This window comes from Ranitomeya variabilis, chromosome 5 (genome assembly GCF_051348905.1).
Source record: "Ranitomeya variabilis isolate aRanVar5 chromosome 5, aRanVar5.hap1, whole genome shotgun sequence".
NCBI classification, from domain to species: domain Eukaryota; kingdom Metazoa; phylum Chordata; class Amphibia; order Anura; family Dendrobatidae; genus Ranitomeya; species Ranitomeya variabilis.
Genome location: NC_135236.1, coordinates 149,149,466 through 149,293,644, shown reverse-complemented (window position 1 = coordinate 149,293,644; position 144,179 = coordinate 149,149,466). Strand labels below are relative to the sequence as shown.

Genomic DNA, 144,179 nt, shown 5'->3' with positions numbered 1-144,179 from the left:
CTGTCCAGAAGCGAACGGCAGAATTTTAGACGAAAAAATGGGTTGTGCTTTTATTGTGGTGATTCAACTCATGTTATCTCAGCATGCTCTAAGCGTACTAAGAAGCTTGATAAGTCAGTTTCAATTGGCACTTTTCAGTCTAAGTTTATTCTATCTGTGACCCTGATTTGTTCTTTATCATCTATTACCGCGGATGCCTATGTCGACTCTGGCGCCGCTTTGAGTCTTATGGATTGGTCCTTTGCCAAACGCTGTGGGTATGATTTAGAGCCTCTTGAAACTCCTATACCTCTGAAGGGGATTGACTCCACCCCATTGGCTAGTAATAAACCACAATACTGGACACAAGTAACTATGCGAATTAATCCGGATCATCAGGAGATTATTCGCTTTCTTGTGCTGTATAATCTACATGATGTGTTGGTGCTTGGATTGCCATGGCTGCAATCTCATAACCCAGTCCTCGACTGGAACGCTATGTCTGTGTTAAGCTGGGGATGTAAGGGGATGCATGGGGACGTACCTTTGGTTTCCATTTCGTCATCTATTCCCTCTGAGATTCCTGAATTCTTGTCTGACTATCGTGACGTTTTTGAAGAACCTAAGCTTGGTTCATTACCTCCGCACCGGGAGTGCGATTGTGCCATAGATTTGATTCCGGGTAGTAAATACCCTAAGGGTCGTTTATTTAATCTGTCTGTGCCTGAACATGCTGCTATGCGAGAATATATAAAGGAGTCCTTGGAAAAGGGACATATTCGTCCTTCGTCATCTCCCTTAGGAGCCGGTTTTTTCTTTGTGTCTAAGAAAGATGGCTCTTTGAGGCCGTGTATTGATTATCGGCTTTTGAATAAAATCACGGTTAAATATCAATATCCGTTGCCACTGCTGACTGATTTGTTTGCTCGCATAAAGGGGGCCAAGTGGTTCTCTAAGATAGATCTCCGTGGGGCGTATAATTTGGTGCGAATTAAGCAGGGGGATGAGTGGAAAACCGCATTTAATACGCCCGAGGGCCACTTTGAGTATTTGGTGATGCCTTTTGGCCTTTCAAATGCCCCTTCAGTCTTTCAGTCCTTTATGCATGACATTTTCCGTGATTATTTGGATAAATTTATGATCGTGTATCTGGATGATATTCTGATTTTTTCGGATGACTGGGACTCTCATGTCCAGCAGGTCAGGAGGGTTTTTCAGGTTTTGCGGTTTAATTCCTTGTGTGTGAAGGGTTCTAAGTGCGTTTTTGGGGTTCAAAAGATTTCCTTCTTGGGATACATTTTTTCCCCCTCTTCCATCGAGATGGATCCTGTCAAGGTTCGGGCTATTTGTGATTGGACGCAACCCTCTTCTCTTAAGAGTCTTCAGAAATTTTTGGGCTTTGCTAACTTTTATCGTCGATTTATTGCTGGTTTTTCTGATGTTGTTAAACCATTGACTGATTTGACTAAGAAGGGTGCTGATGTTGCTGATTGGTCCCCTGCTGCTGTGGAGGCCTTTCGGGAGCTTAAGCGCCGCTTTTCTTCCGCCCCTGTGTTGCGTCAGCCTGATGTTGCTCTTCCTTTTCAGGTTGAGGTCGACGCTTCTGAAATCGGAGCTGGGGCGGTTTTGTCGCAAAGAAGTTCCGACTGCTCCGTGATGAAACCTTGTGCTTTTTTTTCTCGTAAATTTTCGCCCGCCGAGCGGAATTATGATATTGGGAATCGGGAGCTTTTGGCCATGAAGTGGGCTTTTGAGGAGTGGCGTCATTGGCTTGAGGGGGCTAGACATCAGGTGGTGGTATTGACCGACCACAAAAATTTAATTTATCTTGAGTCCGCCAGACGCCTGAATCCTAGACAGGCGCGCTGGTCGTTGTTTTTCTCTCGGTTTAATTTTGTGGTGTCATACCTACCGGGTTCTAAGAATGTTAAGGCGGATGCCCTTTCTAGGAGTTTTGAGCCTGACTCCCCTGGTAATTCTGAACCTACAGGTATCCTTAAGGATGGAGTGATATTGTCTGCCGTTTCTCCAGACCTGCGGCGGGCCTTGCAGGATTTTCAGGCGGATAGACCTGATCGTTGCCCACCTGGTAGACTGTTTGTTCCTGATGATTGGACCAGTAAAGTCATTTCTCAGGTTCATTCTTCTGCGTTGGCAGGTCATCCTGGAATCTTTGGTACCAGGGATTTGGTGGCAAGGTCCTTCTGGTGGCCTTCCCTGTCACGAGATGTACGAGGCTTTGTGCAGTCTTGTGACGTTTGTGCTCGGGCCAAGCCTTGTTGTTCTCGGGCTAGTGGATTGTTGTTGCCCTTGCCTATCCCGAAGAGGCCTTGGACGCACATCTCGATGGATTTTATTTCGGATCTTCCTGTTTCTCAGAAGATGTCTGTCATCTGGGTGGTGTGTGACCGTTTCTCTAAGATGGTCCATTTGGTTCCCCTGCCTAAGTTGCCTTCTTCTTCCGAGTTGGTTCCTCTGTTTTTTCAAAATGTGGTTCGTTTGCATGGTATTCCGGAGAATATCGTTTCTGACAGAGGAACCCAATTCGTGTCTAGATTTTGGCGGGCATTCTGTGCTAGGATGGGCATAGATTTGTCTTTCTCGTCTGCTTTCCATCCTCAGACTAATGGCCAGACCGAGCGGACGAATCAGACTTTGGAGACATATTTGAGGTGTTTTGTGTCTGCAGATCAGGATGATTGGGTTGCTTTTTTGCCTTTAGCGGAGTTTGCCCTCAATAATCGGGCCAGCTCTGCCACCTTGGTGTCTCCTTTTTTCTGTAATTCGGGGTTTCATCCTCGATTTTCCTCCGGTCAGGTGGAATCTTCGGATTGTCCTGGAGTGGATGCTGTGGTGGAGAGGTTGCATCAGATTTGGGGGCAGGTGGTGGACAATTTGAAGTTGTCCCAGGAGAAGACTCAGCTTTTTGCCAACCGCCGGCGTCGGGTTGGTCCTCGGCTTTGTGTCGGGGACTTGGTGTGGTTGTCTTCTCGTTTTGTCCCTATGAGGGTTTCTTCTCCTAAGTTTAAGCCTCGGTTCATCGGCCCGTACAAGATATTGGAGATTCTTAACCCTGTGTCCTTCCGTTTGGACCTCCCTGCATCTTTTTCTATTCATAATGTTTTTCATCGGTCATTGTTGCGCAGGTATGAGGTACCGGTTGTGCCTTCCGTTGAGCCTCCTGCTCCGGTCTTGGTTGAGGGCGAGTTGGAGTACGTTGTGGAAAAAATCTTGGACTCCCGTGTTTCCAGACGGAAACTCCAGTATCTGGTCAAATGGAAGGGATACGGTCAGGAGGATAATTCTTGGGTGACTGCCTCTGATGTTCATGCCTCCGATCTGGTCCGTGCCTTTCATAGGGCTCATCCTGATCGCCCTGGTGGTTCTGGTGAGGGTTCGGTGCCCCCTCCTTGAGGGGGGGGTACTGTTGTGAAATTGGATTTTGGGCTCCCCCGGTGGCCACTGGTGGAATTGAACTTGTGTGCATCATCCCCTCTGTTCACCTGTTCCCATCAGGATGTGGGAGTCGCTATTTAACCTTGCTCCTCTGTCACTTCCATGCCGGTCAACATTGTAATCAGAAGCCTTTCTGTGCATGTTCCTGCTACCAGACAACTTCCAGCTAAGTCGGACTTTTGTCCTTGTTTGTTTTTTGCATTTTGTTCCAGTTCACAGCTGCAGTTTCGTTTCTGTGTCTGGAAAGCTCTTGTGATCTGAAATTGCCACTCTGATGTTATGAGTTAATACTAGAGTCTTAAAGTAATTTCAGGATGGTGTATTGATAGGGTTTTCAGCTGACCATGAAAGTACCCTTTCTGTCTTCCTGCTATCTAGTAAGCGGACCTCGATTTTGCTAAACCTATTTTCATACTACGTTTGTCATTTTCATCTTAAATCACCGCCAATATATGTGGGGGCCTCTGTCTGCCTTTCGGGGAAATTTCTCTAGAGGTGAGCCAGGACTATATTTTCCTCTGCCAGGATTAGTTAGTCCTCCGGCCGGCGCTGGGCGTCTAGGGATAAAACGCAGGCTACGCTACCCGGCTACTGTTAGTTGTGCGGCAGGTTTAGTTCATGGTCAGTTTAAGTTTCCATCCTTCCAAGAGCTAGTTCCTATGTATGCTGGGCTATGTTCTCTTGCCATTGAGAACCATAACAGCTGGAATGAAGTAACGATCTGAGTGGAGTTAAATAGGGAAGCAGCATAGCAATAAACGAGAGCAGCTGATAAAGCCAACCTCAGTGACCAGCAGTTCCGCTCGAAGCCACCAGAGGGAGTCCAAGAGCAGAACCAACCAAAGTACCATTCATGACCACAGGAGGGAGTCCGAGAACGGAATTCACAACAGTAACCCCTCCTTGAGGAGGGGTCACCAAACCCTCACCAGGGCCCCCAGGCCGATCAGGACGAGCCAAATGAAAGGCACGAACTAAATCGGCAGCATGGACATCGGAGGCAACAACCCAGGAATTATCCTCCTGACCATAGCCCTTCCACTTAACCAGGTACTGAAGCTTCCGTCTCGAAATACGAGAATCCAAAATTTTTTCCACCACATACTCCAACTCCCCCTCAACCAACACCGGAGCAGGAGGATCAACGGAGGGAACCATAGGCGCCACGTACCTCCGCAACAACGACCTATGGAACACATTATGGATAGCAAAAGAAGCCGGAAGGACCAAACGAAATGACACAGGGTTGAGAATTTCAGAAATCTTATAAGGACCAATGAAACGAGGCTTAAACTTAGGAGAAGAAACCTTCATAGGAACATAACGAGAAGACAACCAAACCAAATCCCCAACACGAAGTTGGGGACCAACACAACGACGGCGGTTAGCAAAACGTTGAGCCTTCTCCTGGGACAACGTCAGATTGTCCACTACGTGAGTCCAAATTTGCTGCAACCTGTCCACCACAGAATCCACACCAGGACAGTCAGAAGGCTCAACCTGCCCCGAAGAAAAACGAGGATGAAAACCAGAATTGCAAAAAAAAGGCGAAACCAAAATAGCCGAACTAGCCCGATTATTAAGGGCGAACTCAGCCAATGGCAAGAAGGTCACCCAACCATCCTGATCAGCAGAAACAAAGCATCTCAGATAGGTTTCCAAAGTCTGGTTGGTTCGTTCGGTTTGGCCATTTGTTTGAGGATGGAAAGCCGAAGAAAAAGACAAATCAATGCCCATCTTAGCACAAAAGGACCGCCAAAACCTAGAGACAAACTGGGAACCTCTGTCCGCCACAATGTTCTCCGGAATGCCATGCAAACGAACCACATGTTGAAAAAATAATGGCACCAAATCAGAGGAGGAAGGTAATTTAGGCAAGGGCACCAAATGGACCATCTTAGAAAAGCGATCACAAACCACCCAGATGACAGACATCCTTTGAGAGACAGGAAGATCTGAAATAAAATCCATGGAAACATGCGTCCAAGGCCTTTTCGGGACTGGCAAGGGCAAAAGCAACCCACTGGCATGAGAACAGCAGGGCTTAGCCCGAGCACAAGTCCCACAGGACTGCACAAAAGAACGCACATCCCGTGACAAGGAAGGCCACCAAAAGGACCTAGCCACCAAATCTCTGGTACAAAAAATCCCAGGATGACCAGCCAACACCGAGTAATGAACCTCAGAAATAACTCTGCTAGTCCATCTATCAGGGACAAACAATTTCTCCGCTGGACAATGGTCAGGTCTATCAGCCTGAAACTCCTGCAGCACCCGCCGCAAATCAGGGGAGATGGCAGACAGAATTACCCCCTCTTTGAGAATGCCAGCCGGCTCAGGGACTCCCGGAGAATCAGGCACAAAACTCCTAGAAAGGGCATCCGCCTTCACATTCTTAGAACCTGGAAGGTATGAGACCACAAAATCGAAACGGGAGAAAAACAGCGACCATCGAGCCTGTCTAGGATTCAACCGCTTGGCAGACTCGAGATAAGTCAGATTTTTGTGATCCGTCAAGACCACCACACGGTGCTTGGCTCCCTCAAGCCAATGTCGCCACTCCTCGAATGCCCACTTCATAGCTAGCAGCTCCTGATTGCCAACATCATAATTACGCTCAGCAGGCGAAAACTTTCTAGAAAAGAAGGCACATGGCTTCATCACAGAGCCATCAGAACTTCTTTGAGACAAAACAGCCCCTGCTCCAATCTCAGAAGCATCAACCTCGACCTGAAAAGGGAGCGAAACATCTGGCTGACGCAACACAGGGGCCGAAGAAAAGCGACGTTTCAGCTCCTGAAAAGCCTCAACGGCCGCAGAGGACCAATTCACCACATCAGCACCTTTCTTTGTCAAATCAGTCAAAGGTTTAACCACACTAGAAAAATTAGCGATGAAGCGACGGTAAAAATTAGCAAAGCCCAGGAATTTCTGGAGGCTCTTCACAGATGTAGGTTGAGTCCAATCATAAATGGCCTGAACTTTAACAGGATCCATCTTGATAGTAGAAGGGGAAAAAATGAAGCCCAAAAAGGAAACCTTCTGAACTCCGAAGAGACATTTAGACCCCTTCACAAACAAAGAATTAGCATGAAGGACCTTGAATACCATTCTGACCTGTTTCACATGAGACTCCCAATCATCCGAAAAGACCAAAATATCATCCAAATATACAATCATGAATATATCCAGATACTTTCGGAAGATGTCATGCATAAAGGACTGAAACACAGATGGAGCATTTGAAAGCCCGAATGGCATTATCAGGTACTCAAAATGGCCCTCGGGCGTATTAAATGCTGTTTTCCATTCATCGCCCTGTTTAATACGCACAAGGTTATACGCCCCTCGAAGATCTATCTTGGTGAACCAACTAGCCCCCTTAATCCGAGCAAACAAATCAGACAGCAGAGGCAAAGGGTACTGAAATTTGACTGTGATTTTATTGAGAAGGCGGTAATCTATACAGGGTCTCAGAGAACCATCCTTCTTGGCCACAAAAAAGAACCCTGCTCCCAACGGTGATGAAGATGGGCGAATATGCCCTTTCTCCAAGGACTCCTTTATATAACTCCGCATAGCGGCGTGCTCTGGCACAGATAAATTAAAAAGTCGGCCCTTAGGAAACTTACTACCAGGAATCAAATTTATAGCACAATCACAATCCCTATGAGGGGGTAGGACACTGGATTTGGGCTCATCAAATACATCCTGGTAATGCGACAGAAACTCAGGGACTTCAGAAGGAGTGGAAGCAGAAATTGACACCAACGGAACATCGCCATGTACCCCTTGACAACCCCAACTAGACACAGACATTGATTTCCAATCCAATACTGGATTATGAACCTGTAGCCATGGCAAACCCAACACGACCACATCATGCAAATTATGCAACACCAAAAAGCGAATATCTTCCTGATGTGCAGGAGCCATGCACATGGTCAACTGAGTCCAGTACTGAGGTTTATTCTTGGCCAACGGCGTGGCATCAATTCCCCTTAATGGAATAGGATACTGCAAAGGCTCCAAGAAAAAACCACAGCGCCTGGCAAACTCCAAGTCCATCAAATTCAGGGCAGCGCCTGAATCCACAAATGCCATAACCGAGTAGGATGACAAAGAGCAAATCAGAGTAACAGACAAAAGAAATTTAGGCTGTACAGTACCAATGGTGACAGACCTAGCGAACCGCTTGGTGCGCTTAGGACAATCAGAGATAGCATGAGTGGGGTCACCACAGTAAAAACACAGCCTATTCTGACGTCTGTGTTCTTGCCGTTCAGTTCTGGTCAAAGTTCTATCACATTGCATAAGCTCAGACCTCTGCTCAGAGGACACCGCCAAATGGTGCACAATTTTGCGCTCGCGCAAACGCCGATCAATTTGGATGGCCAAGGACATTGATTCATTCAAACCAGCAGGCGTGGGAAATCCCACCATAACATCCTTAAGGGCTTCAGAAAGACCCTTTCTAAAAATTGCTGCCAGGGCACACTCATTCCATTGAGTAAGCACAGACCATTTTCTAAACTTCTGACAATATATCTCCGCTTCATCCTGACCCTGACACAAAGCTAGCAAGATTTTCTCTGCCTGATCCACTGAATTCGGTTCATCATAAAGCAATCCAAGCGCCAGAAAAAACGCATCTACATTAAGCAATGCAGGATCTCCTGGCACAAGGGAGAATGCCCAGTCTTGAGGGTCGCCACGCAACAAAGAAATAATAATTTTTACTTGCTGAATGGGGTCACCAGAGGAGCGGGGTTTCAAAGCAAGAAACAGTTTACAATTATTTTTGAAATTCAGAAACTTAGATCTATCCCCAGAAAACAAATCAGGAATTGGAATTCTAGGCTCTAACATCGGATTCTGAACTACATAATCTTGAAAGCTTTGTACCCTTGCAGTGAGATGATCCACACAAGAGGACAGACCTTGTATATCCATATCTATACCTGAGTCCTGAACCACCCAGAGGTTAAGGGGAAAAGAGAGACAAAACACACTGCAAAGAAAAAAAAATGGGTTCAGAACTTCTCTTATCCCTCTTTTGAGATGCATTAACACTTTATGGCCAGCTGTACTGTTATGGACCTGGTGGTTAGGAGCACCCGGAATGACCTGATGAGTAAACTCAAAATTGGGACTAGCTCTGGGTAAGTGGGATCTCTGCTGACCGCAAACCCTACTCCTATCACACACACTAGAAATAGCCGTGGAGCGTACCTAACTCTCCCTAGACGCCTATTCACAGCCTAAGAACTAACTACACCTAAAGATAGAAATAGAAGCCTTACCTTGCCTCAGAGAAATTCCCCAAAGGTAAAGGAAGACCCCCACATATATTGACTGTGAGTTAAGAGGAAAGTCACAAACACAGGAATGAAACAGGTTTTAGCAAAGGAGGCCAGATTTCACTAAATAGTCAGAGGATAGAAAAGGGAACTATGCGGTCAGCACAAAAGACTACAAAAAACCACGCAGAGTAAGCAAAAAGACTCCCCACACCGACTCACGGTGTGGAGGTGCCACTCTGCACCCAGAGCTTCCAGCTAGCAAGGGAATATCATGATAGCAAGCTGGACTAGAATTTAGCAGTACTAAGAAATATATTCAGGAAGCAGTAACAACAAATGAACTAGCAAAGACTTAGCTTCTGCTGGAGTAGACAGGTCCTCAGAGAAGTTCAAGAGAGATCTGAACCAATACTGAAATACCGACAGCTGGCATGAAGTAACAATCTGAGTGGAGTTAAATAGGGAAGCAGCATAGCAATAAACGAGAGCAGCTGATAAAGCCAACCTCAGTGACCAGCAGTCCCGCTCGAAGCCACCAGAGGGAGTCCAAGAGCAGAACCAACCAAAGTACCATTCATGACCACAGGAGGGAGTCCGAGAACGGAATTCACAACACCCCACACAGCCTCCCTATATATAGCATGAGCCCCACACAGCCTCCCTAAATACAGCATGAGCCCCACACAGCCTCCCTATATACTGTATGAGCCCCATACAGCCTCCCCAAACACAGCATGAGCCCCACACAGCCTCCCTATATACCATATGAGCCCCACACAGCCTCCCTATATACTGTATGAGCCCCACACAACCTCCCTATATACTGTATGAGCCCCACACAGCCTCTCTTTATACAGCATGAGCCCCACACAGCCTCTCTATATACAGCATGAGAGGCCCACAGCCACCCTATGTCCAAGATTAGACTCCATAGCCTTGCCATGTCCAGCATGAGGTCTACATAGCCTCCTCATGTACAGCCAAACATCCCATACACAAGAAAAAAAGAACACCACATACTCACCTCGGTCTCGTTCCCTGGGTGCTCTGCTTCTGTTCCTGTGTCGGTGTCTCCGGTGCGTTGACTCTCCGCAGTACACAGCTGACACCATGAAATGACATCATCGTGTCAGCTGTTTCACACGCTGATTGGTGGTGGAAGTGACCAGAGGCACCTCCTTCACCAATGAAGTCAGCACAGATGAAGATAGCAGAGACAGCGAGCAGGCGGGCGTGGGAGGGCATGGTGCAGCCGGTGGGCCTCTGTTTTCCAGACCCTTGGCTGTCTCGGTCCAGGGGCTGCACTTTGCCCTGGTCTGACCATCTTGTCAATACATTCCTTTCCTAATGGTTTTGGGTAAGACGAGGAAACTTTGACTTTACACAGCACATATTCCCTCAACTTGGTCCTAGCCGTAGCCTTCCTAATACAATTCCCCTAAAATAGCACGTCAAAAATAGTAAAGGGGAATAGAGCATGAAATTAGAAAATGTATTACATGTTATATCTGTAATATACATTACAAAAGTATTAGGTAGCTATGGAAAAACCTGCAAAAGTAAGAATGCTTTAAAACAAATAGAAGTATTAATAGTTTGTTTTTATCAATTACACAGGTCAACAACAAAAAAAATTTTTTCTGGTGTCCAAAATATTTTAATGAATTTGGGGTATTTTTGGGGTGCTGATTCTGAATATGCTATCAGTTTTGCCAGATTGGCTCAAGTTTTTGACATTTTTGGTATCTTATTTATAGCACTTGTTGGTAAATGCGACGCATCATCTCATTAATTTCTTTGGATTAGTACTTGAACTGAGCAGTTCTCAATATAGTTTTGTGTTAATTAGTGTTCTAAAAGTTTGTTCATAGCTTGATTTTTGCACTAACTTTATGTTGTTGTCTGTTTTCCAGTGAAAAGCATGAACTCATCAAGAAGAAGTTGTCTTAACGATCCAGAATCATTCTGTTACATTTGTGGTGAATACACACTGCCAAAACATAGAAGAAACATAACAGACTTCGTAAAAAAAGTGTATTTTGCCTATTTTGGGGTTATGCTTGGGGACCAAGACAAGTTTTGGGCACCACACATAGTGTGCAAAGCATGTATCGAATTATTACGAAAATGGAGCAAAGGACAAAGAAAAAGCTTCAAATTTGGTGTTCCAATGGTGTGGAGAGAGCCAAAAAATCATCATGATGACTGTTATTTCTGTGCAGTGCAAGTGCAAGGATTCAATAAGCATAAGAAACGAAAATGGGAGTAACATGGAATCTGCAAGAAGGCCTGTCCCTCATTGTGAAGATGTGCCTGTACCTGTGTTTACCATAAATAACAGTCATCATGATGATTTTTTGGCTCTCTCCACACCATTGGAACACCAAATTTGAAGCTTTTTCTTTGTCCTTTGCTCCATTTTCGTAATAATTCGATACATGCTTTGCACACTATGTGTGGTGCCCAAAACTTGTCTTGGTCCCCAAGCATAACCCCAAAATAGGCAAAATACACTTTTTTTACGAAGTCTGTTATGTTTCTTCTATGTTTTGGCAGTGTGTATTCACCACAAATGTAACAGAATGAGTCTGGATCGTTAAGACAACTTCTTCTTGATGAGTTCATGCTTTTCACTGGAAAACAGACAACAACATAAAGTTAGTGCAAAAATCAAGCTATGAACAAACTTTTAGAACACTAATTAACACAAAACTATATTGAGAACTGCTCAGTTCAAGTACTAATCCAAAGAAACAAATGAGATGATGCGTCGCATTTACCAACAAGTGCTATAAATAAGATACCAAAAATCTCAAAAACTTGAGCCAATCTGGCAAAACTGATGACATATTCAGAATCAGCACCCCAAAAATACCCTAAATTCGATGAAATATCTTTGGCACCAAAAATGCTGTTGACCAGTGTTATCAAACTGCAAAGTGAATGAACAAGAGAAATCTAAATTAAATCAATATTTGGTGTGACGAACAAGTGCCTTGAAAATAGCATCAAAGCATTACTTCTTCTAGGTACACTTGCACATAGTTTTTAAAAGAACTCGGCTGGGAGTTTGTTTTAGACATCATGGAAAATTAACCGCAGATCTTCTGTGGATGTAGGCTTGTGCAAATCCTTTTTTCTCTACATGTAATCCCAGACAGACTTGATGATGTTGAGATCCGGGCTCTGTGGGGGCCGTATCACAACTTCCAGGACTCCCACAACGCACATCTTATCAAAAAGTGCACCACTCCAGAAACTTGTACTTGTTATCTCCTGGAGGACCATATCAAAGAAGCAAATGAGCACTAAATGGGAGCATCAGGCAGCTACACACCTGCCAAGATACTGACAGGAGCAGCTATGTGAGGAATATGCAACCACACCTCAAGGAAGGAAAGTTATTCTCCTTCTTTTCACAAATTCACCCAATGAGCACATGGGCTCACACAAGACTGTCACCAGCACATTAAACCACTGAGGCAGAAGGATAGATTCTACTTTCTTATGTCTATTTGGGAAGGGCGTGCCCTCTATCCCTGTATCATGGGTGAAGGAAAAATATGCAGTCTGCCTTACCAAGCAGGATTGATGCCAATAGCGAAAAGTTAGTGCATGGAAAAAACAGTAGCTGATGATATATTAATCAAAACAACAAAAATAACATTATCTTGTGATAATAACACCTCTAGGGATGGAGTATATCAGGCAGCAATTTAGCTTAAATAAATGTGCCATCAGTAGTTTTAATCATATTTTTGTGTTAACTGTAATTTTTTGGCAATGTTTTTTTTCAACATGACAATCTGTACTAAAAAAAAAATAAAATAAATATCTTGCAATTTTTTACAATGGCCACTTGCCCTTTTCTACACTCATACTTAGGCCTGTTTCACACATTCTGTTATTTCCGGTACTGGCAAAGGCGGTACTGGAGATATCCGTATTCGTGTGTGTAATACTTGCAGCACACCTGTGGCAACCGTGTGCAACATCAGTACCACATGTACCGGCACCTGAGAAGCAGCGGTACAGTTAGCGATGTTCCCCAGCGACGGGTGCTGAAGACCGCTCGCATCATTCTCCCCTGCTCTGCCGGCGCTATAAATAAATGAATGAAAAAAAGGTATGTGTCCCACTGTATTTTTGATAACCAGCCAGGCAAAACCCTCAGCTGTGAGCTGCAACCCTCAGCTGTTACCTAAGCTGGCTTAGGGGTGGGGGTGCCCATGCTGTTTTTTGTAATTATTTAAATAAATTATGACAAAAAACTGACACGGGGCCCCCCTCATTTTTGACAACCAGCCTTGCTAAAGCAGACAACTGGAGGCCTGATATTCTCAGGCTGGTAACTGGTCATGGATATTTACCACCAGTCTAAAAATAGCAGTCCACAGCCATCTAAAAACGGCACTTCTATTAGATGCCCCAATTCAGTTGCTTTTCCTGGCTTTTTCCACTTGCCCTGTAGCTATAGCAAGTGGGGTTCATATTTGTGGGGTTGATGTCACCTTTGAATTGTCTGGTGACATTAAACCCACGGCTCAGAAATGGAGAGGCATCTATAAGACACCTGTCCATTACTAATCCTACAGTTGTATTGTAAATAAAGACACAGCAAGTATAAAATCCTTTATTTGAAATAAAAACAAAACACACTTTTTCATTTTTATTTAAAAATAACAAACACAGTTATACTCATCTAATGCCCATTCCATTGAATCCCTCGTCTCCTGTAATAAACCAAAAATAAAAAAACAACAACAATATCCCTCACCTGTATGACGGTCTGGCCCACGCCATAATCCATGTCTAGGGATCAACAGTTTTCAACCTGGATGTGCCAAAATGCAACTGTCCAGGCTGAGAACCACTGATGAATGAGCTGCTGCGAGACCAGCATCAGTAAGCAGCGGTGACCTCATTGAGGTTACCGCCGGTCACTGAGGCTGCGTTCCCAGCCAGGCAAATGAACTATGGTGACCTCAACACTGTGAGAAAAAGTCACAGTTCAGCTCAGTGAGTTGGAGAACTGACTGAGCTGAACTGTGGTGTGGTGAACTTTTTCTAAGGGTGCAGAAGTCACAGCAGTTCAGCCTGGCAGGGAACGCAGCCTCAGTGATGTCTGAAAGAGGCCTTACTGTTATTTCAGGAAATCCACATATCTATCTTTACTATTGAAGCATCTAATGAGTGTGGGGAAAGGTCAACGTGAAGGGAGGGGGAGCAAGGACGGCGGTGGCATTACCTATTGTAAATGGCAGATTCTGTATTATCAGCTGGGTAAAGAGTGATTATTATACTCAAGTCTCTGATAATAGTGAGGCTGCTAAATAATTTTCTGTAAAAAAAAAAAAAAAGTATGAGTCTAAAATAGCCCCAGTGGCCACGGTATAAATAGCAAAATTACAATTTTTTTAACCATAAATGACTGCCTATACACATTAAAATGGCGGTCATAAGGTTCTTTTACCCTCATTGCTGTTTTAAAATGGTGATGGGGAATAAGGGAATAGCTCCATCGAGCGGAGGTGTTTTCCACGGGTGTCAGCTGTACATGACAGCTGACACCATGCAGTATCGAACCCAGACGGTTTTGCGACTGATCGAGGCTGATTAACCCCTTAAATACCACTCTCAATCGCAACAGTGGTATTTAACTTGTTACAAGGGGGTCACAAGACCCTCTTAGTAATCATCGGACTCCGGTGATGAGAATCGCGGGTTCTGATGGTTACCATGGTAACCTGAGGTCATGTAATGACCTCAGGCTATGGTGGCCTGAGAGATCCAGCAATAAGCTGGCGCTCACAGGCTATTTCAGTGAGACACTGACAGTCTCATACACTGCACACTGCTGTACATGAATACAGCAGTGTATGAGACAAGTGATTAAAGTAAAAATTATACATTTTCCACAGTGAATAAGTGTAAAAAAATATATATATGTAAAAAAGTTAATAAAACAAAAAAAAAAACACAAAGCGCACACAAATCACAAAAATCCATTTTGCCACTCAAAAAACAGCGTTTCTGATAAAACAAAAATAAACAAACAAATGTACATAATTGGTATTGCCGCATCTGGAACGACCTGCTCTATAAAACTAGCATTTTACTTATTCTACTAGATGGTGGCCCAATTCTAACGCATCGGGTATTCTAGAATATGTATGTCCATGTAGTATACTGCACAGCCCACGTAGTATATTGCCCAGCCACGTAGTATATTGCCCAGTGACGTAGTATACAGCACAGAGCCACATAGTATATTGCCCAGTTACGTAGTATATTGGCCAGTTACATAGTATATTGCCCAGTGACGTAGTATATAGCACAGAGTCACGTAGTATATTGCACAGCCCACGTAGTATATTGCCCAGCCACGTAGTATATTGCCCAGTGACGTAGTATATTGGCCAGTTACGTAGTATATTGCCCAGTGACGTAGTATATTGCCCAGTGACGTAGTATACAGCACAGAGCCACGTAGTATATTGCCCAGCTACGTAGTATATTGCCCAGCCATGTATGACACAGGTTAAAAAAATAAAAAATAAACATATACTCACCTTCCGCAGGCGCGTTGTAGCTCTGTCGCCTGTGTGGGGTGCAGGCGGCAGCTTCCGGTCCCAGGGTGTGATGACGTCGCGGTCACGTGACGACATCGCGGTCACATGACCGTGACGTCACGGCAGGTCCTTTCCGCGCAGGCGCGCAGGACTTGTGATGACGCATTCCTTTCATTAACTGCTCAAACAGATCTGAGTAGTGAGGTCTCGGTAGCATAACTTTTCATTTTTGGCAGCATTGAGTAAACTGATTGTCAGATGGTTTTTCATCAATGAAATTCAGAGAGTCGCATTTAGAGCAAACTGCATTCATATTCCCACAGTAGTGTTCATGAATTGTACTTTCATTGTCTGTTAATTGGTAGAGCATTCGTTTTTTATGAATTTGGCGATCATGTTGTTCCTGTCGTACAACAGTTTGTTGTGGTGTCTCCGGTTGGCGACTGTGTCTGTGAGATTCCGCATCCTGGGCTTGTCTAGCAGCAGTTTGTTGTGGTGTCTCCTGTTGGCTATGTTGTCTGTGAGATTCCACATCCTGGGCTTGTCTGGCGGCAGTTTGTTGTGGTGTCTCCTGTTCCCGATGTTGTCGTTTTCTTGCTGCTGCTGCTTTTCTGTCATCCTCATTGGCGTATTTTCGTTTACGACCCATTTTAAGAGAGAAACACAGGGAGATGCCACCCATACAGGGAGATGCAAGCACACACCCTACACAATGGCGGCACTTGACAGCAGTGGAGGACAATGATGATTCCAGAATTCGTGGCAGACTGTGCCCGTCGCTGATTGGTCGAGGCCGGCTGGCCTCGTCCAATCAGCAAGGCGGGATTTCCGAGACAGACAGACAATTAGACCCTTAGACAACACAATGGCGGCACTTGACAGCAGTGGAGGACAATGCCCGTCGCTGATTGGTCGAGGCCGGCTGGCCTCGACCAATCATAGACTGTGCCCGTCGCCCTGGCGGCCTCGACCAATCAGAGACGCGGGATTTCTAGGACAGACAGACAATTAAACCCTTAGACAATTATATATATAGATTTGGTGAATGTCGTAAAAAATAATAATAAAAAACATGCCAAAAAATGTTGCTTTTCCATCATACTGACTCACAAAAAAGCGATCAAAAAGTCATATGTAAAAAAAAGTTACAAATTTAAAAGCCAAACCGTCTCGCAAAAAACAAGCCCTAATAATAATAATAATAATAATAATCTTTATTTATATAGCGCCAACATATTCCGCAGCGCTTTACAGTTTAACAGTTTCAAACACAACAGTCATGGGTAACAATGTTAACAATACAGATATAAAGCAAAATAAGACAAAATAAGACGAAATAAGATGACTTTGCTCGTGAGAGCTTACAATCTACAATGAGGTGGGGAGATACAAAGTACAGGTGTGTATTTACAATGATGTATTCACAATGATGGTCCAGCCATCTTCAGGGAGTGGGGGGTAGGTGGAGATAGTGTGTGTGTGAATGGGCTACACACACACACACACATAAAATGAGTTTGATTAGGGAACGTGATAGGCCGCTCTGAACAAATGAGTGTTGAGCGAGCGCCTAAAACTATGCAAGTTGTGGATGGTCCTAATATCATGGGGTAGAGCATTCCAGAGGATTGGCACAGCATGGGAGAAGTCTTGGAGTCGGGAGTGGGAGGTACGGATTAGTGCAGAGGTTAGTCGAAAGTCGTTTGCAGAGCGCAGTGGTCGGCTAGGCCGATAGACAGAAATGAGGGAGGAGATGTAAGGGGGTGCCGCACTGTGGAGAGCTTTGTGGGTGAGAACAAGTACTTTGAATTGTATCCTGTAATGAATGGGCAGCCAGTGTAACGACTGGCGAAGAGCGGACACGTCCGAGTAACGATTAGCCAGATGGACAACCCTGGCTGCCGCATTAAGGATAGACTGGAGAGGGGAAAGTCGCGTGAGGGAGAGGCCAATTAATAGAGCGTTACAGTAGTCCAGACGGGAGTGGATCAGGGCGACAGTGAGAGTTTTTGTTGTCTCCATGGTGAGAAAAGGGCGGATTCTAGAGATGTTCTTTAGGTGTAAGAGGCACGAGCGGGCAAGAGATTGTATGTGGGAGGTGAAGGAGAGATCAGAGTCAAACATAACATCCAGACAGCGTGCCTGCTGCCGGGGTGTTATTATGTGCCACCCACGGAGAGGGAAATGTCAGATTTAGGGAGGTTAGTAGAAGGCGGGAGCAGAAGAAGTTCAGTTTTGGAGAGGTTGAGTTTCAGATAGAGAGCGGACATGATGTCAGAGACTGTGGACAGACAGTCAGTGGCGTTCTGTAGTACAGTGGGGGTAAGGTCAGGGGATGACGTGTATAGTTGTGTGTCATCAGCATAAAGATGGTACTGAAAGCCAAATCTGCTGATGGTCTGTCCAATTGGGGCCGTGTAGAGGGAGAAGAGAAGGGGGCCAAGGACTGAGCCCTGAGGTACCCCGACAGTGAGAGGAAGAGGAGATGAAGTGGAGCCGGAGAACAGAACACTGAAGGAGCGTTCAGAAAGATAGGAAGAGAACCAGGAGAGAGCAGTGTTCTTAATGCCTAGTGACTGGAGCCTAGAGAGTAGGAGAGGGTGGTCAACCGTGTCAAAAGCTGCAGAAAGATCGAGGAGAATGAGCAGAGAGTGGTCACCGTTACATTTTGCTGTCAGAAGGTCATTGGTCACCTTGATGAGTGCAGTTTCTGTCGAATGTAGGGGGCGGAACCCGGACTGTGAAGGGTCTAGGAGGGAATGAGTGGAGAGGTAACGGGTAAGGCGGGAGTATACTAGGCGCTCCAGGAGTTTTAAGATGAAGGGGAGATTGGAGACCGGTCTGTAGTTGTTTGTGCATGATGGGTCAAGGGTGTTTTTTTTTAGTAATGGAGTAATGATAGAGTGTTTGAAGGAGGAGGGAAAAATGCCAGAGGAAAGGGAGAGATTAAAAATTGTAGTTAGGTGAGTTGTGACGACTGGAGAGAGAGACTGGAGGAGGTGTGAGGGAATGGGGTCGGTGGTGCATGTAGTCGGTTGAGAAGAGGAGAGGAGCTTGGAGACTTCTTCTGTGATGGGATCGAATGCAGCGAGTGAGCCAGGGGAGATGCAGGGAGGGATGGGAGTCATTGCACTTGGTGTCTGGGAGCGGATTTCCTGACGGATATTGTCTATTTTCTCTATAAAGTGGGAGGCCAGGTCATCAGCACAAATGTCTGTGATAGGGGCTTGTGCTTTTGGCCTGAGGAGGGAGTGAAAGGTGTCAAAAAGTTTCTTGGGGTTGTTTGATAGTGATGAGATCAGGGTGGTGAAGTAGGTCTGTTTGGCGAGGTGAAGGGCAGAGTTATAGGTCCTTAACATAAATTTGAAGTGTATGAAGTCTTCTGGGATGCGAGTTTTCCTCCATAAGCGTTCAGCACTCCTAGAGCATCGCTGGAGAAATCGGGTTTACGATGTGAGCCAGGGCTGTTTCACTCTGTGTTTGGAGGTTCTGAGGGTGAGGGGAGCTACTTGGTCTAGGGTGCTTCTAAGAGTGTCATTGTAGTGATGTACAGCCAGATCAGGACAGGAAAAAGAAGAGATTGGGGACAGTGATGAGTGTAAGGAGTCTGAAAGTGTATGAGGGTTAATGGCTTGTAGATTTCTGAATGTGTGGTAGGTAGGAGAGTGCTGGGGTGGGCGAGCAATTGTGAGTGTGAAGGAGAGAATGTTGTGGTCAGAGAGGGGAAGTGGTGAGTAATCTAGGTAAGAGATTGAACAGAGCCGGACAAAGACCAGGTCCAGGGTGTTACCGTCTTTGTGTGTTTCAGAGGTTGAGAGCTGTGAGAGGCCTAGGGAAGTGGTTAGTGATAGAAGCTGGGATGCAGATGTGGAAGTGGGGCTGTTAATGGGGATGTTGAAGTCTCCCAGGATAAGGGTTGGTAGTTTTGAGGACATGAAGTGCGGCAGCCAGGCTGAGAAGTGGTCCAGGAAGTGGGTGGGTGAGCCTGGGGGCCGGTTTATGACCGCTACTCTGAGGGAGAGGGGACGGAAGAGCCTGATGGTGTGGACCTCAAAAGAAGGGAATGAGACTGATGGAACTGGGGGGATAACCTGGAACGTGCATTGTGGGGACAAGAGTATGCCGACTCCACCACCAGGTCTGTTTGTGGGTCTTGAGGAATGGGAGAATTGTAAGCCACTATGGGAAATGGCAGCAGGGGAGACAGTGTCAGAGTCCTGGATCCAGGTTTCAGTGAGAGCCAACAGATTCAGAGAGTTGATATGGCTCATTCGGCAACAAATAAAAAAGTTACAGCTCTCAGCATATGATGATGCAAAAAACAAATTAATTTAGCTAAAATATTGTTTGTAGTGTGGAAAAATGCAAAGCATAAAAAAAATTAAAATCTGATATCGCTGTAATCGTACCGACCGGACGACCCAATCGGTGTTACCACTTTTAACGCACAGTGAACGGCAAAAAATAATAAAATAAAAACAATAACTGAATTGCTGGGTTTTGGTAATTCTGTGTCTGAAAAATCTGAATAAAAAGCCATAAAAAATTATGTGCCCCAAAATGGTACAAAAAAAATCTGCAACTCGTCCCCCAAAAAAGAAGCCCTCATACAGCTCTGTTTGTCAAAAAAATATAAAAGTTACAGCTCTCAGAATATGGCGGGAATAAAACAAAAACACTATAAAAAACATTTTTGTACTGTGTGATAGCAGTAAAATTTTTAAAAAAATATATAAATCTGGTATTGCTGTAATCACACCGACTTGAAGAATAAATCCGTCTTATCACTTATACGGCACGGTGAACCATGCAAAACTAAATATAAGTACTACTCTTGTAGTGCTGTCTATTTGTTCATTCTACCTCCCAAATAGCGAATAAGGCTTGGCTCACATATATCCTGCGCTCTCCGCTTACGTTGGGGTTTCCATGTAAATTCCCCAAAACCACCATTCAGGCAAGACCGTGGACGGAACTGCTCACTTATGGGTGTTGTCCCATCATTTTAGTCATCTTTGTAGTGCACAAGTGAGGGAAACCACAGGTCTGTGCACACCTAAAAAGATGGAAACCACCGGACGCCAAACTGAGTACGAAGCCTCATGGTGGGTGGTTCCATTGGAGGTTTTGTCTGAATCACATTTTTGTAGGATTTACACGTAACCCTGAGGTTAGTGCTCAGTGTAGAACGCAGGAATGTGATCCCTGTCTTATTCTGGAAGAGATCTAAAAATATAATGCAGCCCAAAATGTTACTAATAAAAACCATAATTTATCCCACACAAAACTAGCCCCCACTTAGGTCCATCATCTGTCACTGGAACTATAGGAGGTTCCCATGTTACTGATAGAACAGACTCAGGAAAAGCAATATGGCTACCACCCTTTCAAATAAAATCCATTGAATTCTGCCCTCCCAAATCCAAATGCCCCCCTCCTTCTGAGCCCCACTGTGCCTATACCACAGTAAGCGGCCACATGTTTGACATTATTGTAGTGGGGAGAGAGCACTTACTTTGCAGAGAGTGTTTCGCCAGAAGCACAATCTGGGCACAATGTATCGGGGCACAACACTATATGGGGTCTCTACATTGTATGGGGACACAATGTATGGGTACTAGACTGGCAGATCTGTAATTCTCCAGAAAAAAGGCTTTTCGTGGATGTTACAAAATAGTCATTGCAGCCATAGATGAATTCGTAGAGGTGCAGTTTCTACAATGGGGTCGCTTTCGTTTTTTTTTCTGCTGTTCTGGCACCTTTGGGGCTCCGCAAACTATTGGAACAAAATCTGTGCTCCAAAAGCCAAAGGGTATGTGCACACTTTGCGGAAAGTTGTGCGGATTTTTCCACACTGATTTTGGTAAATCCGCACTGTGGATTTACTGCTTAATTACCGCGGATTTACCGCTTTTTTTCATGGTTTTTGTGCAGATTCCACCTGCGGTTTTACACCTGCGGAATCCTATTATGGAGCAGGTGTAAACCGCTGTGGAATCCGCACAAAGAATTGACATGCTGCGGAATAAACAACGCGGCGTTTCTGCGCGTTTTTTTTCCACAGCATGTGCACTGCGGATTTTCTTTTCTAAAGGTTTACATATTACTGTAAACTCAAGGAAAACTGCTGCCAATCCGCTGAGGATCTGCGGCAAAATGTGCACATACCCAAATAGCGCTCCTTCCTTCTCAGCCCTGACGTGTGGCCTAACAGTTATTTCTGGCAACATGTGGAGCAGCACAAATTTGCAATAAATTGTGGGGTCTAGTTTTACCTATTAACCCTTGTGTACCTGACTAATTTGCAGCAAATACAAAAATTAAATTTTTATCACTAAAATGTCATGTTTCCACTTCTCAATCTTATAAAATTCTGTGAGGCACCTATGGGTTCAAAATACTCACTACACCCCTAGATGAATTTCTTGAGGGGTCTAGTTTCCAAAATGGGGTCATTTGTGGGCGGTTTCTGATGTTTTCACATGTCAAGGACTATTCAAATGCGACATGGCATTCACAATCTATCCCAGGCTTTGTGAAAAAAATGAAAAAGTTTAATATGACTACCTCAGACTGGGTTGCGGTTAGCAGTGGGGTACCACAGGGGTCAGTATTGGGCCCCCTTCTTTTTAACATATTTATTAATGACCTTGTAGGGGGCATACAGAGCAGAATTTCATTATTTGCAGATGACACTAAACTCTGCAGGGTAATCAATACAGAGGAGGACAATTTTATATTACAGGATGATTTATGTAAACTAGAAGGTTGGGTTGATAAATGGAAAATGAGCTTTAATGGGGATAAATGTAAGGTCATGCACTTGGGTAGAAGTAATAAGGTGTATAAATATGTGCTTAATTCTAAAACTCTGGCAAAACCGTCAATGAAAAAGACCTGGGTGTATGGGTGGATGACAAACTCACATTTAGTAGCCAGTGTCAGGCAGCTGCTACAAAGGCAAATAAAATAATGGGATGTAGAGTTGAGCGACTTTCATTTTTTTAAGATCGAGTCGGGTTTTGTGAAACCCGATTTTGTCCAGAGTCGAGTCGAGTGCAGTCGGCCGATTATCGCTAAAAGTCGGGGATCGACCGAAACACGAAACCCAATGCAAGTCAATGGGGAAGCATAGTCGGCAGTGAGTGGAGGCCAGGAAAACACCTACAGTGCCCATTTTAATGCCAAAAACATCCATTCTTGTTTCTGAAGCTTGTCAATCTTAATTAACTTTATAATAATAGTTGGGCATAGGGAATTGGGGGTCATTTGGCAAAAGTTGTGGGGGGAGTAGGGCCGGCTCAAGTTTTTCGTGGGCCCAGGAAATGCGGACTACGTCACGGCGGTGTTGCAGGGAAAGGTAAGTATTTCAACGTTGCAAGTGCTGTGATCCTGAGCAAGCAGGGGGGGCCCACTCGTTCGCATTGGCACTGGCACAGGGCCCCTCAAAGTACAGCGATGTGTGTTTGCATGGCGGGGGCGCCTCCCACCAGCAGCGACACTTTTGCGTACTCTGAGGGGCCCTGTGCCAGTGACGTCGCCAACGAGTATGCCCCCCCACCTGATGAAGGAACCTGCACTTTCATCTGCACCTTCCTCTCTGTCCCTGTGTAAGGTGGTATAACATGCGGGAAGGGGAACCTTACTTTCAGCAGGGTCAGATTCTGGCTGTGTAAAGTATAAGGGGAATGTAGTGGTCTAGGTCAATGTACCAGCAGACTCATCTAGCAGTGGCTGGGCAATGGGCAGGATGAGGAGGAAACAGATATAGGGCCAAAGAATAAAGTAGGCTAAATGCAGTTCAAAATTGGTAACAGGACTAAACAGGCGGCATTGCTTTGTTCAGTGGAGTAGCAAACCCAAGAGCAGCAGACACTGTTTCAAGGGCATAACCACACTAGTAGGCCAAATGCAGTTTAATATCTGATAGTATAGGGCGAAAGCCAGAATGTGGAAGCTCAGCTTTGTTCAGTTGAGGACAACACCAGGCAGGGGCAGACAGACACCTTTAGTAGGCCGGAACAGCCAATTGCATTTTTAAAAATGGTAATTTGGAACTGAAGGTTGAAGCTCAGCTTTATTCAGTTGAGGACAACACCAGGCAGGGGCAGACAGACACCTTTAGTAGGCCGGAACAGCCAATTGCATTTTTAAAAATGGTAATTTGGAACTGAAGGTTGAAGCTCAGCTTTATTCAGTTGAGGACAACACCAGGCAGGGGCAGACATTCACCTTTAGTAGGCCGGAACAGCCAATTGCATTTTTAAAAATGGTAATTTGGAACAGAAGGTTGAAGCTCAGCTTTATTCAGTTGAGGACAACACCAGGCAGGGGCAGACAGACACCTTTAGTAGGCCGGAACAGCCAATTTTTTAAAAAAACAGCAGTTAGTAAGAGGCAGAAGGTAGAAGCTCAGCTTTATTCAGTTGAGGACAACACCAGGCAGGGGCAGACAGACACCTTTAGTAGGCCGGAACAGCCAATTGCATTTTTAAAAATGGTAATTTGGAACAGAAGGTAGAAGCTCAGCTTTATTCAGTTGAGGACAACACCAGGCAGGGGCAGACAGACACCTTTAGTAGGCCGGAACAGCCAATTTTTAAAAAAAACAGCAGTTAGTAAGAGGCAGAAGGTAGAAGCTCAGCTTTATTCAGTTGAGGACAACACCAGGCAGGGGCAGACAGACACCTTTAGTAGGCCGGAACAGCCAATTGCATTTTTAAAAATGGTAATTTGGAACAGAAGGTTGAAGTTCAGCTTTATTCAGTTGAGGACAACACCAGGCAGGGGCAGACAGACACCTTTAGTAGGCCGGAACAGCCAATTGCATTTTTAAAAATGGTAATTTGGAACTGAAGGTTGAAGCTCAGCTTTATTCAGTTGAGGACAACACCAGGCAGGGGCAGACATTCACCTTTAGTAGGCCGGAACAGCCAATTGCATTTTTAAAAATGGTAATTTGGAACAGAAGGTTGAAGCTCAGCTTTATTCAGTTGAGGACAACACCAGGCAGGGGCAGACATTCACCTTTAGTAGGCCGGAACAGCCAATTGCATTTTTAAAAATGGTAATTTGGAACAGAAGGTAGAAGCTCAGCTTTATTCAGTTGAGGACAACACCAGGCAGGGGCAGACAGACACCTTTAGTAGGCCGGAACAGCCAATTGCTTTTTTAAAAATGGTAATTTGGAACAGAAGGTTGAAGCTCAGCTTTATTCAGTTGAGGACAACACCAGGCAGGGGCAGACAGACACCTTTAGTAGGCCGGAACAGCCAATTGCTTTTTTAAAAATGGTAATTTGGAACAGAAGGTTGAAGCTCAGCTTTATTCAGTTGAGGACAACACCAGGCAGGGGCAGACAGACACCTTTAGTAGGCCGGAACAGCCAATTGCATTTTTAAAAATGGTAATTTGGAACAGAAGGTTGAAGCTCAGCTTTATTCAGTTGAGGACAACACCAGGCAGGGGCAGACAGACACCTTTAGTAGGCCGGAACAGCCAATTTTTTAAAAAAACAGCAGTTAGTAAGAGGCAGAAGGTAGAAGCTCAGCTTTATTCAGTTGAGGACAACACCAGGCAGGGGCAGACAGACACCTTTAGTAGGCCGGAACAGCCAATTGCATTTTTAAAAATGGTAATTTGGAACAGAAGGTTGAAGCTCAGCTTTATTCAGTTGAGGACAACACCAGGCAGGGGCAGACAGACACCTTTAGTAGGCCGGAACAGCCAATTGCATTTTTAAAAATGGTAATTTGGAACTGAAGGTTGAAGCTCAGCTTTATTCAGTTGAGGACAACACCAGGCAGGGGCAGACATTCACCTTTAGTAGGCCGGAACAGCCAATTGCATTTTTAAAAATGGTAATTTGGAACAGAAGGTTGAAGCTCAGCTTTATTCAGTTGAGGACAACACCAGGCAGGGGCAGACAGACACCTTTAGTAGGCCGGAACAGCCAATTTTTAAAAAAAACAGCAGTTAGTAAGAGGCAGAAGGTAGAAGCTCAGCTTTATTCAGTTGAGGACAACACCAGGCAGGGGCAGACAGACACCTTTAGTAGGCCGGAACAGCCAATTGCATTTTTAAAAATGGTAATTTGGAACAGAAGGTTGAAGCTCAGCTTTATTCAGTTGAGGACAACACCAGGCAGGGGCAGACAGACACCTTTAGTAGGCCGGAACAGCCAATTGCATTTTTAAAAATGGTAATTTGGAACTGAAGGTTGAAGCTCAGCTTTATTCAGTTGAGGACAACACCAGGCAGGGGCAGACATTCACCTTTAGTAGGCCGGAACAGCCAATTGCATTTTTAAAAATGGTAATTTGGAACAGAAGGTTGAAGCTCAGCTTTATTTAGTTGAGGACAACACCAGGCAGGGGCAGACAGACACCTTTAGTAGGCCGGAACAGCCAATTTTTTAAAAAAACAGCAGTTAGTAAGAGGCAGAAGGTAGAAGCTCAGCTTTATTCAGTTGAGGACAACACCAGGCAGGGGCAGACAGACACCTTTAGTAGGCCGGAACAGCCAATTGCATTTTTAAAAATGGTAATTTGGAACAGAAGGTTGAAGCTCAGCTTTATTCAGTTGAGGACAACACCAGGCAGGGGCAGACAGACACCTTTAGTAGGCCGGAACAGCCAATTGCTTTTTTAAAAATGGTAATTTGGAACAGAAGGTTGAAGCTCAGCTTTATTCAGTTGAGGACAACACCAGGCAGGGGCAGACAGACACCTTTAGTAGGCCGGAACAGCCAATTGCTTTTTTAAAAATGGTAATTTGGAACAGAAGGTTGAAGCTCAGCTTTATTCAGTTGAGGACAACACCAGGCAGGGGCAGACAGACACCTTTAGTAGGCCGGAACAGCCAATTGCTTTTTTAAAAATGGTAATTTGGAACTGAAGGTTGAAGCTCAGCTTTATTCAGTTGAGGACAACACCAGGCAGGGGCAGACAGACACCTTTAGTAGGCCGGAACAGCCAATTGCATTTTTAAAAATGGTAATTTGGAACAGAAGGTAGAAGCTCAGCTTTATTCAGTTGAGGACAACACCAGGCAGGGGCAGACAGACACCTTTAGTAGGCCGGAACAGCCAATTTTTAAAAAAAACAGCAGTTAGTAAGAGGCAGAAGGTAGAAGCTCAGCTTTATTCAGTTGAGGACAACACCAGGCAGGGGCAGACAGACACCTTTAGTAGGCCGGAACAGCCAATTGCATTTTTAAAAATGGTAATTTGGAACAGAAGGTTGAAGCTCAGCTTTATTCAGTTGAGGACAACACCAGGCAGGGGCAGACAGACACCTTTAGTAGGCCGGAACAGCCAATTGCATTTTTAAAAATGGTAATTTGGAACTGAAGGTTGAAGCTCAGCTTTATTCAGTTGAGGACAACACCAGGCAGGGGCAGACATTCACCTTTAGTAGGCCGGAACAGCCAATTGCATTTTTAAAAATGGTAATTTGGAACAGAAGGTTGAAGCTCAGCTTTATTCAGTTGAGGACAACACCAGGCAGGGGCAGACATTCACCTTTAGTAGGCCGGAACAGCCAATTGCATTTTTAAAAATGGTAATTTGGAACAGAAGGTAGAAGCTCAGCTTTATTCAGTTGAGGACAACACCAGGCAGGGGCAGACAGACACCTTTAGTAGGCCGGAACAGCCAATTTTTAAAAAAAACAGCAGTTAGTAAGAGGCAGAAGGTAGAAGCTCAGCTTTATTCAGTTGAGGACAACACCAGGCAGGGGCAGACAGACACCTTTAGTAGGCCGGAACAGCCAATTGCATTTTTAAAAATGGTAATTTGGAACAGAAGGTAGAAGCTCAGCTTTATTCAGTTGAGGACAACACCAGGCAGGGGCAGACAGACACCTTTAGTAGGCCGGAACAGCCAATTTTTTAAAAAAACAGCAGTTAGTAAGAGGCAGAAGGTAGAAGCTCAGCTTTATTCAGTTGAGGACAACACCAGGCAGGGGCAGACATTCACCTTTAGTAGGCCGGAACAGCCAATTGCATTTTTAAAAATGGTAATTTGGAACAGAAGGTAGAAGCTCAGCTTTATTCAGTTGAGGACAACACCAGGCAGGGGCAGACAGACACCTTTAGTAGGCCGGAACAGCCAATTGCTTTTTTAAAAATGGTAATTTGGAACAGAAGGTTGAAGCTCAGCTTTATTCAGTTGAGGACAACACCAGGCAGGGGCAGACAGACACCTTTAGTAGGCCGGAACAGCCAATTGCTTTTTTAAAAATGGTAATTTGGAACTGAAGGTTGAAGCTCAGCTTTATTCAGTTGCAGCTTCTTGGCAATAATATAAAGAAGACGAGACAGGACAACACTCGTTGGATGCCATATCTGTGTTTTCACTGGAAAAAAAACTGTCAGTTAACTACTTGTAGGAGAAAGTTTTTGTAGCTGGAGGCCACTTTTTGTATTGTACCAGTTTTCTGTTGTATGTTTGGAACTGAAGGTTGAAGCTCAGCTTTATTCAGTTGAGGACAACACCAGGCAGGGGCAGACACCTTTAGAAGGACGGAACAGCCAATTTTTTTAAAAACAGCAGTTAATCAGAGCCAGAAGGTAGAAGCTCAGCTTTATTCAGTTGAGGACAACTTGAATTAGGGACTGCAGACAGACTTTGCAGGCTGTCCCCTGTGTGGACCATGCATCCAATACATTAACCCATTTAGCCACAAAGGACACGTAACCTTCCGTGGCCAGGCCTACAGGTCCATGTGTCTGTTGTCAGGTAAACCTTTGGACTGACAAATTGACAGAATGCAAGGACAATGCGGTCTTTAACATGCAGGTGGAGGGGTGGGATGGCTTTTCTCGCAAAAGAATTGTCAACTGGGTAGCTCATAGCGTGGTATATCGTAGTTCATCCTGGCTTTATTAATATTAAATTAAATAAAAAAATAGGCTCTAGGCACTTTATTATTGGTTCCAGGGGTACACGGGCAGCAGTGGTCAGGTGAGTGGAGGCCTAGTGGAAGGAGGGACCTTAGACAGGCTTCGAAGGCCTAACATAATAAAATGGGCTGGCGGTAGGCACTTTATTATTGGTTCCAGGGGTACACGGGCAGCAGTGGTCTGGTCAGTGGAGGCCTAGTGGAAGGAGGGACCGCAGACAGGCTTCAAAGGCCTAACATAATAAAATGGGCTGGCTGTAGGCACTTTATTATTGGTTCCAGGGGTACACGGGCAGCAGTGGTCAGGTGAGTGGAGGCCTAGTGGAAGGAGGGACCGCAGACAGGCTTCGAAGGCCTAACACAATAAAATGGGCTGGCTGTAGGCACTTTAAAATTGGTTCCAGGGGTACACGGGCAGCAGTGGTCTGGTCAGTGGAGGCCTAGTGGAAGGAGGGACCGCAGACAGGCTTCGAAGGCCTAACACAATAAAATGGGCTGGCTGTAGGCACTTTAAAATTGGTTCCAGGGGTACACGGGCAGCAGTGGTCTTGTCAGTGGAGGCCTAGTGGAAGGAGGGACCGCAGACAGGCTTCGAAGGCCTAAAATAACAAACAATAGGCTCATGGCAGTTTTACAGCGGTTACATGGATACACGGGCAGCTTGGTGGTGAGTGGAGGAGTATTTAAAGTAGGGACCGCAGACAGGCTATCAAAGGCCTAAAATAACAAACAATAGGCTCATGGCAGTTTTACAGCGGTTACATGGATACACGGGCAGCTTGGTGGTGAGTGGAGGAGTATTTAAAGTAGGGACCGCAGACAGGCTATCAAAGGCCTTAAATAACAAACAATAGGCTCATGGCAGCTTTACAGCGGTTACATGGATACACAGGCAGCTTGGTGGTGAGTGGAGGAGTATTTAAAGTAGGGACCGCAGACAGGCTATCAAAGGCCTAAAATAACAAACAATAGGCTCATGGCAGTTTTACAGCGGTTACATGGATACACGGGCAGGCAGCTTGGTGGTCAGTGGAGGAGTATTTAAAGTAGGGACCGCAGACAGGCTATCAAAGGCCTAAAATAACAAACAATAGGCTCATGGCAGCTTTACAGCGGTTACATGGATACACAGGCAGCTTGGTGGTCAGTGGAGGAGTATTTAAAGTAGGGACCGCAGACAGGCTATCAAAGGCCTAAAATAACAAACAATAGGCTCATGGCAGCTTTACAGCGGTTACATGGATACACAGGCAGCTTGGTGGTGAGTGGAGGAGTATTTAAAGTAGGGACCGCAGACAGGCTATCAAAGGCCTAAAATAACAAACAATAGGCTCATGGCAGTTTTACAGCGGTTACATGTATACACGGGCAGGCAGCTTGGTGGTCAGTGGAGGAGTATTTAAAGTAGGGACCGCAGACAGGCTATCAAAGGCCTAAAATAACAAACAATAGGCTCATGGCAGCTTTACAGCGGTTACATGGATACACAGGCAGCTTGGTGGTGAGTGGAGGAGTATTTAAAGTAGGGACCGCAGACAGGCTATCAAAGGCCTAAAATAACAAACAATAGGCTCATGGCAGTTTTACAGCGGTTACATGGATACACGGGCAGGCAGCTTGGTGGTCAGTGGAGGAGTATTTAAAGTAGGGACCGCAGACAGGCTATCAAAGGCCTAAAATAACAAACAATAGGCTTATGGCAGTTTTACAGCGGTTACATGGATACACGGGCAGGCAGCTTGGTGGTCAGTGGAGGAGTATTTAAAGTAGGGACCGCAGACAGGCTATCAAAGGCCTAAAATAACAAACAATAGGCTCATGGCAGCTTTACAGCGGTTACATGGATACACAGGCAGCTTGGTGGTCAGTGGAGGAGTATTTAAAGTAGGGACCGCAGACAGGCTATCAAAGGCCTAAAATAACAAACAATAGGCTCATGGCAGTTTTACAGCGGTTACATGGATACACGGGCAGCTTGGTGGTGAGTGGAGGAGTATTTAAAGTAGGGACCGCAGACAGGCTATCAAAGGCCTAAAATAACAAACAATAGGCTCATGGCAGCTTTACAGCGGTTACATGGATACACAGGCAGCTTGGTGGTGAGTGGAGGAGTATTTAAAGTAGGGACCGCAGATAGGCTATCAAAGTCCTAAAATAACAAACAATAGGCTCATGGCAGTTTTACAGCGGTTACATGGATACACGGGCAGGCAGCTTGGTGGTCAGTGGAGGAGTATTTAAAGTAGGGACCGCAGACAGGCTATCAAAGGCCTAAAATAACAAACAATAGGCTCATGGCAGCTTTACAGCGGTTACATGGATACACGGGCAGGCAGCTTGGTGGTCAGTGGAGGAGTATTTAAAGTAGGGACCGCAGGCAGGCTATCAAAGGCCTAAAATAACAAACAATAGGCTCATGGCAGTTTTACAGCGGTTACATGGATACACGGGCAGGCAGCTTGGTGGTCAGTGGAGGAGTATTTAAAGTAGGGACCGCAGACAGGCTATCAAAGGCCTAAAATAACAAACAATAGGCTCATGGCAGCTTTACAGCGGTTACATGGATACACAGGCAGCTTGGTGGTCAGTGGAGGAGTATTTAAAGTAGGGACCGCAGACAGGCTATCAAAGGCCTAAAATAACAAACAATAGGCTCATGGCAGCTTTACAGCGGTTACATGGATACACAGGCAGCTTGGTGGTGAGTGGAGGAGTATTTAAAGTAGGGACCGCAGACAGGCTATCAAAGGCCTAAAATAACAAACAATAGGCTCATGGCAGTTTTACAGCGGTTACATGGATACACGGGCAGGCAGCTTGGTGGTCAGTGGAGGAGTATTTAAAGTAGGGACCGCAGACAGGCTATCAAAGGCCTAAAATAACAAACAATAGGCTCATGGCAGCTTTACAGCGGTTACATGGATACACAGGCAGCTTGGTGGTCAGTGGAGGAGTATTTAAAGTAGGGACCGCAGACAGGCTATCAAAGGCCTAAAATAACAAACAATAGGCTCATGGCAGCTTTACAGCGGTTACATGGATACACAGGCAGCTTGGTGGTGAGTGGAGGAGTATTTAAAGTAGGGACCGCAGACAGGCTATCAAAGGCCTAAAATAACAAACAATAGGCTCATGGCAGTTTTACAGCGGTTACATGTATACACGGGCAGGCAGCTTGGTGGTCAGTGGAGGAGTATTTAAAGTAGGGACCGCAGACAGGCTATCAAAGGCCTAAAATAACAAACAATAGGCTCATGGCAGCTTTACAGCGGTTACATGGATACACAGGCAGCTTGGTGGTGAGTGGAGGAGTATTTAAAGTAGGGACCGCAGACAGGCTATCAAAGGCCTAAAATAACAAACAATAGGCTCATGGCAGTTTTACAGCGGTTACATGGATACACGGGCAGGCAGCTTGGTGGTCAGTGGAGGAGTATTTAAAGTAGGGACCGCAGACAGGCTATCAAAGGCCTAAAATAACAAACAATAGGCTTATGGCAGTTTTACAGCGGTTACATGGATACACGGGCAGGCAGCTTGGTGGTCAGTGGAGGAGTATTTAAAGTAGGGACCGCAGACAGGCTATCAAAGGCCTAAAATAACAAACAATAGGCTCATGGCAGCTTTACAGCGGTTACATGGATACACAGGCAGCTTGGTGGTCAGTGGAGGAGTATTTAAAGTAGGGACCGCAGACAGGCTATCAAAGGCCTAAAATAACAAACAATAGGCTCATGGCAGTTTTACAGCGGTTACATGGATACACGGGCAGCTTGGTGGTGAGTGGAGGAGTATTTAAAGTAGGGACCGCAGACAGGCTATCAAAGGCCTAAAATAACAAACAATAGGCTCATGGCAGCTTTACAGCGGTTACATGGATACACAGGCAGCTTGGTGGTGAGTGGAGGAGTATTTAAAGTAGGGACCGCAGATAGGCTATCAAAGTCCTAAAATAACAAACAATAGGCTCATGGCAGTTTTACAGCGGTTACATGGATACACGGGCAGGCAGCTTGGTGGTCAGTGGAGGAGTATTTAAAGTAGGGACCGCAGACAGGCTATCAAAGGCCTAAAATAACAAACAATAGGCTCATGGCAGCTTTACAGCGGTTACATGGATACACGGGCAGGCAGCTTGGTGGTCAGTGGAGGAGTATTTAAAGTAGGGACCGCAGGCAGGCTATCAAAGGCCTAAAATAACAAACAATAGGCTCATGGCAGTTTTACAGCGGTTACATGGATACACGGGCAGGCAGCTTGGTGGTCAGTGGAGGAGTATTTAAAGTAGGGACCGCAGACAGGCTATCAAAGGCCTAAAATAACAAACAATAGGCTCATGGCAGCTTTACAGCGGTTACATGGATACACAGGCAGCTTGGTGGTCAGTGGAGGAGTATTTAAAGTAGGGACCGCAGACAGGCTATCAAAGGCCTAAAATAACAAACAATAGGCTCATGGCAGTTTTACAGCGGTTACATGGATACACGGGCAGCTTGGTGGTGAGTGGAGGAGTATTTAAAGTAGGGACCGCAGACAGGCTATCAAAGGCCTAAAATAACAAACAATAGGCTCATGGCAGCTTTACAGCGGTTACATGGATACACAGGCAGCTTGGTGGTGAGTGGAGGAGTATTTAAAGTAGGGACCGCAGACAGGCTATCAAAGGCCTAAAATAACAAACAATAGGCTCATGGCAGTTTTACAGCGGTTACATGGATACACGGGCAGGCAGCTTGGTGGTCAGTGGAGGAGTATTTAAAGTAGGGACCGCAGACAGGCTATCAAAGGCCTAAAATAACAAACAATAGGCTCATGGCAGCTTTACAGCGGTTACATGGATACACGGGCAGGCAGCTTGGTGGTCAGTGGAGGAGTATTTAAAGTAGGGACCGCAGACAGGCTATCAAAGGCCTAAAATAACAAACAATAGGCTTATGGCAGTTTTACAGCGGTTACATGGATACACGGGCAGGCAGCTTGGTGGTCAGTGGAGGAGTATTTAAAGTAGGGACCGCAGACAGGCTATCAAAGGCCTAAAATAACAAACAATAGGCTCATGGCAGCTTTACAGCGGTTACATGGATACACAGGCAGCTTGGTGGTCAGTGGAGGAGTATTTAAAGTAGGGACCGCAGACAGGCTATCAAAGGCCTAAAATAACAAACAATAGGCTCATGGCAGCTTTACAGCGGTTACATGGATACACGGGCAGGCAGCTGGTGATGAGTGGAGGAGTATTTAAAGTAGGGACCGCAGACAGGCTATCAAAGGCCTAAAATAACAAACAATAGGCTCATGGCAGCTTTACAGCGGTTACATGGATACACAGGCAGCTTGGTGGTGAGTGGAGGAGTAGTGCAAGGAGTGTCTGTCCCAGTACTCCCAAAATATAAATAGATGTTAATGTCTCGCAAAACAACCAAAACAAAAAAAAAGGTGGCATACTTAGGTACAGGGGTGGGCTCATCTACTGAGTTTCTGACATAGTAATTTGGCAGTAACTATTTAATGGTGCCAATATAGGACACAGACACAGACTACTTTAAGTTGCATCATAGATGTCTACAAATTTGTATTGTCAGTGCCAGACATTGAATGATGTCAGCGAATAGACTAAAGATTGGTGGAGCTGTGCGACATAATTTTGCATGTGGTAGAGCACATTTTGAGCTGGGGTAGGGGGGAACTCTCTTGAGGCCGGCGGGACCGCCCCAGGGCCCCTCATGTTACAACGGTGTGTCTGACGTTGGGTGCGCACCACCACCGCCAGAGACACTACATTGTACTATGAGGGACCCAGTAGCAATGCCGTCAACCAAAAGCGAGCACACCCACCTCTTCAGACAAACAGCAGTCTCACGGGTGCTTGCGCCAAGTCGCGATACCACGGCCCCGTGTGGGGAGTTTTGCCATTTAGGGAGGTGTAAACATGTCGTATGCTGTACAATCAGCTGCAGCAAATTAGACATTAGAAAAGTAATTCACAGGCAAGAGCTTTTCATAGGAAAGCTAGGTGTCGGCCGGGCAAGGTGGGGCAAAAGATTTCGAAATCCAGTTGTGGTTCATTTTAATGAATGTTAGATCGTCAACATTTTGGGTAGCCAGACGAGTCCTTTTTTCGGTTAATATTGAACCTGCAGCACTGAATACTCTTTCTGATAGGACACTTGCTGCCGGGCAAGCAAGCTCCTGCAATGCATATTCTGCCAATTCTGGCCAGGTGTCTAATTTGGAGGCCCAGTAATCAAATGGGAATGACGGTTGAGGGAGAACATCGATAAGGGATGAAAAATAGTTAGTAACCATACTGGACAAATGTTGTCTCCTGTCACTTTCAATTGATGCAGCAGTACCTGTCCTGTCTGCGGTCATAGCAAAATCACTCCACAACCTGGTCAGAAAACCCCTCTGTCCAACGCCACTTCTGATGTGTGCACCCCTAACACTCCTAGTCTGCTGCCCCCTGGAGCTCGTGTGAGAACGATCACGTGCGCTGTGTGCTGGGAATGCCTGAAGCAAACGGTCAACAAGAGTTGATTGTTTGGTTGCTAATATTAGTTCCAAGTTCTCATGTGGCATAATATTTTGCAATTTGCCTTTATAGCGTGGATCAAGGAGGCAGGCTAACCAGTAATCGTCATCGTTCATCATTTTCGTAATGCGTGTGTCCCTTTTTAGGATACGTAAGGCATAATCCGCCATGTGGGCCAAAGTTCCAGTTGTCAAATCTCCGGTTGTGATTGGTTGAGGGGCAGTTGCAGGCAAATCTACGTCACTTGTGTCCCTCAAAAAACCAGAACCCGGCCGTGACACGCAACCAATTTCCTGTGCCCCCGGGAAAGGTTCGGCATTAAAAATATACTCATCCCCATCATCCTCCTCGTCCTCCACCTCCTCTTCGCCCGCTACCTCGTCCTGTACACTGCCCTGACCAGACAATGGCTGACTGTCATCAAGGCTTTCCTCTTCCTCTGGTGCAGACGCCTGCTCCTTTATGTGCGTCAAACTTTGCATCAGCAGACGCATTAGGGGGATGCTCATGCTTATTACGGCGTTGTCTGCACTAACCAGCCGTGTGCATTCCTCAAAACACTGAAGGACTTGACACATGTCTTGTATCTTAGACCACTGCACAACTGACAACTCCATGTCTGCCATCCTACTGCCTGCCCGTGTATCCTCCCACAAATAAATAACAGCACGCCTCTGTTCGCACAGTCTCTGAAGCATGTGCAGTGTTGAGTTCCACCTTGTTGCAACGTCTATGATGAGGCGATGCTGGGGAAGGTTCAAAGACCGCTGATAGGTCTGCATACGGCTGGCGTGTACAGGCGAACGTCGGATATGTGAGCAAAGTGCACGCACTTTGAGGAGCAGGTCGGAGAACCCAGGATAAGTTTTCAATAAGCACTGCACCACCAGGTTTAAGGTGTGAGCCAGGCAAGGAATGTGTTTCAGTTGGGAAAGGGAGATGGCAGCCATGAAATTCCTTCCGTTATCACTCACTACCTTGCCTGCCTCAAGATCTACTGTGCCCAGCCACGACTGCGTTTCTTGTTGCAAGAACTCGGATAGAACTTCCGCGGTGTGTCTGTTGTCGCCCAAACACTTCATAGCCAATACAGCCTGCTGACGCTTGGCAGTAGCTGGCCCATAATGGGACAACTGGTGTGCAACAGTGTCATCTGCCGATGGAGTGGTTGGCAGACTGCGTTCTGTGGAAGAGCTGTAGCTTCTGCAGGAGGACGAGGAGGAGGAGGAGGAGGGGGTGCGAACGCCTACAGCCAACTGTTTCCTAGACCGTGGGCTAGGCACAACTGTCCCTAAATTGATGTCGCCTGTGGACCCTGCATCCACCACATTCACCCAGTGTGCCGTGATGGACACATAACGTCCCTGGCCATGCCTACTGGTCCATGCATCTGTAGTCAGGTGCACCTTTGTACTCACAGATTGCCTGAGTGCATGGACGATGCGCTGTTTAACATGCTGGTGCAGGGCTGGGATGGCTTTTCTGGAAAAAAAGTGTCGACTGGGTAGCTCGTATCGTGGTTCAGCGTACTCCATCAGGGCTTTGAAAGCTTCGCTTTCAACTAACCGGTAGGGCATCATCTCTAACGAGATTAGTCTAGCTATGTGGGCGTTAAAACCCTGTGTACGCGGATGCGAGGATAAGTACTTCCTTTTTCTAACCAGAGTCTCATGTAGGGTGAGCTGGACTGGAGAGCTGGAGATCGTGGAACTTTCGGGTGTGCCGGTGTACATGGCAGACTGAGAGACGGTTGGAGACGGTATTGTTTCCGCCGGTGCCCTAGATGCAATATTTCCTCCTACAAAACTGGTGGTTCCCTGACCCTGACTGCTTTTGGCTGGCAAAGAAACCTGCACAGATACTGCCGGTGGTGCGGAAAATGGTGGCCTTACAGTGACGGAAGGGATGTTGCGTTGCTGACTAGCTTCATTGGCCGAGGGTGCTACAACCTTAAGGGACGTTTGGTAGTTAGTCCAGGCTTGAAAATGCATGGTGGTTAAGTGTCTATGCATGCAACTAGTATTTAGACTTTTCAGATTCTGACCTCTGCTTAAGCTAGTTGAACATTTTTGACAGATGACTTTGCGCTGATCAGTTGGATGTTGTTTAAAAAAATGCCAGACTGCGCTCTTCCTAGACTCGGATCCCTTTTCAGGGATTGCAGACTGAGCTTTAACCGGATGGCCACGCTGTCCTCCAACAGGTTTTGGCTTTGACACGCGTTTTGGGCCAGATACGGGCCCGGCAGATGGAACCTGTTGCGATGTTGATGCCTGCTGCGGCCCCTCCTCCACCTCCGCTTCTGAACTACTGCCGCCTGCACCCTGTTCCCCCAATGGCTGCCAATCGGGGTCAATAACTGGGTCATCTATTACCTCCTCTTCGAGCTCGTGTGCAACTTCGTCTGTGTCACTGTGTCGGTCGGTGGTATAGCGTTCGTGGCGGGGCAACATAGTCTCATCAGGGTCTGATTGTGGATCTGTACCCTGAGAGGGCAATGTGGTGGTCTGAGTCAAAGGAGCAGCATAGTACTCTGGCTGTGGCTGTGCATCAGTGCACTCCATGTCAGAATATACTTGTAATGGGCATGGCCTGTTAAATGTTTCACTTTCTAAGCCAGGGACGGTATGTGTAAAGAGCTCCATGGAGTGACCCGTTGTGTCGCCTGCTGCATCCTTCTCTCTTGTTGTAGTTTTTGCTGAGGAGGACAAGGAAGCGACTTGTCCCTGACCGTGAACATCCACAAGCGACGCGCTGCTTTTACATTTACCAGTTTCGGAAGAGGAGGCAAAAGAGCTAGAGGCTGAGTCTGCAATGTAAGCCAAAACTTGCTGTTGCTGCTCCGCCTTTAAAAGCGGTTTTCCTACTCCCAGAAAAGAGAGCGTTCGAGGCCTTGTGTAGCCTGACGACGAAACTGGCTCCACAGCTCCAGACTTAGGTGGAATATTTTTATCCCCACGACCACCTGATGCTCCACTACCACTACCATCATTACCAGCTGACAATGAACGCCCACGACGACCTCTTGCACCAGACTTCCTCATTGTTTTAAAATCTTAACCAAAGTAACTTTATTTGTTGCTGTCAAACAACTTACACGGTGAGCTATAACTTCAGTATGATTTCAATATCCCTTAACAGGTTGGTGAGACCACAAGGAAAATCAGGCACAATGTTACACACTCTGTTTTCTGTGGCACAAAATCACAGAGATGACACACACGCAGGACTGTCACTCAAGCACTAATGTCAATATTAATCTCCCACCTAATTTTTTTTTTTTTTTTTTTCAGGGAGACTTTAGAAACCAAATAATATTAAAAAAACCAAAAAAATAAATAGGCTTTCTATGGCCCACTGAATGAGAGAGAGGTGGCACACCCAGGAGTCAAGACTGGCACACAAGCTGAAAGGGCAATATTACTCTCCCACTGTTTTTTTTTTTTTTTTTTTTTTCAGGGAGACTTTAGAAACCAAATAATAAGAAAATAAATAAATAAATAAATAGGCTTTCTATAGCCCACTGAATGAGAGATAGCACACACAGCAGTGGCACACAAGCCCTGACTGAGGCCAATATTTTTCTACCACTGATTGATGTAGTGTTTTTGTGTTGAGGTAGAATTTAGAACACAAATCACGGAAAAAATAAATAGGCTTTCTATGGCCCACTCAGTGAGAGATGGCACACACAGGGATGGCACTGTAGCAGAAATGCCAATCTTAATCTCCCACAAAAAAAAAAAACAAAAAAAAACAGGGACTGTCCTACAATTACTATCTCCCTGCAGTAATCTAAGCCAGGTATGGCAGGCAGCAATAGGAGTGGACTGATGCACAAATTAAATAAAAAGTGTGGACAAACAAAAAAGATAGCTGTGCAGAAAGGAACAAGAGGATATGTGCTTTGAAAAAAGCAGTTGGTTTCCACAGTGGCGTACACACAGCAATACAGCTATCACGGAGCCTTCTAGGGCAGCCCAATGAGCTACAGCGCTGAGGAAAAAAAAAAAAAAAAATAGCTTCCACTGTTCCTGCACACCGAAGGTGGTGTTGGACAGTGGAAATCGCTACAGCACAAGCGGTTTGGTGGTTAGTGGACCCTGCCTAACGCTCTCCCTGCTTCTGACGAAGCGGCAGCAACCTCTCCCTAAGCTCAGATCAGCAGCAGTAAGATGGCGGTCGGCGGGAACGCCCCTTTATAGCCCCTGTGACGCCGCAGACAGCAAGCCAATCACTGCAATGCCCTTCTCTAAGATGGTGGGGACCAGGATCTATGTCATCACGCTGCCCACACTCTGCGTTCACCTTCATTGGCTGAGAAATGGCGCTTTTCGCGTCATTGAAACGCGACTTTGGCGCGAAAGTCGCGTACCGCATGGCCGACAAGCACAGGGGTCGGACCGGGTTTCATGAGACGCCGACTTAGCCAAAAGTCGGCGACTTTTGAAAATGATCGACCCGTTTCGCTCAACCCTAATGGGATGTATTAACCCCTTCCCGACATGTGACGGTATAGTACGTCACATGTCGGGACCCCCGCTTTGATGTGCGCTCCGGCGGTGAGCGCACATCAAAGTCGCGACATGTCAGCTGTTTTTTACAGCTGACATGTGCGCGCAATAGCGGCGGGTGAAATCGCGATCACCCGCCGCTATTAACTAGTTAAATGCCGCTGTCAAACGCAGACAGCGGCATTTAACTACCGCATCCGGCCGTGCGGCCGGATATGAGCGCATCGCCGACCCCCGTCACATGATCGGGGGTCAGCGATGCTCCTCCATTGTAACCATAGAGGTCCTTGAGACCTCTATGGTTACTGATTGCCGGTGGCTGTGAGCGCCCCCCTGTGGTCGGCGCTCACAGCACACCTGCATTTTAGCTACATAACAGCGATCTGATGATCGCTGTTATGTAGCAGAGCCGATCGGGCTGTGCCTGCTTCTAGCCTCCCATGGAGGCTATAGAAGCATGGCAAAAGTAAAAAAAAAAAGTTTTTAAAAATGTGAAAAAAATAAAAAATATATAAAAGTTTAAATCACCCCCCTTTCGCCCCAATCAAAATAAATCAATAAAAAAAAACCCCAACCTACACATATTTGGTATCGCCGCGTTCAGAATCGCCCAATCTATCAATAAAAAAAAAGCATTAACCTGATCGCTAAATGGCGTAATGAGAAAAAAATTCGAAACGCCAGATTTACGTTTTTTTGGTCGCCACGACATTGCATTAAAATGCAATAACGGGCGATCAAAAGAACGTATCTACACCAAAATGCTATCATTAAAAACGCCAGCTCGGCACGCAAAAAATAAGCCCTCACCTGACCCCAGATCACGAAAAATGGAGACGCTACGAGTATCGGAAAATGGCGCAATTTTGTTTTGTTTTGTTTTTTGCAAAGTTTGGAATTTTTTTTCACCACTTAGGTGAAAAATAACCTAGTCATGTTAGGTGTCTATGAACTCGTAGTGACCTGGAGAATCATAATGGCAGGTCAGTTTTAGCATTTAGTGAACCTAGCAAAATAGGCAAGCAAAAAACAAGTGTGGGATTGCACTTTTTTTGCAATTTCACTGCACTTGGAATTTTTTTCCCGTTTTCTAGTACACGACATGCTAAAACCAATGATGTCGTTCAAAAGTACAACTCGTCTCGCAAAAAATAAGCCCTCACATGGCCAAATTGACGGAAAAATAAAAAAGTTATGGCTCTGGGAAGGAGGGGAGCGAAAAACGAAAACGGAAAAAGCTCCGGGGGTGAAGGGGTTAAAAGAGGCATAGATGCTCATGAGGAGAACATAATTTTACCTCTATACAAGTCACTAGTGCGACCACACTTAGAATACTGTGCACAGTTCTGGTCTCTGGTGTATAAGAAAGACATAGCTGAACTAGAGCGGGTGCAGAGAAGAGCGACCAAGGTTATTAGAGGACTGGGGGGTCAGCAATACCAATATAGGTTATTACACTTGGGGCTGTTTAGTTTGGAAAAACAAAGACTAAGGTGATCTTATTTTAATGTATAAATATATGAGGGGACAGTACAAAGACCTTTCTGATGATCTTTTTAATCACAGACCTGAGACAGGGACAAGGGGGCAATCCTCTACGTCTGGAGGAAAGAAGGTTTAAGCATAATAACAGACGTGGATTCTTTACTGTAAGAGCAGTGAGACTATGGAACTCTCTGCAGTATGATGTTGTAATGGGTGATTCATTACTAAAATTTAAGAGGGGACTGGATGCCTTTCTTGAAAAGTATAATGTTACAGGTTATATATACTAGACTCCTTGATAGGGCGTTGATCCAGGGAACTAGTCCGATTGCCGTATGTAGAGTCGCAAAGGAATTTTTTTCCCCAATGTGGAGCTTACTCTTTGTCACATGGTTTTTTTTTTGCCTTCCTCTGGATCAACATGTTAGGTTAGGCTATGGGTTGAACTAGATGGACTTAAAGTCTTCCTTCAACCTTAATAACTATGTTACTATGTAATGTTATCAAATTCTGTGTACTACCTGTGGGTTCAAAATGCTCACTATACCCCTGGATAAAATCCTTCAGGGGTGTAGTTTCCAAAATGGGGTCACTTGTGTTTTTCACTGTTTAGGCACATCAGTGGCTATCCAAACACGACTTGACGCCTGCATGCCATTCCATCTAAGTCGGCTTCTTTACGAGAACTGCCATGCACCCAAACAGTGGTTTTCTGCCACATATGGGGTATCAGCATACTCAGAAGAAATTGCACAACAAATTTTTTCGGTCCATTTTCTCCTGTAACCCTTGTGAAAATGAAAAGTAATGGGAGTTATAAGTAATTTTTGTGGGTAAAATAGGATATTGTATTTTCACAGTTCTATGTTATAAATTTCTGTGAAGCACATGGAGGTTCAAGGTGGTCATGACAAATCTAAATATGTTCCTTGAGGGGTCTAGTTTGCAAAATGGGGTCACTTGTGGGACATTTCCACTGTTTAGGCACATCAGAGGCTATCCAAGCGTGACATGGCGTCCACTCTCGATTCCAGACGTTTTTGCATTCAAAAAGTCAAACAATGCTTCTTCCCTTCCAAGCCCTCTTCTGCGCCCAAATAGTAGTATTCCGCCACATAAGGGGTATTGTTGTACTCCATAGAAAATGTACAACAAATTTTGTGGTCCATTTTCTCCTGTTACCCTTGTGAAAATAATAAAAAAATTGATGATAAAAGTACATTTTTGTGGGTAAAATGTGATTTTTTTTAATTTTCACAGCTCCATGTTATAAACTTCAGTGAAGCACCTGGAGGTACAAGGTGTTCACCACACATCTAGATACATTCTTTAAGGGGTCTAGTTTCCAAAATGGGGTCACTTGTGGGGGGGTTTCACTATTTAGACACATCAGGGGCTCTCCTAGCGTGACATCCTATATATTCAATATCAACCAAACCAAAGACAAGAGATTAAACACACATTGTGGTGTCATTATATTGGACCTAAAAGGGGACACTCTAGCAAAACCTACAACCTATACTAGACAGAGTACAAAGTCATAATATGTAAAAATATATATCAATTTTTATTACAAAAATATAAGTAATAACTCACATATGATAAGACAAGGCAGTGGAAAAAGTGGAGCACAGTGTCAACAAATTCCCACTGCACAAATACACAAATAGCATATCAGGCATGGGGTAAGAGATGTAAAAACAACATACATTGTCAATGGTAGTATCTACTATATAATTGTCTAAGGGTCACTTCCATCTTTCTGTCTGTCTGTCTTTCTGTCTGTCACGGATATTCATTGGTCGCGGCCTCTGTCTGTCGTTAAAATCCAAGTCGCTGATTGGTCACGGCAAAACGGCCATGACCAATCAGTGACGGGCACAGTCCGGCGGCAAATGGCCGATCCTTCCTCCCCGCAGTCAGTGCCCGCTCCATAATCCCCTCCAGTCAGCGCTCACACAGGGTTAATGGCAGCGGTAGCGGACCACGTTATGCCGCGGGTAACGCTTACCGCTGCTATTAACCCTGTGACCAACTTTTTACTATTGATGCTGCCTATGCGGCATCAATAGTTAAAAGATCTAATGTTAAAAATAATTTAAAAAATAAAAAATCATTATATACTCACCGTCCGTCGGCCCCTCGGATCCAGAACCGGCCTTTCCGCTACTCGCGACGCTCCGGTGACCTCTCCATGCATTGCGGTCTCGCGAGATGATGATGTAGCGGTTTCGCGAGACCGCTACGTCATCATCTCGTGAAACCGCAATGCACTCTTGGGACCGGAGCGTGCGAGGAGCGTCGGTAACCGCTTTGCCTGCATCCGGGGCCAACGGAAGGTGAGTATATAACTATTTTTTATTTTAAATTCTTTTTTTAACAGGGATGTGATGCCCACATTGCTATATACTGCGTGGGCTGTGCAATATATTACATGGGCTGTGCAATATATAACGTGGGCTGTGCAATATAATACGTGGGCTGTGCAATGTACTACGTGGGCTGTGCAATACTGTATACTACGTGGGCTGTGCAATATAATACGTGGGCTGTGCAATGTACTACATGGGCTGTGCAATATAATACGTGGGCTGTGCAATATACTACGTGGGCTGTGCAATATACTACGTGGGCTGTGCAATATACTACGTGGGCTGTTATACACTACGTGGCCTGTGTTATACACTACGTGGGCTGTTATACATTACGTGGCCTGTATTATACACTACATGGGTTGTTATACACTACGTGGGCTGTGTTATATACTGCGTGCGTGGGCTGTTATAAACTACGTGCCTGTGTTATATGCTATGTGGGCTGTTATACACTCCGTGGGCTGTGCTATATACTACGTAGCTGTGCTATATACTCTGTGGCCTGTGTTACATACTACGTGGCTGTGCTATATACTCCGTGTTCTGTGCTATATACTCCGTGGCTGTGCTATATACTATGTGGCTGTGCTATTTACTACGTGGGCTGTTATATACTACATGGCTGGCCGCGAACAATCAGCAACAGAAGCAGTCCGGCCGTGAATTGGCGCGCGATTTGAACCACGCTTCGCTAATTGGTCGCGGCCGGCCGAATCCTGTGTATTCAATGTATTATTCTAAAATCTTCAGAAATAAACTACATACATATTCTAGAATACCCGATGCGTTAGAATCGGGCTACCATCTAGTAATATATAACAGTGCAAATAATGTATATTGATCCACTGCTAAAGATCAGAGAATCAGAATCGTTTGTACAAAAAAACTGGGAAATATCCACATCATCATAAGATTATGTTGTGACATATAGGAATAAAGAGACAAACCTAGAAATATCTACATCATAGAATCAGACCATGGCAGGAATAGTTAACCAAATAAGGACGTCTCACCCATTGTAACCTGTATATGGAAGTGCAGTGGACCCAGCCCCGACGTCCGTTTCGCGTGGGCTTCACGGGGGGCCGTCAAACTACTTGTCAACTACCATTGACAATGTATGTTGTTTTTATGTGTCTTACCCCATGCCTGATTTGCTATTTGTGGATTTGTGCAGTGGGAATCTGTTGACACTGTGCGCCACTTTTTCCACCGCCTTTTCTTATCATATGTAATTACTTGTATTTTTGTAATAAAAATTGATATATATTTTTACATATTTGGACTTTGTACTCTTTGTCTAGTATAGCGTCACATGCTGTTCGCTCGATTCGAGGCACTTTTGCATTCAAAAAGTCAAACGGTGCTACTTCCCTTTTGAAACCTGCCGTGCGCCCAAACAGTGGATTTCACCCACATATGGGGTATCGGCGTACTCAGGAGAAATTGCACAATAAATTATGGGGTCCACTTTCTCCTGTTACCATTGCAAAAATAATGAATGTGGAGTTAAGCAAAATAGTTGTGGAAAAAAAAAGTTAAATGTTCATTTTTTCCTTCCACTTTGCTTTAGTTTCTGTGAAGCACCGGAAGTATTAGTACACTTCTTCAATGTGATTTTCAGTACTTTGAGGGGGTGCAGTTTTTAGAATGGTGTCACTTTTGGGTATTTTCTGTCATGTAGGCCCTCTAAAGTCAATTCAAATGTAATGTGGTCCCTAAAATATATATATATATTTTTTTTTTAATTTTGTTGGAAAAACTAGAAATTGCTGATCAACTTTTAACCCCTCTAACTTCCTAACAAAAAAAATGTTTAAAAAATGCTGCAGATGTAAAGTAGACATGTGGGAAATCTTATTTATTAACTATTTTGTGTAACATAACTTCCTGATTTAAGGGCATTGCAATTAAAAGTTTAAGTTTGAAAACTGCGAAATTTACTAAATTTTTGCCAAATTTCCAATATTTTCACAAATAAACGCCAGTCATATTGAACAAATGTTACTACTATTATGAAGTGCAGTATGTCACGAAAAACAAACTTAGTGGAAACTGTTCTCGAGTTATTACCACATAAAGTGACACTTCAGATTTCAAAAATGTGGCCTGGTCAATAAGGTGAAAATTGGCTTGGTCACTAAGAGGTTAATACAGATAATGATGAGAAAAAAACAACACTGACACTTGAAAAAAATATTTAACAAAAACTTGATTGGAACAATAGGTAACTTTCTGATGACACCTTCCCTTTGAAGTTGATGTGATGGGCAATCATAAGGATCTTAGCAACTTGGTCATAGGCCCAAATGTGAAAGCTAACCAACTGACTACCAAAATCCAAAGTGTTTCGTCAGTATGTAACATAAGCAGATCCTTTTTTTATGCTGAAACACAATGGGAATGCTGCTGAAACACTGCAGATATATAGCAGAAAATCTTCATTAAATTCGCAATAAGTGCATGTACCCTAAAGGTATTGGCTTTTTTAGCAGGATAGTGCAACCTTCTACATAGTAAAAGTAGTTTAGGAATGGTTGTAATCAGATCAAGCAAGTGCAAAATGTGTTAAAATTAAAAAACAAAAACAAAACAAAAAAACCCTGACTCATTCTAAAGGAGCTCATTGAATTCAAGTGTGGTCCTGTAAGAAGATGTCAGCTTTTGAAGTTAGCTTGTTACATTTCTTCACTCCTAAAATCCGAAGAACTTATCAGCTGGTGCCAAAATATTCAGCTGAGTGGTATTATTAGAAGGTGAAAGGAACAACTGCAAGTCAGCCACAAAGTAGGAGACCACGTACAATTCCATTTTATGTAAAGTTACATAGTAGTTTGCACTCCAAAAATATTCGGTCAGCAGTGCACTGGAGCTCCAAATCTGTTCCTTGGGAGTTTCTTCGAATTTCTATGGCCAAACAGCTACGTGCAAGCGTTAGATGACGGAGAAAAGTCAGGCATTGGATGGTGTGGTGTAAAGAACACTGCCATTGGACCCTGGAGCAGTGGAAACATGGAATGTTTTGTGCAGTGATGAATCACACTTCTCTACATGGCTGTCTGATGGCCGAATCTGGGTTTGATATACACTCACCGGCCACTTTATTAGGTACACCATGCTAGTAACGGGTTGGACCCCCTTTTGCCTTCAGAACTGCCTCAATTCTTCGTGGCATAGATTCAACAAGGTGCTGGAAGCATTCCTCAGAGATTTTGGTCCATATTGACATGATGGCATCACACAGTTGCCGCAGATTTGTCGGCTGCACAGCCCAAAGATGCTCCATACAAGGCAGGATGGATCCATGCTTTCATGTTGTTTACGCCAAATTCTGACCCTACCATCCGAATGTCGCAGCAGAAATCGAGACTCATCAGACCAAGCAACGTTTTTCCAATCTTCTACTGTCCAATTTCGATGAGCTTGTACAAATTGTAGCCTCAGTTTCCTGTTCTTAGCTGAAAGGAGTGGTACCCGGTGTGGTCTTCTGCTGCTGTAGCCCATCTGCCTCAAAGTTCGACGCACTGTGCGTTCAGAGATGCTCTTAGGCCTACCTTGGTTGTAACGGGTGGCGATTTGAGTCACTGTTGCCTTTCTATCAGCTCGAACCAGTCTGCCCATTCTCCTCTGACCTCTGGCATCAACAAGGCATTTCCGCCCACAGAACTGCCGCTCACTGGATTTTTTTTCTTTTTCGGACCATTCTCTGTAAACCCTAGAGATGGTTGTGCGTGAAAATCCCAGTAGATCAGCAGTTTCTGAAATACTCAGACCAGCCCTTCTGGCACCAACAACCATGCCACGTTCAAAGGCACTCAAGTCACCTTTCTTCCCCATACTGATGCTCGGTTTGAACTGCAGGAGATTGTCTTGACCATGTCTACATGCCTAAATGCACTGAGTTGCCGCCATGTGATTGGCTGATTAGAAATTAAGTGTTAACAAGAAGTTGGACAGGTGTACCTAATAAAGTGGCCGGTGAGTGTAGAATGTTACCTTTCTATTGCATTGTGCCAACTGTAAAGTTTGGTGGAGGAGGAATATCGCTGTGAGGTTGTTTTCAGGGGTGGGAATAGGCCCCTTGCATGCAGAGGAGGGAGTTCTTAATGCTTGAATATATGAAGATATTTTGGACAACTGTGTACAAGGAAAGACCCTTTTACCGACTGTGCTCCAGTGTACAAAGTAAGGTCCAAACAGGCTTGGTTAGGTGAGGTTGATGCAGAACTTTACTGTCCCTTACTGAGCCATGACCTCAATATTACCAAGCACATTTGGAATGAATTAGAATGGAGATTGTTAGCCAGGTCCTCTTGTCCAATATCAGCACCTGACCTCACAAATGTGCTTGAATGAACGGAAAAAAATGATAATTACTTACGGGTAATTTGATTTTCCAGATCCATGACAGCACCGGTACATGAGAGATGGTCCCGCCCCCAAGAACAGGAAACCTGCATAGGAGATAAAAGATGGGGGCGGCACCTCTCTCCTCAGTTTGTTTACAGAGAATGTAAGGTAACCGCTATGTTAGTTTTAGGCATATATAAATTATACTTAACTCTAAGACTATTTATCTATTGTTATGTTAAGTGGTTATTACCCCATCTTTCGCTTGTGGTTTTTTTTTTTTTTTTTTTTTTAAGATTTTTTTTTTTTGTGAAACACACACCATCACCAAGATAGGGCGGGAACTAGAGCGGTGCTGTCATGGATCTGGAAAATCAAATTACCCGTAAGTAATTATCATTTTTTCCCTTCCCCATGACAGCACCGGTACATGAGAGGAAGAAATAGAAGGAACCTCTAGGGTGGGACAACGGCAGATAGTACTTTCCTACCAAAGGCAAGATCTGATAGCCCCAGATTTAATCTATAATGGCGGAAGAACGTAGAGGGTGAAGACCATACTGCTGCATTACAAATTTGCTCTATCGATGCATTTGCCCTCTCTGCCCAAGATGTGGAAATAGCCCTTGTAGAGTGGGCCGTAACACCAGGTGGAGGGACCTGTCCCGAAGAGGAATAGGAAAGTGATATAGCCATACGGAGCCAACGTGCAATAGTTGATTTTGTGGCCTTTTTTCCCCTGTTTGCCCCCTGAAAGGAGACAAAAAGGGCTGAAGACTGTCGCCATGGTTTTGTCACTTCTATATATTGAAGAAGGCAACGTCTAACGTCCAAGCAATGGAAGGTTTCTTCTCCCTGGGATTTTGGATTGGCACAAAATGAAGGCAAGACTATCTCCTTGTCCCTGTGAAATTTCGAGTTGACCTTTGGTAAGAAGGCCGGATCAGATTTTATAATTACCCTATCCTCCAGAATTGTAGTATAAGGAGGGTCAATAGATAAAGCCTGAAGCTCACTAATGCGTCTGGCAGAGGTAAGGGCAATCAGGAGAACTGTTTTTAAAGTTAGCGCTTTTTCCGATATGGAGGAAAGAGGCTCGAAGGGAGAGGAGGTCAAGGCGTTTAAAACTAAATTTAAATCCCAGGGAGCGACCTTTGGACGAGGTTTGAATGGTCTGGCTGTAAAAGAGGCCCGAATAAACCTACACACCCAAGGGTGATCAGCCAATTTTTGGTCAAACAAGGCGCTAAGCGCCGAGACTTGCACTTTTAGAGTGCTGGTAGATAATCCCCTCTCCAGACCCTTTTGGAGAAACTCTAGGATTTCAGATATAGGGACTTTCTGAACGGTATCAGTTAACCCTCGGCCCGAGAATTCTAAAAATTTTCCCCATACCTTTTGGTATTTATCAGTTGTGACTTTTTTTCTACTGGACAGTAGGGTAGTAATTAACGGATCCGAGAACCCCTTTGCTAGCAGCAGTCCCCTCTCAAGTTCCAAGCAGTGAGGTGTAGGCTGTGAACCTGAGGATGTGTCACCGGACCCTGGTGCAGAAGGTTTGGAACCTCTGGAAGTATCCACGGGTCCGAGATGGACATACGTCTGAGCCAAGTGAACCAAGCTCTCTTTGGCCAGAAGGGTGCGATTAAAATTATGCGTGATTTCTCTTCTCGGATCTTCTTCAGGACTGTAGGGATCAATGGGATCGGGGGAAACGCATAGGCTAGATGGAATCTCCATTGGTGTAGTAACGCATCTACTCCTTCCGGGTTCTCTTTCGGGTTTAGAGAGTAGAACCTTTCTACTTTTCGATTCTGCCTTGTGGAGAAAAGATCCACTTGAGGAAGTCCCCAGATTGCACAGATTTCTCCAAATATTCTTTGATTTAGTGACCACTCGCCCTGGTGCAGGACGTGACGACTCAGAAAATCTGCGACAAAGTTGTCCGACCCCTTTAAGTGTGTACTCGTGAGGGATAAAAGGTGGTTTTCGGCCCAAAGAAATAGTCTTCCTGCTTCTTCCATTAGGGAACTTGATCTGGTTCCTCCCTGTCGATTTATATACGACACCGTTGTGCTGTTGTCGGACAATACTACTAAATGTTTTCCTTTGAGATCTTCTTCTGTTTGAAGAATTGCTTGCCTTACTGCTGTCAATTCCTTCAGGTTTGAGGAGGCTAATTTCATCTGTGGATCCCATAGACCCTGTAGGATCCGATCTGATAGGTGTGCTCCCCACCCTAACGGGCTCGCATCTGTGGTCAGTATCACCGGATTCTGGATTGACCATGGGACCCCTTTTTTTAGATTCCCGGAATCTAGCCACCAGCTTAGAGAGTCCCGAACATGTTGTGACAATACGATTTTCCGGTTTAGATTGTAGGGTATTCTTGTTTGTTCTGACAGGATCTCCCACTGTAGGTCCCTTGAATGAAGTTGTGCCCATTGGACTGCCGGAATTGTTGCAGTAAGCATGCCTAGGAGGGACATGGCTTCCCTTACCGAGACGTATTGGGCCACCTGTATTTGTGTTATACGTTGTTTTATGGCCTCGACTTTTCTGTCTGGAAGGATACAGACCTGTTTGATTGAATTTAATTGGATCCCCAGGAACTCCTGTATCTGGGCTGGAATCAATCTTGATTTTTTTAAGTTTATTATCCACCCTAGTTTGGTTAGTAGCTCTCGTACTGTTGTAACTGCTTTTATGCAATCTTCTTGATTGTCTGCTATCAGGAGGAAATCGTCTAAATAGGGCACTAGCAGAATGTTCTCTCTCCTTATGAAGGATGCTACTTCCGAAATTATTTTGGTAAAAATACGAGGAGCTACCGATACCCCAAAGGGGAGACATTGGTATTGTAGATGGGTGTAGACCTTCCCCAGCTGCACAACCAACCTCAGGAATTGTTGATGTTCTCTGCTGATCGGCACATGATAATAGGCTGATCGGCACTGCCATATAACATCCTGGATACAACAGTTTTACCGCCGTTCTCAGAGTCTCCATTTTGAATTTTTCTACCCGGATGATTTTGTTTAATTCTTTTAGGTTGAAAATAGTTCTTAAAGATCCATCCGGTTTTGGAGTGAGGAAAAGCGTGCTGTAAAATCCCCTCCCTATTTCCTGTGGAGGTACCTTTACCAGGACTTTTTTGTCTAAAAGAAGACGAACTTCTTTTTCGAGAACTAACTGGTTCTTTTTGGCCACACGAGTAACTTTTATTCGGTGGGGAGGCAGGGAGATGAAATTTAGTCGTAGGCCGTCTGATAACAAGTTGATTATCCATTGGGACGGCTGTAAGGTTACCCACTGATGGACAAAAACCCGTAACCTTCCTCCCACCTGAAATATGGCGTCATTGTTTGGGATCCGGTTTTGGGGGTTTATTGAAAAGAAACCCTCTTTCTCTTTTCTCCCCCCAGGGTTTTCCCCGTGTGGTTCTATCCGTTGGGCGGCCTCGGCCCCTACCTGATCCTCGAAAGGACCGACGATTGTCATACCAACGTCGTTTAAAGAAGGGAGGTGGAGGGAAGTGCTTTTTCTTGTCCGCCGCTTTTTCTAAGATCTCATCTAAAGCGCTGCCGAATAAATATTGGCCCTCACAGGGGACCGCACAGAGCTTCACTTTAGATTGGAAATCAGCATTCCAATTTTTTAACCACAATGCCCTTCTACCTGAATTAGAAAGGGCACCCGCCCAGCTGAAAACCGAACAGAATCAATGGCAGCGTCCGCCAGGAATCCTGCTGCATTTTGAAGTGAAGGGATGACTTCTAGAAGTCTGTCTCTTGGACATTTGTTTTTTATTTGTTCGCTTAGTTCCTCCAGCCATTTAACCATGGCACAGGCAGTACAAGTAGCCGCTACTCCAGGTTTAAACGCCCAAGTTGAGGCTTCCCAGGCTGATTTTAGAAAGGCATCCGCCTTTTTATCTAGGGGGTCTTTTAGGGCCCCCATGTCCTCAAAGGGAAGTGCTATGCCCCTGGAAGTACTTGCGATAGCCGCGTCCAACTTAGGCGCCTTTTCCCATTTCTCGCAAATTTCCTCACTAAAGGGATATTTACGTTTCAAGGCCTGGGGAACTGAAATCCTTTTATTCGTTTTTTTCCATTCTTTTTTAATGAGATTTAGTATGTTATCATGAAATGGGAAAACTTTCCGTTTCCTATCCTCCAAATTACTGAACATAGAGTCCTGAACTGTTTGCTTCTCTTTTGGCGTCTCAACCCCCAGGGTGGACCTGACCAGTTTTAGCAACTTCCCCACATCTTCTGATAAGACATAAGGCCGGCCACTCTCTTCATCTGAAGAGTCCAGGTCCGAAATCTCCTCGGGCGGAAGCTCACCCAGTTCACCCTCAGATTCTATATCAGATGCCTGGGCAGACATAGAGGGCGGGTTTACGGAGCTCTGCAACCCATGTTGTTTTAACTGCTCCTTTACCGTACATTGTACTTCGCTTCTAACAATATCTTTTATATTCTGAAGCAATGATGATGACTCTTCAGACACAGTTTTCTCTATGCATGAGCGGCACATACGCTTTTCATACGTTTTGGGAAGGCTTCTATCACAGAGTGCACATACTTTATGCTTTTGTTTAGAGGCAACTTTCTTTCCCTGTATATATACAAAAAACACAATGTCACTGACATGTCTTTGCCTTACAAAGGCACTCACCCACCGGACCCTCAGTACCACGACAGGCTGTGGGATGTCTGCTGGGATCGCTGATTCCTTCAGATCTGCCATCTTGCAGGAGACTGTTCCCAGCGCCAGCTTGCCGCCTTGTAGTTTTAAATATAGGCGGGCAGGAAGCGGTGTGTGCGTCCCTGAACTTCCTCCCCCCCGGGGAGTGTCAGCACACCGCTTCTTCAGCGTGTAGCGTCACTTCCGGTTACACCCGGAAGTTCCCCATTCAGTCGGCGCCAGCGTCGTGATGGGCACGCTCATTTTTCTCCCCCGGCCCAGCCTCCGGCCAGGAGCGGACGCCGGGGAGTCCGTAGTGGGAAGGACGCACCTGCAGCTCCAGGTATGGAGGCGACGCGCGTACGCCGCCGCCGCTGCTCCCACCGCGGACCTCGGTTCAGAGACCGGCTTAGCGAGGGAGACCTCTCCCCATGCAGCACCGCAGGTTCCCCGCAAGAACAGGAAACCAAACTGAGGAGAGAGGTGCCGCCCCCATCTTTTATCTCCTATGCAGGTTTCCTGTTCTTGGGGGCGGGACCATCTCTCATGTACCGGTGCTGTCATGGGGAAGGGAAAAAAAAGTCTACAAACACACTGCACTTCCTTGTACAAAGCCTTCCTAGAAGAGTGGAAACTGTTATATCTGCAATGTGGGGGGGATGACTCGGTCCATGGTCTTGGAATGAGAGGTCATAAAAGCTCCTGTAGGGGTAAGGTTCCCATTACATCTATATATTGCATTTTGTAAAGAAAACATAAAACCTTAAAAGATCAATTCTATACTTGTGTAGCTGCTTGGCAGAATTACAACCCTAAACACACTATAGGACTTTTTATATCTACAATCAACAATGTCCTGTACAGGATTATATATCTTGGCATTGTAATCCAATGTCATCAAGTGAATACATGGAAAATCTGGAAAACTACTCAGGAAAATCACATTGTAAATATCAGTGAGACTGAAAGTCTTGGCCAATAATCAGTGCTGCTATTCCATTAACCATAGAGCAGTTCCTTAGCTACCTTCTTAACCATGGAGCAGTGTAAATGTAAAGATTTGTTTCTTCAAGTATGTTCTTAACAGTCTATACGAAAAAAGGCCAAATCTAACATGTATGAAGGACCCCTTACACTGCCCCGACAATAAAGGGAGAGGATTGGATAATTGGAATTTCCAAGGCCGACCCTTTCATTTCAGTCACATAAGTTGCTGCCGGTTGGATCAGGCGATTGGCTTTATCTGCTCACTCTCCACTGTAAATACATGAACGATCAAGCTAAAGGCTCATGTATATGGGAGAGTTGGAAGAGATAGATGTGTGCCGAGCAGTTATACATGTTCAGCTGACAGCTATGCCATGCGTATGGCTACTTTATAAAAGGTATGTGCCAGCAAAGAATGACTGTTCAAACCAATCATTGGCAAACAGAGAAGTGCACCTTCCCACATCTATCTTGTAGGCAGGACAGAACATCATGACAGATCTCTATATTTAGAGAGATTACCAACTGGAGCATTTTTTCTTGCTATCTTAACCAAAACTTGCAAATAAAAAAAACAACTTTGTAATTTGTGAACTTTTATTGTGTGTGCGTAGGAAGAGACCTGAGAGTTTAAGGGAATTGTGTGGGTAGAAGTGGCGACGGACTAGTCATCCGAGATACAAAGTGTCCAGCCAGCATTCCCTTGCAATAAGGTAGACATTGTGCGATTTGCATTGCCTCTTCTTCAGACACCATTCATCTCCGGCCAGGTTCCTTTTATAAAGAGTGATTCTTACATGTGCCATATTATTTGGGACCAATCACTCTTTTTAATATGATTATATATATATATATATATATATATATATATATATATATATATATATATATATATATATATATATAGAACATTAAACAGTTCTAAAGTTCTCAGTGCAGTTTGGCGGTGGAGAGGATGCAGAATATAACTGGAACGTGATAAAAGCCCATCAATTTCATGAAATGCAGGAAACTTCACTTTGATAGCAGATGGAAGTCCACAGACAGTTCAAAGTACAGATGCCAAGTGGTGACTAAAAGCTGGTGGCCAGCACACGACTGTATGGCACATGTCATAGATCCCATTTGTGATCAGACAGCGCTAAAGATTAAGCTTTTAAGAGGTCACAAAAAAGTTAAATTTTCAAAGAAAGAAAAAAAACAGGTATAATGTTAAAAAGCTTTACTTGCATTTTCAATAAATAATTTACAGTATCTACATGAGTCAATGAGAATATCTAAGAACAATGTTTTCATCACGTTTTCCCTTTTGCCATTGTGCGATCTCTACATCTGTCAGGTCGATCTTGGCAGATTTTAGACTGTAAACTTGATAAGCCAAATCAGAATAAAGTGCGTAACTTTTTTCGGAACATTGATTTACCAGTCTATTATTAACCCTATAATGACAGTGGTGTGAACTGCAAAGCAGGCAAGTCAATGGAAACCCTATGGATAAGTAATATTCAGCAAACTACATACATTCACACACACCTTGCAACATGCTTGCTGGGATACAGATCGCATCACATTAACTACTTACACTTGGTAGGACATGAACAAGAATTGTGTTAGACGTTGTCATTGACTGAACCTAATGTATGAATAGGGATGATGGAGCAAGTCAACCATTGGGATCCCTGGAGTTCATAAAGAAACATGGGAAAAAGATTCAGGAACCAAAAATGTCTAATATAGGTGTATTGCTATGGCATAACCAACTGCACTGAAAGAAATGCAAGTTTTAGCTTTACAAGATCTGGACAGCCAATGTCTAACAATCCTATGCCCTAAAGGGAAGTTCTCAGAAAATGACCAAAAATTGAAATCAAGTTTGTGTTACAGTATTTTTTTTCTACATAATTGATCTTTATCTTAAAAAAATGCGATTTTTATACTGGCCACTAGGCTTTTTTAGACTCTTAGGCCATGTGCACACGTTCAGGATTTTTCGCGTTTTTTTCGCTATAAAAACGCGAAAAAAACGCTTACATATGCCTCCTATTATTTACAGGGCATTCCGCATTTTTTGTGCAAATGTTGCGATTTTTTCCGCGAAAAAAATCGCATCGCGGAAAAAAAAGCAGCATGTTCATTAAAAATGCGGAATTGCGGGGATTCCGCACACCTAGGAGCCCATTGACCTGCTTACTTCCCGCACGGGGCGGGAAGTAAGCAGATTATATGCGGTTGGTACCCAGGGTGGAGGAGAGGAGACTCTCCTCCACGGACTGGGCACCATATAATTGGTAAAAAAAAAAAGAATTAAAATAAAAAATAGTCCTATACTCACCCTCTGATGCCCCCCGAAGTGTTCCCTCCTCTCCGGTGCATGCTCTCTCTTCCGTTCCTATAGATGGTGTGGTTCAGGACCTGTGATGACGTCGCTGTCTTGTGATTGGTCGCGTGACCACTCATGTGACTCACGCGACCAATCACAAGCCGCGACGTCATCGAATGTCCTGAACCACACCAGCATCTATAGGAACGGACGCCGCTGAGGACATCGGCTGTGTGCAGAGGGTGAGTATAACCATTTTTTTTATTATTTTTAAACATTCTGTCTTTTACTATAGATGCTGCATAAGCAGCATCTATAGTAAAAAGTTGGTCACACTTGTCAAACACTATGTTTGACAAGTGTGACCAACTTGTCAGTCAGTTTTCCAAGCGATGCTACAGATCGCTTGGAAAACTTTAGCATTCTGCAAGCTAATTACGCTTGCAAAATGCTAAAAAAAAACCGCGAAAAAAAAAAACGGAAAAAAAGCGCAAAAAAAAATTGCGGATTTCTTGCAGAAAATTTCCGGTTTTCTTCAGGAAATTTCTGCAAGAAATCCAGACGTGTGCACATACCCTTACTTCCAGTCCTTTCAGAAAGATTTCAGCAAAGTTCCTCATCAGCAGAGGCAGGTTTATGACAACACATAACCTCTATACACAGCTGATAACACAGATACCATCAATGACAGTAGGTGATGTCACAGTTGACCCTGCTGCCCACTCCTTTCACGATTACATTTGCACATGCTCATGAGATGTTTCAGTACAAAAGATAGAGTTGGAGGTCTGACCATTGTTGAAATGTACATTTGTTGTTTCCTGAAACAAAAGGAAGTCGAAGTCTTAAAAAGCCCAAAAGGCCAGCGATAAAATTGTAATATGTTTTTTTTATTTTTGATACAGACTGGATTTTGTTTTATATAATTTTTTATTTTTAACATATCCCACATTTTTATTTGAAAACTATGTTAACAATATATCATTTTCTGATGGCACATTCCTTTAAGTCCATTATAAATCCTCACAATGCTGATATATCAGTGCAAGCTAAGTTGCTGCCTTCCTAAGCGCCAACAGTTACCTGCAAAGTTTACAATCCAGGACTAGCCCATAGTTACAAGTTCATAAAGACACTGTACAATGAAGGCCATCTGAATGGCTATTTCACAGTGGATTTGTGAATAAATATCTATATGTTCACTACTTGAATTGGAGGGCCCAGATGGGTTCCATATTCAGTCAAAAAGGTTGCTTAAAACAAAAAGAAAACAAACTATCGATTCTGATAGAAAAAGGAGTTGGTGCCATTAACTCATTTTGCACTTAGTATTTATGGAGGAAAAAAGTTGTGGAAACATAGGTAATTTTGGAGGGGCAACCATTTTATGGATTCCTTTGCAAATTTGTAACTATTCCTTAAAGAAATGGTGACAGTTTTGGAGAACAAGGATATGCTAAAGATAATCACGCACATTCGATGAACGTCACATGTCTACGAGACAGTTAGCTAAGGAAAGAAATTGCGGTTGGGCCGGGAATTCCGACCCAAACACAGACATGTGAAACAGGCCTTACTAACAATTTATGAGACATGCATGAGGGGCAACTAAAGAAAATCTCCAGTGCTGGTTTCTATGTGAATTGAATTACTGAAAACTGGTGGGACCAAAAAATGGCCACCTCTGCTGGAAAAAAAAAGTACTGTATGTGTAAGTATTTAAACAAAGCTAAAAAAAATTACCCATGTGTGCCTCAGATGTCAGTGGCACATTAGGGTCAGTTAGAAGTCTATTTAATGACATGAAAAGTAGTTACCACATCTAGTACACTGGAACACGTTACAGATATCCTATTTACACTGACAATTTTAAAAAAACACAACAGAACTACAAAAGTTCCACATTTTACAGACGAGATAAATTATGTCCAACACAAGTTGCATTATTTTGCTTTACATCGGACGCCTAAAGGTTTATATGTACACTATACATCTGCTCCAGTAATCAGTGTCATACCAGTAAACAGCCTGTACTATGATCACCGGTCTAAAGACCATGCTCTTCTACACATCCCCTAGCATTTATAGCCCAATATAACCTGCCACGAGAAGTGGCACCACAGCAACATGAGCACTCTGAATCCTATTCCAGAGGCAATCTGAATTACCTCCCATGTCGTTTCTACCGGCTCTTATCTGGATGCATCTGTAGCTAAAAGGGAAGCAACATGTACCTTGACCAACACACTCATAAAAGTGCTCCCTTAACAGCGAGATCTGACATAGTAAAATGCACCGTATTAAACACAAATCTGTTAAGATCCCAGTTTTCAAGGTCTTGACATTTCATTAGCCACACAAAATTCTGCTTGGTACCAGCAGGTTTCAAGCCTAGTTTGGTTGTACGCAGCACAACTACGAAGGCATAGTGAATATGGGAAAGCTTATTGCTTCATGTCCACATACACAATGGTCATGGACAGTCTCTGATACTAGCGGGCATCATTAAATTGATCATGCACTTACAGCCTATGATGAATCACAAAAGCCACGTTCACAAAACACTACACTTCACAGCCACCATGATATCTGCAGTACCAGGTTAGCTAGAGGAAAGTCTTCTCTCTGTGACTTCTATAGATGAGGTATGGTTCACATTAGCTCCACTAGGCAGATTTGATGGACAGCCAACACTTGTGCGCCATAATTATCTGGCATCAAAGAGATGCCCAAGAAAAGGTTAAATATGTCTTAATTCAGCTCATATCCCAAAGGGTTGAACACCTGTCTAACAGCAATGCGAGATACCTCCTTTGCTGAGAGACACATTTCTTCGGTGACCTTTGCATTCTTTGTAGGCTTTGGCATAGCTTGGCTAGAACAAACCCATAGAAGAAATGGCGATTCCAAAAGCCCGGGATCTGTGACGGTTGTACTTGATCAAACACAGTAGGTCAATGTAGCAGTGTCACACATTGTGCTTTCACAGAAACAAATGCATCTTGGGTAATTGAGCCTGCACCTCTTCAACCACCTCACTACAACTCATTTACACAGTAAACACAACATTACAGCCACACTGAAACACACACAAAAGCCACAAGGAGCATGGCCATCCCCAGGCTGGATGGAGAAGCTGCACTTCCAGATGACAAATCTGTGGTCCTTTCATACAAATGTAGTTTGTCCTTGTTGGAGTGTAATAACTTCACATCCTCAAAGGCATAATAAGCAGCTAGAGTGAAATTCACATCCCCTGTCGTAAGGAGGTCAAAGACACAGGACTGAAAGTAGAGGTCCTCAACGGGCAGCTTTTCTTTGCATTTGGCTCCTGCCATTTGAGGGGTGAATGAGGAGCCACTTGATCCAGTCCCATGTTTCTTAGAGCCAGTATCTGGGGTTTGAGAATGGAAGGTTCGAAAGTCAATTTGCTGGTTCTGAGGACAACCCTGGAGGCAAAGATAAAGTCCTTGATTTTCTTTGTCCTCCACTGCATTCACCACCTCCTCGGGCATGCGCACTGCAAAGGTCAGGTAGCGGCCAACTTGCCGCACTACTATTGTGGTACCAATATATTTGGCTTGTATTTCTATGTGTTGCCCAGACACTTTTTCTATGATTTTCAAGCTGTTTGCTCCACTCTTGTCGCCACCATTCTTAGAGCCATCTACAAAAGCAGCTGGAAGCTCATCCATTTCAGCCTGGTAAACCTTCTGGTCCACACACTCCTGGAAATTCTTAAAGATTATTGTAATCTGAAGAGACAAAATAGAATAGAAATATAAAATGTAGGAGAAATATTGCGCTTCTTCAATTTCAGCAGATCAACGTCTTAGATATGTATGGAATGATAATGAAAATGTAATTTAAGTATAAAATGTCTGGAGGATTCTTCCATCTATAGGGTTTTACACAGCCAACCAGTAATCATTGGGAAAAGAATATGTTTTAAAGCAGTTTAGGATATGAATATTCAAAATCTTGCCTTGTCATAGATATAAAGGCTGAATGATTTATTACAATCTGCATTTTCCTACAAGCATCTACAGGCTTCCACCTATTGGGACAGATGTCTATCTTAGAAACATCTAACGAGTTTCACAAGTTCCTGAATAATGAGTACAAGATTCAAAATTATATGAGAAATGTACAAAAAGTGACAGCTATCTTTATGTAATTGTAAAATGTCTGCTCAAAATAAAGTGTTCATCCTTATTTTACCATTTTCTCATTACTGATTGAGATTTTTTTTTTTTTTTTGCAAAATTGTTCCAAACTGTAAAACGTGGATCTGAATATTAGAACGAGTTGCCTGCTTTAGAAACACTTATTCTACAGGAACTGTTATATATAGCATATGAATTATGGAAGATCTTTCAAGGTGTAATGCTTTATTTTGCATGTGCACGGCTGGACAATTGAACACTTGTAATCCTGACAGCAAACACCCTGTGTTAAAAAGTAATCATTGAGGAAAAGGGAGCATTTAAAATCAAATGGCCCCATACTTCAGTTCCCCGACGTAATGCATCACGGGAGAGATCGAAGGTCTTCATACACATTAGATGTTCGTTTGGCATAACTAACTTGTAGTTGTCGTCCTTACTAAGAAGAAAAGTCTGCACTCTGATTCCAGATTGCCAAATGTGCACAATGTTAAGTATGCCCTGTATTCCCAGTGCAGGTGGGCAGTTATATGCTGACTAGACTTTCAACCGATGACATTGAGTCTAGTCAGAATGTGACCGCAAGGGTGCAAACATTCGGGACCATCCACAAGGGGAACACAGGGGAATCATGACAGGGAGCACAGTGCGACTTCAGATTGCTGAATCGTGACAGTGTGCAAGTTGACTGACATTTCCTTTTAAATTGGAAAACTTTAATATGTATGGAGTAGAATTAAAATGGAATTGTCTGGAGCAGGTAACCACTTCAAATTGCAGCTACCAATTGCAAATTTGCCATCAGTATTAAATGAAAGTTGACAAAAAAAAAAAAGGCATCTCTCCCCCTTGTTATGTCAACGTATGCCCTCACACTGCAGGCCCTCACACTGCAGGCCCTCACACTGCAGGCCCTCACACTGCAGGCCCTCACACTGCAGGCCCTCACACTGCAGGCCCTCACACTGCAGGCCCTCACACTGCAGGCCCTCACACATGCCCTATTTGAGGGTAGTTGCAGGGTCCTAATATTTAATGGGCCCACTGATTGATTACTGGACTTTTGTTTGCACCCATACATCAGTTTTCTACCCCACTATTTTGACTTACAGAGGTTGCAATCAATAACACTAGCTTTGGTTTTGTGTTAGTGTTCTTGTTGCCCGCTATTATAATAACTGCCCCATCCTCCATGTAAATAGATCATATGTAAACAGTAACAACCACAATTAAAACAAATATTTTCTTCTGACGATTATAAAGACAGTCAATAATTATATAACTAGGACTATGTAACATAAGAGGAGACACTGCATTAGGAAAATGAAAGGCTTCCATATACATTGGATAACTGTCAGCCCAGCAATGCACTGACTCTCCACATACACAGGAATTCTGGGATCAGCAGAATGCTCCTGTTTTCTATGAAAGCAGCTGTCCAACTCCTCTGACAATGGCTTATCTCTCAGAGATCAAAATAATTGGCAAATGAATTTAAACAGGCCTGACCCCCTGCTTATTAGACATCATTTGTTGTGAGACGAAACAGGGAGACAACTCAAACACAGACTGATGGCCAACTTTAGTCTAATGACTATGGCGGTCTTTAATGCTGGCAGAATACACGGCTTGCCAAAATTCTCAGTGGCAACAACGTTTTTGGACCTAAATAATAATAATAAAAAATGCTCATGCCTTTACAGTTTATCCTTAAAGGCTAATCTAGTGATCATATCAATATAAACCTCCATTTACCTTGCTGGTAGCCGTTGCAGTTGATCCTGGATGTACTGGAGTGTTGGTAACTTGTACATTCAAGTAATTATTGTCTATGAGAGGCCATGCCCCTTGTATTTTGCAGGTTTGGAAAGTGTCAGTAAACGTCCTAAGATGGGGATCCCCAAACAGACCACAATGGGTGTAATTAGGGGTTGCAGAGTGCCGATGAAAATTCTTCTCATAATGACAAATCTCTGGGCTGTCGGACCTTTCCTGGCTGTCCCATGGTGGTGGGGTACGCACACGTGGCTGGGAAGTGGGGCCATCTTTGGAGCAGTTGTGTTGACTCATGAGGTCATCAATGCCATGGACAGCTGAATGGTAAGCCAAATCTCCTCGACAGAAGCGAGCCGTACGACGGGTGCAATGCGCATAGGTTCGCAGTGCCGTGCAAAATTCCACCGAGTCTTCAGCTCCTGCGTGGTGGGAGTTTGAGGTGGTTGACCAAAATTCAGAGTTGCACTTCAGAATTCGACAGGATGAGCTGAAAGCTGGAAAATAAAGAATAAAAAAAAAGTGAATTCATATTGCAATTATAGCATTTACTACATTTTATCTAGAGTATTTTTAAACCGATTAACCATTTATAAAAACTTAACAGGCTCTCCAAAGCCAGGACTAACCACCGTACTTTGACATCTATAAAACACATTTACACGACAGACAAAAGTGTCACAACTGACACTGCTCAGGAACGTGACAGACGCACCATAATTCACATACGAGGTGCAAGGTGCCTCATATTTCCTTGACGTCACTAGCTCCTAGCTGTTTGGACAATCTCCTGACTATTGGGAACAATCTACCTCCACTGTTTATGAACGGCCACTCAATGTTAATATTTACAAGTGTTCTTCAGAAGGTTTTTTCCTAGTAACTTCTAAGTAAATGCAACATATTTGCAGTCCTGTAGTAATATTGAACAGCTTAATGTGCTGGCTACAGAAAAACAAAAAAGGTGGTTTACACTGGACTGAAACAAAGTACAAGTGGAGCATGAAAGTGAGCGGCTATCACATAGCAGGCAGTAAAACACAGTACAAGCTGGAAGTGCTTCACTAATCCTGACACCAGTCCCCACACCCACACAGCAACCACAATTTATTTGATGTTTATGAGATACAGATGTTTATGAGATACATACTTGTGAAAAGGAGGGGGATGGGCGAGCGGAGCTGGGGCTCTCTGGAGTTCTGCAATATATTACTGAATGAAAAGCCTGCGAGACGTCTCAAGAGCAAGACATGAAGCTGAAAAATCAATTTTGTGCAGGTCTGGTTTTTTTTTTTTTTTTTTAAATACCTAAAACTTCAGAGCCCATCCAGATGAAAAGTATAAAGAAAAGAACTGATCCATTCCTGACTAGATTATGGACAGTCACGGTTCTTCGTAAAAATGGTGCATTCAAAAAATCACACTATGAGAACTGCACTTTAGTGTGACTTGTGTAAAATCATTAATACTTGTCACTAGTTTTACGACCTTGATAAAATTGTTGCTTTACTAAAGACCCGTTTTCACAGACCGATAATCAGCAAATGAGCATTCATCAAAACACTCACTGTCAATTATAGGACAGTTTAAACATGTTGGTGATCAGTAACGCACTAAGCACTGGTTTGACAGCTGATATGGCAACACATTGCCCTATACAATCATATAACAAGGGATGTGCTGCAGACAACGCTGTATTAACGCTTGTTCTGTCTCCATGCAGTTTTGTCATCATGTGTGAATAGGACCATAGACAAGCGCCCATCAACTTATTTACGTGCACTAATCTTAAATTGCGCTTATAGATGAAGCTTTCACATTCTAATTTTTTTGTCCAATCAGACCAATATCAATCTTATTTGGTGTATGCAAATTCTATACATACATACACATAATGGGAAAGACTACATTATTGTAGAGAATAGAAAAAGCCTGTTTTAGAACAATCATAATAGATGAAGAGGAGAGAACTGGTGCTATCATAGCAAAATAAGCGAGAGCATAAACAATTAACTAAAAGTAAAATGCTAAAAGTTGTAAGTGTTCAAGGGAATGCCATAATCCATGAAACAAATACGGATTGCTCTTCTAGTGCTGTATTAGTGCGATAGCTAGAATTTTTCACTTCATCAACAAAAGCTAATTGGTTAATTGCTACATTGGCTGGAAATAGAATTTCTAAATCAACAGAGAAAACTAATTGGTAACTAAAGTTTTTTTGTGGATCTTTCATATTTAGCAGGCAATTGAACTCACTTTAGATGGATGGGGTCTCGGGTCCTAAGACCCCCATTAATCATGTACTAGACGCCCCCATACCACTCCAGAAGTGGGTACCTTTGCAGACAGGAGCTCACACCTTGGATTACGCATTCAATAGAAATGTATGCGGTGCGCATGCTCCGGCCCCGCAGAGGTGAGCGCGCCCCCTCCGGCCGCCCAGCAGAGGTGAGCGCGCCCCCTCCGGCCGCCCAGCAGAGGTGAGCGCGCCCCCTCCGGCCGCCCAGCAGAGGTGAGCGCGCCCCCTCCGGCCGCCCAGCAGAGGTGAGCGCGCCCCCTCCGGCCGCCCAGCAGAGGTGAGCGCGCCCCCTCCGGCCGCCCAGCAGAGGTGAGCGCGCCCCCTCCGGCCGCCCAGCAGAGGTGAGCGCGCCCCCTCCGGCCGCCCAGCAGAGGTGAGCGCGCCCCCTCCGGCCGCCCAGCAGAGGTGAGCGCGCCCCCTCCGGCCGCCCAGCAGAGGTGAGCGCGCCCCCTCCGGCCGCCCAGCAGAGGTGAGCGCGCGCTTCTTGAGGGTATAGCGCATGATCGGTAGCGGTCTCAAGAGGCAAACTCTTATTGATCTGCAGCCAATTCAATTCCCTGCTAAGTATAGGGGTGGGGGGTGGAAATCAATAAGAAAGTTTTGTTACACTTTAACAGAAAAATGCTATGTGTACAGTGTATTAACTTGTGCTTGGGCTGAGCTGTGAAATACAACCCTGAGGCGATGCAGGACAGCTGTGTTCCCAGGTGAGGCTGTTAGAGTCTCATTTCCTCCCACCTCCCTTCCCAAACATCCCCAGTATTCAAGAGCACATACTGGCTGCAGGCAGTAATAGCATACGTCTGAACGCTGCAGTGACGTGTCTATGTGTCTTGCAGCTAGTGAATGAATGGCTATGTTCTTGCCAAAAAATAAACCCAACAAACAACTGTGAACTGATAGAATATTCAGCAGATCAAGCCTGATGACTGATGGAGGAAGCTCACATGATACAGTACAATAACGCAGAGATAATGAACTACAACTCCTAGCAGGCACTTGTGTCCAGTCCTGGACAAGCACTTGCCTCTCTTCACAGCCGTACAAGTCCCTGGCATCTCTCCACCTCACCCAAGGAGCAAACACAAAAAAGTCATACAGTCAACAGTGTATAGAAACAAAGCAATAAATCAGGGCTGAACTCTGTAGCTGTAGAGGTGGCGTCAGCCACATATAACTATCCAGTGCCTTCTTAATTCCTATTCTGGCCATCAATAATAACTGAAGAATTTTTAAGATCAGTCACTTCCTCAACAAAGCTAAATCTCAAACATCAGCCATAACAAAAGTAAAATGGATAAAATGAGAAAATAGAATGAAAACAGACAACAGGTCGTCTCTGTTGGACAGATACTGATCAATTTATTAAAAGTTGGGACACATTTAATAAACTGTTGACTTGAGAAATGAAGCAACTGGATGTGCCAAGGTTCCAAATACATGGGCACCAGTACCAGGTCACATGTAAAAAGCCATAAGAGACCCCTTCTATAACCCAGAGACTGGGAAGGGGGGCTGGCTTAGCTACTAAAATAAGTAGTATTTCGGCTGCTCTGTATTACCCAGTGAATACCACCACCTTGGTAAAAAAACAAAAAAACAAAAGAATAATCTGGAGCATCCGGATTAAAATAAAGAAAAAACTGGCCACTCTTCACACCTGATGACAGGTTCTCTCAATGATGGAGTCAAAAACAAGGTCTACATGGAGGATATATTCTCACCATGTTCACATGGGCTTACAGAACATTAGCAACCGCCTTTGATATTCTTCAATACATATTTTAGGAGAATGTTTGCACAATTTATGCTAAGAATTACTGAAAATACTTTGACTGATTATTTTTTTTTACCATTAAGTAATGGATTTGTACCTAGGGATCAACATTATTATAAACCTTCATCAGTTTTATCATCTGTGTTGTGTCTTCACCAGACGCCATAAAAAGTTGAAGGAGTGCAATAGAACTTGCATTCCCTGAAATTAGGCTGTGTATACCTTAGAACGAACTCCGAAACCCAGTGAGCCGCCTCATACGAGATGCAGTTTTCAGTACGAGACATTCGCTCAATGGCACAGTTGTTTAAAACCTGGAGAGATCACAAAACCTTTCTGTGTGACTCATGCCTGGCAGGGGATTTTGGTATTGTTGGCATCCGCACCCATAGAACTTTATTTACTTGGTTTTGACACAGTGGGGGAAAAAAAAAAAAGACAACGTGCCAACATATCTTGGCTTTCAGCTGCCAGATCTTTCAACAGACCAACCAGAAGATTGAAAAATTAGCTGATCGAAATGAACAACACTAAAAAGATTCTTCTCCAAGAAAAAGGGGCTAAAAGAAAGTGCAACCATGTCTAGTGGCCTCAGAAATGGGGTTCCTTTCAGTAAACTAATTGGCAGTAGCATCATTCTTCACTTGTGACATTCTTGAATGTCCCCGGCTGCAAAGATCTCGGAGGGTCTACTAAATATACACGATCAGGGAAAGAACGAAGAGCTTGTGTTCAGAATATTCTGTTTTTTCCTTTTGTTGACTCTTGCATCCAATATATGATTCAGCCCATTAATCCTCAATTTATTGAGATCCTAGTTTTTATTTTTTTATTTTTTTAAACATAATGTAGAAGGAAACATGGGAAGAAACTTTAACACATTGCATTATTTTTTTTTTTTTTAAGTTTTAAGCATTAGGGATTTTTTTTTTGCTTTTTTTCCATCTATTGCGCATTTCCTTATTGATTTCAATAACAATTAAAAAAAAAACAACAAAAAAACATGTAGAAGGTTCATATACACAATTTTCAACAGAAACAACTTTTGGTCATGCTCTAAAATAGTAAAACCAAATTAGTCGCCTTGCAAAAAAAAAAAAAAAAAAAAAAAAAAAGCTTTCATAGTCTACCCTCACCCACCCCCTGCAGACTGAGCCCTCGCGGGCAGGGTCCTCTCTCCTTATGTACCTGTGTGCCTTGTTTTTTGCTCATGTTTAATGTACTTGTCTATATTTGCCCCCTATTCACATGTAAAACGCCATGGAATAAATGGCGCTATATAAATGTTTAATAATAATAGTACAGTGGTGGGGCAAATTGTTCATGATTATTACTTCACTCCATGCCGACTGGCTGCCAGCGCTGGCACAGACCAGTATATTTCTAGGCCATTATAAAAGATGCATGCATGTTTTAATAATTTAACGGCCTGATCAATTGGAGGCCGCGCAGAGATAATAAAATTAGATATCTGTTAGTTTACATGAGAATTGCTGGCTCTAAAACTGGAAGGTTGTAATATCTTAGAATTCCAGGCAATCACTCATCTGCCGAGTCCGGTAAGAAATCAGCTGCTTTAATTGCACTGTTCACATCTCACATGTAGAACAATGATGGAAAGTGTCATGGGACAGGTGGCCTATGTAATGGTGCCTGTGCTCAGTAGTACTGGAAACTGTTCTCTAGTCACGACCCAAAATATGCCGCTACTTGCATTCCGAGTCCCATTTTGGGATTGGATATCCAACGCAAACAATTTGCTTAGTGTAAATCTAACTCAGTATGTTCGTTTGCATGGGACACTGACTGGGGACTTGCCAAAAAAAATAAAATTATATATATATATATATATATATTCTACTATAAAATTGTCTAAAGGTCACTTCCGTCTGTCTGTCCTTCTGTCACGGATATTCATTGGTCGCGGCCTCTGTCTGTCATGGAATCCAAGTCGCTGATTGGTCGTGGGCGTTTTGCCACGACCAATCAGCGACGTGCACAGTCCGGAAGAAAATGGCCGCTCCTTACTCCCTATTAATCCTGTGTGTCCCCAATTTTTTACTATTGACGCTGCCTATGCGGCATCAATAGTAAAAAAAAAATGTAATATTAGAAATAATAAAAAAAACCTGCTTTACTCACACTCCGTAGTCCGCCGAGCCGCTCGCGCCGGCCGCCAACTTCCGTTCCCGGCGCTGCATTGCGAAATTACCCAGAAGACTTAGCGGCCTCGCGAGACCGCTAAGTCTTCTGGGTAATTTCGCAATGCATCCTGGGAACGGAAGATGGCGGCCGGCGCGAGCAGCTCGGCGGAGCTCCGGTGGACCCCAAGCGTCGGTAACCGCTTCCTGGATCCAAGCGCCAACGGAAGGGGAGTATATAACTATTATTTATTTTAATTCCTTTTTTTTTTTTTTTTTTTTTTAACAGGGATATCATGCCCACATTGCTATATACATGGGCTGCTCAATATACTGCGTGGGCTGCGCTATACACTACGCATACATATTCTAGAATACCCGATGCGTTAGAATCGGGCCACGTATGTATGTATGTATGTATGTATGTATGTATGTATGTATATATATATATATATATATATACACACACACATATATAGTGAATATTAGAAAATGGATGTGATTTCAATCTATAAGGGGGTGTCAAAGATACACAGAATTGTGATTTAATGTGATTTTAAGTTTCCTCTCTCCAAAAAAAAAAAAAAAAGAAAGAAAAAAAGTTGTATAAAAAATTATTTTCTGCAATGTGATGTCACAAAATCACAATGTACTTATCTCATGCAATCCACTTGTATTGCATTGTAATCAGGTTCCGACTGTCTCACCAGAGAATGAGGGAATCTCCTGGGGGGTCCCTATAGAAAACTGTGGCTCCCCATCTCTCTATATGAGCAGCAGTTGGCACCTTAGGGTACTGTCACACAGTGCAATTTTGATCGCTACGACGGTACGATTCGTGACGTTCTAGCGATATCGTTACGATATCGCAGTGTCTGACACGCAGCAGCGATCAGGGATCCTGCTGAGAATTGTACGTCGTAGCAGATCGTTTGGAACTTTCTTTCGTCGCTTGATCACCCGCTGACATCGCTGGATCGTTGTGTGTGACAGCGATCCAGCGATGTGTTCGCTTGTAACCAGGGTAAACATCGGGTAACTAAGCGCAGGGCCGCGCTTAGTAACCCGATGTTTACCCTGGTTACCAGCGTAAACGTAAAAAAAACAAACAGTACATACTTACATTCCGGTGTCTGTCCCCGGCGTCTCAGCTTCTCTGCACTGTGAGCGCCGGCCAGCCAGAAAGCGAGCACAGCGGTGGCATCTGACGTCACCGCTCTGCTTTCCGGCCGCTGTGCTTACACAGTGCAGAGAAGCTGAGACGCCGGAGGACAGACACCGGAATGTAAGTATGTACTGTTTGTTTTTTTTACGTTTACGCTGGTAACCAGGGTAAACATCGGGTTACTAAGCGCGGCCCTGCGCTTAGTAACCCGATGTTTACCCTGGTTACCCGGGGACTTCGGCATCGCTCCAGCGCCGTGATTGCAACGTGTGACCGCAGTCTACGACGCTGGAGCGATAATCATACGATCGCTGCGACGTCACGGATCGTGCCGTCGTAGCGATCAAAATTGTACTGTGTGACAGTACCCTTACACTTGATTCACTAAATCCAGACAGCATCTCATCATTTATGTAACAAACTGCCAAGTTTATTATCATATAGAAGTATCGGTATGTTTGAGGATGAGGGTAAGGTAATATTTGGATGGCGTTGAACAGTGGGCCTCCAGAGTCAATGTATCTGATGGGCCCTTGGCACCTCAGTCTGACACTGATTATAAATGTCCAATGGAGTTTCAGCCAAAACCAAATTCACAACTAGTTGAAATTTAGGCTACTTTCACATTAGCGTCATTCGACACACGTCGCAATGCGTCGTTATGTAGAAAAAACGCATCCTGAAGAGTTGCCCGCAGGATGCGTTTTTTTCTCCATAGAGTTTCATTAGCGACGCATTGCGACGGATTGCCACACGTCGCATCCGTCGTGCGACGGTTGCGTCGTGTTTTGGCGGACCGTCGGCACAAAAAAGTTACATGTAACGTTTTTTTTTGCGCGTTGTGTCTGCCATTTTCAACCGCGCATGTGCGGCCGAAACTCCGCCCCCTCCTCCCCGGACATTACAATGGGGCAGCGGAAGCGATGTACAACTGCTTCTGCTGCCCACGTCGGGCATTACTTACACAACGCGCGTCGGCACGTCGGGCCGACGCATAGCCACGGCCCCGTGCCGACGCTAGTGTGAAAGAAGCCTTAGTTACCATAGCTTTTCCTCCCCCACAAGTAAGGTGCTAAGCTGATCAATAGCCTCAATTAACACCGTCTCAATAAAAGGATTTGCATTTCTATGTCCTGAAAATCACTTCTGAACACAATTGTTTATTGGTTGCCCAGAAAGGGAGCGAAGACGAGGAATGCCTCTATGGGCATATAGCTATTTTTGTGCTAGTGTGAAATATTATGTGATTTCTTACTGTAGGGAGGACTATATTACTGCAAAGTATAATGAAGTCAAGAACTTCTAGACAGGCAAGAGTTGGGAGAACTTGTTTGTGAGCTCGGGGTCCTTCCAGTGACCTCCTTTGAACTGCTAATCAAGCAATCTTGCGGAATAATGGCCTGATTATTATTGTCTTGTTTGCATAACAAAGCCGCCCAATAAAACGTATTTGCCTGTACTCAGAGGGGTGTGAAAGATCAGCTGAGAATAGAGCCTGTGGAATGTGGCAGCTTCACTAAAGCTCCAACTGAAGAAGAAAGACAATGCAATTTGCCATCAAGAAAAGCCCAACAGGCCAATAAATTACCCCATGTGCAAAGGGATTAGATCAGGTTTCAGTTACACAGGCGGGGGATGGGCAGAGGCGGGAGGGAAAAAAAAGCTGTGCACTCTTAAAGAGAAAGAGCCTCTTTTATGCAAAGCCTTCACAACAGGAAATCTTCTGAGACCTGTAGGTTGAAGCCCAATTAATACATATGGTAAATAGCAGGATTTGTTCTATGCCTCTATTCATGTAGCTGGGCATTAAACATCTGGATGATCACATCTACTTTCAAAAAGAGTAAACTGCCAAGGAAAATAGTTTGCTTCTCATAAAAACTATATAAAAGTCATATAGGTAGAGCTATGACTATGTTCATCTGATTTATGTCAGTTACATATAAACTTCGGAGCCAACGAGTGAAAAGAAAAATCCCCAAAATATAAACACCCGCAATCATCTTGACTGCGCAGTCCTATTTTATGCACTTGTTTGTACCGCAGTGCCCAATATAAATCCGAAGTATCATATATAGTACACCTGAACATTACACCAAATCATTTGCCACACTCCGATCTACATCTCTCTCCAATCTCTAGTATCTTTTTCCTGTAGGTTTACATGACCACTAAAAAGGGAGCCACACAAAATTTGGCTAAACATGCAATTTTGTGAGGACCGACCATCTGTATATAAGATTTTGAGCTAACATTCGCTCAGTATAATTCAAGAAGGAAAAATACCAGGCATTTAGAATCCCAACATGCCCAATCCTTTGGTGTCATGGTAGATAAGATGCCATCAAATGTAACAGGCAGTAGCGTATTCCCCTCTATCTACTGAGAACACATGCACACTTGGCCTAACTGAGCATGCATGTGAATGGAGTCAGAAGGTAAAGCTTTTGGTTAAAGGGACTGTCAGCACAAAATGACTGTTGAAACCAAGTATAGGCACTCGGTGCATCATGGCGGGTCAAACATTTAAACTGCTCGTGATTTTTGTTTTGTGCACAAATGAGGAACATATCACTGCAATCCTTACACATGCCTGTAGCTTTCTTCTGCCATTTTCAGTGGGACTTCAGTCCGCTCGGGCTTTACATGGCAGCATTTATAACCTGCCGGGTCACACAGTATCTGCTGTGTGTGGAGCGGTGTTTACTTTCTCAACGCTAGTCTATGAGACTCGGACCATAGCTTTACCAGCCTTGTTCTGGATCTCAGACTGGCATTACAACAATTTAATGAGATACTCCTGCTCCATACGGTAGACAATATGTGATTCAGCAGGTCACAAGTCGGTCACGTGAAGACAGAGCAGACTGGAGCACCACTGACAACTATAGAAGACGACGACTAGCGAGTAGATTCCTGCACTCCCGACACACATACAAGTAATTGCCATTAAAAGGGGTGGGCAGGAAATGACTACCGTAGGTGCTCCTTTAAAGATTTCTTAGTTTAAGGCCCCATTCAGACTTTTGTGATTTTTCTTGTATGTAAAAATACAAATAGTTGTTCCAGTGAGTTTTGGATCCGAGTTTCAGCAGTGTCACTGATAAAAAAAAAAAAAAAAGTAATAAAAGAAATAGCAAAGCTTTTGCTACCCACTGCAATATTAATCATTGGCAGCACACAAGCAGAACACTGATGTTGTCGTGAAAAAAAAACACCCAAGACCTGTGACCTGCCCCATAGATTATAATGCGTACGTGTTCTATCCATGAAAACCACTGCGCAAGTGAAAAACGGATGTCTGCATGAGGCCTTATTGCAGACGTACTTTTATAATGGAAAGAAAATGTTTTATTTCACAAAATAAGATGAGATGATGAAAAGTAGCCACATGGAATGGATCAGGTGGACATCGCTGTAAAATATCTTGTGTGACATTAGCTTTAAAAAAAATAATCTCTTGTAAAACAGCGCTCAATCCAAGTAACCGGAGCCCGAGCTTCTGCAAGCCTAACAGCTCTATTGTGAGCAATATCATCTTACCCGTATCCTGTCCCAGAATCTCTTGCAAAGGAAAAATCAAAACACCAACTAAGCATTATCATCATCGCAGAGAGCTGGAGTGCAAAGAACGGAGGTATGTCAAACAAACTACACCAGTTACATCCATTGCCAACTTTATCCCATGAGATGGCATCCTATTAAAGGGCTCAAACTACAGCAAACATGGAATCTGAAGAGTTGCAAGAGAGAAAGCGGCCTTTTAACAGCTTGTTATTCTCACCTAGTAAATCATCATGCAGGCCTTGAATAATGCTTGTACAAATCCTGCCTGACACACTTATCTACAGATAAAGAAACCTGCTTCCCAAAGCTGTCACCATGTTCCTGAAAGCCAAAAGATAATTGGGCTTCACACTCAGCTAGGCCCACAACCTCCACCACCTGTATTGGTAAACTCCATCCAGCACAAGACATACTGGTTAGACAATTTCTATACACGTGTGTGGATGCAATTAATTGGATATGAAAAAAAAAACAAAAAAACATCTGGACATTAAGACAGACACCACTATCAGGAGCGGTCGGTATACACAGCACATATAGGCTGTATATGGGGCCAAATTTATAGGCTAAATGCATAGGAAAAAGATATTTAAAAAAAACAAAAAAACACTCCACCTCCCAATCAGGGAGATAAATACGATTTTTCATCCATTTTGGTCCATGTACCCGTTTTAGAGCACCATTTCTTACTTGTGAGAGACTCTCACATAGCCAAATCAGTTCTCATGCTTCGCACTGACGAGGGCCAACAGCCCGAAACACCGTGTCTGCGAATTGAGATACTGATTTGGCTTTTATCCATATTGCCCGACTCTTTAAAGGGTTGATTGGGACTTGTAGGATCGCTACTTCCAACAGGTGGCGCTATAGAGTTTAAGTCCTCTTTTTCTCAGAAGAGGCAATTTGAATACCCAGATTCTGGTAATTTTTCACAGACCCATTAATTTGAAATCAGCGAGTTTGATAGGTTACTTTAATACTTTTTCTTTCACAGAAATACTGTCTACAAAATAAAAAACAAAACAAATAAAACGCACTATGTAAGATTTTAGGAATTGTTTATTTTGCTACAACTGTAAAGCACCGCATTAAAAAAAAAAAAAAAAAACTTTGTGTGATCAAGCCAAAGTTCTTTTAGAATGCGGTTTCTGAACCCAAAGCCAAGAATGAATCACAAACTGAAGATACCTGCAAATAAAATACTTGAGATTTCTAGTTTTCGTGAATCCGCTGTAAGGGTGCTTTCACACTGCTTTCTAGCACCCATTCGTTAGCCCCATCGTGGCCATAGAGTACAATAGTGCGGACAGAGCGAATGTGTGCTCTGTCGTGCATCATTTTCAGGTGTGTACGCCTACTGTAGGAGGAGACTGCATCTGAGTGTCTGCCTCCAGTAGGCATATACATCTGAAAAAGATGCACGGCTGAGCACATTCGCTCTGTTGACATGGGTGAGTTTCCACGTTAAGGACTAGTTCAGGATTTGCTGCGGATTGGAAGCTGCTTTCAAATGTTCCAGCATAGTGGAGGGGGAATTTTATGAAATCCCGTCTCCACTATGCGTGCAGGTCCACATCCGGCGGCCCTGCGTAACCGGACATGCGGCACGTCTTTCCAGACCGCAGCATGTCTATTTATCTTGCAGAGACACTCAGTCTCCACAAGATAAATAACAGTCTATGAATACGATGCAGTGATTCCGCATGTGTTTAATGAACGAGCGTACAACAGGGGGCGGAGTGGGGTATCCGCTGCCTCCAAAGTGCAGAGATTACGCCCCGTGGAAACATAGCCTAAGGCTGCGTGTCCACGTTCAGGATGGCCGGCGGTATCGCCGGAGCGTCGAAGCCGCTCGGCGCTAAGCCCTGCCCCCTTCTGGGACGCGATGATGCCGGATGTGTTAACTGTACACATCCGGGATCATCGCCCCCCTCCCATAGGGCCCTGTGTTATGCCTTGCGGGGATGCTGTGTCCCCGCAAGGTGTACGGACATGCTGCGATCTGAAAAGACGCGCAGCATGTCCGGAGTCGCAGGCCCGCCGCGTGCGGGTTTCCACGCATAGTGGACACGGGATTTCATAAAATCCCCTCCACTATGCTGGAACATCTGGATGCTGCGTGTTTGACGCTGCAGCTCTGCGCAGCGTCAAACAAGCAGCGTTTACTGACCGTGGACACACACCCTTATTGTCTATGACCCCGTCGGCGCATTAGCCAGAATTCTGTTTTGTGGTAGGGTTCAGATGTAAGCACCAATGGGGCCAACAAACGGATGACAACATGCAGTGTGAAAGCACCCTAAAGCTACGCTCCCACGATGAGCTTTTGCTATGTTTTTTGATGTTGCAGACTTTCTGCACTACTTATTTACTTTTTTTATTGCGTTTGGGTGCGGGTTTTTAACATGCGTTTTTAGTGCTGGGGTTTTTGTCTCTGGCGTGTTAAGCTTAAAATAAAGCTGCTTAGTTTTTGATACTTCCTGGTATTTGACTTTGGAAAAAACTATTGACATAGGTGCGGATAACATGCATCTTTGATGCGTTTCTGCCGTGGAAATGCACTAAAAACGCATTCACGTTTTTTACCCGTGGAATTTCCACAGCCAATGCAACTCTATGGGGAAGTTCTGCACATAACACTCAGCTTATGCCACAAGAGAATTGACAAGCTGCGGATTTCAAACCAGCACCGCAGGGCCATTTTATGCCGTAAAAAAAAAAAAAAAAAAAAAAAAAGAGTGGGAATGAGATTTCTATAAATCCCATTAATAATAATAATAATAATAATAATCTTTATTTATATAGCGCCAACATATTTTGCAGCGCTTTACAGTTTAACAGTTTCAAAACAACAGTCATAAGTAACAACTTTAGCAATACAATAATTAAAAGCAAAATAATTCCATTCACTTTGCTGGAACTGTAAGACGCAGCAAAAATACGCAGCATCAAAGGCGCATCGTGGGAGCGTAGCCTTAAGGTACCGTCACACTAAACGATATCGCTAGCGATCCGTGACGTTGCAGCGTCCTGGCTAGCGATATCGTTGTGTTTGACACACAGCAGCGATCAGGATCCTGCTGTGATATTGCTGGTCGTTGATTAAAGTTCAGAACTTTATTTGGTCGTCAGATCGCCGTGTATCGTTGTGTTTGACAGCAAAAGCAACGATACCAGCGATGTTTTACAATGGTAACCAGGGTAAATATCAGGTTACTAAGCGCAGGGCCGCGCTTAGTAACCCGATGTTTACCCTGGTTACCAGTGTAAAATGTAAAAAAACAAACAGTACATACTCACCTTCGCGTCCCCCGCCATCCGCTTCCTGCACTGACTGAGCGCTGGCCGTAAAATGAAAGCACAGCGGTGACGTCACCGCTCTGCTGTTAGGGCCGGCGCTCAGTCAGTGCAGGAAGCGGATGCCGGGGGATGCGAAGGTGAGTATGTACTGTTTGTTTTTTTACATTTTACACTGGTAACCAGGGTAAACATCGGGTTACTAAGCGCGGCCCTGCGCTTAGCAACCCGATGTTTACCCTGGTTACCCAGGGACCTCGGCATCGTTGGTCGCTGGAGAGCGGTCTGTGTGACAGCTCTCCAGCGACCAAACAGCGAAGCTGCAGCGATCGGCATCGTTGTCTGTATCGCTGCAGCGTCGCTTAGTGTGACGGTACCTTTAGATTTAAAAGTTGCATAAAAACTCAAACTTGGAAACCTGACCAACACTTTCCCTGGATGAGGAGGTTGGCATTCTCTGCAGAAATTTGCTTCATCTCAAAATGGTGATGTCCAACAGTGTCCCCTGCAAAAGGTGAGACAAAGAGCTTCTGATGGGAGGAATAACAGCCTGAAGGGATGCGGAGGGAGGTGTACTGGGGGTACTGAGGGATTTCATTATGCTGCGACAATTAAGAACATATAAGAGGTCATCCTCATGTGACATCATAATCTAAATAGAAGCGATGAGGTCTACCCATAGCCTTGTAGATTATGTTCACATGGTGCGTTTTGTTGTGTTTTTTTTCTGCTGGCAAAACCTGCTCTCTTGGCAGCAAAGAAGCAGGTCTTGCTCCTTTTTGCACTTACTCATTACTTTCTATGGATGAAAAAAAAAAAAAAAAAATACAGAAAAAAGTGATATGCCGTACTTTGCAAAAACGTCAGTAAAAAACAAACAAAACAAAAAATAACTGTGTGTGCATGAGATTTCTGAATTTTCTGAAATCTCATCTTTTGCTGATACTGTAAAACACAGCTTAAAATTTGCATAAAAAAAAAAACCGCAATGTGTGAACATAGCCAAACAGAACCCTGTTCTTACTATATGCACACGTACAAGCGACCATGTATAGTCTGATCTCTGAGGCTTATTATTATGATCTCTCACATATACACTGTATGAGGTCACCCTCCCCAGCAACTGCAGGGGTGTAATGATCCGCACCATCTGTACGGCTGGGGGCAACAGAGCAGTTACAATTCACTGAAATAATTGCCTGTTAATAGGACCAATTATTTGACCAGGTGTATACACAGCCTGTATGTTAGCACAGGAAGCCAATCTAGTTTGGTTCAGCACGGCGTGTACACAGGTGCTGGAACTCATGAAGCCGCCACCAATTAACTATGCAGCAGTTTGTTGAAAGAAGGGTCTGACCGTAATAATCCCCTCTCTCCGAACCAAACTCATGGTAACCATCAGCCTGGATAGTATCATATTGGTGCATGGCTTCCCTTCCTTACAAAATAATATTTGGAATTGAGAGTCCTCAGTGGTTGATACCTTTTAATGGCTAACTGAAAAGATGGTAACAAATTGCAAGCTTTGGAGACTACACTGGTCTCTTCATCAGGCATAGACTATATATCCTTCCTTACAAAAGGATTCTCCCTCAAAACAAAAAGTGAGCGTCTGCAGCATAAACTTTGCTCCCAATCCATCATTGCATTTGTACTTCATTCTTATTATTTGTGCCTTTTTTAAAGTCTATTTCATATGTTCCCCTGTGTTTTTTTATGGTCGGCATTTTGGGGGTTTCCAAATGTTATTGGCCGATACATCATTTCCAACAAGTCACAATCTTTTTTTTTTAACAAATATTGTCCAGTCTTCACCCACATGAACAATAAGCCTCTCTTATGTATTTATGATTTTTTTTTTACCCAGCATTTGCAACAAGATGAAAAATAGATATTATATGTATATAACAAAGAAAACCCTGCAAATGATGAAACAGGCACCGTGTTTTTTTTCAGTTGTTCCTTGGTTAGGCTAAGTTCACTTCTGCATAAAAAAATAAATAAATACAATCTTATTTTACTGTTCTGTCATGGGACCAGAAAAACTGTGCCAATGCCAAGACGGATCTGTCACATGGAGGAAAACAATAGTGCATGACAGACTCCATTGACTGGAGTTGGTTCTGAGTCCCCTCCATAATGTCCATTTTTCCAGATTCTTAAGACAAAAATGTAAACAGGACCCCCACTACAGATGTGAGGCCATCTTCACAGAATAGTAGTTTCCAAACTTGTGATGGTCGGCTGCTCCTGAACAACATTCATGGTTGGAGATCTAGTTTTGTAAAAGCCATAGGGTTGAGACCAGAACTAGAGATTTATGGGGCGGCTGGGTGACCACCAAAATACAAGCACCTTAAGGGTATCCTTATCTTTCTTCGGTTCCACAGAATATGGACCGTAAGAGGTCACCTAACTTTCTAAAGGACAGATGTAAGTAAATACACTCTGTGGTCATCTAACATTAAGAAATTGGGGCAAACACGACAAATATGGAAGAAGAAAAAATGCAGCAAAATGTGACATGACATCAATAGGTTATGAACATATGTTCACACGTGACATTTTTGCAGGGTTTTTTGTGACAAACAGTGTTTTACAGTACTAGCAAATTTCAAAATTCTCATGAACACCATTGTTTTTCGCCCTAGAATTGTTTTTTTTTTTTTTAAACTCTGCAGCATTTCTTCACCCTTCTAATGAATGAGGGTGAATAAAATGATGCATAAAAAAAAAAAAAAGAAGTAAAACTTGTATTTTCCTGCCATCCCTCTGGCTTTTCCTGCTAAAAAGCTGCCACATGTGAGCCAGCCCATAGGGAGTGTATGAGGCACAGGCTGGCTGCATGTATTGTGAGTGACCTCTAGCAATACCTGAATAATTAGTAATACTGACAGATAACCCAGACCTGATTGATCTGTCCTTGCTATGTAAATTTACTTAACGCCCTAATCTCCAATTCTGAAACTTGGCCTAACAGTGATTTAACAACAGATAGCAGGGTGCTGGAAGGTCACAATATACCTTTCATTTACACCTACAAGGGAATGACAACCCCATCAGAGGATTAACCCAGTAATGGAATATGCAAGCCGTAATGGAAATTTCAATGTGTAAATACAGGACACAAAGAATCAGGTGTTAGCAACATTTTACTGCCACCTTACAACCACTCACTGAAGAAAAAAAAAAGAAAAAAAAAATCAAGCCTTTTCTTTCAACTTCTTTTTCTCCTCAGGAGGAGCAGATAAGGATCTGACAGAGTGGGATTTATGGATAACATCAACATTTCACACTGTCCACACTTATGAGCACTACACAGGCTGTTCCCAAGCGCTTGCAATCTATACACTAAAAGATGGGAAAGAAACAGTGACATGTGTTTAACAAACTAATACAAAGCAACAAATACCAAAAAAGCAGAATGGAGACACATGGCCTGCAAAGAAAATATTTTCACATCTGCGCTTCATCTGTGGATACAAGACACACTGCTATTCCAGGAGGAGGGGGTAGTTAACCCTTAGCCCCCCAAATATTCAATCAATGGGAACCTCACTGCGGGACAAAGGGGATTCATCAAACAAGTGGACAAATCTTCAGAAATGCAAGACCTTCACTTAAAGCTAATAACTCCAGTCCAAGCCTGAGGTGTGCGCCAAAGCCCTTCAATCAATTACTGTATCATCTTCAGCTACTCGGCCCGTCAGGGTCAAAGACTCAAGACTGCAAATAGTCATCTTCCACAGAAAAAAAACCCAGCACACTAGATATTAAGGGGCTTTTTAGTAGTTTCCTAGTTATATCTGTTCCCGGTAAAACTTTTCTACAGTCTTGAATTAAAACTTTTCTGTACTGGTACACAGAACTGTACATAGGTGCAGACTACAAAAGTTACAACTAGTTGTCACCCAGCTTTCTCAAAATCAGATAAGTAGGCCTTTACATAGCCGTAAAAGAAGAAAACGTGCCCACGAATTATAAGACGTACCTAACGCTATAAAATAATGACACTAATCTGTGGCCACTCACGTATACTGATTTCATTATAAACTTAATTATACGCTATAAATGAACAATTATTTTATTTCCCATACCAATAAAGAGTGTCACGGTCTGAACGAGAAAAGACTCTTCTCTTAAAGGGCCAGAACACAACTTTAATATATAAGAACAGAGCGATTATCGGCCAGGTAACTAGAAACATTTGCACATCCTGGATGCAATAAGGAGACAATATATAATTGATACTTCTAAATAATGATTTAAGGATTTAAACAGGACTACATTTCCAGGTGAATAAAAACCTTAAGTCTGCAGAAACTCGAGCTTTTGCAAGGAACAAAACCCCCAGTGTAGAGTCTGCCCTCCTCCCCCAACAAAAACAAGGTTGGCAGGAATTTGCAAGCAAGGATCAAGCCAGGAAAACACTAGGATTCATTGGAAACAGATGCCTACCCCAGTCTCATTCTATAGGTCCTGTGGCCTAAAAGTAATAAACAGGGAGACACCACAAATAAGTATTATGTCCCTGATCCCAGCAGTGTTCTTACCGGGGAAGAGCAGGGCCAAGGACGGGGACATAAAGGAAATTAAGTTAGTGATCTGTGGTGGTAAAATATCAATAAAGCGATTAATATACTACCATATAGTTACCACTTACTGGACACTAAAATTATATATACATAATAAACTGCAGCAATACAAAACTTTTCTAATACTTTGTTTCTAGCAACTTTTTCTAATGCAAATAAATATTAAAAACTTAACAAATTAATAATAGGAAGGCACAATGCTGGCACATGTGGTTCCTATTCAGGGGCCCCTCTCAGGGTGAGGAGATCCTTCTCATAGACTTTCCAGAAAGAAGACAGCCAGGGATTTCCTTACCTGTGTGGAATGTGCACAAGAAGACGGTGAGGATTTTGAAGAGTCCCAGGGCTGTGGGTCCTGCCCCTCTCCCCATACCCATCCATCCAGCTCGGGCTTTAACCACCACCCTCGCCCTGCACGAACAGTCAAAAAAAGAAAAGAGAGAGAATAGATCACACTCCAGCAAACATCAACTTGTCCAAAGAGCCGGAGCCAGCAGCAGCAGCTCTGCAATGAGGCATTACACACTCCCCCTGGACATTTCCCTCCCTCCTTACCTTCCACAACAGTGCAGCCATCAATCACAGCTCTCACCTTCCAATGGCTGCACAGTTCTCCCCTTCTCTCCCAGCCTCCACACTGACCCACCCACTGCTCTTCTCCAGTTACACAGGCCTGCTAAGGAGGAGTCCCCAGCACAGATTCCTCCTCACACATCCAGCAACTGAGAAAACACTTCCCTGCATAGCAAGCAAAGCCCTGAAGGGAAAATAAACAGGCGCAGTACCTATGGACGCCCCCACCTCACCACATGTCACACTTGTGTGCCAAACTGATGGAACAATTAGCACTGAATTGGTTTGCTGCATTTGGCCCACATTCCTCCCATACAAGGGATAGGGCATGTGGGGATTTTACATAGGACTGCACTGTCATTGTTGGTTCACACGACTATACAAAACAAACAGAATTTCATCCAGAAAAGTGGGACGATTTTTTTCTCACTTAGCCATATACATTTTTTACAGCAGGTATTAATAATTTAGGCCACGTTTACACACTCAGTATTTTACTAGTATAAGGCCGGTGTCACACTTCCAACTGCAATGCGAGAAACCCGCCTCAATAACCAGCACTGCCGCCGGCACTCGAGAACGGAGTGTGCGGCTGCGTGTATTTCTATGCAGCTGAACGCTCCGGTCTGAACCGCCGGTAGCAGTGCCGGGTATTGAGACGAGAGACTCGCGAGAGTTTCTCGCATTGCAGTTGCAAGTGGCAGCCTAAGGCTTCTTTCACACCTGCTTCGTTTGGCAACCGTCGCAATGCGTCGTTTTGGGAAAAAAAAAACATCCTGCAAATGTGCCCGCAGGATGCGTTTTTTCCGCATAGACTTGTATTGCCGACGGATCGCCACGTATGGCCATACGTCATATACTGGATGTGTCGTGTTTTGGCGGACCGTCGTTTGGCGGAACGTTTTTTCGTATGTCGGGTCCGCCATTTCCTACCGAGCATGCGCGGCTGGAACTCCGCCCCCTCCTCCCCGGGACTTTACAATAGGCAGCGGATGCATTGTAAAACTGCATCCGCTGCCCACGTTGTGCCGAATTTTTACAACGTCCGTCGGAATGTTGCGCCGACGCTTAGCGACGGCCCCGTACCGACGCAAGTGTGAAAGAAGCCTAACGGAAACATGTCACCTCTTCTGCATTTTTCACCCACTCCTAAAATACTGCCCAAATACTGAGTGTGTGAACGTGGCCTAAACAGGACTATTTCCAGTTTCCTATGGTATGTGCACACGTTGCGGATTGGCCGCTGCGGATTCGCAGCAGTTTTCTATCAGGTTTACAATACCATGTAAACCTATGGAAAACCAAATCCGCTGTGCCCATGGTGCGGAAAATACCGAGCGGAAACGCTAAGTTGTATTTTCCGCAGCATGTCAATTCTTTGTGCAGATTCCACAGCATTTTACACCTGCTCCTCAATAGGAATCCGCAGGTGTAAAACCACAGGTGAAATCCGCACAAAAAACGCACAAAATCCGCGGGTAAAACAGATTTTTCAAAAACGGTGTGGAAAAATCCGCACACGAATCCGCAACGTGTGCACATAGCCTTGGAGAAAAGCAATGGATCCAAAAAAACAGATGCTGTACTGTGGTATTCAATTTCGTTCTTGCACCCATAGACTTGAATGAGTGAATGTCATCCAATTTATGGAAGAAATTCAGGTATGCTGCATTTTTTTTTTCACAGGTCAGTGAAAGAAATCGCACTGCCCCACTCACTGAATAACATATGTCGGAGTACAATCCACTTTTTCATGGATTGCACTTGGACTGAAAATCCGGTGGTGTGCGCCTGCCGTTAGAGAGAAGCTGGGCTAGAAGGCCATGTGTCATGGAACAGCGACAAGTTGTGCAGCAAAAACATCAGTGTGTCTGCGAATTGCTGTCACCTGACTATTTTAGAGTTCTGGTTTTGTTGTACAACACCCAAGTAGCAAAAAAGTCGCATGTGGAGTCCATGACAAATGTCCGACCAGCGACAGATAATCCAACACACTTGGAAACACATACAACAGTGTGACACCAAAAGAAATCATTACATCCAACGTGGCACGGTGTCACTGCAATTTCAGTGATGCAAAAAAAATAAAAAAATAAAAGGGAGATATGTCTGTTTTTGATCCAAGTCATGGATTTAGGAAGTCATGGAAAGTGCACAAATGTCAGTCATGTGTTTTCTGCCCAAAACACCGACGCACATCCGTTTTTGGTGTAAGGCCAGGGTCACACTTGCGAGTGCAATGCGAGAAACTCGCGCATCAATACCTGGCACTGCCGAAGCGTGCAGCGCTCTGGTCCGAGTGCCGGCTGCAGTGCCAGGTATTGATGCGAGAGACTCGCGCTGCACTTGCAAGTGTGACCCCGGCCTAAGAGAAAAATCAGTGATGTGCATATAAAGGCTTAGGTAAGGCTGTGTTCCCATGATGAGCTTTTGGCGAGTTTTTAATGTTGCAACATTTCTGCCCCTATTACGTAAACTAGGCTGTTTGTGGTTTTTTCATCGCGTTTTATTTACATGCGCTTTTATCAAGTTTTTATTGCAGCATTTTTTGTCTCTGTTTGGTATGTCATGTTTTAAACAAAGCTGCCTTGTTTTTGATACTTCCTGGTATTTGGTTTGACAAAACTTTATTAATACATAATCGTGCAACTTGCATGCCCTTTTTACCTGCAGATTTCCCTGTCTATGGGGATACTGATGTGTTGCAGATTTGAAATACGCTCCGCAGGTCAATTGAAGCAAAAAAAAATTGAAGTAAAAAAAAAAAAAAAAAAAAAAAAAAAAGGCACAACGAGCATGAGGCTATGTGCACACATTGCGGATTTTGCTGCAGATCCGCAGCGGATTGGCCACTACGGATTCGCAACAGTTCTCCATGCGTTCTACAGTACCATGTAAACGTATGGAAAATGAAATCCGCAGTGCATATGCTGCGGAAACGCCGCGTTGTATTTTCCACAGCATGTCAATTCTTTGTGCGGATTCCGCAGCGGTTTACACCTGCTCGTCAATAGGAATCCGTAGTTGTAAAACCGCAGGTGGAATCCTTACAAAAACCGCAGAAAATCCTCAGGTAATCTGCAGTACATTTTACCTGCGGATTTTGCAAAAACGGTGCGGAAAAATCCACACATGAATCCGCAACGTGTGCACATAGCCTGATATTTCTATAAATCCCATCCACTTTCCTGGAACAGGGCCACGTTCACACATTCAGTTTTTTACCTCAGTATATGTAAGGGTACCTTCACACTAAGCGACGCTGCAGCGATATCAACAACGATGCCGATCGCTGCAGCGTCGCTGTGTGGTCGCTGGAGAGCTGTCACACAGACCGCTCTCCAGCGACCAACGATGCCGAAGTCCCCAGGTAACCAGGGTAAACATCGCTTAGTAACCCGATGTTTACCCTGGTTACCAGTGTAAATGTAAAAAAACAAACACTACATACTTACATTCGCGTCCCCCGGCGTCCTCTTCCCTGCACTGTGTAAGCGCCGGCAGTAGCAGGGCACAGCGGTGACGTCACCGCTGTGCTTTGCTTTCCGGCCGGCACTGACACATTCAGTGCAGGAAGCTCTGAGCAGCAGCGCGGACGCCGGGGGACGTGACAGACATCAGAGGGTGAGTATGTAGTGTTCTTTTTTTTTTACAGTGGTAACCAGGGTAAATATCGGGTTACTAAGCGCGGCCCTGCGCTTAGTAACCCGATATTTACCCTGGTTACCATTGTAAAACATCGCTGGCATCGTTGCTTTTGCTGTCAAACACAACGATACACACCGATCTGACGACCAAAAAAGTTCTGAACTTTCAGCAACGACCAGCGATATCACAGCAGGATCCAGATCGCTGCTGCGTGTCAAACACAACGATATCGCTATCCAGGACGCTGCAACGTCACGGATCGCTGTCGTTATCGCTGCAAAGTCGTTTAGTGTGAAGGTACCTTAAGCCAAAACCAGGAGAAGAACAATCCAAGGAAAAGTACAATAGAAGCACGTCATCACTTCTGTATTTCTCACCCACTCCTGGTTTTGGCTTGCATATACTGAGGTACTGGAAAGATATATCTTTGTACCGTGTTAGCCAGTAGATAGATTCATAAAATCCCCTCCACTATGCTGTAACATCTGGACGTTGCGGATTGGACGCTGCGGCTGTACGCTGTACATCCGCAGGGTCCAATCCGCATCGACTACTGAAGGTTTCCCGATTGTGGAAACATACCCTTAGGGTATGTGTCCACCTTCAGGATGGCCGGCGGTTTGGACGGAGCGGCAAACCCGCTCCGTCCTAAGCCCCGCCCCCTTCTGTGACGCGATGATGCCGGATGTGTTCATTGCACACATCTGGCATCATCGCACCCCACACATAGGGCCCTGTGATATACCTTGCGGCGGCGCCGCAAGGTATACGGACATGCTGCGATCTAAAAAGACGCGCAGCATGTCCGGAATCGCAAGGCCGCCGGGTGCGTGTTACCACGCATAGTGGAGACGGGATTTGATAAAATCCTCTCCACTATGCTGTAACATCTGGACGCTGCGTGTTTGACGCTGCGGCTCTGCACAGCGTCAAACACGCAGCGTTTCCTGCACGTGGAAACATACCCTAAGAGATGTTTTGCAGCACTCGGCATCTCTTGTTTTGTACTTTCAAGTATAAAGAGTGGGCAGCTTCCTCACGGAAGCCTCTTGGAAAATGAACATGTCACTCATTTAACCGCTTCAGGCATTTCTGAACCTTTAAATGGTTAAAAGAAGTGACATAAGACGGAACATGTGCACAGCAGCTGTTCTGACATTGCTGTGAAATATATTCATTTTATGGAACACTTTTACTGCACTTTTTCCAAGTGGATTCCAGGCGGAATCCACTTGAAAAAGACGCCATGTGCAAATACCCTTATTGTGCACATGCTGATGTGTTTTTTCACTTTTATTTTTTGTGTTTTTCATTAAAGTATTTTAAGTAGGTTTTTTTTTAAATTAAAAACTGAGCTTGACTAAAATGTGTCAAATTTAGCACTCATTGGGTAGCTAAGGAGAGATATGAGCTGGTGAAGTTTTCCACTATAAATTGTTCAAGTTTCTGGCATAAATTATAGTAAATCCACTTCTTTCCAATTGATTCTTTCCTAAAACCACCACCTTTTCTTTTTTTTTAAAGACGTTCCAAAGTTCGTAGAAGAGATGAAAAGTCGATCTTTTATGCACCAGTTTGGCTTACACAAAAACACGTATCTTTTGAAAAACCACAGCTTTAGTGCTGGGATGAATATGGGAAAGGACTCATGATTTTACTAGAGTGAGCAGTACACTACTAAGGGTATGTGTCCACGATCAGGATGGCCGGCGGTTTCGTCGGAGCGGCAAACCCGCTCAGCGCTAAGCCCCGCCCCCTTCTGGGACGCGATGATGCCGGATGTGTTCATTGCACACATCCGGGATCATCGCACCCCACGCATAGGGCCCTGTGTTATTCCTTGCGGTGGCGCAGCGTCACCACAAGGAACACGGACATGCTGCAATCTTAAAAGACGCCCAGCATGTCCGGAGTCGCAGGGCCGACGGATGCGTGTTACCACGCATAGTGGAGACGGGATTTCATAAAATCCCCTCCACTATGCTGGAACATCTGGACGCTGCGTGTTTGACGCTGTGGCCCCACGCAGCGTCAAACACGCAGCGTTTCCTGAACGTGGACACATACCCTTATAAAGACAAACTCAGCTTTGCTAAATCTGGATTTCTCAATTAAGAACACCATGTTTCCTCCTCGATGTGTTTGTTTTACCTCACATTGTTTCATGACATAATCGTCCCCCTTTTTCCATTTGCAGTTATTGCTGCCAACTGATGTCATATGTCTGGTTTCTCCATTAATATCCTGGAGATCTCCCACTCCGGAGCGAGGGATAAGACTGAAAAATTACTTTCACCAGAAATACAATAAAGATATGACCATGGAAGTGATTCCAGATGATAACCCTGATGCAGAATGTTTCTTCCTAACGGTAGGTATTTGATATTTAGTGATATTATGTCATTTATGTATCACTTGTACCATAGATCTGCTATCAGGGACCAAATTACAGCAGAGAGTATATTACACCACCCCCCTGCATAATTCAACTACTCTTAGGGTATGTTTCCACAGTCAGGAAACGCTGCTGATTGAACGCTGCATTCAGCTGCAGTGTCCAATCCACAGCAGCCAGATGTTACAGTATAGTGGAGGGGATTTTATGAAAGACGCAGGTAGCAGACCTGCGTATACGCACATGTGGCGCGTCTTTATAGACCGCAGCATGTCTATTTATCTTGCGGAGACTGAGTCTCCGCTAGATATATTACACAGTCTGTGTATAGGATGCAGTGATTCCGCATGAGGGCAGAGCTGCGTCCAAAGCACTGCATATACGGAACATAGAAACATACACTTACAAGGGTAACACAACTGTCCTTATACCCCCTGCACAACACCTATGATGACATCTGCAGTCACAGACCTCCCTCTGAGCTGATAGCTCAGCAGGCACAGTAACGGTGTGAAACTGATCTTCACAGTTAAAGATTGGAAGGTTAACGAAATTCAGTGTGATTTTTCACATCCGACGAAAATGTTGCACCAGTAGACCGTATTAATGACTATTTGTTCTGATTATATATAGAATTTACTCTACATTCAAAAAATTATTTGCTGATTACCAAACTGGTATCTAACCATGTCAGAAAAATTTATCTACAGTGTGTACATCAATAGTGACAAATACGCTACAGGCCCAAGGGCTGAGGCTGAAACACTAAGGGTACCGTCACACAGTGCCATTTTCATCGCTACGACGGCACGATTCGTGACGTTCTAGCGATATCGTTACGATATCGTTGTGTCTGACACGCTACTGCGATCCGGATCCCCGCTGAGAATCGTACGTCGTAGCAGATCGTTTGAAACTTTCTTTCGTCGTCTAGTGTCCCGCTGTGGCGGCATGATTGCATCGTGTGACACAGGTTGTATAGGATGTGCGCACAGTAACCAACGGCTTCTACATCGCAAATACGTCATGAAATTATCGCTCCAGCGCCGTGTATTGCAACGTGTGACCGCAGTATACGACGCTGGAGCGATAATCATACGACGCTGCAACGTCACGAATCGTGCCGTCGTAGCGATGAAAATGGCACTGTGTGACGGTACCCTAAGGGTATGTGCACACTAGGACGCCAATTCATCAAAATGTTTATGCCAAAACAACACGTGAAATCATTGAAAAGTCGCAAAATGTTGTTGCACCTTGGAGTTGCTCTAAAATGTTGCCACTTTTGGTGTATTCACTTCAGTTTTTTCGCAGCTCCTCCCATTTTGGCGGAGCTGGGGCAGGATGGGGGTGCCATGGGTGCCTGGTACAACAGCTCATCTAATTTATAAAGAGCTGTAGTGTTTCATAGGCCAGAAATCTCATTCCAGTCCCTAACAGCAGTAAGATATATGGTGTAGCCCTTGGATCAGGAGAGTCTGACTCCAGAAAGCCCAAATGGCAGATCTTGATTAATTTAGGACAACATCTTTTTCGGGTGGATGTGCTTCAAAACCCGCCTGAAAAAGCACTCAAAAAATGCTCAAAACAATTAGCATTTGCATTTCTATGCAAAAATGACTTGCTGTACATACAGTCATTGCCAAAAGTGTTGACACCCTTGAAATTCTAGAAAATCAAATATTTCTCCCAGAAAATTATTGCAATTACAGGCATGTTTATTTCCGTTGTGTGAATTAGAACAACACAAAAACAGAGGAAAAAAAGGCAAATTCCACATAATTTTACACTAAACCCAAACAATGGGCTGGACAAAATTGTTGGCATCTTTCCAAAAATGTGGGTAAAGAACTTTGTTTCGAGTATGTGATGCTCATTCAAAGTCACCTGTGGCAAGTAAGAGAACTGTCTGAGGATTGGAGGCCCAAAATTGTTGAACAATATCAACAAACTCAAGGTTACAAGTCCATCTCTAGAGATCTTGATGTTCCTTTGTCCACGTTGTTCAACATAATCAAAAAGTTTACGAACAAAGGCATTGTTGTGAATCTCCCTGGATGAGAGAAAAAGTTATGAAATGTTGCAATACAGGATAGTTCTGATGACCGATAAACAACCCCAATCATGTTCCAAAGAAATTCATGCTGTCCTGCAGGCTCACGGTGCATCAGTGTCAGCGAGAATTATCTGTCAACATTTGAATGAAATGAAAGGAGACGCTATGGCAGGAGACCCAGGAGGACCCCACTGCTGACAGAGACATACTAAAGCTAGACTGCAATTTTCCAAAATGTACCTAAGTAAGCCAAAATCCTTCTGGGAAAGCGTCTTGTGGACAGATGGGACCAAGATAGTTTTTTTGGTAAAGCACATCATTCTAGAGTTTACCGAAAACAGAATGAAGCCTAAAAGGAAAGGCCATAATATCTACAGTCAAATATGGTGGAGGTTGAATGATGTTTTGGGGTTGTTTTACTGCCTCTGGCAATGGGTACCTTGACTGTGTGCAAGTCATCATGAAATCTGAAGACTACCAAAGGATTTTGGGTCGTAATGTAGTATCCAGTGTCAGAAAGCTGGGTTTGCGTCCTAAGTCATGGTCTTCAAGCAGTATAATAAGCCCAAACACACGTCAAGAAGAACCCAGAAATGGATGGAAACAAAGCGCTGGAGAATTCTGAAGTGGCCAGCAATGAATCCAGATCTAAATCACATTGAACACCTGTGGAGAGATCTTAAAATTGCTGTTTGATCTCCATCCTGGAATGCATGGGCCCTCTCATCCCCATGCTGGTATGCATGGCTCCCTCATCCCCATCCTGGTATGCATTGTCCCCTCATCCCCATCCTGGTATGCATGAGCTCCTCCTCCCCATCCTGGTATGCATGGCCCCTCTCATCCCCATCCTGGTATGCATGGCCCCTCTCATCCCCATCCTGGTATGCATGGCCCCCTCATCTCCATCCTGCTATGCATGGCTCCCTCATCCCCATCCTGGTATGCATTGTCCCCTCATCCCTTCCTGGTATGCATGGCCCCCTCATCTCCATCCTGGTATGCATGGCCCCTCTCATCCCCATCCTGGTATGCATGGCTCCCTCATCCCCATCCTGGTATGCATGGCCCCCTCATCCCCATCCTGGTATGCATGGCTTCCTCATCCCCTTCCTGGTACGCATGGCCCCCCTCATCTCCATCCTGGTATGCATGGGCTCCTCATCCCCATCCTGGTATGTATGGCCTCTTCATTCCTATGCTGATATGCAGGGTCCCCAGCACAAAAACGTGAAAAAATAAACCATCCTACTTACCATCCCTGCGCTCCCTCGCAACGTCTTGTTTTGATGCCAGCAGCGGTGGGGCGATCTCGTGTGCTCGCTGCTAAAGAGAAATGAATATTCACTGCGCTCGTGGTGAATATTCATTTCTCTTCAATAGCGGGCACAGTAGTCACAGCCGCCGGCTTCCTGCAAGCAGCCGGGCGATCACGTGAGCATCTACTTAAGTGAATGAATATTTACTGCACTTCACACCCATAGATGAGCGCAGTGAATATTCATTTCTCTTTAGCAGCGGGCACAGGCTTTAGCCGCAGCAGCTGGCTCCTGCCTGCTGTGACCCACTGCTCCGCCGCTGCCGCTCCATCTTCTGAGACCCTCATTCGAGTATAAGCCAAGCGGTGCTTTTTCAGCACAAAAAATGTGCTGAAAAACTCGGCTCATACTCAAGTATAAAAGGTAAACATTTTTCTAAAGGTGCTATTAACATGAAATTCTCACCAGATGTCGGTAAGAACCTATCCAATCCACACAGCCAAATAAATCAAACCAGAAATGTCCATAAATTAAGTTGTGTGTAATAATGAGAAATGACACAGGAAAAAAGTATTGAACGCTTATTGCAATTTAATACTTCATACAAAATCCTGTTATTGTTGATAACAGCTTCAAGTTGCCTCCTGTATGGAGAAACTAGCAGCATGCATTGCTCAGGTGTGATTTTGTCGAAAATTAGTGACGTGTTCAATACTTATTTCACCGGCTGTATATTAACTATGCACTACGCTATACGACCAGTAACATACACTATGAGGTGCTACTCATGCTCACACTTATATTTCCACTAGTGAACATAAATCTGTAGAGTGTAATTTTTGGCTCACATAATTGGTGACTACCCAGTTGTCTCTACCAACATCCTGCAATACCCTAATGATATAATGTATCAGGGAAGTAGACACAAATATCCCGTCCTCAGAAGATCATATCCCGCACGTACACAAAGACATATTTGCCTCTTAGAACCTGTCAAATATAAAGAACATGCTGTGCAAGTTTAAGAAGTGAGATGTTTCTGCTTGTGGTCTGGACAGACAAATGACTTCAAGTTATAGCTTTCCTATTAACTATTTGCAAACCCCAGCTCATACCATGTAACACTTGTAACAAGTTGGGCTCAGAAAAGGAGTACGTCAGACTGTTTTCAGGCGTAGCCAATATCTGTATGGCGTATTAATTCGCAGTCAATCCACATACAGTGGGGCAAAAAAGTATTTACGTAGTCAGTCAGCAATAGTGCAAGTTCCACCACTTAAAAAGATGAGAGGCGTCTGTAATTTACATCATAGGTAGACCTCAACTATGGGAGACAAACTGAGAAAAAAAAATCCAGAAAATCACATTGTCTGTTTTTTTATCATTTTATTTGCATTTTATGGTGGAAAATAAGTATTTGGTCAGAAACAAAATTTCATCTCAATACTTTGTAATATATCCTTTGTTGGCAATGACAGAGGTCAAACGTTTTCTGTAAGTCTTCACAAGGTTGCCACACACTGTTGTTGGTATTTTGGCCCATTCCTCCATGCAGATCTCCTCTAGAGCAGTGATGTTTTTGGCTTTTCGCTTGGCAACACGGACTTTCAACTCCCTCCAAAGGTTTTCTATAGGGTTGAGATCTGGAGACTGGCTAGGCCACTCCAGGACCTTGAAATGCTTCTTACGAAGCCACTCCTTCGTTGCCCTGGCGGCGTGCTTTGGATCATTGTCATGTTGAAAGACCCAGCCACGTTTCAACTTCAATGCCCTTGCTGATGGAAGGAGGTTTGCACTCAAAATCTCACGATACATGGCCCCATTCATTCTTTCATGTACCCGGATCAGTCGTCCTGGCCCCTTTGCAGAGAAACAGCCCCAAAGCATGATGTTTCCACCACCATGCTTTACAGTAGGTATGGTGTTTGATGGATGCAACTCAGTATTCTTTTTCCTCCAAACACGACAAGTTGTGTTTCTACCAAACAGTTCCAGTTTGGTTTCATCAGACCATAGGACATTCTCCCAAAACTCCTCTGGATCATCCAAATGCTCTCTAGCAAACTTCAGACGGGCCCGGACATGTACTGGCTTAAGCAGTGGGACACGTCTGGCACTGCAGGATCTGAGTCCATGGTGGCGTAGTGTGTTACTTATGGTAGGCCTTGTTACATTGGTCCCAGCTCTCTGCAGTTCATTCACTAGGTCCCCCCGCGTGGTTCTGGGATTTTTGCTCACCGTTCTTGTGATCATTCTGACCCCACGAGGTGGGATTTTGCGTGGAGCCCCAGATCGAGGGAGATTATCAGTGGTCTTGTATGTCTTCCATTTTCTAATTATTGCTCCCACTGTTGATTTCTTCACTCCAAGCTGGTTGGCTATTGCAGGTTCAGTCTTCCCAGCCTGGTGCAGGGCTACAATTTTGTTTCTGGTGTCCTTTGACAGCTCTTTGGTCTTCACCATAGTGGAGTTTGGAGTCAGACTGTTTGAGGGTGTGCACAGGTGTCTTTTTATACTGATAACAAGTTTAAACAGGTGCCATTACTACAGGTAATGAGTGGAGGAAAGAGGAGACTCTTAAAGAAGAAGTTACAGGTCTGTGAGAGCCAGAAATCTTGATTGTTTGTTTCTGACCAAATACTTATTTTCCACCATAAAATGCAAATAAAATGATAAAAAAACAGACAATGTGATTTTCTGGATTTTTTTTTCTCAGTTTGTCTCCCATAGTTGAGGTCTACCTATGATGTAAATTACAGACGTCTCTCATCTTTTTAAGTGGTGGAACTTGCACTATTGCTGACTGACTAAATACTTTTTTGCCCCACTGTAATTCGTTAAACAGAGTGTTTGGCATTTGAAGTCTGCACATGCATGTTGTAAAGTCTCTGTGACGTTGTTGCGTCACTATGTGTGCCACAACCTTGCAACATGCATACTAGACCCTGAACATCCCATAAAAAAAAAATCATACACGCTTTTCACACTCTTCCCTGCACAGTTCGTGGCGCCTCTTCTCACCGCCACCCTGTGCTGAACATCCCAGGCATCTTTACGTTGGGCCGAGACTTCTAGCAGCGACTCTGCCTGGCACATCCCTGCATGCAGAGGGAGCGGTAGAGGTGGTCAGAAAAGTGAACTGTAAGGTATTAGATTTCTTTTTGTTTGTTTTTTTACCTTTTGATGACTCTCTATGGCACTTTGGAACTATAAGAGGGACAGTCAACACCAGAAATGAGCGGTAAGGTATTCCCTTTTTTTTATACATCTTATGTTTATTATTTCATAACTCCAGGGCGTAATAAGAGATATTAAATTTTCATAGAATAAATTTTGGAGAATCTAATTTGTAGGTACAATCTACGTGATTTGGCGAATTTGCATGTTGTCAGATCTGCTCATCTTTATTGGTAAATAATAAGTGTAATTACTATACTGCATTGCCCTTAACATATACTTCTGCACATTACTAAACGGTAAAATAAATGGTATGCAGAGGTATACTACCAGATACACGAAAAGATATACACGTTTTGGCCTTTGTCTTGGTAGGCCTTCCAGCATGTTGAACAACTGCACGAGATTTCCAGCAGTGCTACCGAGATGGGCATTGTATCAAGGATGTGCATAACGTTGAGGTAGGGCGTGATTAGAGGATGAGAGGCAGGACTGGTCTGGAGGCTGCAACACCCTGCCAAATTACTCCAGCCTCATTGATATATGTCATGCAGCACATTGGAAAAAAAACATTATTGTGTCGCATAATACAATTTAATAGAATACAGGATGTGGCAGATAATAGTATACAGCTATATTAGTGGTCTTGGACAGTATGAGGATCTGGCAGATGTTCATTAAGGGGATCCTATGTAGAGGACCACCCTGTGTGGTGTCCATATGGACAGGGATTGTCTGCATAACACAGCTCCTTTTTCAAGGCACCCCACTGGGAAAATGTATGGTGACATACATCCACAACAAAGGAATTACATAAACTTGGGAATATACATAAAGTTTTACATGCAGTTTTAAAAAAGTGAGTATATATTTACTGATCTGTGCAGGTGTTGAAATTTATATCTATAGCTTTTGTCGGGTCATGGGCAGGTTCACGTTCACATATGGTTAAGCTCAGAACCATTACTAAAGGGACATTCCTATAAACAACATTTATCATCCATCCATAGGAGGATAAATGATAAAGATATTATCGCAAGAATTCTGACTATGAGATCCCCACCGAGCTCAGGAAGAAGGGGCACAAAGTCCCCTGTAAAGAGTGGTAGTGAGCATGTGTGACCATTACAGAAAAGACAGTGGTCGCACATGCTCACTGCTGCTTCCTTCAAGAATGGGACCTTCAGTCTTAGGCTAGTTTCACACTAGCATTCGGCAGGAAGAAAGCTGCCATCCGCAGAGCTATGTCCCGGAAGTATTTTGCTGTGTTCTGGGACATAGTGCACCGGTGCATGCACAGTAATGCTTTTCGGCTTTGCCCACAGTTGAGCAAACATACTGCGCGTGCGTGAGGCAAGATTGCATTGCGCATGTGCGAACTACGGAGGACACCTACTCAAATTCACGAAAATATTGCGGACAGCGGGGAAGGATGGGGTGGAGAAAAGAAGACGAAACACTGCCCATCGGATCGGACACAGGGCATTTACATAGCCTGCCACTTTGAGGTGACAGATTCCCTTTAAGTGAAGTGTATTCCAAGAGTCTAGACGGTAATACTTTCAGAAATTCTAGATGGCAAAACACTCTCGTTAGGGTTCTATCATACGGTCATTAATCAAACAGAAAAAGGTTCCTTTTGTAGAGATCACCAAAATATTTGAAAAGTCAGATGGTATGATCTGTGTTTAGCAGAAACATTTCCAGGGATCTGGTGAGATCATTTTATCTCTAATTACAATGTTTCTAAATTCATAAATGTCTTCTAATTGACTTTTAGATGATTGAAACCTGAGTGCACAGGCAACACCCCCATAAGGCCACCCGCAAGATGACTGCAATTCTTCAAGTCACTTCCCTTCTAACATTTCTTGATAATCAATAGGTTTCTAAGCCCTACTGTCTTCTCAGATGGCCCCTTGGAAGTGTAAGGGTTAAGGAGAAGTGTCAAATCAAGGTAAGATGAATAATTTTTGCCAGGCTTTTAGCATAAACATTTATAAATATGTTATACAGAGAGCTGATAAAAGCAAGTCCATGGTGAGGAAAGATAAGCACCATGTCATCCTCTTCCATTAACAAGTATGTGAATGATTAATCAGATACAAGAGCTTTCACTTGGCTGCAATCGGAATGTGTTCCAGGATCAAATCCTTCTACAATATTTGACTGTTCGGTGAGGGCTACGGGTAATGCCAGGCATCAGGAAACTACACCTTTTACTTGCCTGTTGGCGTGTTGGAAGTATCATCTTACTTGTGAGGAGCACATATACCAGCTGGTAGTAGGTAGCATATGACGCTATTTACAAGAGCACTGATATTAGATTAGGCCACATGTAGAGCAACAGGGGCTGAGTTAGAAAGAGTCAAAGTATGAGTCGCGTCTGAGTTCTGATGCCTGAAAGACCATAAAATGACCTTTCTATATACTGTAGTTAAAGGCCAAAGAGGTTCACCCTACACCTCTTAGTGCCCACCAATGCTTTCACTCCTCTTGGACTTCCTAATCAAAACAGGGTCTAACTATTGTGATCCTCTAACATTTTAAGCCAAAACTTGAACTGATACTCTAATCTTAAAGGAGGTCTGTCACACTGAACATGCTGCACTCTGATCCAGGTATCATGCTACAAAGGAGGAGGAGCTGAGTATATATATATATATACACACACACACACACACACAGTATACCGTATTTTTCGGACTATAAGACGCACCGGACCATAAGGCGCACCCCAAATTTGGGGTGAAAATTGCAGAAAAAAAGATTTTTTATAAGATGGGGGTCCGTCTTATTGTCCGAATTTACAGTATCTTACCTGAGGGCTGGCAGTGGCAGAGCAGGGTCACAGGAGGCATGGTGTCGGCAGAGGTGGGGTGATGCGGTACAGCGTGCACCTGAGCAGGGTCCCTTCCTGCTTAGGTGGGCGACGCCACGGCCTGGTGTCCATGGGAGGGTTGCAGCAGTGGTTACCGACAGAGGTGCTGGGATGAGGAGGTGCAGTGAGACGTATGGCGTGAGAGGGGTCCCTTTCCCCGGTGAGGTGATGCAGCAGCCCGGTAATGCAGCAGAGCCGGGTGAATCCTGTTATCGGTGGTGGCGGCCATCTTCTTGAGGCCGCGCGTGCGCAGATGAAGCGCTCTGCTGCCCGGGGCATCAGGAAAATGGCCGCGGGATGCCACGCGTGCGCAGATGGTGATCGCGGCGGCCATTTTCCTGAAGCCGAGTTCGCATCCCAAAAACCTCCAGGCTGTGTAAGGGCCATTTGACCAAGAAGGAGAGTGATGGGGTGCTACGACACATGACCTGGCCTCCACAGTCACCAGACCTGAACCCAATCGAGATGGTTTGGGGTGAGCTGGACCGCAAAGTGAAGGCAAAAGGGCCAACAAGTGCTAAGCATCTCTGGGAACTCCTTCAAGATTATTGGAAGACCATTCCGGGTGACTACCTCTTGAAGCTCATCAAGAGAATGCCAAGAGTGTGCAAAGCAGTCATCAAAGCAAAAGGTGGCTACTTTGAAGAAATTAGAATATAAGACATGATTTCAGTTGTTTCACACTTTTTTGTTAAGTATATAATTCCACATGTTAATTCATAGTTTTGATATCTCAGTGTGAATGTACAATTTTCATAATCATGAAAATACAGAAAAATCTTTAAATGAGAGGGTGTGTCCAAACTTTTGGTCTGTACTGTATGTATATATATATATATACAGTGGGGCAAAAAAGTATTTAGTCAGTCAGCAATAGTGCAAGTTCCACCACTTAAAAAGATGAGAGGCGTCTGTAATTTACATCATAGGTAGACCTCAACTATGGGAGACAAACTGAGAAAAAAAAATCCAGAAAATCACATTGTCTGTTTTTTTATCATTTTATTTGCATATTATGGTGAAAAATAAGTATTTGGTCAGAAACAAACAATCAAGATTTCTGGCTCTCACAGACCTGTAACTTCTTCTTTAAGAGTCTCCTCTTTCCTCCACTCATTACCTGTAGTAATGGCACCTGTTTAAACTTGTTATCAGTATAAAAAGACACATGTGCACACCCTCAAACAGTCTGACTCCAAACTCCAGTATGGTGAAGACCAAAGAGCTGTCAAAGGACACCAGAAACAAAATTGTAGCCCTGCACCAGGTTGGGAAGACTGAATCTGCAATAGCCAACCAGCTTGCAGTGAAGAAATCAACAGTGGGAGCAATAATTAGAAAATGGAAGACATTCAAGACCACTGATAATCTCCCTCGATCTGGGGCTCCATGCAAAATCCCACCCCGTGGGGTCAGAATGATCACAAGAACTGTGAGCAAAAATCCCAGAACCACGCGGAGGGACCTAGTGAATGAACTGCAGAGAGCTGGGACCAATGTAACAAGGCCTACCATAAGTAACACACTACGCGACCATGGACTCAGATCCTGCAGTGCCAGACGTGTCCCACTGCTTAAGCCAGTACATGTCCGGGCCCGTCTGAAGTTTGCTAGAGAGCATTTGGATGATCCAGAGGAGTTTTGGGAGAATGTCCTATGGTCTGATGAAACCAAACTGGAACTGTTTGGTAGAAACACAACTTGTCGTGTTTGGGGGAAAAAGAATACTGAGTTGCATCCATCAAACACCATACCTACTGTAAAGCATGGTGGTAGAAACATCATGCTTTGGGGCTGTTTCTCTGCAAAGGGGCCAGGACGACTGATCCGGGTACATGAAAGAATGAATGGGGCCATGTATCGTGAGATTTTGAGTGCAAACCTCCTTCCATCAGCAAGGGCATTGAAGATGAAACGTGGCTGGGTCTTTCAACATGACAATGATCCAAAGCACACCGCCAGGCCAACGAAGGAGTGGCTTCGTAAGAAGCATTTCAAGGTCCTGGAGTGGCCTAGCCAGTCTCCAGATCTCAACCCTATAGAAAACCTTTGGAGGGAGTTGAAAGTCCGTGTTGCCAAGTGAAAAGCCAAAAACATCACTGCTCTAGAGGAGATCTGCATGGAGGAATGGGCCAACATACCAACAACAGTGTGTGGCAACCTTGTGAAGACTTACAGAAAACGTTTGACCTCTGTCATTGCCAACAAAGGATATATTACAAAGTATTGAGATTAAATTTTGTTTCTGACCAAATACTTATTTTCCACCATAATATGCAAATAAAATGATAAAAAAACAGACAATGTGATTTTCTGGATTTTTTTTTCTCAGTTTGTCTCCCATAGTTGAGGTCTACCTATGATGTAAATTACAGACGCCTGTCATCTTTTTAAGTGGTGGAACTTGCACTATTGCTGACCGACTAAATACTTTTTTGCCCCACTGTATATATATATATATATATATATATATATATATATATATATATATATATATATATATATAGTGCCTTGCGAAAGTATTCGGCCCCTTGGAACTTTTCAACCTTTTCCCACATATCATGCTTCCAACAAAGATACCAAATGTAAATTTTTGGTGAAGAATTAACAACAAGTGGAACACAATTGTGAAGTTGAACGAGATTTATTGGTTATTTTAAATTTTTGTGGAAATTCAAAAACTGAAAAGTGGGGTGTGCAATATTATTCAACCCCTTTAACGTAATACTTTGTTGCGCCACCTTTTTCTGCGATTACAGCTGCAAGTCGCTTGGGGTATGTCTCTATCAGTTTTGTACATCGAGAGACTAAAATTCTTGCCCATTCTTCCTTGGCAAACAGCTCAAGCTCAGTGAGGTTTGATGGAGATCGTTTGTGAACAGCAGTTTTCAGCTCTTTCCACAGATTCTTGATTGGATTGAGGTCTGGACTTTGACTTGGCCATTCAAACACCTGGATACTTTTATTTGTGAACCATTCCATTGTAGATTTTGCTTTATGTTTGGGATCATTGTCTTGTTGCAAGACAAATCTCCGTCCCAGTCTCAGGTCTTTTGCAGACTCCAAAAGGTTTTCTTCAAGAATCGGCCTGTATTTGGCTCCATCCATCTTCCCATCAATTTTAACCATCTTCCCTGTCCCTGCTAAAGAAAAGCAGGTCCAAACCATGATGCTACCACCACGATTGACAGTGGGGATGGTGTGTTCATCAAGGTGATGAGCTGTGTTGCCTTTACGCCAAACATATCATTTGGCATTGTTGCCAAAAAGTTCGATTTTGGTTTCATCTGACCAGAGCACCTTCTTCCACATGTTTGGGGTGTCTCCCAGGTGGCTTGTTGCAAACTTTAAATGACACTTTTTATGGATAACTTTGAGAAATTGCTTTCTTCTTGCCACTCTTCCATAAAGGCCAGATTTGTGCAGTGTACGACTGATTGCTGTCCTATGGACAGACTGTCCCACCTCAGCTGTAGATCTCTGCAGTTCATCCAGAGTGATCATGGGCCTCTTGGCTGCATCTCTAATCAGTCTTCTTCTTGTTTGAGATGAAAGTTTAGAGGGACGGCCAGGTCTTGGTAGATTTGCAGTGGTACGATACTCCGTCCATTTCAATATGATCCCTTGCATAGTGCTCCTTGGGATGTTTAAAGTTTTGGAAATCATTTTGTATCCAAATCCAGCTTTAACCCCTTCCCGACCCATGACGCCTATGCGGCGTCATGGAATGATCGCATCCCTGCAGATCGGGTGAAAGGGTTAATTCCTATTTTACCCGATCTGCAGGTTGAGGGGGAGTTGTACTTCAGCCTAGGGGGGGTGGCTTTGCCCCCACGTGGCTACGATCGCTCTGATTGGCTGTTGAAAGTGCAACAGCCAATCAGAGCAATTTGCAATATTTCACCTATGAAAATGGTGAAATATTGCAATCCAGCCATGGCCGATGCTGCAATAGCATCTGCCATGGCTGGAAATCATGTACTGGCCCCCCCCACCGCCCCCGATCTCCTCCCCAGTCGTCCGTTATGTGGCCCGGTCCTCTCCGTCCTCCTGCCCGCTCCCCCGTCCTCCTGCCCGCTCCCCCGTGCTCCTGTCCGCTCCCCCCGTCCTCCGATCCCCCCCCCTGTGCTCCGATCCACCCCCCCACCACCCCCTCATACTTACCGATCCTCCCGGTGTCCGGCCGTCTCCTCGCTGGGCGCCGCCATCTTGGAAAATGGCGGGCGCATGCTCAGTACGCCCGCCGAATCTGCAGGCTGGCAGATTCGTTACAGGTACATTTTGATCGCTGTGGTAGGTTCTACCACAGCGATCAAAATAAAAAAATAATAAATAAACCCCCCCCTTTATCACCCCCATAGGTAGGGACAATAATAAAATAAAGAAAATATTTTTTTTTCTTTTACCACTAGGGTTAGGGTTAGAACTAGGGGTAGGGTTAGGGGTAGGGTTACGGGTAGGGTTAGGGTTAGGGGTAGGGTTATGGCATGTGCACACAGAGCGGATCGGCCGCGGATCCGCAGCGGATCGGCCGCGGATCCGCAGCGGATCGGCCGCGGATCTGCAGCGGATCGGCCGCGGATCCGCAGCGGATCGGCCGCGGATCCGCAGTGGATCCGCAGCGGATTGGCCGCGGATCTGCAGCGGATTGGCAGCGGATCTGCAGCGGATTGGCAGCGGATTGGCCGCGGATCCGCAGCGGATCGGCCGCGGATCCGCAGCGGATCGGCAGCGGATCCGCAGCAGATTGGCCGCGGATCGCAGCGGATCCGCAGCGGATCGGCCGCGGATCGGCAGCGGATCGGCCGCGGATCTGCAGCGGATCGGCAGCGGATTGGCCGCGGATCTGCAGCGGATTGGCCGCGGATCCGCAGCGGATTGGCCGCGGATCCGCAGCGGATTGGCCGCTGCGAATTCGAAGCAGTTTTCCATCAGGTTTACAGTACCATGTACACCTAAGGAAAACCAAATCTGCTGTGCCCATGGTGCGGAAAATTCCGTGCAGAAACGCTGCATTGTATTTTCCGCAGCATGTCAATTCTTTGTGCGGATTCCGCAGCGGTTTACACCTGTTCCTCAATAGGAATCCGCAGGTGAAATCCGCACAAAAAAACACTGGAAATCTGCTGTAAATCCGCAGGCAAAACGCAGTGCCTTTTACCTGCAGATTTTTCAAAAATCGTGCGGAAAAATCTCACACGAATCCGCAACGTGGGCACATACCCTTAGGGTTAGGGTTGGAATTAGGGCTAGGGTTGGAAATAGGGTTAAGAATAGGCTTGTGGTTAGGGTTACGGATAGGGTTAGGGGTGTGTTGGGGTTACAGTTGTGGTTAGGGTTGGGATTAGGGTTACGGTTGGGATTAGGGTTAGGATTAGGGTTGGAATTAGGGTTACGGTTGTGTTGCGGTTAGGGTTGTGGTTAGGGGTGTGTTGGGGTTAGGGTTGTGATTAGGGTTATGGCTACAGTTGGGATTAGGATTAGGGGTGTGTTGGGGTAAGTGTTGAAGTTAGAATTGAGGGGTTTCCACTGTTTTAGGCACATCAGGGGTCTCCAAACGCAACATGGCGCCACCATTGATTCCAGCCAATCTTGCGTTCAAAAAGTCAAATGGTGCTCCCGCCCTTCCAAGCCCCGACGTGCGCCCAAACAGTGGTTTACCCCCACATTTGGGGTACCAGCGTACTCAGGACAAACTGGGTAACAACTGTTGGGGTCCAATTTCTCCTGTTACCCTTGCAAAAATAAAAAATTACTTGCTAAAACATAATTTTTGAGGAAAGAACAATTATTTTTTATTTTCACGGCTCTGCGTTATAAACTTCTGTGAAGCACTTGGGGGTTCAAAGTGCTCACCACACATCTAGATAAGTTCCCTTGGGGGTCTAGTTTCCAAAATGGAGTCACTTGTGGGGAGTTCCTACTGTTTAGGCACATCAGGGGCTCTGCAAACGCAACCTGATGCCCGCAGAGCATTCCATCAAAGTCTGCATTTCAAAACGTCACTACTTCCCTTCCGAACCCCGACGTGTGCCAAAACAGTGGTTTACCCCCACATATGGGGTATCAGCGTACTCAGGAGAAACTGGACAACAACTTTTGGGGTCCAATTTCTCCTGTTACTCTTGCAAAAATAAAAAAATTCTGGGCTAAAAAAATATTTTTGAGGAAAGGAAACACATTTTTTATTTTCACGGCTCTGCGTTATAAACTTCTGTGAAGCACTTGGGGGTTCAAAGTGCTCACTACACATCTAGATAAGTTCCCTTGGGGGTCTAGTTTCCAAAATGGAGTCAATTGTGGGGAGTTCCTACTGTTTAGGCACATCAGGGGCTCTGCAAACGCAACCTGACGCCCGCAGAGCATTCCATCAAAGTCTGCATTTCAAAACGTCACTACTTCCCTTCCGAACCCCGACGTGTGCCAAAACAGTGGTTTACCCCCACATATGGGGTATCATCGTACTCAGGAGAAACTGGAAAACAACTTTTGGGGTCCAATTTCTCCTATTACCCTTGGGAAAATAAAAAATTGTGGGCTAAAAAATCATTTTTGAGAAAAGAAAAATTATTTTTTATTTTCATGGCTCTGCGTTATAAACTTCTGTGAAGCACCTGGGGGTTATAAGTGTTTACTATGCATCTAGATAAGTTCCTTGGGGGGTCTAGTTTCCAAAATGGGGTCACTTGTAGGGGAGCTCCAATGTTTAGGCACACAGGGGCTCTCCAAACGCGACATGGTGTCCGCTAATGATTGGAGCTAATTTTCCATTCAAAAAGCCAAATGGCGTGCCTTCCCTTCCGAGCCCTGCCGTGCGCCCAAACAGTGGTTTACCCCCACATATGGGGTATCATCGTACTCAGGACAAACTGGACAACAACATTTGGGGTCCAATTTCTCCTATTACCCTTGGGAAAATAAAAAATTCTGGGCTAAAAATCATTTTTGAGGAAAGAAAAATTATTTTTTTATTTTCACGGCTCTGCGTTATAAACTTCTGTGAAGCACCTGGGGGTTATAAGTGTTTACTATGCATCTAGATAAGTTCCTTGGGGGGTCTAGTTTCCAAAATGGGGTCACTTGTAGGGGAGCTCCAATGTTTAGGCACACAGGGGCTCTCCAAACGCGACATGGTGTCCGCTAACGATTGGAGCTAATTTTCCATTCAAAAAGTCAAATGGCACGCCTACCCTTCCGAGCCTTGCCGTGCACCCAAACAGTGGTTTACCCCCACATATGAGGTATCGGCATACTCAGGAGAAATTGCCCAACAAATTTTAGGATCCATTTTATCCTGTTGCCCATGTGAAAATGAAAGAATTGAGGCTAAAAGAAATTTTGTGTGAAAAAAAAGTACTTTTTCATTTTTGCGGATCAATTTGTGAAGCACCTGGGGGTTTAAAGTGCTCACTATGCCTCTAGATGAGTTCCTTGGGGGGTCTACTTTCCAAAATGGGGTCACTTGTGGAGGAGCTCCAATGTTTAGGCACACAGGGGCTTTCCAAACGCGACATGGTGTCCGCTAACGATGGAGATAATTTTTCATTCAAAAAGTCAAATGGCGCTCCTTCCCTTCCGAGCCTTACCATGTGCCCAAACAGTGGTTTACCCCCACATGTGAGGTATTGGTGTACTCAGGAGAAATTGCCCAACAAAATTTAGGATCCATTTTATCCTGTTGCCCATGTGAAAATGAAAAAATTGAGGCTAAAATAATTTTTTCGTGAAAAAAAAGTACTTTTTCATTTTTACGGATCAATTTGTGAAGCACCTGGGGGTTTAAAGTGCTCACTATGCTTCTAGATAAGTTCCTTGGGGGGTCTAGTTTCCAAAATGGGGTCACTTGTGGGGGAGCTCCAATGTTTAGGCACACGGGGGCTCTCCAAACGCGACATGGTGTCCGCTAAAGATTGGAGCCAATTTTTCATTGAAAAAGTCAAATGGCGCTCCTTCCCTTCCGAGCCCTGCCGTGCGCCCAAACAGTGGTTTACCCCCACATATGAGGTATCAGCGTACTCAGGACAAATTGGACAACAACGTCCGTGGTCCAGTTTATCCTTTTACCCTTGGGAAAATAAAAAAAATTTCGCTAAAATATCATTTTTGTGACTAAAAAGTTAAATGTTCATTTTTTACTTCCATGTTGCTTCTGCTGCTGTGAAACACCTGAAGGGTTAATAAACTTCTTGAATGTGGTTTTGAGCACCTTGAGGGGTGCAGTTTTTAGAATGGTGTCACTTTTGGGTATTTTCAGCCATATAGAACCCTCAAACTGACTTCAAATGTGAGGTGATCCCTAAAAAAAATGGTTTTGTAAATTTTGTTGTAAAAATGAGAAATCACTGGTCAAATTTTAACCCTTATAACTTCCTAGCAAAAAAAAAATTTGTTTCCAAAATTGTGCTGATGTAAAGTAGACATGTGGGAAATGTTATTTATTAACTATTTTGTGTCACATAACTCTCTGGTTTAACAGAATAAAAATTCAAAATGTGAAAATTGCGAAATTTTCAAAATTTTTGCCAAATTTCCGTTTTTTTCACAAATAAACTCAGAAATTATCGACCTAAATTTACCACTATCATGAAGCCCAATATGTCACGAAAAAACAATCTCAGAATCGCTAGGATCCGTTGAAGCGTTCCTGAGCTATTACCTCATAAAGGGACACTGGTCAGAATTGCAAAAAACGGCAAGGTCATGAAGGGGTTAAACTTCTCCACAACAGTATCACGGACCTGCCTGTTGTGTTCCTTGGTCTTCATGATGCTCTCTGTGCTTCAAACAGATCCCTGAGACTATCACAGAGCAATTGCATTTATACGGAGACTTGATTACACACAGGTGGATTATATTTATCATCATTAGGCATTTAGGAGAACATTGGATCATTCAGAGATCCACAATGGACTTCTGGAGTGAGTTTGCTGCACTGAAAGTAAAGGGTACAAATAATATTGTACGCCCCACTTTTCAGTTTTTGAATTTCCACAAAAATTTAAAATAACCAATAAATTTCGTTCAACCTCACAATGGTTTTCCACTTGTTGTTGATTCTTCACCAAAAATTTATATTTGGTATCTTTATGTTTGAAGCATGATATGTGGGAAAGGGTTGAAAAAATCCAGGGGGCCGAATACTTTCACAAGGCACTGTATATCTATAATATAATGCTGGGAGCGTCACTCTGTCCGAAGCCTTTATAGACTGCGTAAGCGCGACGCGCCAGCACAATCTGGAACCCACAGAGTGAATATAACTCCAAGTAAATCAAACTTCTGTGAAATCAAACTGTCCACTTAGGAAGCAACACTCTTTGACAATCAATTTCACATGCTGTTGTGCAAATGGAATAGACAAAAGATGGAAATTATTGGCAATTATCAAGACACACTCAATAAAGGAGTGGTTCTGCAGGTGGGGACCACAGACCACATCTCATTACCAATGCTTTCTGGCTGATGTTTTGGTCACTTTTGAATGTTGGTTGTGCTTTTACACTCGTGGTAGCATGAGACGGACTCTACAACCCACACAAGTGGCTGAGGTAGTGCAGCTCATCCAGGATGGCACATCAATACGAGCTGTGGTAAGGTTTGCTGTGTCTGTCAGCGTAGTGTCCAGAGGCTGAAGGCACTACCAGGAGACAGGCCAGTACACCAGGAGACATGGAGGGGGCCGTAGGAGGGCAACAATCCAGCAGCAGGACCGCTACCTCAGCCTTTGTGCAAGGAGGAACAGGAGGTGCACTGCCAAAGCCCTGCAAAATGACCTCCAGCAGGCCACAAATGTGCATGTGTCTGCACAAACGGTTAGAATCCGACTCCATGAGGATGGTCTGATTGCCCGACGTCCACAGCGGGGGTTGTGCTCACAGCCCAACACCGTGCAGGACGCTTGGCATTTGCCACAGAACACCAGGATTGGCAAATGCGCCACTGGCTCCTTGTGCTCTTCACAGATGAAAGCAGATTCACACTGAGCACATGTGACAGATGTGACAGAGTCTGGAGATGCCGTGGAGAGCGATCTGGTCCCTGCAACATACTTCAACATGACCGGTATGGCAGTGGGTCAGTAATGGTGTGGGGTGGCATTTCTTTGGAGGGCCGCACAGCCCTCCATGTGCTCGCCAGAGGTAGCCTGACTGATATTAGGTACCGAGATGAGATCCTCAGACCCCTTGTGAGACCATATGCTGGTGCGGTTGGCCCTGGGTTCCTCCTAATGCAGGACAATGCCAGACCTCATGTAGCTGGAGCATGTCAGCAGTTCCTGCAAGATGAAGGCAATAAAGCTATGGACTGGCCCACCTGTTTCTCAGACCTGAATCCGATTGAACACATCTGGGACATCATGTCTTGCACCATCCACCAATGCCACGTTGCACCACAGACTGTCCAGGAGTTGGCGGATGCTTTAGTCCAGGTCTGGGAGGAGAGCCCTCAGGAGACCATCCGCCGCCTCATCAGGAGCATGCCCAGGCATTGTAGGGAGGTAATACAGGCACGTGGAGGCCACACACACTACTGAGCATCATTTCCTTGTCTTGAGGCATTTCCACTGAAGTTGGATCAGCCTGTAACTTCATTTTCCACTTTGATTTTGAGCATCATTCCAACTCCAGACCTCCATGGGATATTGTGATTTACGTTGATAATTTGTAGGTTTTATTGTTCTATATATTGTGTGTGTGTATATATATATATATATATATATATATATATATATATATCTTAAGCTCCTGCTCATTCTGGACTTAGAAGTCAGTCTAACTCCACGGTTGGGAGCGGTCAGTCAAAAGGACCGCCTACTTGACGCCTAACCATAGAAACATTTGAAATATTCCAATTCCAATATAATTTCTATTTCATATTTAAATGTTTCTATGGTCCAGTGCTGGCACATTTCCATCAGTGTCGGAACTGGCTCTCTTGGGGATTCCTGCAGCCAATAAGCACTGGTTGCGCCCTCCTCAACAAATCACATATATCAGGAAGAGTCAGGGCTGCTCTCTCACTTTCTCTGGGTGTATGTGATGAATTCTTAGGTGGGGAGAGTGAAGCAAGCACGGATTGGCAACTGGAGTTGCCTGAACGGCGCTGGCACCGGAGGTGAGTATGAGGCCGGAATCACACACAGCGAGATACGGCCGAGTCTCGCAGGTTAAAAAGAAGCTCTGGCACCGGCACTCTAGATTCTAGACTCAGTATTGTGGAGCATAGCAATACATGGAGCCGCAAGCTCCGCTCCGGAGTGCCGGTGCCAGAGCTTCTTTTTAACCTGCGAGACTCGGCCGTATCTCGCTGCAGTGTGACTCCGGCCTAAGTGTCATTATTTTACATGGGGGGAAACATAGGGATTCAGGAGGGGTTGTCTGAGTAGTGAACAACCCCTTTAAGTACTGAGAAAGCCAAGAAAAAAATATTTCTTTATAACTATTACGTTCTAGAGGTTCCTCAAAAATCTCTAGGGATGTGACTTTTAGGCCTTTCCTAGGGCACTGTTGTCTTCATCCAAAATTATTTTAACATTCCTAAAATCTCACACATATGAAACAAAACTTAAAATGTTCTGTACAGTATCTTTGTCTCATATTCTTCAGGACTTTATCACTTCCCCCACTGTACACACCGGGTTGGAGGAAGGTGTAGGCAAGTCCTGTTCTGTGTAAAATTAAACAAATCTCTAACAAGACAAATGAGTGTGTATGCGCATACCCCTTAGTCCTTACGCTCAACCTCTTGTAAAAACATAAAGCGGAAAATAAGTGAGATGAGCCACCTGGAAGTTTGACAGGATCTATCTTCACATAAAACCTAGGTGAGGTTTATGAGGCTTGTAAAAACGCATTGAATTCTAGGTGTATTAGCAGGAGGAAAAAAAAAATGTATCTCCATTTCTAGAGTAAAAGGCAGGAGCTGCAAAGAAAGTCTTACAAATGACTTTTGATTGCCTGGTTTTACAAGCCTCCATTTAGCTGCCCGATTTACAAATTACGAATTGTAAGACTTAAGCGTGTAGATTAGAGCTCCCACACACTAATAAATATCATTTCTGTGGTTTATGTTACTGCTTTCTTTTATGCAATGCAATACTATACACGAGTCTGTCTTCTGGGGGCATTCCAAGATTTTGTGATGACAAGGATATAAGAAATGTGTTTAATAAAGGTGAACTATAAATTGTATTTAACAAGAAATATATGAAGTGGGTGCTTTATATCAAGGAGCTTGACTTTATGACTATGACTTAATGAGTGGCCGGATAACCTTATTGAGAGATGGTCAGAAGCCTTTCCATGTATAATTTTGTTAATTCTACAAGGACCGCATGTAATGAAATGGATTTAAAGGGGTGTTTCTCACTAACGACTGTGGCCATTAACCACCCATGATTTGTGCCCATACTATTAAATCTCTAAGCCGTGTTCTATTTCCACAGAGGGGTATGATTGTCTGATTAGTTGGAGCTGCTCCTGGAGAAATGGACAAGAAACTGGATGCTTTTGTGTGTCAATGGAGCAAACAAAACAAGAACACTTCTTGGTCAAGAGGCTTCCATCACAAAGGTTTCACTGTGTTACATTTATTATGTGTCATGTAAAAAATACACTTCTGCTATTCAAATAGTCATTATCTTATTTTATCATTATATTTAAAAAATATATATATTTTTCAGTTTCCACCAGTACAGACAGCAATTCTGACAGAATCTGGACCAACTCCCGATAAATAGGTAGAGTTTCTTAGTTGCTCTCCACTGCCTGTTGTCAAGTATGATCCATCTATAGCAGCAAAGATGCAGAGAATTTAAAAAAAAGGGAGTGCAAAGCTTTGTTTCTTTGATTCTGATTCTCCTGTCTGTCAAACTTCATACAGGCATATCTGAAAGACAAACTTTCTGTCTGGGAAAGGGCAAGCCATTGGACAAATGCATGCTGGGAGCTGGCAGAAAGGAAGTTCTAGCTCCAATAATGCTCTTTCCAATAGACCAGTCAGTATAATACACTGTTTAGGTTGTCTATCCTTTTGGCCCAAGTTCCCACGCTGCCTTTATTTTTGCTGCATTTTTTTTCGAAAATCTTCTGCATTCAGCAGTTCAAGCAAAAGAATGTGATTTAATAAAATCTCATAACCATTGTTCGCTTAACATTACTATTCAACTTTGCATTTTTGGCGCATCTTTCTCCCTATAGACTTCTATGGGAAGCCTGAAAAACGTAATCAGAAAATACAATTGCATTTTAAGTGCGGAATTCCCGCAGTTCTGCACTAAAAAAGTATATAAAAATGCTAACTCAAAACTGTATCATAAACATCCAAAAATGCAAAAAAAAAGGCAGCAAAAACTCAATAATCAGAGCAGCTTGCTACTGCATGTTTTTTTTCTGACACCTGCAAAACCACAGTAGGAAAAAAGCAGCTTTTTCACACGTGGGAACATGGCCTTAGTTTTTACAAATGAGCGATTGTCTTTTGAGCCGCTAGTTTGATCTTTGAAACCGCAGCTAAAAATACAATTAATGTGCCAAGTCTCTCAGACCTACTAAATAGAAGGTATGTATAAAATAATTGCAGTCTACAGTGGAGGTAATTGCCCCATAAAAGCAGAGCAGGTAGAGTGTGTCACATTTTGACACTTGGCACTTCAGTTTCCTATACAGGTTTGTTCTACTCTTTGCTGAGCAGTTCAGAAACAGGCTCATATAGTTTTATGGACCCGAGTGTGTGTGATCTAGTTACAAGTCAGTGATACTAAAGATAAGGTGGACTTTCAACTGTGCAGAACATAATACCGTATATACTCGAGTATAAGTCGACCCGAGTATAAGCAGACCCCCCTAATTTTGCAACAAAAAAATGGGAAAACTTATTGACTCGAGTATAAGCCTAGGGTGGAAAATGCAGCAGCTACCGGTAAATGTCAAAAATTATAATAGGTACCGATAAAAGTAAAATTAATTGAGACATCAGTAGGTTAAGTGTTTTTGAATATCCATATTGAATCAGGAGCCCCATATAATGCTCCATACAGTTCATGATGGGCCCCATAAGATGCTCCATACAAAATACGCCCCATATAATGCTCCATAAAATTTATGATGGGCCCCATAAGATGCTCCATATTAAAATATGCCCCATATAATGCTGCACAAATGCTGATTATGTCCCCATAAGATGCTCCATTCGGATATTTGGCCCATATAATGCTGCATAAATGCTGATTATGGCCCCATAAGTGCTCCATATAACAATGTGCCACATGTAATGCTCCATACAGTTCATTATGGCCCCATAGATGCTCCATATAACAATGTGCCACATATAATGCTCCATGCAGTTCATTATGGCCCCATAGATGCTCCATATAACAATGTGCCACATGTAATGCTGCTGCTGCAATAAAAAAAATGACATACTCACGTCTCGTCGCTGCCCGCTGCTGCTCAGCGTCCCGTCTCTCCGCACTGACTGTTCAGGCAGAGGGCGGCGCGCACACTAATACATCATCGCGCCCTCTGACCTGAACAGTCACTGCAGAGGAAGCAGAAGACGGGCGGTGGTGGAACGAGGAAAGGTGAATATGAAATACTCACCTGCTCCCGGCGCGGTCCCTGGCAGCTTCTCCCGGACAGATGGTCTCCGGGAGCCGGCAGCTTCTTCCTCTGTTCAGCAGTCACTGGTACCGCTCATTACAGTAATGAATATACGGCTCCACCCCTATGGGAGTGGAGTCCATATTCATTACTTTAATGAGCGGTACCAAGTAACCGCTGAACAGGGGAAGAAGCTTCTGGCGCTGGAGACTATGGGACATGCAGGGACCGTGTCAGGAGTGCCAGGAGCAGGTGAGTATGTGACCGTCGTCGCTCCCCCTCACCCGCCGACCAAGACTCGAGTATAAGCCTAGAGGGGCACTTTCAGCCCATTTTTTTGGGCTAAAAATCTCGGCTTATACTCGAGTATATACGGTAATAGTTCTACCCAATGACATTGCATTCACATGCCGAAACAAGAAGGGCACAAAACTGATGATCAAGGATAATTGGTCAGTATTTCCATCCTAAGGCCGGGGTCACACTTGCGTGTGCAATGCGTGAAACTCGCATAATTCCCGGCACTGCCACCGGCACTCGGGACTGGAGTGTGCGGCTGCATTTATTTCTATGCAGCTGAACGCTGAGTGCCGGTAGCTGTGCCCAGTATTGATGCGCGAGTTTCTCGCTTTGCACACGCAAGTGTGACCCCGGCCCAATGCTGAGATCACATCCACATGTTATGGCCCATATTTCTTCTGCAACAGAACTCGGATCACCATAGGGATCATTAGGGTATGTGCACACGTTACGTATTTGGTGCAGAAATTTCTGCACCATTTCTGTATCTCTAGGCAGGAAAAACACTTTGTAGAATAGGCGCGTTTTGATGCATTTTCTAGATGTGATTTTGGCGCCGATTTTTTTCCTTACTTATTAGTATTAGTGAAGTCTGCAGCAAAAAGCCTGGAAGAATTGAAATGCTACAGATTTAAATGTGCAAGTCAAAAATAAGCAACATGTGCATGACACTTCAGGATTCTCATTCACTTTGCTGGCATTAGGAAACCCTTAGGCTATGTGCACACGTTGTGGATTTGGCTGCGGATCCTCAGCAGTTTTACATGCGTTGTACAGTACCATGCAAACCTATGGAAACCAAATCCGCAGTGCATATGCTGTGGAAAATTCCATGCGGAAACGCGGCGGTTTATTTTCCACAGCATATCAATTCTTTGTGCGGATTCCGCAGCGTTTTACACCTATTCCTTAATAGGAATCCGCAGGTGTAAAAACGCAGGTTAAATCCGCAGAAAAATCCGCACACAAATCTGCAACGTGTGCACATACCCTTAGACTATGTTCACATGTTGCATTTTTGCTGTTTTTTTTCTGCAGGTAAAACCAGCTCTCTTGGCAGTAAGAAGCTGCTTACAAAAAAGCAGTTTTGCAGTTTTCTGCACCAATAACACATCAAAACCCGATACCAGTGTTTTTTTTTGCTGCGTTTTTTGCACTTACTCATTGCTTTCTATGGGTGAAAAAAACAGCAAAAATGATGAAAGAAGTCACAAGCTGCAGTTTTCCAATTCAGTCAGAAAAAAACAGTGTGTGTGCATGAGATTTCTGAAATCTCTGCACATGCAAACATAGCCTGAGGGTATGTTTCCACGTTCAGTTTTGCTTCAGGCTTTGGTCAGGATTTTATGCAGGTAAAATCCTGACCAAAACTGCACCTGAGGTCACTGGCAGGTCACCTGCGTGTTTTACTCATAGTAGCAACATGCTGCGTTTAGAAAAAACGCACAACGCATGCGTTTTCGCGGCAAAAACGCATGCGTTTTTTAACGCATAGTGGAGTCTGGATTTCATGAAATCCCATCCACTATGCTGTAACATCTGTACGCTGCGTTTTTGACGCTGCGGAAAAACGCAGCGTCAAAAACGCAGCGTTTCCTGAACGTGGAAACATACCCTTAGGGTATGGGTACGTGACCACGATCAGGATGGCCGGCGGTATCGTCGGAGCGGCAAACCCGCTCGGCGCTAAGCCCCGCCCCCTTCTGGGACGCGATGATGCCAGATGTGTTCATTGCACACATCCGGGATCATCGCACCCCTCGCATAGGGCCCTGTGTTATTCCTTGCGACGGCGCAGCGTCGCCGCAAGGAACACGGACATGCTACGATCTTAAAAGACGCGCAGCATGTCCGGAGTCGCAGGGCCGACGGATGCGTGTTTCCACGCATAGTGGACACGGGATTACAAAAAATTCCCTCCACTATGCTGGAACATCTGGACGCTGCGTGTTTGACGCTGCGGCCCCACGCAGCGTCAAACACGCAGCGTTTCCTGAACGTGGACATGTACCCTATGGCTATGACTCCACGGTACGGATGGGCGGCGGTATCGCCGCAGTGGCGAAGCCGCTCGGCGCTAAGCCCCGCCCCCTTAATGGGACGCGATCATGCCGGATGTGTTAACTCTTCACATCCGGGATGATCGCTCTGTCCCATAGGGCCCTGTGATATGCCTTGCGGGGACGCTGCGTCCCCGCAAGGTGTACGGACATGCTGCGATCTGAAAAGACGCGCAGCATGTCCGGAGTCGCAGGGCCGCCGCGTGCGGGTTTCCACGCATAGTGGAGACGGGATTTCATCAAATCCCCTCCACTATGCTGGAACATCTGGACGCTGCTTGTTTGACGCTGCAGCGCTGCGCAGCGTCAAACAAGCAGCGTTTCCTGAACGTGGACACATACCCTATGTGTCCACGTTCAGGTTTGCTTCAGGCTTTGGTCAGGATTTTATGCAGGTAAAATCCTGACCAAAAATGAACCTGAGGTCACTGGCAGGTCACCTGCGGTGTTCCTGTGTGTTTTGCTCATTGTAGCAACATGCTGCGTTCTGAAAAAGCGCAACGCATGTGCGTTTTTGCGGGAAAAACGCATGCGTTTTTTAATGCACAGTGAAGACGGGATTTCATTAAATCCCCTCCACTATGCTGTAACATCTGGACGCTACGTTTTTGACGCTGCGGCTCACCGCTGCGTCAAAAACACAGCGTTTCCTGAACGTGGACACATACCCTTAGGTTTTGTGAGAAATCTGTGCAGAAAAAAAGACGCAACAAACCTGCAACCTGCGCACAGGCCCTTAGGGTATGTGTCCACGTTCAGGATTGCTTCAGGATTTGGTCAGGATTTTATGCAGGTAAAATCCTGACCAAATCTGCACCTGAGGTCACTGGCAGGTCACCTGCATTGTCCTTGAGTTTTTTCTGCAATGTAAAGGCCCCGTCTCACATAGCGAGATCGCTAGCGAGATCGCTGCTGAGTCACAAGTTTTGTGACGCAACAGCGACCTCCATAGCGATCTCGCTATGTGTGACACGTACCAGCGATCAGGCCCCTGCTGCGAGATCGCTGGTCGTGTCGGAATGGCCTGGACCTTTTTTTGGTCGTTGAGGCCCCGCTGACATTGCTGAATCGGTGTGTGTGACACCGATCCAGCGATGTCTTCACTGGTAACCAGGGTAAACATCGGGTTACTAAGCGCAGGGCCGCGCTTAGTAACCCGATGTTTACCCTGGTTACCAGCGTAAATGTAAAAAAAAAAAAACAATACATACTCGCCTTCTGATGTCCGTCAGGTCCCTTGCCGTCTGCTTCCTGCTCTCACTGACTGCCGGCCGTACAGTGAGAAGTGAGAGCACAGCAGTGACGTCACCGCTGCGCTCTGCTCTCGCTGTACGGCCGGATCTCAGTCAGAGCAGGAAGCAGACGGCAAGGGACCTGGACACCGAAAGGCGAGTATGTACTGTTTGTTTTTTTTGGTAACCAGGGTAAACATCGGGTTACTAAGCGCGGCCCTGCGCTTAGTAACCCGATGTTTACCCTGGTTACCCGGGTGCTGCAGGGGGACTTCGGCATCGTTGAAGACAGTTTCAACGATGCCGAACTCGTTCCCCTGATCGTTGGTCGCTGGGGAGAGCTGTCTGTGTGACAGCTCCCCAGCGACCACACAGCGACTTACCAACGATCACGGCCAGGTCATATCGCTGGTCGTGATCGTTGGTAAATCGCTAAGTGAGACGGGGCCTTAAGGACACGCTGCGTTCTTAAAAGACGCGCCGCATGTGAGTTTTCTCGGGTGTGCCGCATGCGTCTTTTACTGCATAGTGGAGACAGGATTTCATGAAATCCCCTCCACTATGCTGTAACATCTGGACGCTGCGCTTTTTATGCATGCTGCTCAACGCTGCGTCAAAAACTCAGCGTTTCCTGAACGTGGACACATACCCTTAGGGTATGTTTCCACGTTCAGTTTTGCTTCAGGCTTTGGTCAGGATTTTATGCAGGTAAAATCCTGACCAAAACTGCACCTGAGGTCACTGGCAGGTCACCTGCGGTGTACCTGCGTGTTTTGCTCATAGTAGCAACATGCTGCGTTTCGAAAAAACGCACCACGCATGCGTTTTCGCGGCAAAAACGCATGCGTTTTTTAACGCATAGTGGAGTCTGGATTTCATGAAATCCCATCCACTATGCTGTAACATCTGGACGCTGCGTTTTTGACGCTGCGGAAAAACGCAGCGTTTCCTGAACGTGGAAACATACCCTTATAGTGATTCAGGTCCATTATAACCTCTCAGGTTCTATGTTTCATATTACAGACAACATATACAGGTGGTAAGTACATCTATAAACTCTGACATACTCCAGATACTGCTGTTATACCTACTAATTGTACAGTGCCATCATATTGCACAGGACAGTCCTCAGAATGTAGTTGCCCCTTTCTTTATCCCCATGGAGCTCGTCTGACCTCCCTATATCCAGCTCACCTAATACACCACATAAATATTTCAAAAGTTTGGGAAGAAAAGTTTAAAACCTTGGAGTGGAAATCGCTGTGATTGTTTCTCGGGTTTCTCGACTATCAGACATTCTTCTTCAAATCACTGGACAGCGCTGATTTTTCCATGATACAGAGCATTGTATAAATCTTCTGTACCTTGGTTCACACTACAGGCTTTGGCAGGACGCAGTGGTCAGCGCTGCCAGAACTGTGAGATCACACCCTTATATGAGCATGAAACATATCTCAGACACTATCAAAATGCAGGGGATGGAGGTACGACAGCAGCGGCTGCTCCTGGCTCACAGCGAGGGTGGGCGATACGCTAAAGCGGCTAGATGGAGCCATTGTTGCACAGCCTGAGACCGCAACATGCTTAATATAAACTCATATGGGTTGTTAGCACCACATTTAACCCCTTAAAAGGAACACTACTCTTGGAATATAAAAGTGCAGCCTATGAGAAGAGCTGTAAATCTGGATTTCGAAAAAATCTTAAAAAGATTTATGAGATGAAGAAGTGATGATGGAAGAAGATCATTATTTGGCTTCCTGTTTTTGATTTTTTTTTTAATTTGCCTAATATAGCTCTCCGAACTTTATTTATCTAGTAATCTGGCCTCATACAGTGCCTTGCGAAAGTATTCGGCTCCCTGGAACTTTTCAACCTTTTCTCACATATCATGTTTCAAACATAAAGATACCAAATGTACATTTTTGGTGAAGAATCAACAACAAGTGGAACACAATTGTGAAGTTGAACGAAATTTCTTGGTTATTTTAAATTTTTGTGGAAATTCAAAAACTGAAAAGTGGGGCATGCAATATTATTCGGCCCCTTTACTTTCAGTGCAGAAAACTCACTCCGGAAGTTCATTGTGGATCTCTGAATGATCCAATGTTGTCCTAAATGCCTGATGATAAATATAATCCACCTGTGTGTAATCAAATCTCCGTATAAATGCACCTGCTCTGTGATATTCTCAGGGTTCTGTTTGAAGCACAGAGAGCATCATGAAGACCAAGGAACACAACAGGCAGGTCTGTGATACTGTTGTGGAGAAGTTTAAAGCCGGATTTGGATACAAAATGATTTAGAAAGCTTTAAGCATCCCAAGGAGCACTGTGCAAGCGATCATATTGAAATGGAAGGAGTATTATACCACTGCAAATCTACCAAGACCCGGCCGTCCCTCTAAACTTTCATATCAAACAAGGAGAAGACTGATCAGAGATGCAGCCACTCTGGATGAACTGCAGAGATCTACAGCTGAGGTGGGACAGTCTGTCCATAGGACAACAATCAGTCGTACACTATTCAAATCTGGCCTTTATGGAAGAGTGGCAGAAAGAAAGCCATTTCTCAAAGATATCCATAAAAAGTGTTGTTTAAAGTTTGCAACAAGCTACCTGGGAGACACACCAAACATGTGGAAGAAGGTGCTCTGGTTAGATGAAACCAAAATTGAACTTTTTGCAACAATGCCAAACGATATGTTTGGCGTAAAGGCAACACAGCTCATCACCCTGAACACACCATCCCCACTGTCAAACATGGTGGTGGCAGCATCATGGTTTGGGCCTGCTTTTCTTCAGCAGGCACAGGGAAGATGGTTAAAATTGATGGGAAGATGGATGCAGCCAAATACAGGACCATTCTTGAAGAAAACCTGTTGGAGTCTGCAAAAGACCTGAGACTGGGACGGAGATTTGTCTTCCAACAAGACAATGATCCCAAACACAAAGCAAAATCTACAATTGAATGGTTCACAAATACATGTATCCAGGTGTTAGAATGGCCAAGTCAAAGTCCAGACCTCAATCCAATCGAGTATCTGTGGAAAGAGCTGAAAACTGCTGTTCACAAACGATCTCCATCAAACCTCACTGAGCTTGAGCTGTTTGCCAAGGAAGAATGGGCAAGAATTTCAGTCTCTCGATGTACAAAACTGATAGAGGCATACCCCAAGCGACTTGCAGCTGTAATCGCAGCAAAAGGTGGCGCAACAAAGTATTAACCTAAAGGAGCCCAATAATATTGCACGCCCCACTTTTCAGTTTTTGAATTTCTGCAAAAATTTAAAATATCCAATAAATTTCGTTCAACTTCACAATTGTGTTCCACTTGTTGATTCTTCACCAAAAATTTACATTTGATATATTTATTTTTGAAGAATGATATGTGGGAAAAGGTTGAAAAGTTCCAGGGAGCCGAATACTTTCGCAAGGCACTGTATGTCCACATATCTAGGTGCTGGCTCCTGGTATTATATGGTGGTGTAAAATCATTTAAGATAAAGCATTAAGTCACTGTAAAATGGCTCCCAAAATGCAACCAGAATCAATTCCTGACAGCAGTAAAGTGATAACCGTTTGTATTGAATTTGTGATCTTGTTTTGTTATTGAAATTGTGAAAAACTGTAAAATACACAATCTAGAAGCTGCAAAATATTGTCAACAGCTTCTTCAGCCAGTTCGGCAAATGAGTTTAAAGCGCCGCGCCAAAGGTTTCCTTTTTGTAGCGCTGGAGTGATGGCAACTAATGTAAATTCCCTGCCCCTAGTATTATACTTACCAGCCGCTGTCTTTTGCTCCTCCCAGCTCCACACCGGTCCCGATCTGCCATCTTGTGACTAACTGAAAGTCAGAGGTAACGATTAGAGTTGAGCGAATTTGTTTGGATTCGGTCGCCAAATCTGAATTTGCCATATTTGTACCCTATTTGTGCTGAATGTATGTTTGCTGATCAGTTCTGAACATATTCAGTCATTTCTACTCCTATTGATTCTATTGACGTTCGGCTGTGTTCTTTGAATATTGCAAAAACAATATTCGCTGCCAATTGTATTCGGAACCGAATCCGAACAAATTTGCTCAGCTCTAGTAAAGCTCACAAGTTCTCAGTGTAAGGCTGCCGTCACACATTCAGTATTTGGTCAGTATTTTACCTCAGTATTTGTAAGCCAAAACCAGGAGTGGAACAAACAGAGGAAAAGTATAACAGAAACATATGCACCACTTCTGCATTTATCACTCACTCCTGGTTTTGGCTTACAAATGCTGATGTAAAATACTGACCAAATACTGCTAGTGTGACGGCAGCCTAAGTCTGTGAGATCCTCGTTCTGGCTTCATTCTGGCTCTCATAGACTTCCATTCAGTAGTGACTTTCGGCTCATCCAGCAAATACTGGACAAATCCAGCAGGTCACAAATTACTGGAGACCGAACGGAGCAGTGCCGAGAACAGAAGACAGTGTCGCGTCTGGTGAGTAAATTACTAGGGGCAGGGAACGTACATCCGAGAGACCACTCCAGTGCTGAAATAACAGACCAAAATGCTGGAGTGGTGCTATAAGGCAAAAATGTAATAGCTATTAGTGCAACTACACTGGTGGGAACTGGGAAGAGGACTACAAAGATGCCAAGGTGTATATTTGGCTTGCAGATATTTCATAGTGTGGGTCCTCAGGATACAAGCGATGTAAAGCTGGCCATACACATTAGATAGCTGAAGGCTGCCTAATGCTTCAGCGGATCGTTTGACAGCCATCTTTCCCATACACCGGAACACTCATTTAGCCGAGAGCTCCTGTGTTTTCTATGAGAATGGCCAGAGGCTTATCTCCAGGAGAACAAAGCGATCGGAAATTGGACAAACACGATTCACATTCATAAATCAGCTGGTATCTCCATACACATTAGACCGTCGGCCAAATCTATCGTTATCAAGGGGTTCGGCCGACATTAGTTTAATGTGTAAGGGGGCCTTTAGTCAAAATCAAGGTGTCTTCACTGTTGCTCCCCTTTATGTCAGCACATACCAAGCCACAAGAAAGAACTATTTAAGCAGAGGACACCTTTAAACATGAAATGCCTTTCTCACACCTATCCTGGTGACACATCTCCTAGTTTACAGAACTTACAAGGTGAAGATGGTGTGACTGACACAGCGGGACTTCAAGGTTTGAGTCTTTTTAAGAATTGCACATTTTGGCTTATGGTACCAATATTCTCCAAAATGTCAAAACTTTAATTACATGTAACAATTATCTGGATGAGGAGTCGACCAATGATTGTTTATGCATTGGTTCTCCCAACCCCCTCCTGTTACTTTACATGTCAGAGGCACATTATCTTTTTACCCTGGTCAATGTGCGGCTGATCAATGGGAATTATGTAACCTGCATAACAGATGCGTATAATAATCGCTGGCCGTGATTATGATAATGCCAGATGCGGTGTTCACGTCGTGGCCATGATGCGGCTGCATGGCAGCGAAGAATATTGTGACCAAAATCAAATAATTGTTAGATAGGCAATTTTAAAACCACAAAAAGGTCTCAACAGCGTGGAATCGTGGCCTCAAAGTGAATGCCTCGTCTGGCCTTACCCTCACCCCCATGTACAAGGCCAAACAATCAGTTTCTAATCTGTCTGAAAACAGTGATGGAATTTTTTATGCACAATCACATTGATTGAAGCATGTAAATAGCATCTGAAAGACACCTCCATTACAGGAAATAGGAGGGTTTTATTTTAGGACAATCATCCCAACACAAAAATCCTGTCTGTGTGACAGCACAATTCAGTTTTGCCATCTCGAGGATCTGACTGATTGGTCAGAAACCTGCCTGGTGTGAACTGTGCTCGAGTCTTAAGTGGAACGTCCAAGGATTTAATTCCTAATTTTTACTCTATTCAAATCTTTTTGTATTAAAAAAAAAGCAGCTGAAACCAAGTCCCCTGTGATTCCTGTTATCAGTGGCACTAAATACTGAATGTAAACTGCCATGCACAATAGCAATTCGATTCTTAGGGGCTTTTTATGACCTTCCGCCACTGACAAGTGATTGGCTTGTCCCCTCCTCTTGCAACTAGACGAAGATGCATACACATTAAGTGATCCATTTTACTAGAACGTTAATCTTTAAAGTGCAGCTGACACCTGGACACCATGTAGGCTGTCACTTTATGGGTTAATCAATATTCATGGAAATACTCCCTCACTAGTCATATGGAGGAAGCACTGACATTGCTGCAGGCTGTCAATGGCACCTTGTGTATTGATTAGCTATGTCCGAAAGAGCATTGGCTAAGCTCTGAAAATGACGACAGGTTTATTATACTTGGTGCTGGGTGCACTTTAATAATCTTATCTCTGCCTTTTCTGCAGACATGTTCCTTCTTTAGGCTGATATTTCGGTCATACTCGGAGAACAGACTCTAAATGTGTTTTTTAATGCTAGATATCTGTATGATGAGCAGATCCCAGCTGTTACCAATCCTGTACACCATCTACATGTAGTGTCAAATTGATTGTTCCCAATAGGTGGCGCTCTTCGCCCTAATCTTGCTCTTGACTATCTGAGTTATGATTTTCAGTATTATACATGCATTGTACATAGGTCTACTATAATGTTGATGTTGTGAAGCTGGTATATTTCCAAGCAGCGTATTAATTAATTAAATGACACCACCTGCCGCTGAACATTTCCTAGAGAAAATAAAAAGTGACTGCAAAGATTTTTCTCATTTTATAATCTTAGATGTTCTCTGACTCCGGAGGTTTTGGGTGTAAAATAATGGGAACTATGGACGGAAATAGAATAAACTGTTCCCAAGGTGCAATCATTAAGCTGTAATTAAATTAGACATGTTGAGTATTAAATATGAAGATGAATGGAGCTGGCGGCTATTCATCTATTTAATGCTCCTTTATAAGCGATACAAAGCTGCGATCACCATTAGTCTGACAGATTAACGATAAAATTGCTTAATATCACAAATCAATCACTGTAATATTCCGCCGGTTTGCAAGGGTCAAAATCATTTGGACTAATATGTATTGCATCAGATAACTCCCATCATCCTGCGAGACCAATGTGTCACTCCAATAGCCTCCCCTAATCTATAGAGATACACACACATATATATATGTGATCACCCACAAAGTCACTAAACACTAAAAGGTATCTGCATGTCATTGTGCCCATCAAAAATCCTAGGCGAGGGGTTCATTATAACTTCAGTACAGTGGGCACAGCCATGGTAATGTTACAGCTCATGCACAGAAATAGTGATTAGAGGTATATTCTGCCTACATAGGGGATAGCAGAGAGGTGGATGCAGAAAAATGGTTACATTGGCAATAGACATAGTGATATCTGTGCAGAAGAAAAAACAATGTAGGAGCTAAAATTGCACCTTTTATTTGCCATAATGTATTCAGTGTCCTAAGGAAAAAATTCTGATTGTAGTAAAATTTCTTTACATGTCCGATGGCGTCAGACGCAAAACTGTAATCAGTCTGGTGTCTGGTCAGAAATAGAAAATGGGAGATAAATAGAGAATGGGGAGACACAACAGCCAGGTCTATAATGCACATAGATCAAATACAGACTGCAATGTACAGATCAGATAATGTATAGGAGTGTAATATAAGCAATAAGACAAGGGCACAGATAGATAGGAATGAAATATATATATATATATATATATATATAGATATATATATATATATATATATATATAGATATATATATATATATATATATATATATTTATATATAGATATATAGATATGAGATAGATATGAGAGATAGATATGAAATAGATGTGAGATTGATGGATAGATAGGTGTGAGATGTATAGATAATTCAGAAGTAGGGATGAGAAAAACATAATTGCAATTATTCAGTGAGCACTATGCATTAAATAACGGAGATACACCTGACATATCTATGTACATGAGTATGCTATGTTACGGGTGGGGCAGATATCTGTACAGTCTCTAAATGTGTCCCCTGATCTGACAATGTTGTGGCACATACATCCGTACATAACATAAATAATAGCATACTATATCATGTATAAATGTGCTACATTGCCCGGTGGGCACAGTGTGTGATAACCCGCAATCATCCCAGGATTTCCCATATTCTCCAGCTACAGCCCTGTTAGAGGAAGCAACACATGCAGCAATGTGCACATGTACCATCCAGACATCCCAGGTAATAATCAGTGCTGGGCTAGGGAGCAATCAGCTATATTGGTAGTGATGCCACCATGAGATCTCCACACAGATCTCCCCAGAATCCCCAGGACAGGTGTGCAGATCTGGGCAGCTCAGCACCATGGACTAATCAGTAGGACTATACTCATGCTACAGTTAAGCTATAGATCACTATTGCCACAAATTACCCCAATGACCCACAGGCAAAGCCATTAATCAGATCAAGCCATGAGCATGTGATCCCGTGTCTGCTAACTCTCCCTTTGGTGCCCTGGATATAAGAGTATATATATATATATATTTGCGTATCACAGGGAAAAGTGGATACATTCATCGACAGCTTTAAGGAAATCACGCATCTGAAGGGTTAATTGCATGCCAACACTGTCCCTTTCCTGCTATGCCCGCACTGGCACGGGCACACATGGCGGAGAAGTTGCCGGTCTATGACAAAGAGGAGCCTGCGCTGCAGGAGAAGTCCGGAGTGTCGCTCACCTTGTCGGCTTCATGAGCCTGCCCAAGCCGGGGGTCTCCCTCCCATAGGATATGTCCAGCGCTCATATGGGGGGCACCGCGCGTCTCCCCCACATGCCGCAGCAGCACACAGCCCGACACAGACACGTCTGCCCCACACTGAGCGAGCGGCGCTGCGGGCACTCCCCCGGCTCCTCCTCCTGGCAGAGGCTTCTGGAGCTGGGCACTGGCTGACACATCACTCACTGGACGGACGGACGGCAGCTGCACAGCCCGGTGTGAGACATGCAGCGCACTAGCGTGTACCTGCTGGAGCACGGCTGTCACATGGAGCTGAGCGCACCGTGTGCATCACTAGACTGTGTGTAAAGTGAGTCTGCCCAGTGCAGCAGAGCTTAGTGCCTCAGAAGCAGCAGAACTTAGTGCCTCAGAAGCAGCAAGAGTGAGCCTGGCTAATGCAGCAGAGCTGGAGAGAAGCAGCAGAGCCTAGTGCCTCAGAAGCAGCAGGAGTGAGCCTGTCTAATGCAGCAGAGCTGGAGAGAAGCAGCAGAGCTTAGTGCCTCAGAAGCAGCAAGAGTGAGCCTGGCTAATGCAGCAGAGCTGGAGAGAAGCAGCAGAGCCTAGTGCCTCAGAAGCAGCAGGAGTGAGTCTGTCTAATGCAGCAGAGCTGGAGAGAAGCAGCAGAGCTTAGTGCCTCAGAAGCAGCAGGAGTGAGCCTGGCTAATGCAGCAGAGCTGGAGAGAAGCAGCAGAGCCTAGTGCCTCAGAAGCAGCAGGAGTGATCCTGTCTAATGCAGCAGAGCTGGAGAGATGCAGCAGAGCTTAGTGCCTCAGAAGCAGCAGGAGTGAGCCTGGCTAATGCAGCAGAGCTGGAGAGAAGCAGCAGAGCCTAGTGCCTCAGAAGCAGCAGGAGTGATCCTGTCTAATGCAGCAGAGCTGGAGAGATGCAGCAGAGCTTAGTGCCTCAGAAGTAGCAGGAGTGAGCCTGTGTAATGCAGCAGAGCTGGAGAGATGCAGCAGAGCTTAGTGCCTCAGAAGTAGCAGGAGTGAGCCTGTCTAATGCAGCAGAGCTGGAGAGATGCAGCAGAGCCTAGTGCCTCAGAAGCAGCAGGAGTGAGTCTGCCTAGTGCAGCAGAGCTGGAGAGAAGCAGCAGAGCCTAGTGCCTCAGAAGCAGCAGGAGTGAGTCTGCCTAGTGCAGCAGAGCATGGTAACACAAAACCCATTCTTAATTAAAATAAAGACACAAAGCCTCAAATTGGAAATCAATGGCCGTGGTGTTTATTTAGGGTGACATGAAATAAATTAATTTAATATTACCAATAAATATCTTAATAAATAAATTAATACCAAGAATTTCATAAATTAATTAAATAACACCAATAAATAACTGAAACAATCCACCCAATAGTTGGGCGATTTTACCCTCAAATAAACAACCACGACAAGGAAGGGAACACAAAAAATAGGGAGGGTGGGCGGGATCTTCTCTCTTCATTAACGATATGAGGTAAACTGAGGTAAAGCTGTCTATTTATAGACAGAATTCTTCCCGCTCTTTTACAGCTGACCAATGAAAAGGCATAAAAAGAGCGCCAACCAACCAGAAATAACCAGCTCGTGTTACCACAGCTTTACTCATTTAACCCTAAAAATTCATATCATAAACCAACCAATATAAAAACCAAAGTGATAATTAAAGTAAGAAATAAAAATTAAACTCTAGGGTCTGTGTTCCCATGAGACCTCCCCGCATACTTGGCTTCAGGGGAGGGCTTCCAGGAGAGAAGCAGCAGAGCCTAGTGCCTCAGAAGTAGCAGGAGTGAGCCTGGCTAATGCAGCAGAGCTGGAGAGAAGCAGCAGAGCCTAGTGCCTCAGAAGCAGCAGGAGTGAGCCTGGCTAATGCAGCAGAGCTGGAGAGAAGCAGCAGAGCCTAGTGCCTCAGAAGCAGCAGGAGTGATCCTGTCTAATGCAGCAGAGCTGGAGAGATGCAGCAGAGCTTAGTGCCTCAGAAGCAGCAGGAGTGAGCCTGGCTAATGCAGCAGAGCTGGAGAGAAGCAGCAGAGCCTAGTGCCTCAGAAGCAGCAGGAGTGATCCTGTCTAATGCAGCAGAGCTGGAGAGATGCAGCAGAGCTTAGTGCCTCAGAAGCAGCAGGAGTGAGCCTGGCTAATGCAGCAGAGCTGGAGAGAAGCAGCAGAGCCTAGTGCCTCAGAAGCAGCAGGAGTGATCCTGTCTAATGCAGCAGAGCTGGAGAGATGCAGCAGAGCTTAGTGCCTCAGAAGTAGCAGGAGTGAGCCTGTGTAATGCAGCAGAGCTGGAGAGATGCAGCAGAGCTTAGTGCCTCAGAAGTAGCAGGAGTGAGCCTGTCTAATGCAGCAGAGCTGGAGAGATGCAGCAGAGCCTAGTGCCTCAGAAGCAGCAGGAGTGAGTCTGCCTAGTGCAGCAGAGCTGGAGAGAAGCAGCAGAGCCTAGTGCCTCAGAAGCAGCAGGAGTGAGTCTGCCTAGTGCAGCAGAGCATGGTAACACAAAACCCATTCTTAATTAAAATAAAGACACAAAGCCTCAAATTGGAAATCAATGGCCGTGGTGTTTATTTAGGGTGACATGAAATAAATTAATTTAATATTACCAATAAATATCTTAATAAATAAATTAATACCAAGAATTTCATAAATTAATTAAATAACACCAATAAATAACTGAAACAATCCACCCAATAGTTGGGCGATTTTACCCTCAAATAAACAACCACGACAAGGAAGGGAACACAAAAAATAGGGAGGGTGGGCGGGATCTTCTCTCTTCATTAACGATATGAGGTAAACTGAGGTAAAGCTGTCTATTTATAGACAGAATTCTTCCCGCTCTTTTACAGCTGACCAATGAAAAGGCATAAAAAGAGCGCCAACCAACCAGAAATAACCAGCTCGTGTTACCACAGCTTTACTCATTTAACCCTAAAAATTCATATCATAAACCAACCAATATAAAAACCAAAGTGATAATTAAAGTAAGAAATAAAAATTAAACTCTAGGGTCTGTGTTCCCATGAGACCTCCCCGCATACTTGGCTTCAGGGGAGGGCTTCCAGGAGAGATGCAGCAGAGCCTAGTGCCTCAGAAGTAGCAGGAGTGAGCCTGGCTAATGCAGCAGAGCTGGAGAGAAGCAGCAGAGCCTAGTGCCTCAGAAGCAGCAGGAGTGATCCTGTCTAATGCAGCAGAGCTGGAGAGAAGTAGCAGAGCTTACTGCCTCAGAAGTAGCAGGAGTGAGTCTGTCTAATGCAGCAGAGCTGGAGAGATGCAGCAGAGCTTAGTGCCTCAGAAGTAGCAGGAGTGAGCCTGCCTAATGCAGCAGAGCTGGAGAGATGCAACAGAGCTTACTGCCTCAGAAGTAGCAGGAGTGAGTCTGTCTAATGCAGCAGAGCTGGAGAGATGCAGCAGAGCCTAGTGCCTCAGAAGCAGCAGGAGTGAGTCTGCCTAGTGCAGCAGAGCAGGAGAGATGCAGCAGAGCCTAGTGCCTCAGAAGCAGCAGGAGTGAGTCTGTCTAAGTCTACATTCACATTTGCGGTCTGCGCCGCAGCGTCGGGCGCCGCAGCGTCGCCGCATGCGTCATGCGCCCCTATATTTAACATGGGGGCGCATGGACATGCGTCGCACTTGCGTTTTGCGCCGCATGCGTCACTGCGGCGCACGCGTCCGGGCGCAGAGGACGCAGCAAGTTGCATTTTTGCTGCGTCCAAAATCAATCAAAAAAAGGACGCATGCGGCGCAAAACGCAGCGTTGTGCATGCGTTTTGCTGCGTTTTTGTTTGCGTTGTGCGTTGCGGCGCCGACGCTGCGGCGCACAACGCAAATGTGAACGTAGCCTAATGCAGCAGAGCTGGAGAGAAGTAGCAGAGCTTACTGCCTCAGAAGTAGCAGGAGTGAGTCTGCCTAGTGCAGCAGAGCTGGAGAGAAGCAGCAGAGCCTAGTACCTCAGAAGCAGCAGGAGTGAGCCTGTCTAATGCAGCAGAGCTGGAGAGAAGTAGCAGAGCTTACTGCCTCAGAAGTAGCAGGAGTGAGTCTGCCTAGTGCAGCAGAGCTGGAGAGAAGCAGCAGAGCCTAGTACCTCAGAAGCAGCAGGAGTGAGCCTGTCTAATGCAGCAGAGCTGGAGAGAAGTAGCAGAGCTTACTGCCTCAGAAGTAGCAGGAGTGAGTCTGCCTAGTGCAGCAGAGCAAGAGAGAAGCAGCAGAGCCTAGTGCCTCAGAAGCAGCAGGAGTGAGTCTGTCTAATGCAGCAGAGCTGGAGAGAAGTAGCAGAGCTTACTGCCTCAGAAGTAGCAGGAGTGAGTCTGCCTAGTGCAGCAGAGCTGGAGAGAAGCAGCAGAGCCTAGTGCCTCAGAAGCAGGAGTGAGCCTGTGATGCAGCAGAGCTGGAGTAATGCAGCCGTGCTCAGCTTCATGCGTAGAGAGGGAGCAAAGCTGAGAATAATATTTTTAGTACGGTTTAGTACATTGGTAATGGATTTTCAGTAGAGAAGGCTTAGGACAGTTTATAGTTTTTACTTTTTTAAATCCTGCTGCGCTGCTCATAGTTGCTGGATATTTACTTTTAGGATCATTCCATTCAATAGAGACTATGCGACTTACATACATGCAGTCGTGTGCAAGTGTATTGCCTGAGGCTGGACAAGTCTAGTCAGAATGTGGCTGAAAGTATGCAAATCCACACAGCATGCACCACACGCTGTGAAGATTCACAAGTCTGCAGTCACATAGCGTGACTTGTACCCAAAGTAATGTTTTTTTTTAGATGAGAAAATATTGTTCCATGTAAGCCATAAACTGCACACGTACAGGACGCACATCAATTACAGCCAGATTCCCAGGGCGCTTGGCAAATTTTCCTCTCAAACTTACAGTCTACGTAGAAAAAAATCGCAGCATGCACTATTCTGGTCCGATTTATGGCATGTAAATAACAGGCAGCTCCTGGACTCGTTCACATACGGACCTGCCCACAAAAGCCTGGCTTGTTACATCCACAATTTTAGTACTGTCATCTGAATCCGGCCTAAGGCCAAGTTCACAGTCATATTGGGCCAGTCACAACCATAAATTGCGGACCTGACTGGCTCCATGTGCTCGTCCACATTGCAGAATTGTGCAGTACTTGTGGTTCATTATGTGTATTACTAGATGGCAGCCCGATTCTAAAGAATCGGGAGTCTAGAATCCATATATACTTTATTTATTCAAATGTAAGAATAATACAATTAATAAATAATAGTAAGAAAGAACAAAAAATGGCTGCACTCACCAGCTCTTGACAATTCTTGTTATTTAAGGTACAGTTACACAGGATCCATGAACATGCTTATGAGGGGAGTGATGAAAGACATCAGACAACAACTTTGCGTGTTGTGGCAAATGCCACAACAACGGTTCTTTGCTTAAGAACAATAATGTAAATAATAAATAATATGTATCAATAACTATGTATATTGGTATGTTCTATGACATTTTAAAATATTTCATTATTATGTGGAAAAGCTCTTAGTACCCATACTGGCGCATACTTGTGTGCCCATCAGGTATTTTCACAGTAATTTTACATCTGATGGGTTGGTATGAAACGTTTTTAATCATCTCTTGGGCTTAGCTAAGCCTTCATTTTAAATAATTCTAATAAGTACAACAGAAATAAAAGCCTTTTTGTGTATCCAAATTTTTTGTGTTTATTTTTACAGAAGTGTAAAATTTAAGAAATCAACGTTCATAGTACACCGATGGGCTAATATAAGCATGCCCATCAACCACGTCACGGTAGCCTTTGAACTGATGGGTCCTAACTAACTGATTCCTATTTCTTAATACTCAAACCTCTTTCACATCTGCATGTTTCTGATATTTGCAGAAGTAATGTTAAAAACAATACAACTTCCACACTTGGCACCAAAGAACTTGGGGCCCCTGTGCTCTGCCTGGGACCACTGTGCTCTGCCTGGGGCCCCATATGCTGCCTGGGGCCCCTGTGCTCTGCCTGGGGCCACTGTGCTCTGCCTGGGGCCCCATATGCTGCCTGGGGCCCCTGTGCTCTGCCTGGGGCCCCATATGCTGCCTGGGGCCCCTGTGCTCTGCCTGGGGCCCCTGTGCTCTGCCTGGGGCCCCATGTTCTGCCTGGGGCCCCTGTGCTCTGCCTGGGGCCACTGTGCTCTGCCTGGGGCCCCATATGCTGCCTGGGGCCCCTGTGCTCTGCCTGGGGCCCCATATGCTGCCTGGGGCCCCTGTGCTCTGCCTGGGGCCCCTGTGCTCTGCCTGGGGCCCCATGTTCTGCCTGGGGCCACTGTGCTCTGCCTGGGGCCCCATAGGCTGCCTGGGGCCCCTGTGCTCTGCCTGGGACCACTGTGCTCTGCCTGGGGCCCTATATGCTGCCTGGGGCCCCTGTGCTCTGCCTGGGGCCACTGTGCTCTGCCTGGGGCCCCATATGCTGCCTGGGGCCCCTGTGCTCTGCCTGGGGCCCCATATGCTGCCTGGAGCCTCTGTGCTCTGCCTGGGGCCCCATAGGCTGCCTGGGGCCCCTGTGCTCTACCTGGGACCACTGTGCTCTGCCTGGGGCCCCATATGCTGCCTGGGGCCCCTGTGCTCTGCCTGGGGCCACTGTGCTCTGCCTGGGGCCCCATATGCTGCCTGGGGCCCCTGTGCTCTGCCTGGGGCCCCATATGCTGCCTGGGGCCCCTGTGCTCTGCCTGGGGCCCCTGTGCTCTGCCTAGGGCCCCATGTTCTGCCTGGGGCCCCTGTGCTCTTCCTGGGGCCACTGTGCTCTGCCTGGGGCCCCATATGCTGCCTTGGGCCCCTGTGCTCTGCCTGGGGCCCCATATGCTGCCTGGGGCCCCTGTGCTCTGCCTGGGGCCCCTGTGCTCTGCCTGGGGCCCCATGTTCTGCCTGGGGCCACTGTGCTCTGCCTGGGGCCCCATAGGCTGCCTGGGGCCCCTGTGCTCTGCCTGGGACCACTGTGCTCTGCCTGGGACCCATATGCTGCCTGGGGCCCCTGTGCTCTGCCTGGGGCCACTGTGCTCTGCCTGGGGCCCCATATGCTGCCTGGGGCCCCTGTGCTCTTCCGGGGGCCCCATATGCTGCCTGGGGCCCCTGTGCTCTGCCTGGGACCACTGTGCTCTGCCTGGGGCCCCATATGCTGCCTGGGGCCCCTGTGCTCTGCCTGGGGCCACTGTGCTCTGCCTGGGGCCCCATATGCTGCCTGGGGCCCCTGTGCTCTGTCTGGGGCCCCATATGCTGCCTGGGGCCCCTGTGCTCTGCCTGTGCTCTGCCTGGGGCCCCATGTTCTGCCTGGGGCCCCTGTGCTCTGCCTGGGGCCACTGTGCTCTGCCTGGGGCCCCATATGCTGCCTGGGACCACTGTGCTCTGCCTGGGGCCCCATATGCTGCCTGGGGCCCCTGTGCTCTGCCTGGGGCCCCTGTGCTCTGCCTGGGGCCCCATGTTCTGCCCGGGGCCACTGTGCTCTGCCTGGGGCCCCATAGGCTGCCTGGGGCCCCTGTGCTCTGCCTGGGACCACTGTGCTCTGCCTGGGGCCCCATATGCTGCCTGGGGCCCCTGTGCTCTGCCTGGGGCCACTGTGCTCTGCCTGGGGCCCCATATGCTGCCTGGGGCCCCTGTGCTCTGCCTGGGTGTAGGACACTGGTGACGTCACTTATCTCCGGACATTAGCTCCGGACATTAGCTCCGGACATTAGCTCCGGACATTATCTCCGGACATTAGCTCCGGACAAAGCCACGGAAGTTGGCACAAATTGCAGGAAGTAGTATTCTAGGCAATTAATCTCCGGACATTAGCTCCGGACATTAGCTCCAGACATTAGCTCCGAACATTATCTCCGAACATTAGCTCCGGACAAAGCCACGGAAGTTGGCACAAATTGCAGGAAGTAGTATTCTAGGCAATTATATATTAGATTCCGGTTTGTAAAACAAAATAAAGTAGTGCATGCTACGATTTTTTTTCACGTAGACAGAGTGGAAAAATGGGCAACTTGTACTGCACACTGGCTGTACTGTGCTCTGTCTGTGCAGTCCATGCACAGATCATGACGCCAAAAAACGCTGCTTGTGCATGTGTTTCTATACGTTTTTGCATGCGTTTGCGTTTTTGCAGCGCATGCGTTTAAATTTTCCCTTGACAAAAGCCACACCTAATGGGCGTGTCTCATTGGGAATCTGTATCTATAGACCCTACACAGATGAGATCCTCATCTTTTGCTGCTGTATCCAGCTGCAAGATGGATCTTGGCATGGAGAGCTTCTATCGTAATCTGGATTTGGAACTGAAATTTGCTTTTGCTGTGGCTTGTGAAGAAGAAAGGAGAAGAGCAAGATGGAGAAGATGTCATCGTTGTTACTGGCAACATCCCATCGTTGAAGTCCGAGAGAGCCGTGGAGCCTACCATTCGTTTTACACTGAGCTACGTGAAAACCCAGAGAAGTTTTTCGACTACACGAGGATGGCTGAACAGAGCTTTAATGAATTGCTGCAACGTGCGCGAGGATCAATCACTAGGCAGAACACGCAACTACGTAAAGCAATTCCTGCTGAGGAACGTCTGTTGGTCACCCTGAGGTACGTAATTTTGAAATATAAACATGCAATTTGTATTATTGTTAGAAAAGCCATGTACTGATTTTTTTCCCATTCTCTGTTCATCAAATTCCTGGCTACTGGAGAGACCTTAAGATCTCTACATTTCCAATTCTGGATTGGAGTGTCCACTGTCATGATCTCTGCAGGCAGAGATCATAGCAAGCCTATAGAGGGACAAGCTCTCGGAAGATGGAACTATACTGACCATGAACTAAGCCTGCCGCGCAACTAGAAATAGCCAGGTAGCATTTCCTATTTATAGCTAGATGCCCAGCTCTGGCCTAAGACCTAAATAGCTAGCAGAGGGAAATATAAGACCTGGCTCACCTCTAGAGAAATATTCCAAAGAAGACAGTAGCCCCCCACATATAATGACGGTGAGTTCAGATGAAACAACAAACGCAGCAGGAAAATAGTCTTAGCAAATTTGAGGTCCGCTTACTAGATAGCAGAAGACAGATAGTATACTTTCATGGTCAGCAGAAAAATACTAACAAAACACCATCCAGAGATTACCTTAAACTCTGGCATTAACTCATAACGCCAGAGTAGCAATCCCTGATCGACGAGAGCTTTCCAGACACAGTAACAAAACTTCAGCTGCGAACTGGAACAAATAGGCAAAACAAAACATGGACAAAAGTCCAACTTATCAGTAGTTGTCTAGAAGCAGGAACAAGCACTGAGAGGCATCAGATAACATTGTTGACCGGCAAGAAACCACCAGAGAAATGAGCTTAAATAGCGACACCCACTACTGATGGAATCAGGTGAAACAGGAAAGAGGATGACAAGTCCAATTCCACAAGCGGCCACCGGGGGAGCCCAGAATCCAAATTCACAACAGTACCCCCCCCTCAAGGAGGGGGCACCGAACCCTCACCAGATCCACCAGGGCGACCAGGATGAGCCCTATGGAAGGCACGAACAAGATCAGAAGCATGAACATCAGATGCATTGACCCAAGAATTATCCTCCTGGCCGTAACCCTTCCAGTTGACCAGATACTGGAGTTTCCGTCTGGAAACACGAGAGTCCAAAATTTTCTCCACAACGTACTCCAACTCACCCTCAACCAACACCGGAGCAGGAGGCTCAAGAGAAGGTACAACAGGTACCTCATACCTGCGCAATAACGACCGATGAAAAACGTTATGAATGGAAAAGGACGCAGGGAGGTCCAAACGGAAAGAAACAGGATTAAGAATCTCCAATATTCTATAAGGGCCGATGAACCGAGGTTTAAACTTAGGAGAAGAGACCCTCATAGGGACAAAACGAGAAGACAACCACACTAAATCTCCAACACAAAGCCGAGAACCAACACGACGATGACGGTTGGCAAAACGCTGAGTCTTCTCCTGTGACAACTTCAAATTGTCCATAACCTGCCCCCAGATGTGATGCAATCTCTCCACCACCGCATCCACTCCAGGACAATCCGAGGATTCCACCTGACCGGAGGAAAATCGAGGGTGAAACCCCGAATTACAGAAAAACGGGGACACCAAGGTGGAAGAACTGGCCCGATTATTGAGGGCGAACTCTGCCAATGGCAAAAAAGCAACCCAATCATCCTGGTCAGCAGAGACAAAACACCTCAGATATGTCTCAAGGGTCTGATTAGTCCGCTCGGTCTGGCCATTAGTCTGAGGGTGAAAAGCAGATGAAAAAGACAAATCTATGCCCATCCTAGCACAGAATGCCCGCCAAAATCTAGACACAAATTGGGTACCTCTGTCAGAAACAATATTCTCAGGAATACCGTGCAATCGGACAACATTCTGAAAAAACAGAGGAACCAACTCAGAAGAAGAAGGCAACTTGGGCAGAGGAACCAAATGGACCATTTTAGAGAAACGGTCACAGACCACCCAGATGACAGACATCTTCTGGGAAACAGGCAGATCTGAAATAAAATCCATCGAGATGTGTGTCCAAGGCCTCTTAGGAATAGGCAAGGGCAACAGCAGTCCGCTAGCCCGAGAACTACAAGACTTGGCCCGAGCACAAACGTCACATGACTGCACAAAGACTCGCACATCTCGTGACAGAGAAGGCCACCAGAAGGATCTTGCCACCAAATCCCTGGTACCAAAAATTCCGGGATGACCTGCCAATGCAGAAGAATGTACCTCAGAGATGACTCTGCTGGTCCAATCATCCGGAACAAACAGTCTATCAGGCGGACAACGATCCGGTCTATCCGCCTGAAACTCTTGCAAGGACCGCCGCAGATCAGGAGAAACGGCCGACAAAATTACTCCCTCCCTAAGGATACCTGTGGGTTCAGAATTACCAGGAGAGTCCGGGTCAAAACTCCTAGAAAGGGCATCTGCCTTAACATTCTTAGAACCCGGTAGGTATGACACCACAAAATTAAAGCGAGAAAAAAATAAAGACCAGCGCGCCTGTCTAGGATTCAGGCGTCTGGCAGTCTCAAGATAAATCAAATTTTTGTGGTCAGTCAATACCACCACCTGATGCCTAGCCCCCTCGAGCCAATGGCGCCACTCCTCAAACGCCCACTTCATGGCCAAAAGCTCCCGATTCCCAACATCATAATTCCGCTCTGCGGGCGAAAATTTGCGAGAAAAGAAGGCACAAGGCCTAATGACGGAGCAGTCGGAACCTTTCTGCGACAACACTGCCCCAGCTCCGATCTCCGAAGCGTCAACCTCAACCTGAAAAGGCAGATTCACATCAGGCTGACGCAACACAGGGGCAGAGGCAAAACGGCGCTTAAGCTCCTGAAAGGCCTCTACAGCATGAGGGGACCAATTAGCAACATCAGCGCCTTGTCTGGTCAAATCAGTCAGTGGTTTAACGACATCCGAAAAACCAGCAATAAATCGGCGGTAAAAGTTGGCAAAGCCCAAAAATCTCTGAAGACCCTTAAGAGAGGAGGGCTGAGTCCAGTCACAAATAGCTTGCACCTTGACGGGATCCATCTCAATGGAAGAGGGAGAAAAAATATACCCCAAAAAGGAAATTTTCTGGACCCCAAAAACGCACTTAGACCCCTTCACACATAAAGAATTAGACCGCAGAACCTGAAAAACTCTCCTGACCTGCTGGACATGAGAGTCCCAGTCATCAGAAAAAATCAGAATATCATCCAGATATATTATCATAAATTTATCCAGAAAATCGCGGAAAATATCATGCATAAAAGACTGGAAAACTGAAGGGGCATTAGAAAGACCAAAAGGCATGACCAAATACTCAAAGTGGCCCTCGGGCGTATTAAATGCGGTCTTCCACTCATCCCCCTGCCTGATCCGCACCAAATTATACGCCCCACGAAGATCAATTTTAGAGAACCACTTAGCACCCTCTATACGAGCAAACAAATCAGTAAGCAATGGCAATGGGTATTGATACTTAACAGTGATCTTATTCAGAAGCCGATAATCAATACATGGTCTCAAAGAGCCGTCTTTTTTTGAGACAAAGAAAAACCCAGCTCCCAAGGGAGAAGAAGATGGACGAATATGTCCCTTTTCCAAAGACTCCTTTATATATTCCCGCATAGCAGCATGTTCCGGCACAGACAAATTAAACAAACGACCCTTTGGATATTTACAACCCGGTATCAAATCTATGGCACAATCGCACTCACGGTGCGGAGGTAACGACCCAAGCTTGGGTTCGTCAAAGACGTCTTGATAATCAGAGAGGAACTCAGGGACTTCAGAGGGAATGGACGACGAAATAGAAACCAAAGGTACGTCCCCATGAATACCCTTACATCCCCAGCTCAACACAGACATAGCTCTCCAGTCCAAGACTGGGTTGTGAGACTGCAACCATGGCAATCCCAGTACCAAATCGTCATGTAAATTATACAGCACCAGGAAACGAATAATCTCCTGGTGATCCGGATTGATACGCATGGTTACTTGTGTCCAGTATTGTGGTTTATTATTAGCCAATGGGGTGGAGTCAATCCCCTTCAGAGGAATAAGAGTCTCCAAAGGCTCTAAATCAAAACCACAACGATTGGCAAAGGACCAATCCATAAGACTCAGAGCGGCGCCAGAGTCAACATAGGCGTCCGTGGCAATGGATGACAAAGAGCAAATCAGGGTGACAGACAAAATAAACTTAGACTGAATGGTGCCAATGGAAACAGACTTATCAAGCTTCTTTGTACGCCTAGAGCATGCCGATATAACATGAGTAGAATCCCCACAATAGAAACACAATCCATTCTTCCGTCTAAAATTCTGTCGCTCACTCCTGGACAGAATTCTATCACACTGCATACTTTCTGGCGTCTTTTCCATAGACACCGCCAGATGGTGCATCGGTTTGCGCTCCCGCAGACGCCTATCAATCTGAATAGCCATTGTCATGGACTCATTCAGACCTGCAGGCAAAGGGAACCCCACCATAACATCCTTAACGGCATCAGAGAGACCTTCTCTGAAAGTTGCCGCCAAGGCGCACTCATTCCACTGAGTAAGCACAGACCATTTACGGAATTTTTGGCAGAAAACTTCAGCTTCGTCTTGCCCCTGAGATAGTGCCATCAAAGTTTTTTCTGCCTGAAGTTCCAAATGAGGTTCCTCATAAAGCAAGCCCAAGGCCAGAAAAAACGCATCCACATCGCGTAACGCAGGATCCCCTGCTGGCAATGAGAAGGCCCAATCTTGAGGGTCACCCCTGAGCAAGGAAATCACAATCCTAACCTGCTGAGCAGGGTCTCCAGCTGAACGAGACTTCAGGGACAAATAAAGCTTACAATTATTTCGGAAATTCTGGAAGCTAGCTCTATTCCCTGTGAAGAACTCCGGCAAAGGAATTCTCGGCTCAGATACCGGAGCATGTACTACAAAATCTTGTAAATTTTGTACTTTCGTGATGAGATTATTCAAACCCGCAGTTACACTCTGGAGATCCATTATTGTCAGGTGCACACAGAGCATACAGAGATTAGGAGGAGAGAGAGAAAAAAGACTGCAGCAAGGCAGACTGGAGGAAAAAAAAAAAAATTCCAGCAGACTTCTTATAACTCTCCTTTCTCAACCTGGGTCTTTAACACTTTAGTGGGCCGGTCAAACTGTCATGATCTCTGCAGGCAGAGATCATAGCAAGCCTATAGAGGGACAAGCTCTCGGAAGATGGAACTATACTGACCATGAACTAAGCCTGCCGCGCAACTAGAAATAGCCAGGTAGCATTTCCTATTTATAGCTAGATGCCCAGCTCTGGCCTAAGACCTAAATAGCTAGCAGAGGGAAATATAAGACCTGGCTCACCTCTAGAGAAATATTCCAAAGAAGACAGTAGCCCCCCACATATAATGACGGTGAGTTCAGATGAAACAACAAACGCAGCAGGAAAATAGTCTTAGCAAATTTGAGGTCCGCTTACTAGATAGCAGAAGACAGATAGTATACTTTCATGGTCAGCAGAAAAATACTAACAAAACACCATCCAGAGATTACCTTAAACTCTGGCATTAACTCATAACGCCAGAGTAGCAATCCCTGATCGACGAGAGCTTTCCAGACACAGTAACAAAACTTCAGCTGCGAACTGGAACAAATAGGCAAAACAAAACATGGACAAAAGTCCAACTTATCAGTAGTTGTCTAGAAGCAGGAACAAGCACTGAGAGGCATCAGATAACATTGTTGACCGGCAAGAAACCACCAGAGAAATGAGCTTAAATAGCGACACCCACTACTGATGGAATCAGGTGAAACAGGAAAGAGGATGACAAGTCCAATTCCACAAGCGGCCACCGGGGGAGCCCAGAATCCAAATTCACAACAGTCCACCCTTTCTGGGATTGTTGGAGACACCTGCCGTGCTTTATGTGACGTTCTGCGTGAAGAATTCCTCCCCCAACCCACAATTGAACTCTGAAAAATGCAGCAAAATTCAATGAAATTTGTAATTTTCCTAACTGTGTGGGGGCTGTGGACGGCAAACACATTCGGATTCTGAAAACCTGCTGGAAGTGGATCTGAGTACTTCAATTACAAAAAATACTTTTCGATTGTTCTCATGGCGATTGCAGATGCAGAGTGTCGATTTGTCGCCGTTGACATTGGCTCATTTGGACGAGGAAATGACTCTCAGACTTTCAAAAACTCTGACATGGGCCAACATTTGTATGGTAATGATTTTAATTTTAAAATTTTCCACCGCCACAACCTCTTCCGAACATTTAAGGACCACTAATTCCGTTTGTGGCGGTTGGGGATGAGGCATTTCAAATGTGTGCCAACCTCCTAAAATCCGTACTCGAGTCGGAACTTGAATCACACCAAAAGGATTTTCAACTACTGCCTAACAAGGGCACAAAGAACTGTGGAGTGTGCCTTTGGTTTGCTGGCATCTAAATGGCGAATTTTTGGAACACCAATCAATCTAAAAACTGAGACAATTGATGATGTGGTCAAAGCGTGTGATGTTATGCACAATTACATCCTGGCAAAAGAGCGACAACAATTAGAACTTGATGAACCTGTTGATACCACTTTGCAGGATTACCGTGATCACCCTCTGAGGACTGCAGTGGAAGTTGCCCAGATGAGGGATAAGTTTGCTGATTACTTTGTTTCTGATATTGGATGTCTTGCATGGCAGGGCGATATGGTTTAATACACTTTAAGTAAATGTCATATGTTTGCTGACTTTAATGTTACATGTTTGATGACTTTAATGATATATGTTTGATGACTTTAATGTTACATGTTTGCTGACTTTAATGTTATATGTTTGATGACTTTAATGTTATATGTTTGATGACTTTAATGTTATAGGTTTGATGACTTTACTACTAATAAACCACCTCCAGTTAAACACCCTGACTCAACAACACGATGCACACTTGTGTTTTCTCATAAAGAGACAAAGAAAAACATGGATTGTACAAACAAAATAAAAATTTTATTTAACAACAAACAGTTGGTTTTATTTTGGGGGTCTGTATGATGGTGATATATTGTGGTCCTTAGGGGTGTTGAGCTGTGATGATTGGGTAACATTTGATGATGAAGGGGTTACAGGGGAAGGGGCAATAAATTGAAGGATTGGCTCCAGGATGGGACTGGACACATTGGGAGTAGACGACACATTAGGAGTTGAACTGTGGGAAGGGATAGACAAATTAGAAGGGGGACAACCAAGGGACGATAGTGACATATTAGGGAAAAGAGACTCATTGGGAAGTGAGGGTGGAGGTGGTAGTGGCATTTTTGGCTGAGATTTCTTGCTCCTGGTCTTACGGTGCGTCACCAAGTCAAAAGTTGGAGTCCTGAGTTTTTTAGTTTTGGCCTCTGTAGCAGCACATGATATCTGATATCCTTATTGAAGCGATCCATCATCGAACGCCAACGAACTTTTACTCTCTTCACTGTGAAGGGGGAAGGAAAAAAATAATTGAAAAAAACCCCACAACATTTACAGCAAATCAGAGACCACATTGCAATACTTACGAAAATCCTTTCGGACTTCCAACATCCAACAGCGATCTGGCCACTTCTTCCCAGAGTCGTCGAAACAATATTGAGTTGGAATGATTACAATCACTGGGGTCCCACAATGCTACATGCTCTTGAACCAGTGTAATGAGGAGGTCAATGACAGGTTGACCTTCCTCAGATTGTCGAACCTTTAGATCAAATAAAATAATAAAAAAGAAATTAAGTACTACAATTTTAAATATATAAAACTGAAAAAAAACAAACAATTACAAGTCTGATAATGAAAAGAATACTTACACCCCGTCTTTCCTCCTTAGGAATTTGAACCCGACGACCCTGGGAAGATTCATTTCCACTTGACTGCTCCTGCTGTTCCGCACTGGAAGGTTCCAGTAAAGAAAATACATTATTTACCACATGTGTAGTATTGCTAGTCAATACATACCAATAAGTATATCAACTGTGACTACATAATCAGTGTCATGTCCATCCTGGAGGACATGTTTAAAGAGCAGGCCGCAGTCAAGTGAAACACTACGGAAAAGAACAGGTAAGAAAAATTGAACTTGTTAAAAGTGCAAAAGCAAAAAAAAATTAAAAAAAATTGAAAGCCAATACTTACATTACAGACAGCAGTCCAACAGCACAGCAAGCAGCACTGCACCGGAAAAGCAGCACAAAACGGGGACAGCAGCACCGCATAGTCTACAAGGAAAAGAAAAGGAAGACCTACGACACAAAGTGACGAAGGATGTGAAACTGGGCAGAGTGTGAGACTGGGCAGAGAAACATAGTAAAAGTGCACACACTCATACTTACACAGGGCCACAGGAGCTATCAACAACAGGAATGAGATATCCAGGCAAGGAATAGAGGACAGGAAAACCGCACTATCTACAAGGAAAAAAAAAGGAAAACAAGACAAAAAAAGAGATGAAGGATGTGAAACTGGGCACAGTGTGAGACTGGGCAGAGCAACAGTACACACACTCATAATTACACACGGCCACAGGAGCAATTCACAGCAGGCAATAAAGGACAGTAAGGAGCGAGCCAGGCAAGGAGTCCAGGACAGGAAAAACACAGTCTAGAAGGAACAGAAAACATCCACAGTCTTGTCCAGAGTCTTGTGCTTGCATCCAGAGTCTTGAGAGTTATGGACTACCTGTCTCCAGACCCACTTTTATACATCAGGAATTTTGCAGGTGGTGACATCATTTCCTGGACATGATTAGTGTGAAGTACGCATGCGTATCGAATGCATGCGTACCCATATCCTTGCGTATCAATGCGTTCCCATAGACAGTAATGTGTTGTTTTAACACACTCATCCGCATGCGTTTGCGCTAAATTGACGGCTCAAAAAATGTAACATGTTGCGTTCGCCGCACAGTGCGAAACGGCGAATGCGTATGCATCCGCAGACAAACGCATGCTAATGCATGTCCCTGCGTACACAATATTAAATATATGTATGTATGCAGATCGGTACGCAGGTATACGCTGCACACACATACGCAAATGTGAACCTGGCCTAATGTAGGACTTCTGCACTTAGTCTTACACGTAACATCCGCTGTCTTCTGCTGTTATCCATGACACTCCCGTTAGTCTCCAGTAGTTTGTGACCTGCCGGATTTCTTCAGTGTTTGCGGTAGTGAGCTGGAGGTTACTTTTTAATACAAGTCTATGAGAGCCTTGTTATGGTCTCATTATGGCTCTCATAGACTTACATTGGGAGCTTGTTACCTCAGACTTCCTGTCAGTCAAAAGTTGCGGTCACAAGATGGCGGTGCAGAACTGGAGCTAAAGAAGGCGAGTGGTGTATATACTATTAGATTCAGGGACCTTTCATTAGTAACACCACTCCAGCTCTGCAATATAAAAACTCACTGGAGTGGTGCTTTCAAAAAAATCTTTCTTAGATATGGCGGTGACATCAATACACTTCATTGGAGAAAGAAGCACACATGCACCTCAATAGTGAGTCGGGATTTGCAGAATGATAGGGTCCCCTAGTGGGTGATGTTGAGGTGTAAAGCTGTAACGAATGCTCAATGCTTGTGTGCCTAACAGCTATTCATTGCATTACCCCAGAACACGTCCTCCCGGCTTCACTACAAATAGTGGGTTGAATAAGTTTGATTATAAATGTATATACGTCAAAGATATAACCATAATTGTAAAACCATGGAACTTCAACATGGAATCAATTAACAGAATAATGTTTCGTAATACCAGCATACAGTGGGTACGGAAAGTATTAAGACCCCTTTAAATTTTTCACTCTTTGTTTCATTGCAGCCATTTGGTAAATTTAAAAAAGTTAATTTTTTTCTCATTAATGTACACTCTGCACTCCATCTTGCCTGAAAAAAAAGCAGAAATGTAGTAATTGTGGCAAATTTATTAAAAAAGAAAAACTGGAATATCACATGGTCATAAGTATTCAGACCCGTTGCTCAGTATTGGGTAGAAGCACCCTTTTGAGCTAGTACAGCCATGAGTCTTCTTGGGAATGATGCAACAAGTCTTTCACACCTGGATTTGGGGATTCTTTGCCATTCTTCCTTGCAGATCTTCTCCAGTTCTGTCAGGTTGGAAGTTTTCCCGCTTAAAAAGATGAGAGAGGCCTGTAATTGACATCATAGGTAGACGACAACTATGAAAGTCAAAATGAGAAAACAAATCCAGAAAATCACCTTGTCTGATTTGGCAAGATTTACTTTGCAAATTGTGGTGAAAAATAAGTATTTGGTCATTAACAAAAGTTCCTCTCAATATTTTCCTATATATCCTTTATTGGCAATGACAGAGGTCAAACGTTTTCTGTAAGTCTTCACAAGTTGGCACACACTGTTGGTGGTGGTATGTTGGTCCATTCCTCCATGCAGCTCTCCTCTAGAGCAGTGATGTTTTGGGCCTGTCGCTGAGCAATATGGACTTTCAACTCCCTCCAAAGGTTTTCTATGGGGTTGAGATCTGAAGACTGGCTAGGCCACTCCAGGACCTTCATATGCTTCTTACGAAGCCACTCCTTCATTGCGCTGGTGGTGTGCTTGGGATCATTATCATGCTGAAAGATCCATCTACGTTTCATCTTCAATGCCCTTGCTGATGGAAGGAGATTTGCACTCAAAATCTCATGGTTCTGGGATTTTTGCTCACCCTTCTTGTGATCATTTTGACCCCACAGGGTGAGATCTTGCATGGAGCCCCAGATCGAGTGAGCTTGTCAATGGTCTTGTATGTCTTCCATTTTCTTATTATTGCTCCCACAGTTGATTTCATCACACCAAGCTGCTTGCCTATTGCAGATTCAATCTTCCCAGCCTGGTGCAGGGCTACAATTTTGTTTCTGGTGTTCTTCGACAGCTCTTTGGTCTTCACCATAGTGGAGTTTGGAGTGTGACTGTTTGAGTTTGTGGACAGGGGTCTTTTATACTGGTTCAAACAGGTGCCATTACTACAAGTAATGAGTGGAGGACAGAGGAGCCTCTTAAAGAAGAAGTTACAGGTCTGTGAGAGCCAGAAATCTTTCATGTTTTTAGGTGACCAAATACTTATTTTCCACCATAATTTGCAAACTAAATCTTGCCAAATCAGACAAGGTGATTTTCTGGATTTGTTTTCTCATTTTGACTCTCATAGCTGTGGTCTACCTATGATGTCAATTACAGGCCTCTCTCATCTTTTTAAGTGGGAGAACTTGCACAACTAGTGGCTGACTAAATCCTTTTTTTCCTCACTGTAAATGCCATACTTTCCAAACCGTGTGCATTATCCATTAGAGTCAGTAATGTAAGGACACAGATTTCATGAGTGGAGAGGAGGGAAAGTATCCATTGTTTCAGGGAAGACAAAGAAAACAGACTACAGGTAAGGAGGAAAACACACGAAGAGGAAATAAATGTAGAATAGAAGCTGTGCTGATCAGAGGTTCAAAAAATGCAAAGATTAATATCTTGTCTCCATCCACAGCGACACAGACTTACTCTCTTTTGTATCCACTATTGTGTTTGGCTCAAAATACTGTAACATCTGCACGTGTTATTCTAGCTTAAAGGGCTTACACCAAGTTTGTAAATTATCACCTATTTATCTGATGCTTTTTATATTTATTATTTTAACGTAATAAATTAAAATTAAGCACAAATCTTTTAGCAACAAATTATAATATTATAAAATGCTATGAATGCAAACAGCCGGAAAAAAAAAGTAAAGTGTTTAAAAGTAAAAAAAACAACTAGAATTGGATTTACAAGTTAAGTCAGATATTTATCATTGTGTTGAATGTAATTGAACAGATTTTTGTTGTTACATCTCTGCAGGTGCACAACATTGTTCATTGCCATTTGGTTCATGACATTTGCTTGTTATGGATTGCACCAAAGCACCAAAAAGAAATTACACACTGTCAAGGACAAGGCCAGTATTTCAAGAACAAGGTCAGGATAACATGATAGGTATCATTTTTTGGGCTTCAATATCCATCCTTTACAATGGTGACAGAAATGCAGTAACAAAACAAATAAATCACACATATAAATGCAGTACAGTAAAATTTCTTAATTCTGCAATTTCATGTCTAGAATAAGAGTGTCGCAAGGGTTACATACAATGACCCATATTTGGTATTCTGAATATACTTAATTTAAATAAAATTTTCACATCTTTTATTGGTCCTGTATAGTATCTTGTTAAGTGCTAGTTCACTCGACCATAAATTCAGTCCAAGTGCTGTTTGTGAAAAAAAACGGACAGCATTCGGTGCCTTTAAGGCCGGGGTCACGCTATTCTGGAAACTAAATGGTCCTGTAAATGATTAATAACTGCTACTATAAAAAAACGGATTGTATATGAATGACAAGTGAGAAAAAAATCATCTGCGTTTTCTGGATGAAACTCTGAACTATTTTTATATGCTTGTGTGAAGCCATCCTATAAGACAATGGTACGATTCATTAAGACTGGTGTTGCA

The 144,179-nt window shown here is 44.5% G+C and overlaps 1 protein-coding gene across 3 annotated transcripts; it reads right to left on the bottom strand.

The window, feature by feature from the left end:
* Nucleotides 1-54,354: 54,354 nt before the first annotated feature.
* RGMA (repulsive guidance molecule BMP co-receptor a) lies at nt 54,355-123,484 on the bottom strand. 3 transcript variants are annotated; one of them, XR_013215632.1, is made up of 5 exons: nt 123,150-123,484; nt 80,546-80,661; nt 61,389-61,903; nt 56,043-59,222; nt 54,355-55,107 (listed from the first exon to the last, which is right to left on the bottom strand). XR_013215632.1 is itself a non-coding variant. In XM_077263420.1 (4 exons), exons 1-4 carry the CDS (start codon nt 123,161-123,163, stop codon nt 58,536-58,538), a joined length of 1,332 nt encoding a protein of 443 aa, XP_077119535.1. In that variant the 5' UTR covers nt 123,164-123,484; the 3' UTR covers nt 54,355-58,535. The 3 variants fall into 3 exon arrangements, 2 of the variants coding, with proteins under 2 accessions (XP_077119535.1, XP_077119536.1); XM_077263420.1 differs by having other exon boundaries at nt 54,355-59,222; XM_077263421.1 differs by lacking the exon at nt 123,150-123,484 and adding an exon at nt 80,843-80,994 and having other exon boundaries at nt 54,355-59,222.
* Between the last annotated feature and the right edge of the window lie 20,695 nt (nt 123,485-144,179).

Coding starts and splice junctions, on each gene's coding strand:
- RGMA (XM_077263420.1), bottom strand. Junction 61,904..80,545: donor CTTGTGCACATTCCACACAG/GTAAGGAAATCC, acceptor TTTATTTTCCAG/CTTTCAGCTCATCCTGTCGA. Junction 59,223..61,388: donor CTGCAACGGCTACCAGCAAG/GTAAATGGAGGT, acceptor TTGTCTCTTCAG/ATTACAATAATCTTTAAGAA.